Source organism: Cyprinodon tularosa, unplaced genomic scaffold (assembly GCF_016077235.1).
Source record: "Cyprinodon tularosa strain WSP-4 unplaced genomic scaffold, ASM1607723v1 ctg709, whole genome shotgun sequence".
In the NCBI taxonomy this organism is placed as follows: Eukaryota; Metazoa; Chordata; class Actinopteri; order Cyprinodontiformes; family Cyprinodontidae; genus Cyprinodon; species Cyprinodon tularosa.
The window spans coordinates 203,280-347,458 of NW_024039462.1; the positions used below are offsets into that span (position 1 = coordinate 203,280).

The 144,179-nt window shown below is 37.8% G+C and overlaps 2 protein-coding genes across 2 annotated transcripts; both read left to right on the forward strand.

The window, feature by feature from the left end:
• The first annotated feature begins 2,245 nt into the window (after positions 1 to 2,245).
• On the forward strand, positions 2,246 to 39,215 carry dnm3b (dynamin 3b). The gene is made up of 21 exons (XM_038268690.1): positions 2,246 to 2,536; positions 2,829 to 3,176; positions 6,947 to 7,020; positions 7,214 to 7,363; positions 9,716 to 9,919; positions 15,440 to 15,538; positions 16,239 to 16,399; positions 16,800 to 16,942; positions 17,132 to 17,267; positions 19,993 to 20,060; positions 20,177 to 20,315; positions 20,463 to 20,549; positions 22,186 to 22,256; positions 22,442 to 22,496; positions 24,719 to 24,832; positions 28,407 to 28,516; positions 30,363 to 30,477; positions 31,384 to 31,548; positions 33,071 to 33,306; positions 33,421 to 33,594; positions 38,795 to 39,215. The coding sequence occupies exons 2-21, from the start codon at positions 3,016 to 3,018 to the stop codon at positions 38,835 to 38,837; spliced, it is 2,505 nt and encodes an 834-aa protein (XP_038124618.1). The 5' UTR covers positions 2,246 to 2,536; positions 2,829 to 3,015; the 3' UTR covers positions 38,838 to 39,215.
• A 7,383-nt stretch (positions 39,216 to 46,598) lies between these two features.
• On the forward strand, positions 46,599 to 69,806 carry LOC119772336 (SUN domain-containing ossification factor-like). Its single transcript, XM_038268692.1, has 24 exons — positions 46,599 to 46,864; positions 49,604 to 49,715; positions 49,819 to 49,929; positions 53,245 to 53,465; positions 53,553 to 53,645; positions 53,756 to 53,897; positions 53,988 to 54,105; positions 54,189 to 54,313; positions 54,883 to 54,950; positions 55,040 to 55,147; positions 55,566 to 55,671; positions 56,043 to 56,063; positions 56,451 to 56,506; positions 57,257 to 57,336; positions 59,332 to 59,394; positions 59,483 to 59,545; positions 59,654 to 59,744; positions 61,872 to 63,152; positions 63,242 to 63,329; positions 64,607 to 64,711; positions 64,927 to 65,081; positions 68,842 to 68,933; positions 69,015 to 69,064; positions 69,173 to 69,806. The coding sequence occupies exons 1-24, from the start codon at positions 46,800 to 46,802 to the stop codon at positions 69,620 to 69,622; spliced, it is 3,864 nt and encodes a 1,287-aa protein (XP_038124620.1). The 5' UTR covers positions 46,599 to 46,799; the 3' UTR covers positions 69,623 to 69,806.
• The last annotated feature ends 74,373 nt before the right edge of the window (positions 69,807 to 144,179 follow it).

Consider the following 144,179-nt stretch of genomic DNA (forward strand, 5'->3'; position numbering starts at 1 on the left):
CTATTTTGTTAGTGTTTGGCACAAACATGATGCAATCAAGCAGGACTGCTGCAAACTAGGATGTGTTTTCTGCAGAATGCAAAATTCTTGTTATGGTCTGACAAATCTTTGGGAAAAAAAGCCAACTATGTCTTGAAGATTGATCAGGATTATATGTGTTACGCGAAAAAAAAAACAAAAAAAAACAAAACAAAAAAACCCCACCATGTATAGTTAAACATCTTTATAGTTCTCTGATGTTTTTCTAACCTCTTACACCCTAAGGGGGTATAAATAAATTTCTGCCTGACAAAAACACACAAAAGTAAATAACTTATAGCCTCAAAGCTATTAGATTTAAGAAGAAACTTTTGGTACGTCTGTAAAGGTAAGATGTCATAGAATGGTTTTCTGGTGTCAGCACCATTGTAGCTTTGACCCTGCCTGAAATATTAGGGACAAAATACAAAATATTTTGCATTTTTTTTAACCTCGCCAAAATTTTCTTTGAAATAAACATTGCAAAACACTACCAAAATATTATTTATAGCACAAAAAAGTAGTACAGACTTTCAAATCTAAATGTTGTGTAAAAATATACCAAATTTGGACTCAATCAGATGAATCATATTTATTTTAGAATGGTATTAGTGAGAAATTTCTTAGGCGGAGAAGCCATTTTGGCACATTTATCCATAAATGTCACCAAACTGTGCCAAATATGTTTTTTACATCAATACTGGGGGTTTGGTAAAGCTACGAGGTCATGTAGCAGCTGGACCCGCCGGTGGGTCCGTAGGGTTCAAGGGGCTAAACTCCAGAATCCATATGATTTTGTGGAAATCTTTATTAAAATTGAAGAGATAAAAAAGCAGTTTTTGCAATTCTTTAAGCTGAGGTGGTTCTAGACAGGGGCCAACTGGGACCAGAGCCTCTGTAAAACTGGTCCTGCCCCCTGTGATAGCCCCTGTGCTTAAGATATTAAATATATGATAACAAAACACCCTGTTAAAGAAACAGTATCTGGTTGGTCCCAGACGTATTGTATCTTTTAACCTTTACAATTTTATTTGAACAATAGTTTAAACTTGACATGTTGTTCACCTTCAATTATATAGCAACAGGATCACAGCTCCCATCTGCTATAACAGGGGTTATCAGAGCCAAAAGTAGCTCTTTAGCTTCTTCTTTGGCTTATTGGGTAAATCAAACAATATGTCTGCTTTGCATTTTTCTGTTCCACATTAGAAAAAAAAAACAAAAAACAAACAAACAACAACAATAAAAAAGCATCTTGGTCCTTACTGTAAAATTTGGTCTAGAATCACCACTTCTAGTCATCTTGCCATCTTCGTCCTTGCTGGTATTGTTCCTGTTTCTAACACTCTCAGTTTGAGAAAATAATGTTCATTTGCTGTCTAATACTTTATTACATTTTCTCCAGAAGAAATCATGTGAAGAAAATTCAGCGAGTCGGCATTATGGCTGATAAGTGGAGGATCCTTCAATCATGAATAAGAAATACAGTTGTTGTGAGCAGGTAGACAAAGTGTAAATCATTACTGCCATCTAGTGCTCTCCATAGGATGTTGTGACAATTCAAAGGCCTATGATGACATGGAAAACTTCAACACAAATGACATCTTTTGGCCCAGAAATGAATGAACATCTATAAGAAAGCTTGGATTTCTCTGTCTCTGTTGTATTTCAAGTCTGCTTTCAACATTTTAGCCAAGTTAAATATCTCATTCAGATCAGTGACAGATCTCATCTGTAGTCTCCACAAGACACTTCTCCAGCAGCAGGCGCAGATGTTGGCCTGTTAGAGGTTAAGACAGCATCCATTCCGCATGACTGCTTCTACCAGCAGGAGCCTCGGCCAGCAGTGACAATCTGGGCCCAAATGTAACAATCTTTCTAGCTCCACTCAAAGCCTGATAGGCTCAAATACAGCCTGCACTAGTTGCCATCATTCCCAACTCCTGATGCAAGGTGCAGTAGGATGTTACTGAATATGAGCGGGGATTTCTGCTCCCACTGCGGGGATCTAAAGGGGCGCATCCTCCTTCTGCGTGTTGCAGCGATGCGCAGCCGTGCCGCATGACTCACGACGAGGCAGCAGCAGCATCAGCTGCGGGGATGTAAACAGGAGGCGGGTGGAGTGAGGCCTAACCTGTACCCGCTCAGCCAATGGGAATCCGCGCTCCTCCGCATCGGCGCCGATCCCATCGTTCTCATTTGTCTTCCGCCGCGTCGATTGCAGCTTCGCAATTTACACCGCAGAGAAGCGGAGAGAGGGGGGAGAGAGACGGAAGAGGAGGGGGGGAAATATTAATCTGTCACAGGCGAATTTTCTACTATTCTAACTATTTTAAGCTGTGTTTTTTTTTCTGTGAGCCGGGTCGCCGCCTGCAGCGGTAGTAGCAGGTGGTGCTTGTATAACCGCGCGGAGCGTCGACGCTGTTCTGCAGCCGCCTGATCTGCGCGTCGTTTCAGCACCGGACAGCGACACACCGGGAGCCGCGGCCGGTCAGCTCCCACCGCCACAGCAGCATAGGTGAGCCTTCATTCCTCTGTCACATCTAACAATATACCTAAAATGTCGCGATGTTTCCAGGCACTGGTGGCTTGGATGTGCTTTTTAATACGCGTGTTTAGGCGTTGATTTGTGCGCTGTGAAGAGACGGATCTCCTCTCAGCAAATGTCCTTGACGGTAAATGTGTGTTTGTATCAGAGGGAGAGAAACAGAGACGGGTGGCGCTCCTGCGCAGTTGTTTCTCCTTGTCTCCTTATGTCCCTTTTTTTTCTGTTTCTTTCTGATTTTGCCTCTCTGGTTTTGTCTCCACAGCCCGTCCGACCCTCGATTAGCTCGGGGGGGGGCAATGCGCGGCTAGATGACTTCACCACATCAACAAGCGACCACGGTAGTCCTGGACTAATAATACAGCAGCGCTACGTCCCCTCCTCCTCCCTCCTCCCCACATCTCCCTTCTGTCTCCATTCGCTGAATCCAAGTCCTCCTGACTAAAGGCACCATGGGAAATCGTGGCATGGAGGATTTGATCCCGCTGGTCAACAGGCTGCAGGATGCCTTCAGCTCCATCGGCCAAGCCTGCAACCTGGACCTGCCGCAGATCGCGGTGGTCGGCGGTCAGAGCGCAGGGAAGAGCTCTGTGTTGGAGAACTTCGTCGGCAGGTAAAAAAGAAAAATGACCACCGGATAGGGATAATCTCTGCTACCGTTTAACCTTGGGGATGACGTAAGAAGCCCGTGTGTCAGGCTGCAGGATCCAAACCATCATTCCTCCACTTTAATACAGCCTCATTCAAGCCCTGTCCCTCGTTTTCCTTTTTATTTTAAACCAGCAGCACTGGGTCACAGTACCAGCTTTATTTAGGCTACAGAAGCACCTTTGGGGATTTTGACCCAATAAGGATCCAGTATAAAGGAGCCCCAAGTAGAATTTTGTGTCAGTTCCAAATCATGTTATCTAATAAAAACAAAATAATTCAATATCTAATGAATATATCCATAAATAAGTGTTGCCATTTTATTAATCAACAGATGGCCATCATAGAAATACCTTTTGATAAATCACTAAGTTAGATCTTTGATTTATTAGCACAACTGTCCGTGTGCATAGTGCCTTGGCATCAGGAAAGACACAAAAAGATGAATCCTCTTTATTTTTTTTTATATTAGACCGACTTTATTATGAACTGTATTAAGGAATGATTACCTCAAAGGCAAAGAAATGAACTGCCCCACTGATTTACCCAAAGAATTAATTTCCATCTACAGCATAAGTTCTATATTTTCTTGATTTAAGTATAAAATTAAATTTGCTAATTGGATAAAATGATTAATAATTAAAATTGAAAAAAAAAAGTTATATTTTTTGTTCATCATATCTAATTCTCTAATTATTATCATACATTTTTCCAGATAATTTTACTTTCCTGCTGGAATTAAGGGAAAATGTATCTTTTTTTAAATAGATATTTATTTATTTAGATAATTTATTTAGATCTTCTGAGGACATGCCTTGACTGAAGAGGCCTTAAATGTTTCGTCCCTTGGACTGATTTAATATTTTGCCTTTACTATTCACCTGAACCACTAATTAGCTATTACTATCTGCTTTAAGTTCCAGGAGTTTTGATAAAAGGGTCACAGTTTTAATATTTTAGTTCAGGGTCCAGCAACGGTGGCTCTATGTCTCATTTAATATACTAAACTTTACTTTTTTTACTTTCTTTTTTTCAGTTTCTGATTCTTTTCCTTTGCCCCATAAAACAAAACACCGGCTCAATAGATTTCCCTGGTATATTACGTCTAGAACTGCAACAGATCTACATGTGCAAATATTTTTGTAATAGAAACCCACAATACATGAATATAAAGATAGAAAATAAAATGGAACCTTAAAAAAAGATGAAAACATTTTTTGAAGTCCCTACAGATAGGCAATCTTCTAACCTTTCCAGTCTTAGCCTTGACTGTGAGTCAGTGGTCTGTTTTGGCCTTTTGCTCTTCAGTTGACCTGCTGATAATTAGGTTAGACAGTTACTCCAAAGAGAAGGTGGATTCAGACCAGTAGCTCTTCAAAAACTGTGAGGATGATGCATACTTTTTTATCTGAGTTTTCAAAATGTACATGCAATATCAGAAAACATTTTCATTCATTACTTTAAAGTCAATAAGGGGACACTTCTATTCTCTTTTACACATTTGTGTTTAGTGGGCAGCATTTTGTCATTTATCTGTTAATTAGGGACATCAAATTACAACTTTTAACTAGAAAATCAGTAAGTGTCCATACAAACGGTAACAGTTAAAGCCTTGTCAGGTCGGTAGGCAAGTGTACAAACAAAAATAATGCAGAACTATTTATACCACACATGCTTTAAACAGCTCCTAGCTAAAGCTAAGCTGTCAAATTTGGCAACATTACCATTTCTAATGCAGCTACAGTGCAAAAAGAAAGGTGGATTACGGCAAAACCTTATCTCAGGGTAAACATATTTTACAGAGATCATCTACTTAATCCACTCTGCAACTGTAAATGAATTACTCACCTAGCATAAAATCATGATTAATATAAAAATCAGGAGTAGCTTCTGGAACAAAGTCGGCTCAAGTCGAAATCCAGCCTTCTTTAGCATTCAACCAGTCCAAAATGTTTCAGAACAAACTGTTAGTAAAGAGTCTTCCTCACAACAGAGAGAATTTATTGACTCATGGTGCATTCAAGTATATCATGTACACTGTATGGTCCAAATATCAAAACAAGTCCATATTAATTTCAACAATTTTTTTTTGTTCTTCAATGTCTGCATCATCATATTACAAGATTCATTCAAATGGTTTTATTTTGGCATCCATCCATCCATCCATCCATCCATCCATCCATCCATCCATCCATCCATCCATCCATCCATCCATCCATCCATCCATCCATCCATCCATCCATCCATCCATCCATCCATCCATCCATCCATCCATCCATCCATACATGAAATAACTTTTAATCCAAACAGCATTTCAATTTGAAGGAATACAAAATGAATATTTTTTTTCTCTCTCAAATGTTACTTCTTTTGTAATTCATATTGTGTATGAGAATTGAGGCACTTCTATGGCCTCCCTGTTGACCTAAAAAGCTGCTAAGTTTGCTAACACTTCACACTGGCTCTAGTGACACCGATCCCTTCTCTGCATACATCCAATGTTTCCAGTGCTGGTTGCAGAATTGCTCTGCTGTGTATAACCTTTATCAAACATCACCCACATGCAGCAGCTCCCACTCCTGCATGCAAAAATGAATAATGAATATTCTCTGTGTTGCTCTGGAATTTAAATTTGAGCAAATAGGTTAATGCTGTTATCTCAAAGCACGACATGCACATGTTCACATTAAAATACTGACACTTGACTCTTGTTCCTTACTTCAAAATTAGGGTTTCCAATGTCATTCATTTGAGCCTCTGGATAGTTTAATGTGACCAGAGAGGAGCACCTTATAATCTTTGAGACAGAGTGCCGAAATTAACTTTGGAAATTTTAGTATGCCGTTATCCTTTTTATTAAGGTTCAGGAGGTGGAAGAAGTAGCGAGTGGTTGGACATTAAAAAAATTGCACACTAAAAAGTGATGAAAGACTTCAAAAAATAAATTATTAAATAAATATTACAAGTTCAGGTTGACCTTTTAGTCCCTTAATCCAACTGTTACATCCATTCAAACCCACAGCAATAAGATATAACTTGATGTTTGTAATTTAGCTGAATATTTTAGTGCTGTGATTCAGATTGCTGCATTGATTTAGTCCTCCTCCATCCCTCAATAGGAGCCACAATGCTGAGTAATGGTCCATCTGTCCAGCTCTGGCTTGGCACAGTGCTGAATGGATGCTGGAGGCTTCATAATTTCTTTAAGGCTCATCCCATACGATTTCCCTCTGAGGGAATACTTGTCAATACGTTTTACTGGAGCAAGCTCTCTGCCTAAGAGATCCAGACTTTAAAGTTAAGAGCATGTGGGCAGAGCCACTGTTCTGCTTTCACACAAGTATACACGCACAGACGTATCTGATCTGTGTGTGTAACCCTGCAGAAAATGTCGAAGTCACCGTTTTTTTAAATGAGCAGGCACCCTGTCAGCTCTTTATTTGGACCCGTTGTTTATCAGGTCAGAATGTTCTGTCCTCGGCTGCAGAAACACCAGCTGAAATTTACAGGCTTGGTATAAAATGGCCTGTGGTTCAGTCATTTTGAGCTTGCTAACAGGATTATAAAGAAACCCAAAGGATTTCTCAGATGCATCTGGCATGTTATTGAGAACATCATAGTCCACAAACACTTAGGATGAGAATAAATAGCTGAAGAAATAAGTCATCATTATGATATCTGTGTTCATATTCACCCTGTTTGTGAATCGACTTTTGGTTTGTGTTTCCTCCTCAGGGACTTTCTGCCCCGTGGTTCTGGTATCGTCACCCGCAGGCCTCTGGTTCTGCAGCTCATCAGTGCAAATGCTGGTGGGTTCCGCACACATTTGCACACCCACACAAGCAGCCACACATTTGTCCACTTAGATATGCACACAAACACATACTCCTCTTCTCTTTTGAAATGATGCTGCTTTTATCCCTCCTCCACCGGCATTTTGTTCCACTCAGAACAGCCATCGCTAATCTTTGCTGCATGTTTTTTCATTTATCATCTCCGCAGAATGGGCTGAATTCCTCCACTGCAAGGGGAAAAAGTTCACCGACTTTGACGAGGTGCGCCAGGAGATTGAGGGTGAGACCGATCGGGTCACAGGGGCCAACAAGGGCATATCTCCCATCCCCATCAACCTACGAGTTTACTCCCCTCATGGTATGATTGCAATCAGTCTGTTTTTCTTTTCTTTTTATATCAAGTTAGTACAAGTTTGTTGAAACTCGTGTCGATCTAAACGGGATGTGACAGGTTGTGAGTCATCATGCATAGCCGCCAGAGGAGCTTTGTCCCTAGTAACAAAGATAACAGTGTTCTTAGGAAGCCATCACATAAATATTCTGTAGTATTAATACCTTATCATAAAATAATTCAGATTCCAGATGTCAGGGAGGTTTTTTTTTTACTTTAGGATGTCATGATGGGTTCCCTAATAGCGACCCAAGTATGCAGAACACCACTGACGGACACAGGAATTAAAGTTCAACAAGTTTATTATGATACAGGCATACTGAAAGTACTGGTTCTGGTTCGGGCCTGGACACTGGTTCACCGGAGTCTGCGTGAGAGACAGTTCAGTTAGCGTTGCAAGCTGGAGCTTGATTTCTTGATGATAACTGATTGTACCTTGAGGGTTCTTGAGGTTAGCTTTGGGAGGGTCACTGTTGGATCTGGAGAGGAGTTGATCAGCAGAGTCAGCTTGCTGCTTCAGCGTCTCACGTCTAATCATGAACAGACCTTGGCTTTGGGTTTTCCAGCTCTTAGTCCTGAGCTGCATGGAAGTTCTCTATGAATCTTCAGATTTGGCTCAGAGGGTCGGCTCGGCAGGTTAGCTCTTCCTGAGCTTCACAGAGGAGACACTGGTTTCCTGGAAGACAGAGACAACGGTTAGAATCCAGGCTGGGTTCAAAGTCACAAAGTTACACTGAGAGTCTAGGCTTAGGCGCTGACCAACTGGATCAACACTGCGGCGTTGAGGCAAGGTCTGAAGACAGCTTAAGTAGTGGATCCTCTGATGATCTTGATGGGCTGCAGCTGTGCAGGAAGCTCCCTCAGAAGGATCCACGGCGGACTCTGCTGGAGAAAGTTGGAACTTCTCTAGCTCCCAACAAGGGATGGATCAGACTAAAATGCTTTTTGACTTTTTAAGAAGTTGCATATTTTAGCAACAAGTGGCATTGCTGCCATTTGTTGTTTTTTTTTTTGTTTCATTTCTTTGCACATACTTTCATGTTGCAAAAGTAAACTTACATTTTATTTGGGGGGGTGGATTGTATATGATGGATCAACATAAAGTTGTGAATGATTTAGAGTGGAAAAATGTATTTCATAATGTTTTTGGAAATAAGAGAATATGTGCTTCCCAAGTACTCTGAGATCCGATCCACTCCAGCTAACTGAAGTTAAACCCTGTAGTAATGTGCTACTTATTGTTTTCCCATCCAATAAAATCATTAAAGATGGTGCTAATATACCAGAGCAAAAATAGGAAGAAATCAAGAGGTTTGGTTTTGCATTCAGATCAATCTTTTAAAGGAGCTTCAGTGTAACTCGCACTGTGGTTTTATTTACAAAAGAAATATTAGTTTTTATTGTGATTCTTCGAATTCTTATTTTAATAATAATTAAATCTGATTTAATTGTATAATTGGTGTTATTTAATTGTATATTTAATATTTAACTGCCAGACACAAGCTGAATTGCGTATTGATCAGAATCAGATTTATTGCCAAGTACACCTATATATACATATATATACAGAATACAGAATCTATAGCTATATGCAATAAAGCATACAATAATCTACATACAATATATAGTACATAGCCATGTACTATATACACAGTAGGCTGTGCGTTAATGTAACGCAGGAGGTCTGGAGATGCTACATTGGTGTAGCTTGTAGGTCCTGCATAGTATACATTTATATTTATATAAAACAAGTATAGATCTATTTTTTAAGCTGTCAGATATAAAGTTGGGTAATCAGTTATTTTCAGGTATTACTTTGCTGAATTTTCCACCAAATCAACTTGGTGGCACACCATAGAGAAAAGCATTTTTGATTACAAAGAAGTCTGTTTTTGGCATTGATACTCTAATCAATAAATTGACTGATTTGCTTTTTAACATTTGCATGTTATAACAAAGGATTACAATTTATGAGTCCTTAGCAGCTCAGACTGCAGGCACAACTTCATGAAGAATCAAAATCAATTTCACCTGCCTTTTCTGTATTCTAGTTTATTTATTTGTGTTTGGATTTTAAATTAAAAACATTAAGTGTTGTTATAGTGAATATAGTGTTTATGTATAGTGAATACATAACGCTTTTTTTAGTAAAAACAAAGGGTAAACACTGAAATGAAATACAATGAGCCAAAAATAGTGCAATAATTTAATCCAGAGTGCACTACCGGTGTAGAAAATCAAATGTGAAATATTCAGTGGAGATCCCACTTTGATTATTTTAGGGAATATCATTTATAAAATTACTTCCTGTGACTGCAGTGCTGAATCTGACCCTCATCGACCTGCCGGGAATCACCAAGGTGCCAGTTGGAGACCAGCCTGCGGACATCGAGCAACAGATCAGGGATATGATCATGCAGTTTATCAGCAGAGAGAGCTGCTTGATCCTGGCTGTCACCCCAGCAAACACTGACCTGGCCAACTCTGACGCCCTCAAACTGGCAAAGGATGTCGACCCCCAGGGTAAGGCAAAAATCCCAAGTCTGTATTAGGGACGTAGAATTAGAAAAGTGAAGGAGATAAACCTAATGAAAAAAAAAAAAACCATATATCAGTGATGATAATAATTCAGATATTCTTTCAAGTGAAGCAACATCAGGAATATAAAACCATTTATAAACATTTTCCCCTTAACTCCATAAAATGCAACCTGATCTCATAGTAAAAAGGCAGGGGGCCGTTTATGAGCTTTACAATGTGATTCTGCCAGGTTTTTATTGGCTGCTCAGATCAGCAGACATGAATTAGGTGGCCAGACTTTTCCATTTTAAGCTCGCTGTTACAGGAAAATGGAAAATCAACTTTGAAGAGCCAAAAATTAAGAGTTCAGGGTTTTATCAGAAAACTTTTTCAAAATGAAGGATTTCCATGTCGCTACATTAAAACACACATTTTAGATTGTCAGTGATAAAAAGGCAATAGAAGTTCATTTATATATGTTTAATTAGCACGTTTCAGTTGCAAAACAATTGAATTGGGCAGGAAAAAGAAAAGGAAACATTATAGGAAAAGTACATTGTAGTAAAATAAAAGTAATTAAATCATGGTAAATGGCATGTATTTATATAGCGCCTTTATTCAAGTTAGGAGACTTGACCAAAGCGCTTTACATTACATTCATTCACCCATTCACACACAGTGGCAAGCTACATTGTAGCCACAGCTGCCCTGGGGCTCACTGAGAGAAGCGGGGCTGCCGTACACTGGCGCCACCGGGCCCTCTGACCACCATCAGTAGACAATGCAGGTGAAGTGTCTTGCCCAAGGACACAACGACACTGAAAGTCGGAGTCGTGGCTTGAACCATCAACCCTTCGATTTCAGGGCAAAGTCCTACATCCAACACCACTGTTGCCCATATCATTTATGAAGAACATTTCAAGAGAAAAATGAGTAAAGCAAGGAAAGTTTATGTATATTGCACATTTCAGTAGCAAGTGCGGTACATGAAACAACAGAAAAGTGTATATATATATAAATATTAGTGCTGTCAATCGATTAATTTTTTTTAATCGCGATTAATTGCATCAATGCCTAAGTTAACTTGCGATTAATCGCATTTTAATCACACATTTTTTTTCTGATTGAAAATCATTTAAATACTCTCGATGACATACAAAAAATACATACAGGCTAGGTTTGTGCCAATGTTCTTTTTTTAAAATGAAAACAGGTCACAGACACTGATTTATGCCATAGAAACATATGGCAAGAAGATGGGGAGGCATGTAGCAAAAAATAACAAATATGTAGCCAAAAAAAAAGGCCCTGAAAACAGGCTGATGTAAAAGACAGTCTTTACAGTTAATACAGTCTTTTGAACAAAGACAAGCATTTTACCCTACTGCTATAAAATGTAGTACAGTTAACATTAGATGTTAATTAACCAAGATAATAATGAACAATTTTCAATCAATACATCAAAATCAATAGACCGACATCACTAGATGGAGGTAGTCTATGCTCTAGAAAGTTACTTTTCAGCCTCTTAACAAAAATGAGAACACACACACACACACACACACACACACACACAATACCGACCTGTGGCGTACACAGACAGCAAGAGTGCCGTAGCAGATTCCATTTCACCTCAGTAATCTGTTTTCTCAGCGTATTTCAGGTTGCTACTAGCCACCAGACACTCAACTTGTTTGTTGGTGGTGGGGCTTAAAGAAAAGGCACTAGCGCCACCCAGTGTATGAGCGTCTTTTTTCCTTGAGGAGCTCCGCTCTCGAAGCCTATGGAAAATGCATAGACTGGGGGAAAATAGCCCCGCCTTCCCGCAGGCTGCAGCGGGATGTACTTGGAAAATTGTACCATAAAACCACATAGCGTTAATCTCACATTAAAAAAAATATCGCCATTAAAATGGCCTCGCGTTAACGCGATAATAACGCGATAATTTTGACAGCATTAATATATTATATATATATATATTTTTTTTTTTAGCAAATTCACATGTAGTTTTGTCTTCTTACTAAAGATTTTGACAGTTATAAATACTGTTTTGCTCATTTGTTGCTGTGTTTTTGCTGCATAGAAATACTGTCCCACTTCCAATTATAGATGTCCCACTTTAACAATATAGTGTCTCCAAAAATCTGACAAACTTTTCCTTAATCAACTTCTCATCTTTCACAGCTTTCTCTGCGGCCTGCTGGTCATTAATTCTCCTCGTGATAGTTTGCCTCGCAGGTAGTTTGTAAAATGGGTTACCTGCGGCTGCCTGCCTGGAGAACAAGCTTGAGCGCATCAGCCACTTTGATGGGCTTGAGCTGGTGACAATCCACTGAGCGAGGAGATTGGTTAGCTTGGCTGATACAGCTGTGCTTATAGCTGCATCCATATGGATATAGAGATATGTAGATTATATAGATTAGATTTGAGCCAGAGGACCTAGGAGGTGTGGATGTTTGATTCACTGACAACAAGTCTGTTATTTATTTATGTGCTAAGCAATTAATTGATTTGTAGACCAACAGAAGTATTTTTAAGTATATTCTCTGAAAAAGAAGCATCCAATGTAACAGTTTTAGGATATACTCTACTTTCTGTGTTTCGGTGAGGACGTGGGTAGCAGCTTTCTTGATCAACTGCATCTGTCTGATCAACTTTTTAGCCAGACCTGTGTGTAGACCTTGCAGTAATCATTTTTACTAAAGATGAACACATGCTTTTATTTCGAAGCTCCTGCTGAAACATTAGTCCTTTAATCCCTGAGATGTTCTTTAGGTTATAGAAGGACGACTTTGTTAGTGTCCTTATGTCTGAGTCCATCACTACACACCAATTTAGAGCCTGATTGGGGGAAAGCTCTTTCTTTTGGTCTGAAGGCTGTTACTTTGAATTTGTTTTGATGTAGACTATTTTAACACATCCATGCAATGATTTCTTCTGTCCATTCTATGTATGTCCATGGTGATAATAATACTAATAATAAAGGTATAAGATAGAAAAAGGGTACTGTGAAAAGGATGTGTAAACCTTGGTTGTTTGTTATACTTCAAATAATATAACAACAGAACAACCTGTGCACAGATACGTAACATCAAAATGCCAAGTGCTTAGATCCAGCTTATAGAAGATCCTCATCATAAAACAAAGAGTATAATTTAGTACAAGATGAAACGTGTGAGGATTTTTTCATGTTGCAGTCCGAGAGACTTGTGTATTGTGTATTTTTAGGGGTTTTATGTGACAGACCTAAACAAAATAAGAACACCAAAATTGAAAATCTTTAGTAGTCTGTGGTGAAATCAGAAGTTTAGGAAGGTTTCTTCACAGACTCGCTGCAGGAGGGACTGTATTCATGTCTGTCTGGTGAGCAGTTCTTTTAGATAATCAAGAGCATTGCCATAGCTGCAACTATATTAAATAGATAAGTAAGGAAAGTTTGTATTAATGTGGAGTGCAATGCGAAGGTAGTTTAGAGATTCGAGGATTTGTGCGATCTGTTGGTTTTTCCTTTTCTTTATCAGGCTGCACTGCTCTGTATGAACTGAAATCTTTGGCCGTCTTGATGGAGCTCCATAAATAAGTGTGTTGCAGTGGTCAAATCTTGAACAGAGAAACCAAACAGGACACCTTTTTCAACCACAGGAGAACATTTGATCAGATTTGGAGGTGTTCTTGAGATAATAGAATGAAATCTTGCGAATGTGTTTGATGTGAGACTGAAATGTAAGAGTAGCATCAAAGCTTTAACCATTAATCACTGAGGAGGAAAGGGGAATACTGAGGATGATGACAGAAATAGATGAACGAATCGGCAGTGTGGTGCCTACTTTAAGAGCTTCTGTTTTTGACAGGATGGTTGGAGTGATTCATCCAGGCTTTTACTTCATTAAAGCAGGTGGTATGAGTTGAAAATGATGGTGATGAATTTTTAGAGAGATGAGCATCTGTTTAGATATAGAGCTGCCTGTGGTCTGAAACAATAAAAAGAGATTCTGTTGGGAGTAATGATGTGAACGATGGGGAGAAGATAGAGGGTTAACATAGTGGGCTCACAGACTGATCCCTGAGGGACACCGCAGGGGATTTTGGGTTCAGGGTCTTGCCTCACTGATGGAGAAATACTACAATTGGTCAGAAAGGTAAGAGTGGAACCAGTATAAATCTGTCTGAATAATTCGTGCTGAGTGTTAAAGTCCGTGGAGGAGGATACAATGAAAAGCTGTGCTCAGGTCTAGGAGGAGTAGTAGAGAGGGATAGCCTCCATCAGAGGGTTTTTGGACCGTGAGCAGAGCATATTGTTTTCTGTATCTCCGTCATAGCTTATAGGAAAATGCACATTTTTTGCCACACTTTCTTAAAGGTCAGGATTGTAAAGTGGATTAATAACTGTTGTCATGTCCACATGTATTTCCACCCGAGTTGCTGATCTCTGTTTCTCTCCCAAAGCAACATCTGGCCTCTTGGCTACTCCCATGATTAATGTTCGGTAGAAGTCTTCAAATAATAACTTTATTTATGCTAAAATTGAATTACACACGGATGGACTCTGGTGTGTCATTTGCAGAATTCTGGAGGAGGTTGAGCTCTCTGCATTTTAAGCAGGAGAATCAAAACCTACAGGGAGTGAATACAAATACAAACAAAACTTTTCAAATTTTATGATTGTTAAAAATTTATAAATCCATATATCCTTTATTCGTATGCATATTTGTACTCATTGTCCTAATCCGGAACTTGTTTGTAGGGGCAGCAGTCTCTGCAGAGACCCCCGGACTTCCCTCTCCCCAGAAATGTCCTTGAGCTCTGATGAGGGAAAGCCTGAGGCGCTCCTAGCTCAGCCAACAGGTTTAGATTTAGAATATTTATTAATCCCTCCAGCAGCAATTCGTTTGAGCAGCACAGGCGACAAACAAAACAAATAAAGAATAAATAAATGAATGAAATGATTAAAAAGAAAATTTGATAGGGAGTTTAGTGATCAAATTTTATAAAAGCACTAAAATAGTAAATACAAAAAAAAACAACAACACATAAATACACAAAAAATGGTAAAGAAAGTACAGTAAAAAAAAAACACATTACAAAGAATTTAGAATTTAAATGTCTGTTGGTATAAAAGATAACGGTTTGTTTTGAAGTGAAAAAAAACATGTTCTGATGAAGAGAGAAACACTTAAGCCATTTTTGCAATTTGTTCATTACAAAAATATGTCAAGTTCCTCCTCCTATGATTTTAGATCAGATGTAGTCCATCCATCGTGTGCCTGGTCTTTACTGGGGGACGTGCCAGGAACACTTCCAAGGGAGGCATCCAGGGGGCATCCGATAAAGATGCCCGAGCCCCTCAGACATATCCTCTAAAAATGATGGTTCACTTTGTGTCAGTTTGTAGCATAAAAATACTAATAAAACAAAAGGAAGTTGGCAGTTATAATATGACATCATGCGGATAACTTCAAGGTTTGTTCTGTATTGTGGTGTAACTAACTAATTATTCCTTATTTCATGCTTTTTGTGTCTAAGGTCTAAGGACCATTGGAGTGATAACCAAACTGGATCTGATGGATGAAGGAACAGATGCCCGAGATGTTTTAGAGAACAAACTTCTTCCACTTCGAAGAGGTGTGTATTTATATATAGAATTAAAAAATAACCCTATTTTGGCAGTGGATCTTCCTATGGACCCTTTGATTTTTTTATTAGATGTGTTTCTCGACCACCTGTTTACCGCAGAACAATGCTACATACTACATATTCTATTGATGATAGCAAGAAAAAATATTACTATTAACTGGATGAAGTCTGACCCTCCCACGATCCCTCAGTGGGTCCAGAAGGTAAAACAGGTCTACACAATGGAACATATGACTGTACAACTACAGATGAAAGTGCCTCTTTTCCTGAGAAGATGGACCCCTGTTATTGATTATCTTATTTAGGACTCTTATACACTTTTACTCTATCCATGCATCACTATTATTGTTGTTGTTATTATCAAGGCTTGATAAGATATGTGCTATACGCTCAACAGTATGACAGACTGGACTCAATTTCTGTTTTATTATTATTATTATTATTATTATTTACTGTTTTTTGTGTTTACTTATTTTTTTTTTATGTTTGCCTGCCTCTTTCTGTTTCCCTGTATGATGCGTAATGCTTGATAACCTGCATTTAAGGCAATAAAGTTCCAAAAAAAAATAAAAAATAACCCTGCCGTTTTTTTTTCTGCAGTCATGGTTGCAATTTTTAAAAAAACTTTTACTTATTATATCAGATTATTTCCCTCAGTTTCCATCCTCCTCTGTTATTTGTCGCCCAGGGTACATCGGTGTGGTGAACCGCAGTCAGAAGGACATCGAAGGCAAGAAAGACATCAAGGCTGCTCTAGAAGCTGAGAGGAAGTTCTTCCTGTCCCACCCGTCATACAGGCACATGGCCGAAAAAATGGGCACCCCTCATCTGCAGCAAGTGCTCAACCAGGTACGCTGGATTTACACTCTGTCTGCACTTTACATAATTAATAAGAGAGTGACCTATTTTTTTTTTCTGGTTCTTTTGTGCTTTTATCACTTGGTGCTGATGGAGGTTTTACAAGGCTGAGAATGTCTGTCTGGTTCAGCTGCAAATAAATCAGAATTTCACAGCATCCCAGATTACAATGAATTAAACACAAAAAGCCATTTAAATATATATATATATATATATATATATATATATATATATATATATATATATATATATATATATATATATATATATATATATATATATATATATATATATATATATATATATAAAAACACACAATTATGATATAACGTTCATTTTACTTTTGAGTTTGTGTTAAACTTGTGCCCTCTCGGTTTTTGTTTCTCCTTAGCAACTGACTAACCACATTCGGGACACGCTGCCAGCTTTCCGCAGCAAGCTTCAGGCCCAGCTGTTGGCTCTAGACAAGGAGGCAGAAGAATACCGGGGATACCGTCCTGATGACCCATCTCGCAAAACCAAACAGCTGCTGCAGTTAGTAAAGCATTTTTCCCACAGCAGAAGCAACACGAGACGCTGTTGACACAAACACTATGTGAAAGGAATTTCCCTCCTTCTCTTTTCCTTGCCATTCTTTATCTGCTTATTTCGTGTTTCCAGAAACCAGAGTTTGCTTTATTCAGCTGATATCTGTGTTTTTAATGCATATTTATTGAATTTCAGAATGGTGCAACAATTCTCTGTGGACTTTGAGAAGAGGATTGAAGGTTCGGGGGATCAGGTGGACACAGTTGAGCTGTCTGGTGGAGCAAAAATCAATCGCGTCTTTCATGAGCGCTTCCCTTTTGAACTGGTCAAGGTGAACAACTCAGAGTTAAAAATGAATGTCTTAAAATACTCTAAATGTATCCCTAATTGCTGCATTATTTTTGAACGTGTAAATATAAAACCCTACTAGGAGGACATTTAGGCAATGGGTTAGAAATACCACTTAAAAATAATTGTATTGTTGACCAAATGGCAGTCTTTACATTCACTATAAGACGTAAAGAAAACTTGGTTTATGCTTCTCCGGAGGAACAGATAAACAGCTTCAAACAACAGGAACTGTTGTGAACAAATAAAGTCTGATCACACATATCTAATTTCCCCCCACGCACATAGAGCAGAGTGACAAAGGAAGGGAAAGAATTTTCTAAGCTGTTAGAGGAATGCAGGAGAAGTGCAGCTCTGAGCTCCTGCATGACTAGAAGGAGTTTTCAACAAGTATTCTAGCAGGAAAATGAAACAAATTAGCACAGAAAGGTTCAGCAGACACTAAACCCTCTCCTTAATTCATCTCAGTTCCAAGACCTAAATCATTCACAAACCTGGGGTTGCAGGAGAGCAAGAGTGTTAGCTCAAGTCCTCTAGTGCCGGTTTTCTGGTCCAACGTACTTGAATCAAATGGATGAAACACCTCCTCAGCATGCAGTCTTACCCTCAACCTGAATTTATTGAGTTTTAGCTCTTAGTTGTCATTTCTTAACCCTTCAGTCCACAGTAAGATCGCTATCGTAAGTGGAAAAGGAGCTCCAGGCTGCTGTGCTTAATGCGGAAGGCCTTTATTCTTCTGGACGTCATTATCTGATGAAATGAACATGGATGATGTTAGTCAAAATGGGACTACAACCTTCCCAAAAAGAACCACAAAAAGCAGAAGTTATATAGAAAACAGATGAAGCTCTCCATTATAAAAAACCAAAATGTAAAGATGTGTACATTCACTTGAAAAAATAGAAATAAGTAATTTTTTGTTAAAATAAGTGCATTTGTTCTTGAATTGAGGAGGTAAAAAAGGGAATTTTGCCAGTGGAACAAGACAATTTACACTTAAAATAAAAAAATATATATAATTGCATTGTCTTATTTTAAGTGCATATTATCTAATTATCTAATTGTAAGAGTAAAAATACTCATTCAATTGGCAAACTATCTCATTTACCTACTCAAATCAAGGGTAAAGACACTTTTTTCTCTAAAAAAAATATTGTATATTGTTTAACTCAATGAGGCTGACTGTGCTTACATGTACTGTCACGCAATGCACTGGAAAAAGGATCTAAAAATAAGTAGAAATGTCTTAAATTAAGTGTATTTATGCTTAATTTGAGTAGGTAGATGAGATAGTTTGCCAATGGAATGAGTATTTTTGCTTTTAAAATAAGAAAATTAGATAAAATGCACCTGAAATAAGACAATGCAATTGTTTTTTCTTATTTTAAGTGTAAATTGTCTTGTTCCATTGGCAAAATCTCTCTTTTACCTACTAAATCCAAGAAAAAATACACTTATTTTAAGAAAAAACAACTTATCTAGATTTCGATTTTTTTCCAGTGTGGATTGTGGAAATCAGTCACTCTTAAGTATCAGAAAGGAACTTTATGAAGCTATGTTAAGGGAATTATTGTTAGGAAATATCCTTCTCCTTTTGCTGCCTCCTTTTTCACTATCAGCCATGGGTGGTTCTAGATGGGGGCAACAAGGGCCAGTCCTTCTGTAGAATTGGTCCTGGCCCCTCTTATGGTCCCTGTTCTGTAGATATAATATTATATAATTTTTCTTATTATATGTGCTGGCACAGAAAACTGTGGTTGACAGTTTGCTTGAACCAATTTAATTTCTTACCTTACCAATAATTTGGAAATGAAGGTGTCACACTTCTTTAACCATATTAGATCGAATCATAGTTTCCATCCTCTAGATCTGCAAGCTGCAGCTCCTAAGTCTGAAGAGGCAGTTTGGCTTTGTTAAATATTGCCCCTTTTTTTCCCCCCTTTGCCCTCATGAAAAATAAACAACAACCCATGGTTCACCTTTTAAAGTTGATCTGATGCTTCCAGGACTTTCTGAACAGCACTTATCATGCTGACCGCTAACAAACTTTACCTCAATAGTTCCTATTGGTTTGATGAAGTCTAGTTGTAACATAAACGCATCCAAAAGATACAAAACCTTGGTTCTTTAGGACTGCACTTTGACACCTGTGACTTAGAGTGGAATGGTGCCTTTGTCTGCTGGAACCTTAAATCCAGCAGACAAAGGCACTAAAAGTGCTCGCCTTTTAGTGCTTTTACATGTTGCAAATGTCACTGAACACGGGATTTAAAATAACAATAGGATTTGAACAATCTGCCATAAAAGTTTTAAGAATTTTGAGATCTTTTACTCATCTTACTTGGATACTAAACAGGATTCTACAATAAATGTATTTTGAGCCACTTAATATTTATTTCATTTATATTTTTGCAGTTTCCTAAAACAATGGAGAGGCTAGGGCCATTAGCTGCAGCAGACCAGCTTCCTGGGGCTAGGTGTTTTCTTTTGTAAAAAATATAATTTATATTTAATGACTTCCTGATTTATACAAAACTGCAATGTGGAAAAAAAATGCTTTTATTTTTTTAAATAATTCTCTACAAAAAAAAAGCTACAAAAACATACAGGCCAGGAGACTTTCATAGCAAAAGTACTTTTTGTGAAGCTAGAAGTCATTTCTTTTTGCTGCATCGTCTGGATCTCCTGCTTTCTGTTCTCTACTTCAGATGGAGTGTGATGAGAAGGAGATGCGGCGTGAGATCAGTTATGCCATCAAGAACATCCATGGTATCCGGTAAGGATTTCTCATGAGCCTCCATCAGCTTGCTGGCCACATTTCTTAGTAAAATATATTAAATTCTGCTAATATGCAACAAAGAAACCATGAAATCATGTCTTTTTTTCATTCAGAACTGGGCTTTTTACCCCTGATATGGCATTTGAGGCTATAGTGAAGAAGCAGGTTGTGAAGCTGAAGGAGCCATGCATCAAATGTGTGGACATGGTCATCCAGGAGCTGATCAATACTGTCCGTCAGTGCTCCAACAAGGTAGCCCCTGCTACATAGAGTTTATTGTTGGTAATTTAGTGGGTTAAAATCATTATACAGCGGAATGAAAAAGTTTGGGGGAACTAAAAAGTTTTTTTTTTCTGTTTGTCTTCTTTGGATGCTCTATATGCTGTGTTTTATTTCCAGTTGGAATGCTTCCCAAGGCTGCGAGAGGAAACTGAGAGGATCGTCACCTCTCACATTCGAGACAGAGAGAGTCGTGCCAAGGAGCAGGTAAAAACGCCTGTTTTCATGCAATATTTAACACATTAATAGTGCAGATTATAAATAAAAAGCAGCTAGAGTCACTGATTCCTGTAACATGACAGTGATGAAATAAAAACACATCTACTTTGATCCTGTTAACTCTTAGATACTGTAAATGGCTCACTTAAAGCTGCAGGTTAATAGTTGATCAGATATGCTGTAGGTTACCTTAGCTAAGCACAGGAAACAGTTTTAGCCTGTTGTGTTTTGCATCTGCAGAATGAACGTCTCACAGTAAAGTACCACAGATTCATAATATGATGCCCAGTAAATATTATGGTATTTAGGAAAACATTCAACAAACTGTCCTACACTGCAAAAACACTCCAAACATCGGAAAAAGTTTCTTAAATTAAGTGTATTTACTGTTAATTTGAGCAGGTTAATACAATGATTTGCCAATGGAATTAAAATTTTTATTCTTAAAATAAGATAATTAGAAAAAATGCACTTGAAATAAGATGATGCAATTGTTTTTTCTTATTTTAAATGTAAACTGTCTTGTTCCATTGGCAAAGTGTCTCACTTTCCTTCTCAATTCAAGATAGAATTCACTTATTATAAGAAAAGGTGATTGGTTTATATTTCAATTTTTGAAGTGTACTGCTGCAAAACATATTAAATGTATGGATTAATTTCAGAAAAATAATATAATCTATAGCACATTATAGTTAATATAGGCCTTCCACAAGTGTGTATATTTGTTTATATGAAATCATGCATTTTATAACCGTATAAAATGCTAATTTTTGTATAAACACACTGTTGTAATCTTCTTTATTCAGAACTAGCATCTGAATAAAGAAGATTATTTTTAAGCAAATGTCTTTACTATATTTTATAGTTAGATACTAAGGTTGATTGCTCAGGTGCCCAGGAGGCAGTCACAGCGGGGGGCTAATAGTAAAATTACAAATTTATTTTAAAAGGACCTTAACTATTCTTACAGATGGCAAACAACCAAATCTAAGCCTTATCCTTAAAAATGTCCGAATGAATAAAAGCACTTGCAAACTGGATAGTGCATCTAGTGCGTGCTTTCCCAGCTTTCATGATTGATATATAATCTTTTATTTTATCTTTGATTTACTTCATCTCTTTATTATTTTACTTTTCTTCATACCACTTTGAGATACATACTAACTTTTTAAATATTAAATATAGATATGTATATGTTTTTTTTTATAATAATAATGATTATAATCCTCTCATCCATGGCTTAGAACCTTATCTTTCTTTAATAAAATAAACGGTTTTGCACCTGTTATCCATTGTTCATGCAATCTTTCAAGATGAAACCTCAACATACCCTTTAATTTCATCCTTTTGCACTTGCTTTAAAAAATATATATATTTAGCAAACTATATTTACAATCTTTTGAGATAAGGTCCCTTGTTTCTGTTGCAACAGTGTGGAAATAAACACTAGTTAGCAGCAACAGGTTGAGGTGAGAGGAGCTCAGTCCTAGTCTTTGCTTTAGACTGTCAGTTCAAGTTGCTCGGACACCAAGACTGGCAGCTAGTGCTTAGCGTAAACCAGCAAATAAACGTTAAATCTGTGTCCATTAAGGTCTCATTATAGATGTTTTTTTGTGTCTTTCAGGTTCTGCTGCTGATTGATCTGCAGCTTTCTTACATAAACACAAATCATGAGGATTTCATTGGCTTCGCTAGGTAAATCTTCAACATATTTACTTTTATTTCACATGTTAACTATCTGGTTTACAGAATAACTAAAATGTCATTTGTTAAAAGATTTTCTATCTACCTTTTCCCCCTCCTTTCTCTTTATTGTTCTGATTTTCCTATCACCCTTTTCACCTCCTTGTTCTGTATCTGTCGCTGTTTCCACGCTGCAGCGCTCAGCAGAGGAGCAGTCAAACTAATAAGAGCCAGAGTTCAGCAGGAAATCAGGTGAGCATGTTCTACGTCTGTCGTGTCACAATACAAACGGTGGTGCACCAGGTCAAAGCTGCTGTGCACATCCACACATCTCGGATATGCCTGCTGCACAGAATATACTAAGCTGAAATACAGCAAGAAAAACTCTGCTTCATTTGCAAAGCTTTAAATTTATGATTGTATTCATTTCACAAATATAGTTTCAACAGTGAAATATGATTTATATTTATCATTTTTTCTGCATGCATTAATGTTTTAATTAGTCACCAGTTTTGAAAAGTAGAGATGCATCGAGAAATGAGTTTCTGATTTTTAAGCTTTGTTCCAACTGGGAAAGACACTTAGTTAATAGAAAGCTAAGTTGATTAGTTAGTTTTTCCTTTTTGCAAATTTGATCTTTGCAAATTTGATAATTTGATCTTTCAATTAGTCAACCTGGATTAGGAAATTTTGCAATACTGTTCAGTCTGACAAGTACAGATGGGGCCTGTGTACTTTACAAGTAATGTAACCTTGCTGATTGCTCATACAAGATATTAAGATTGTAACTTATTAATAATATTTTCTGTGCTTTACAGCATCGAGTGATACTGCCTCTGATCCTGATGTAAATAATAAGTGATCCGTCAAAGAAAAAAGTTTGTACAGTTATGATAAACAAAAGGATCTAACATGAAAGTGCAAAGAAAGCTCCAATATAACGTTAATAACTGTTGCTATTCAATTTTGAAAAGATCTTTCTAAACGAAAAGCTGTCATAGTGGTTATTTTTAGACATGTGCAGAAATGGTTAGTTAGTTATTAAAGGATTATTTGTTTTTTTAAAGGAGCAACCAAGAGCTCACTTTTTTAAGTCAGTTTATCATCATACACTGGAAAAATGATCTAGAAATAAGTAAAAACTTATTAAATTAAGTGTATTTACCCTTAATTAGAGTAGGTAAATGAGATAGTTTGCCAATGGAATGAGTAGTTTTACTCTTAAAATAAGATAATTAGATAACATGCACTTAAAATAAGACAATGCAATTGTGTATTCTTATTTTTAGTGTAAATTGTCTTGGTCTATTGGCAAAATGTCTCTTTTACCTCCTCAATCTAAGAAAAAATTCACTTATTTTAAGAAAAAATAACTTTTCTAGATTTAGATTTTTTCCAGTGTAGATAAATTTGAAGCAAAACCTGGAAGATTTAACTCTATTTACATTACTTATGATGCAGAGAAAGAAATCTTACTTTGAAGAAATGTTTTTTTATTTAAATTTTACATTTCATTGTTAAGTAATTTCAAATAATCCACCATTAAAAAAGGTATTTTCTTAAAATTAATTTATGTAGATCTTAATGATAATTGTTGACAATCAGATTTGAGAAATCAGAGCTTAACAACAAATCTAAATATTTTCTGTAATCGGTGCATCTCTAGTGAACATTGTTTGCTTTTTAAATTTATTTTTGTTAAGCATCACTTTTTTTTGCCACCATCATACCTGGTGTTGTTGTTGAGACATTTCCCTTTGTTTGAACCCTCCCTGTGTCATAAAGGTGCCACCTTGCATTTCATCCCCATCCCTTAGTGAGAATCTCAGCTACCCTCTCAAGGGTTTCTGTTGGTGAGTATCACTCATTGTGGGTCATGGTTTGCAATGTCATCTTTGCCTGCAGTCCTGCTCCTTCCCAGTGTGTGGTGCTGTTCAGCACTGCTTTTGTTTCCCTACCTGCCATGTTAGGGATGCTCACTAACTGCAGTGGGGCAGAAACTCTTTCTTTAACTTGTACAAAAAAAAAAAAAAGGTGCTGCATGGTGTCTTTAACCCACCCATTCATGCATGGAAATATTTTAATTTAATTATTTTGTCTTTTAATTTTTCCTTTCATCTCTATTGTTCAACTTTATTATTAGCAGCCATGAGAAAGAGATTTAATAAAGATGTGGGTAACCTGCTTAGTCAGTCTTAGGCAGTGCAGGTCTGCCAGTAATCTAACCCAGTAATCCCTTGGCACTGGACTCATCGGACAGTTTGTTTTGAAAGGCACACACACGCTTTATCGTAGGTTTGAAGCACTAAACATGTTGCAGAGATGCATCTTTCATTGAGCGCAGCGTGAGGCAGCACAGACACATGTAATTACAATCAATTTAACCTTCACACACATTAAAAGTCCTCCATTTGATCAGATGACAATATCCCATGTTTCCTAATGAAGTATTTTGGCTTTACGTTCCATCTTAGGTTATCCGTAAAGGGTGGCTGACCATCAACAACATCAGCATCATTAAAGGAGGAGCCAAGGAGTACTGGTTTGTGCTGACTGCTGAGAGTCTCTCCTGGTTCAAGGATGATGAGGTAAGTTTGAAGCAGCCTCTGTTAGTTCACTAAGGCTATAATAATCATCAGGTTAATTCACCCCTAGTAAATTAACTTGTCTTTATGAAAGTTTAAGCCTAGTATTGGTATTAAACCAACTACAACGTGCTTATGAGATAGTTGACAATTTATGAAGTGAAGCTCTGTTAAAATGTTAAAACATTTCTGGTATTTGCTGGAGATAACTGGATTTTCATCAGCATGAACCTTGAGGAGTAGGTTAAGTACTGTAGGTGGAAGCTAATGGAGCAAAGACCATAGAAGATGTCTAGGGTCTTTAAAAAATGGCTCTGATCTCAAAAACTGCTGTTTTATGACAGTCGTTGTGTTTGTGTTGGACAGGGAAGAGGAAGATTATTTACACAGGACATAGCCATAAGTAGGAGGAGGTGGGCCACCAAAGAACTTCCTATGTGAAGCACATATATAGAATGGAACATGTAATGTATTTGCATCTAATGTGACTACCTGATGTTAAAGTAAAGCCTTGCAAAAGAAAAAGCACCGGATTTGGACACATGAAGTACCTAAAGAAAATCCATCTACTGCATAATTTCCCTTTCAAAGTTAAGGATACAACAAATAATAATAAACAAAAACAACATATTTAAAGTCTCCATATGGGATGATTGAAATATTTCATAGTTTAAAGCAGGCTAATTTTGAAAATGTTTTACACTGCTCAAAGATGACAGGTTTGGCAATTAAAGGACTCCATCATTGACAGCGTGCATCAACAGGATGCAGCATTTGGTCAGACGTGCTGGGCTCTTTGTGGCAGGCTGACGTCTCTCTGCCTGTCTGTGCCTGCTGTACAGGTTGGAGGACATTCTGTACAGCAAGTGTAGATAGGCAGACACACGGCAGCTTTTTCGGTCAGATGGTTTTGATGCTGCATTGTTGCTCAGGAGATGCTAAAAGGCTACCATGAATTCCCAAGAAAGTTACGCTGTAAGGAGTTTCTGAATAAAACCGATTTCGGTTTGTTGTGACTGCTTCATAATGTTAATGTTATCGCGTTGTGCTCTTTATGCACTTTCTCTCATTTTCTGGAGTTTCCCTCTTCGTTTTTGTTTCTTTGCTCCACACCTCCTTCCACTGGGAGTTTAGCCATTCAATTCGTCTTCACTAAAATTGGAGCAGTCCCAATCCCGACCAAATGCTCACTCTCGCAGTCACCCAAAATACATGACAGCCCACTCAGCCCTCAGACGGCACGGCACATGGGGGCCGCACGGATTGCCATCCGAGACGTTAGTGCGGTAATGTTGGTAATTACAGACTCTGTGCTCTTCGCCTTGTGTATTTCTGTTTTACACCCTCTTGAACTTTCTATGGTTGCCTACACATGCACGTATGCCGATGTTACCTCCCTCCTCCCTATATTAATGAAGTTGGCAGTTCCTTTGGAACTTCTTGGTTGGAGCGTTTTCAACCTAAACATCATTGGCTAGCATTTTAGTGAGGAGAAGACTTTCTGTAAAGAAATCAATACCTCTTACTTCACCTCCCTCCAAAACTTCATGGAGAAGAGGCACTGCTTTGAAACTGTTTAATCTTTTGCAGGAACAGTGCTGGTCTTTAGCTAAAACTACTCCTTTATGTGTGTTTTAATTTAGTCTGTGCAGTTTTTGCTTTTATTAGATCTGTTACAACTCAGCATACGCAAGTGTCCTCTAAGGCTTAGGCCACCCATAGAAATACGTTTTGTGAGGGTGTCTCACCATACCTTAAAACCCAACTTGATTGATTGGTCCTTTGCTATATTGGCCCAGGCTCACTGCTTTGCTGCCGGTTTCACTACTCTCCCCCTCCCTTCCAGACAACCACATCTTTAGAGTGACTGTATGCTCACTCATTTGATTTCAATGATTTATGTGAATTTGCTTTCTTTTTTATGCTCCGAGCATTGATTTGAAACCAAGGTATGCACATAGCAATATTTCAAGTTAGTGGTGAGAAAACTGGTGGTACAAGTTTATTCTGCAAAGTGCTAGCAAGCAGGAAGCAAGTGAATGTTAGAGTGCTCTTTGGACAAAGATTAGAAGGAATCAGGTTGAAACCTCAGACACAGATGAAAAAAAAAGCATATATTGAAAAACAGTGTGACACACAGTAAGACAGACTGACAGAAGATGGTCCGTGCCCAGTCTAACCAATGTGCAGACTACTGTACACCAGTATGATAATGAACAGGTAGTCTGAACACTGGGTGGACGGAGCCGGGGTGGAGAGCCAGGCCTTGTGTGCTGCCATTCCAGATGCTCGAAGGACAACTCTGCCGTCGGCACCCTCCCTGCCACCCCCTTCTCTCCGCTCCTGCAGCAAAGGATCCCCAAAACCCTTATCGAAACGTAGCGGTAGGCCTCATCCATGTCTGCTGCTTCTGGTTTTCTGGAAGCCTTTCCCGGCCTGTTTAATTGTTTAGGTCGGGGCGTCCTGGACTGGTCCGTTTCAGGTCATGAAGAGTATCCAGCCTTGACGTGGCACATTCGCTCAGACGACTGGGACACACTGGCTGTGCGTTCAGGGAGGGGATATTACAAAAAAAAAGAGGGAAGAGAGACGCTCAGGAGGGAGGGGTTGCAAGAAAGGGAGAGGAAGAGGGAGGGGTCCCGGCTGACCATATAAGGACCGTGGTGACCCCTTGGGGAATCCAACCCTGAAGTTTATGTACAGTTCTTCTTCCATAACCTCTGAATCTTACCTGTGACTGTAAACCTCAGCTTTCCAGACCGCCAGGCTTTCTTTTGTGGATCTTTATCTGAATCGGCCTCACAGTCTCTTTTTCTTGTTCTTCTCCTCAGCCTCTAACCTCCTCTATCGCTCCGCCGTCTCTTTAACTTCTCCCTCCTTTCCCCGCTTCTCTGTGTGCTGCTAAGCACTACCAGATGTTGAGTTTTAACGGCAGGCTGTCATTTAATCTCTCTCGCTCTCTCTCCCTCCCTGAACAAAAAAAGAAAAAAATTGGGCAGGAAGTGGGCCCCTTTGGAATGGAGAGAAAAAAATATAGAGAAAATATTGAGATAAAAGAAAACAGACAGGCAGAGTTAAGAAGTGTAGGCTGGGATAAAGTGTAAACTGAAGGGTAAGGATCTCTAATCTTTATCTACTTGAGCCTGGGCCTCGGTAGGGTCTAGCTGAGTTTGAGCTTAGGTTTTTCTCAACAGCCGTAGCTTTTACCTATCAGCAGTCCCCCCCACCCCACATCTTAACCCCCAACCAGACTTTCCTTGGGTTTTAGCTACTAGCGCTACTCTGCATTAAAGCGCACCATGAAGAACGACTGCATCCTGACCCAAACTGTAATGACTTCCACATGTGTTCTCATTCTCCCTTTTCTCTGCTCCTGCCTTACCTCCCACTCTCATATCTCCCCCATTCCTCCTCCCTTTACATCACCCCTCACTCTTTCCTGCGTGCTCCAATCTCTCTCCCTTGCATTCACCTAGCATCACACATTGCAGTTGCTTGCCTGGCCTGATGCTGAACATACCAAAATAACTTCTTAAGATTTTCTTAACTCATCGTTGTCCTCCTTCCTCTCCCCCAGGAGAAGGAGAAGAAGTACATGCTACCCCTGGACAACCTGAAGGTCCGCGATGTGGAGAAAAGTTTCATGTCAAGCAAGCATATATTCTCCATCTTCAACACAGAGTCCAGGTCTGCTGCAAGTGGTTCTAGCTTGTAAATTAATCTTTGCATGATAATCAGTTAAACTAGTTTATGAGGGGAAATATGTTTCAGGTAGGGATTTATTGACTCTGCATGGTATCATCCTGGGCACTCCGACTGTTAGGTGACTGACAGACAGCACAATAAACCGCCTCTGAGTTGGTTGGCTTTTTATGACAATAGCGCACTGTATCATCAAACTGAATCTAAAAAGTCTAAAAAGATCATGTCCAGGTTGTGTGGGGTCTGCTGAAATTTTCGCTGCACTACAAATCATGGAGGGGTCTGATATTGTCCTCTTAGGTGCATGTCCACTAGCCTCGCGAGACCATCCTGATCTCGTGAGCTTTCAAGGTTTCACTCGCAGATCAGTCTGGAGACTCTCCGTTAAAGAAAATTTGGAGCCGTTCACCAAACGAACGTCCAATCAGCGTTGGCTTTGAGGCGGGTTGAGGTGTGACGCAACGAGAAGCGCGACAGTTCAGTCTAAAGAACATGGCGGCTTCAGCCGATGAAACTAGCGTTAGCGTGGCTATCGAGTATTTCTTCACTGAAAGAAGAGCAAAACACTGCTCTGGAGGCTTTTCTCAGAGGAAAATATGTTTTTGCTCTTCTCCCGACTGGTTTCGGCAAGAGTAGCCTGGCTTGTGTTTTCGTCGTCGCTCTGGTAGTACATCATATGCGTCATTGATCTGATTGGTTTATTTTGCCCGTCTATCACCAACATAGGCCAATCAGCTAACCAGTATTTTCGCCCCTTCCCAAAATTACTTCAACGGAAGGTTTCCAGATGGATATGCGGAGCAAATCCATCTGGCGGAGTCAGGTTACATGTAACTGCAAGAGACAAAAAGTTACAATATCTGATTTTGTTTTAAACTATTAAATTTGTATGATACAGCTGCAAATAAGTATTGGAAGATCATTGTTAATATTTGGTACAGTAGTCTTTGTTTGCAATTACAGAGGTCAAAAGTTTCCAGTAGTTTTTCACAAGGTTTGCACACCCTGGAGAAGGGATTTTGGCCCATTCCTCCACATAGATCTTCTCTAGATCAGTCGGGTTTCTGGGCTGTCCCTGAGAAACAAGGAGTTTAAGCTCTCTTCAAAGCACCTTGATATGCTTCTTATCAAGGTTCTGGTGTGGAAGTCTTAAAGAGTTCTGATTTGAAATCTTAAAATTTGTGGAGTGATGTTTTAGCTGTTTTCTAAGAAGCTCCGGTGGAACAGCTTGGGATGTCTGAGCTCCAGAATATGATCAGAACCAATCATATAATAGATCGACAATACCACTTGTAGAGGTTACAATACAGATGTGCAAATTGTAAACATAAATGCAGGCAGGGATTTTACTTTAGAGTGTGGCTGCTATAAGCCTAGTCTGCAGATCAACAACAGCTAGTTGGAGCTCAGTTTTATTTGTAACTTAAGTTCAATCATTTATTTAAAAAAACAAGAAAAAAAAACAAGGATTAAACACTGGGCAAATTCATCACTAGTTTTAGTTTATTTAATACCCTTATTTATTGGATTATTATAGATTACTAAAGAGATTTTGGACTGAAAATGATTATATGAACAAAACACGCAAATAGATTTTAAACAACTATGAATTCTTAATAAGAAGCAGAATCTGTGTAGAAAGGTTTCATTTGATGCTTTACTTTCACTAATTGCTACAGCATGTTGTGTGAAAGACTTTACTCACTTTCCTTATGAACATATTAGCTTGGAATGTCTTAAACATTTCATATATTAGGTTCTATTACATCATCTGAAGGCTTTACACTAAGACAGAATAAGATCCCCGCTAAAAGCATGTTATTTTGTTTAGGAATGTCTACAAGGACAATCGCACTCTGGAGTTGGCCTGTGACTCCCAGGATGATGTGGACAGCTGGAAGTCGTCTCTCCTACGTGCCGGGGTCTACCCTGAGAAGACCATCACAGTTAGTGAATCCACTTAAGCGCAGCTCAGTGAGAAAATCTCAATGTCAGAGCAGCTGCTGTATTTGGTTTCAACATCGTCACTGAGCTCAGGCTTAGATTTTTCACACAACCAATGACAAACATAGATATTTAAAATTAGCTTTGGAGAAAATAAATTCTCAGATCAACAGGAATCAGATAAAGGACAAAAATCCCAATAACAAGCATCAAAGTTGGCGGTTGTGATGTGCTTTGGCACAAGCAAGAATGAAATTCACTTTTATTTCTCATTACTTTAGACAGACATACTGAATGTTGATGAACTTTGATGTTTGATTTAATTGACAAAAAAAGTTCTTCTCTGCAGAAGAAAAAACAGTCCTAACAGATGCTGACTCCTCCTATTGTACTGAAAAAGCTTCATTTTTGGCTATAAAGGAGATTAAAATCTATGAATATGGAAAATAAGGGGACTGTTGTTTGAATGATAGCAAAAAATATACAGTATTTAGTCTCTACAGGTTAATACAGAGTGATTGAAACATCACTACAATTAAAGCACATAAAGGGAATGTGGGTGTTTTATATCCAAACATTAACAGCATAAACGTTGCTGATTTATTTCCATAACTAATAACTTTCTGCTTTATTTCTTTGGCATTTTAGATTAACTATATTCCAGTATTGCAGCAATTGATTCTGTGATCAATGTTGTTTTACTGCACTGCATTGAATATTAGATTATCATTGTTTTTGTTCATCATCATTGTTTTATCACAAAGTGGAAAAAGGCTTGTTCTAAATGTGCTCATATAAAGGAGTGGTAAAAATGTCAATACTTGAAATTGCTTTTTCTTTTAATAAAATCTTAACTCCTTAGTGATGTCATTCTAACATAAGGACATGAACTTTTCCTCCCTCTGCAGGTTGAGAGTGAGACCACCACAGCCACAGATAACTTCTCCATGGACCCTCAGCTGGAGCGTAAAGTTGAAACCATCCGCAATCTGGTGGATTCTTACATGGCTATTGTGAACAAGTGCATCAGGGACCTCATCCCAAAGACCATCATGCATCTGATGATCAACAATGTAAGAGATAAACACAATTTTCCAGAAATGCAGAGATGGAAAAAGTAGATGTTTTGTGGAAAGTCATTGTTTTATTCCTCTGGATCTACACCTCTGATGTTTTCAAAAAGGGAGTTAAAGCCCCCCAGTTGATAATAACACACCAGTGTGATGTGATCACTGAGGTATATAGGGCCAAAATATATTCTGAAATACATAAATGGTAATTTCCAATGAAAAAAAATAAATGTACCAGGAAATATATAATGTTACCCTTATTTATTCAGTTATTTAATATATGATTCCAATATTCCAGATACCATTAAATTGGAGAATGCACCCTTAAATAATAAAAAAAATACCTTTAATGATAAATGATATTATTATATGTCATTAAAAAATTAAAATAATTTCAAGATAAATTTAATTATTTGGCTTTATATTCATTAAAAAATATATATATTTTTATTTTATTTTATGGGCTTTCTCATCTAGTGTGTTCTTATTTTTTGAGTCATAGGCTGTTGGGAAGCCTGTGCTCTAAATAGACACCTAAATGTCCAATATTAGATGATTAATACAGCTTCATAACAGTACAGAAATATCAGGAAATTACGTTTTCTAGAAATTCCTCTTTCTAAGAAGGCCCATCTTTGTATTAGTTCAAAGAAGACTATACATGAATGCTAAAAATAGTTTAAAAACCATTAACATACGAGAGCAGCCACAATCAGCTAAAATAGATATATAACATCCAGTGATCAGCAGTCTGGATCCTGTATGAGTCATGCTATTATGTATTTAAAGAAAAACACTAATAAACGTGAGCAGAGCCATAATATGAGACTTTAGAGCGTTCAGGATACATTTTAAATCAATATCGTCCATACATCATTTTCAACTCTGTGACAAAAATATACATTTGTAATTTTCAAAGAATGTTTCTAATACAACATTAAAATTTGCTCGCTAACACCATTCTTCTCCATACGTCTAAACTAACTGTCGCAGAAAAAGCGTTTTAGAGCCTAGATAGAGGATGAAATAGTTGCATATCAAATACAATTTCTGTATAACCCGCAGCCCTACATATAACTATGGAACAACTCTTCCTAAGTGATGCATCGATATAATTTTCTTCTCTGAATCAGTTGGAATGACCAGGGAGATTAAACCAGCACAGAAAATGATTCACCACAGTCATCACTACACAGAAAAGAGAACAACAGCAACATATTAAACCACATCTGCAAAGTGGAGCTCAAAGAGATAGAATTAAACGATATTAAGAGAGCTTTATTGACTCCACGCAGGACGGTCCCTATCCATCCATTTTCTTCAATAAAGGTCAAGAAAACAACTTTGGCCTTAATATGGCTGTCTTTTTCAATCTCTCTGAACATCTTGTCAGCTGTCAACCTGCTTGCTTTCACCAGTGCATTCATCATCACCTGGTGAAGTTAAACACATCCTACCGGCAGTTACTTACTCTTGCTGTCACCGCTCTAATTCTTTTTTTCTTCTGTGTTTTGTCTTGTCACAGGTGAAGGACTTCATCAATGCGGAGCTGCTGGCGTGCCTGTACTCTGCAGGTGACCAGAACGCCCTGATGGATGAGTCCCAGGAGCAGGCCCAGCGAAGGGATGAGGTGCTGAGGACCCACCAGGCCTTAAAAGAGGCCTTGGCCATTATAGGAGACATCTCTACATCAACTATCACAACCCCTATGCCTCCGCCTGTTGACAGCTCCTGGGTGGGAGGAGCTGCCGGTGGTCGCAGGTGAGATGGATGTGATATAGACATGAAAACAATACTGGCCTGATATGATCCAGAGGCTTTCATATATACAAAATTATGAGTTTTTCTTTTAATCACAACCCTTTTGCTGTCAAGGTCTCCTCCACCCAGCCCCACAGCACCTAGGAGGATGTCTTCAGGCCAGCGGCCGGCTCCCAGAGGGGCCCCACCACCGCCAAACAGGCCGGGACCTTTGGGACCCTTCAATAATAGTGCTGATAGCCCTCAGGCACCCAGCCGGCCTAATAGGGCCCCCCCCAGCATTCCCAGGTAAATGCAGTCCTCATCTTGATTCAAAATACTATTTCTAAAGAATTAATAAATTGGAGCAGGTAAAACTTAATAATGAATTTCTTGCTGACAAAATCATTGTTGTGCAAAAAGTTTGTTTTAAAGATTCATTATAATTAAGAAAGATGTCACTAATCCTATTTAAATTACGGGGGGGTGTTGGCCTAGCGTTTAGAGCTGTGCGCTTGTCCTTTGAGAAGGTTGCAAGTACCCGGTTTGGTCCCCACAGCCTGCTGAACCCAGCAAACCTGGGTTCCTGAGCAAGACCTTTAACCCCCGCTTGCTCCCCGGGCGCCGCACAATGGCAGCCCACTGATCCCCAAGGGGATGGGATAAATGCAGAGATAAATTTCTCCAATGTGAGATCAATATTGTTATTATTTTCACCTTAAAGACTTACAGGCTACAGCAAACTAGCTAACAACCTGCTTTAGACATTGGTTAAATATGTTACAGTTTTTTCATCCCATTACTTTAAAAACAAAGTTTTAAAGAGTTTTTATGAAGTAAAGTCTTGTCTAAAATGGACCAATAAGCAACAATTTATCTACAGGAGACTAGATTAAACTCTTGGTTTTTAACCAGACATCTAAAGTGGTTTAGATTAGTAAACTTTGCCACGAAATAAAATGTTAGAGCCAATATTGTCAGGGTTTGGTGTTTGATTGAGGACCCAAATGCAGAGGCAAGTAGGCAGAGGTGAATTTAGGTGGGTTTAATGAGGTTCACAGGAACTGATCCAGGAATCAAAAAATCCAACAAAAATAACAAGCAAATCAGAACCAAGGAGACATCAGGGAAAAACCAAACTCTAGGAGCCAGGGAGAGACAAGGTAAGCAGACAGATGTTAGACGAGGATCCAGCAAACAGGAACTGAAGAAGGAGAGCTTTTAAAGGGGACAGAGACAAAGAGAGGGCTAACGAGAGGATTGAAAACAGGTGAGGACAGAGCAGAAAACAATGCTAGGGAAAGAGGACACAAGAGGGCAGCAGAGGACAACAAATGGAAAACCTTCAAGACAGGAACTAACAAGAAAACGACAAAATAATAATTAAACACTAAAACAAGAAGCAAAGTAAAGCTGAATACTCTAAATAAACATAACAAAACCAAGACTGTGACAACTATATTCTACATTAAATCACATTCAAATACACCAACCAACTAGGGCTTAGCAATACTTCACGATTTTTAAAATATTGGCATATTTTTAAAAGCGATATGAAACTATATGGTTTATTTTGGGATGGGGGTACGTTACATTGCCATTCTAGTTTTATCTATGCCAGCGGCATATTTTTTTTGTTGCCATTTCATATATTTATCTACAGTTGTTTGCCTGTGTGACATTTAGGGACAAAGCTTTGATTCAGATGTGCCTTTTATTAATTGCTTTATAAAAAGAGAAACATAGTGAGAAAAATATACTCTATATCACCATTCAGCTTAAAAATATGGAGATTTTTCCTCATTATCTTCAAGCTGGATGAACTAAGTGATTTATTAATCTACTGCAGGTTAGATAGGAAATACTTAATTATAATAGAACCTATCTGACTTCAACGCTTGTTTGGTATGAAATCATTTAGGCCTTTTAAAATGTTTCTGCATTTGTTCCCATTCAAAGCTGTCTTTAACATGTCCTAAGAGTCACAATGGCATTAAGCTTTAATCCCTTGTAGCTTTTAATATGTTTGGTTAAATCAGTCTCTGTCAGTATTTGTATATTTAATACTAGACCTATTAGCATGAAATTTGTCTCTTTATTTAAGAAAAATACCAATCTTATTCCTTCAGGATATTTATGTACCTCACTAATCATAATGTTGACCCACCAAAGCACTGACAGGTTCATTAATGTTATTTGTTCCATTAATCCATGTAGTAGGCACAAATGTAATGTATTGAATGCAATTTCACATCTACAAGATGTGTCTATCTACAGTGCTGTTTACAGAGACAGTAGTAATGCATTAGTGAGAGTGACTTATGGAGGGGAAACACACCTATTACTCCGGTACTTCTCCAAATACAAGCGCTTAGCTTTTTGTTTAGTTTAATAAGGCGATGGAAGCAACTTTGCAGAATTATAATTGATTCTTCTACAGGCTGCTCATTGAAATCTCGGCAGTTTCTCTCATTTTCCACCTACGCTCTTTGCTGCGGAGGCCAGCTGGAGTACCGAGTGGTTTCTATAGTAACAAGGCAACTTTGCATTCACACGTTTTCTAGGATTTTGATGTCATTCTTTCAGACTTACAGTATTTAAATGACTAGGGTCGGTTTAAGAGATTCTGAGAGTAACACAGAGGTCTATATTGTGACCTTCCTTGGCAAACACACTAGCTTTATGATGTATATTATTCTAATTTTCTTAAGTTACAGGTTTTTAATATTTTTTGCCATTGTCTGATTTTTGTATATGTACTAAAGTGCTTTATGAATAAAATTGGAATTGGATTATGATGAGTATTAAAGAGGTGAAGCCAGGTTTAGAAATATTTCTTTCCTAAATTTGCTCTGGTAGTTTTAAGGTCACCAACATGTACAATTCATGGATCTTTAGATGCAAACCAAAGTGCGTTGTAGAGCACATTGAGTCCTGGATCAAATATGGACTGGTCCAGATTTACGTTGATTTTTTATTAAACATTTTACTCAGATTTTTCCATTTCTCCTTAAAGATCATGAAGAGATATTTAAAGATTGAATCAGTTTTTCTGTTATAACCTCTCTGTTAGCAGTCATTTCTTATTTATATTTTAAAAAATAAATAAATAAAACAATGACATGGTGTATGTGTAAAAATCTAATGTTAAATAGTGGGGTTTAATTTGATAATAAAATAAACTCTTTGGGATGTTACCTTTTAAAATCTTTACTAAAATATATAATTTGATTAGAGCAGTGTTTGGAGCTTGTTAGGATAAGTACAACCTTATTTAAACTGTGAGCTCACCAAAGAGCTGCTATCATTTCCAAATTTAATATCTTTTATAAGCGACAGTTTAAACATTCAGAGAGAAAAAAAAACATGCCCTCAAAATATGCCACTTTGCTTTCGGATGCTTCCCTTTTATCAGTTGTAAATCTCGATCTCTGAGCCACATCTGGACACGTCATAGATACTTGTTCCTGTTTTAATTCATCTCTCTGCTCGCCCAAACTTTTTTCTTCAGACAACTTGACCCTAAAGATGACAAACATCACAAGAATTATCTGTACCTTACGCTGCTACATAATTATGGTGCGTTCACTGATCTGAAAAAGAACCGGATTTTCAAAATATCAACTATTGAGCAGTGAGGGGTGATCAAGCTCCAGACATCAGGCCTAGTTAGAAGAGAATAGTGCCTATTGTAGAGCTGGTTGAAAAGAAGAACCTTTAACCTTAATCACCAGGAAAATATTCTGGAAAAAATAAATGTTTAACTTTGTTTAAATCACCAAATCACCGTGGGCCCTTAAAGGCCTTCCAATCACAAATATTATTTTGGAGATGTATTTTTAGCAACAACAACAAAAAAAAAAAAAAACAACTGATGGCAGTTATGAAACCTTTGCAAAAACAAGCAGTAACCTTTAAAAAGAAAACGTGTCGGTGGCTGTTAAAGAGTTTGTTTTTTATTTTGTAAAAAAAAACACTTAATAGGAAAGCAATTAACCTTATCACACTTTGGACTGGGGACTTGATTGTGTTGGTTTCGTCCTTAACTCTTCAGAGGAACCAGTAAGGGAGACAATGTCCCAGCAGGCAGTAAGTCGGCTGGGAAGAGAGCAGGCTTTAATCGCTGCAGAGGTGTCTGACAGATTAGCAGAGAAAAGTCCATAATCCAAGTCAGACAGAGGTCAAACATGTAGAGGCAGAAGTCAGGTAAAAAACTAAGAAATGGTCAAGGCTCTGAGATCGAGGCAAACAGGTTAAAGGGTAGCTGTCCAGGGATGAGGCAAGTTTAAGCGTGACAGGGAAATCCAGGGCACAGAAAAATGGCTGTAACTTGGAGACCAGAAAAAGAAATAGAAGAAAAATATATAAATATAGCAGCTGGAGCTTTACACAACCTGGTGGAAAAACTTTGTCAGGACGGCTTCTAAATAGAGGTGGACACAGGTGTGAGCATTGAAGCTGATTTGAAAGTTTTGTTGTTAAGCGTCCAAAATAATTGACATGCATGACATTTACATTTGTGTTTTAGTTAACAGAAATGTACTCACCTTGTATTCATCTTTGGAAATGATATAGATTTTTCAAAATCTAATGCATAAAATGTGTACGGAGGTAAAGTTTAGGGTGATGGCAAAGGGGTCTTTCAACCTCAAAGACTGTTAGCTTAACACCAAAAAAAGAAATAACAATCATAATACCAGTGGAAATATTTACAAAGCTACAAAAGCAATGAGAGCAATTGTTGGAGATCCAGTTAAGATATCTTCATTAACTCCCTTTGCATTGTTTTAAAGCAGCTGGAGAACACGGGAACTGTTTTTCTTTCCAAGCTATATAATTTAATAATTGAACTTTACTGATCTCACATTGGAGAAAATTACCTCTGCATTTAACCCATCTCCTTGGGGAGCAGTGGGCTGCCATCATTGGACGCCCGGGAAACAGTGTGAGGTTCAGGGTCTTGCTCAGAGAGTCAGGGTGGCATTCTGTGGGAGAGGGGTTCGAACTCAGAACCTCAGTATTCCAAGCTTTATGCCCTAACCACTAGGCCGTCACTTCTCAGCTAGTAATGTCTAAAACAGATTTCATGGAGGACCAATGAAATTCTGATTAATTCAGGCTAATGTATAAAATGTTGGATATTTCTGGCTGTAGTGTGAGCTAACTAGGCAACAGGCTAAACTTATGTTAGTGTAAACTGATGGACATAGCTCATCAAAACGCATGAAAAATGAGGCTCCTTCTTGTTTCTTTTTTAAACAGAGAAACAAAACTGGATAAAAGTTTTTTTCTTCAAACTTTCTATCCTAGCATATGTTTCAATCTAATTTCTTGAAGATGCCTAAAATCACTCTATTTGTGTTTTAGATGCAGTATCATCAACTTTGTATTATCAGAGAGATATTTTCTATTTGTTTTCACACTGACGAATAATCTGTTTTCTTTTGTTTTCCCTTCTTTTCAACCCTCACCTCTTCCTGCTGCTCGGCACATCATCACCCCCCACCAGCCGCCGACCACCTCCGTCTCCTACAAGACAAGCTCCCCCATAATCACCTCAATGGGAGGCCTCCAGCCCCACTGTCCTCCCCTCATACCCCCTCCCCTCTTAGCCATGGCTCTGCTGTCCTCGTCTCTCCTTAGCGAAGGCGCCGAAGTCTTTGACCCCTTTGAACCTCAGTTTCCTGCCAGGTGAAGACGTCCATATATTTATGTACAGTATGGTACTTGTCTTGTGGTGTGTATATATGTGCGCTTGTTGCTCGCCTGTGATCCAGGTTTGCTTAGCAGGTCCACTACCCTGCGACCCTTTACCCCTGACTCGACCCTATGATTCAGCCAGCACCCCCAGTTTCTGCTTCTACATAAAAAAAAAATAAGAATACTCTCAGCAGTCATACTGCCCTACTCATTCCAAAATGCAGCATGCCCCAAAAGCTGCTTTTATTGCATGGGAGTGTGTGTGTGTGAGTGTTGAGTGTGTGTGCTTGTGTTTTGTGTGTGTGTTTATGGGGAAGGGATTAATTTGCCTATATGTAGGCTGAGTTTGATTTAGTATTGTATTAATTTATTGTAGAATTAACCCCCTCCCTCATTCCCACTGAGTGTTAATTATCAGCTTGATGTTCTCTTAGGAACAGAAGTTGTATCTTAGTATAATTGTGTATAAGCGTATTTCTGTGCGAATAATACATTGTACATGTGCAACTGCGTGCTGTGTGCGTGTGTGGGGGTTGCGTGAGGACACGTGTGCATGTGCTGTCTTTGCACGTTTGTTGGCATTTCAGTTCTGTTTGTTTTCACTGTCAAAGCTGTTAATGATGAATCATAAACCCCGCAGCAGGGGAAATTCAGTGTTTGACTTTTTTGTGAGTTGTTCATGTGTCGTAGTAGCAGCCATACACACATAGCAAGGCTGAGGAGCACCTTCAGTATTCTCTATATGGAAAACAGGCTCGATAACACATTTAACCTCGTCATAGGTGTCCACCTGTGCTGTATCCATGGTCCGTTTGTGACCCAAACGGCCTCAAGCTCCCATTCAGATGCTGACTTTGAAGTTTTGACTTGTTTCAAACCTACGAATGAAAATAATACAAAGGCAAAACAGGTTTTTAACACAAGACCATCCATGTATTCATGCATCCACGCTCTAAAAACTGCTGGGTTATGTTATTTAGTTTTTTTTGTTACCCCTTACCCAGGCTAGAAACAGACCAATCAAGCCCAGAGTTGATTTTAACACAGCAGGGTTAGTTTTTAGGTCTGTCCCAGCATCAATTCAACTCTAAAATGAGTCAGAAATAACTAATTTGTAAAGTTAAGTCTGCATAAGAGTGAATTATACAGGAAAACCACAACTTTTGTGTTAAAGAATCAACCCAGGTGTTTTTAGAGTGCATTAAGGATTTTAGGAGAGGATTTTAGGAGGGCTAGAATCTATGCCAGATATTATTGGGTTCCCTTACAGGACCAAAACGAAGACACAGATACGCACAACCATATGACATGTTTCCATTTAGCCTTTTTCTCAGGTCTGACCCATGTGTTTATACCCATCACCAACTTATTTTCCTCTTTTAGCCAACTTGTTGGTCCATGAGATCCCTGAAGCCAGTCCGTCAGTATTTGCATCAGAGCTTACGGTTGTATTGTCAGTGTTCAAGTGCTTCTCTGTCACTTTGTTATTGTGTATGTAAGCCTAAACTGTATTCTGATGTATATAGGTAATGATAAGGATATAGTGTACCAGTGGACTCTAAAGACCTCATCAAGAATCCTATCGCTTTAATCGTTCTCTATGTCTGTATTCACTATATTCTCTCCTCTCTCTTATTTAGACTGCCTTACTGGCATGGATTACAATTCTTTATTGCCAAAGTTAAATAGAAGGAGAATTGTGAAGTAAAAAAAAAAAAAAAAAAAGGAAGAGGAAAAGATATAAGCTAAAGATTCTGGCTGATGTGGAATTGGCTAAAACTGTTTAGCAGAAGACATGATGTTAAATTTGGAAATGCTCCAGTTGTTATATTCTGTGTCTGTATTGCTCCTCAATAAACTTCTTCCTCATAATGTCATTTATTGTCAACAGAGTGATTATTGGTATATTAGAATTTGGGTTTGGGGAAGAATTACGACATCCGTCATACTTAATTGAGATCTTTCATGTGACAAAAACACAAATTAATCTTAAGTGTAAATTCAATCTGGAAGACTCCCATCAGCTTCACCTGAACCACCTGCGATGTCCCTCGTTCAGCTAAGCCAATCAACTGGAGGCCACACTTTCTCCGAAGCCAATCATCTTGCAAGAACCCCTTAATTTAGCTCCTGGCCTAGCTTCTCTCTCCTGCACGCAAGCCAGCTTTCACCCACCTCCATCCCATCTCCTTCCTCATTCTCATTCCCACTCATCCTCTGGCTTATTCCACCACCAGTGACCGGGACCTCGGCGGAAGACCTCTCCAATCCTTTTCTAGGTTATTTATCCAAACTAAAGAACCTATTTTAATTATGGTTTCATCTGCTTCCTTCTCCTTGAACCCCAGTCGGCCTCAGCAGATGGCCGCTCACACTGAGCCTGGTTCTGCTGAAGGTTTCTTCCTGTTAAAAGGGAGTTTTCCTCTCCACTGTCACTCCACTTACATGCATGCTCAGTCCAGGGATTGCAGAGAATCAACAAGTCCTCACAATCGGCTGGTTTTCCTTAAATGGAAATATTTTAAAGAATGAATGTTACAAAAATAAATTTAACATATCCTGATTGCAACTTTTCTCTGTGTGAGTCTCTCCAGGTTGAAATGCGTATAATAAATGGGAAGCAATCTGTGTTTTTTCACATTTTATTAAAAATAGAAATCTAAAACCCTTAATTTATATCTGAGGCAGTTAAGTTCTCCTGTTAGTTGATTCAACATTGCAGTATAGTTAATGGAAATATGTATTTTATGTTACACATGGTTATTTATCTCTTCTTATAAGCAGAAGGATGTGTTTCCAACTCCTCTGACTGTGCTTGATGTGTTTGGTTTTCTTTGATTTTAGTCCCAATAATTAACATCATTAAGATCCTAAAAATAAAACCTAATTTGTTATGGAAAGATTTTTTTTTTCTCCATTGCTGCTGCAAGCTAAGAACACATTTTGAAGGAACAAAAATGAAATCCGGAAATGAAACTTTGAAACATAATAAACCAAAGTTTTTAAATATAACTTTTCTTTTTTTTCCCTCAGATTTAGTTATGTGAGAATTCTTTTTAAAATTTTCATTTTTCTTTACATTTTTATTTTTACAATTTATTTTACTACAAGTAAAAGTTACCTGATTAAAAATCTACACTAGTTAAAGTATTGAAGTACTCATTTTTGAAAATTATTTATTTATTTTAGATTTCAAGAGAAACCAGAACATATCAAACATTATTTCCGCTGTGAGAGAAGATCTGAAATTGATGTAGGCATGTATATACATTGTTGTTTACTTAGAAAACAGCTTTTGATCTGGGCACTTATAGAGTGTATTTTGTTCCGTTACTGTTGCACACAAAGAAAAACATGTTTTGTGAAACGAAAGTTTTAAAAGAAATGCAATCTAGAAGTAAAACTTTAAAAAACTTCTCTCTGAAAAATGGTTTTGAGAAAAAGATTTGCTGTTTTTCTTAGCCTTTTGAGTTTTAACAAGTTGTAGTCTTTTTAAACTTTTACAGATCACATTATCTTTACTTCTGCGCTTGTGCTTTCCTCTGGTGAGGACAGCAAAGATACCTTTTTATTGGTCTGCATGAACCAGCAGTTTTATTGGTCAAGAACAAGCATCTGTATTTGGCTTAAATGTAAAGATTATGATCTGTAAAACAAAATTTAAAAAGATTGAACTTTGTAAGACCCAATCTGGAAAAGATGAATAACAAAAATTCACTTAAAAAATATAAAATCCTTGAAAATATATTCAAAAAATAAAGTAAAAACATCAAAGTCATAGTATATGAAAATAATAATAATAAAAAAGTAAAATCTTAAAATCTCAGTAAAATCTGAGAAAACAGCAGAGATACGGTCAAAGACTTTTTTTTATTAAGAAGTTTTTCAAAGTTTATTTCTGGATTGCATTTTTTTAAATATTGCTCTTAGTTGGGCTCTTAGGAACTGCTTTGGAACATCTAGAGTTAATTTTTCACAGTAGAATACTTTATAAAATTAAAAACATCATAAACAACCCTAAGCAAACTCTTTATCAGGCTGTGAAACAACAGCGGTGTCTTTTTTCTGATGCTTCCTCAGATCCACTGTAAACAAAACCATTACAGGAGACCCTGACTGTCTTCAGATGTCAGCATCTGGAGCAAGTTGTTGAAAAGGCTATAATACTTAAAGCAACAATTTACTTCCCTCTCAGATCTTTAAAGCATTTTAAATGAAATCTAATAATAAAAAAGAAAATGTAATTGTTATTTTTTGCCTTTGTATGCAAAGATTAGACATTTAAATATATAAACAATGTTCTGACATTACAGTGTGTATTTTGACAATAAAAACAGCTGGATAATAAGATATTATTAAGTAGAGCTTTTGTGTTAGCTTTTATAAGAGCACTATAATGGGTAATTCTGAATTTTATGTAAACGAGAATAACACCACAGGAGACAAATTAATGGATTTAATTTTTACCTTATATCCGAGGCATTTGAGCTGTATTTGGATTGCAAACTTCTCAACCTTAGATTTATACTATTTTTTGGTGAGTAAGTCATTAGATTCAACAGCTCAGCAAAGAAAAAAAACTTGCTCAGTTTTTGTGAATCACCATAAAGCAGCATACCAACCAGGCTGTATGGTCACCAGCTGACTTGAATAAATCCGATTTTTAAAAATTACCTCTGATCATTTCAGTGTGCCAATGTTCTCTGCACAAACTGCTTCCATGTGTTTTACTGTAACCAAATCTCCTTGAAATCAATGCAATGTTCTCATGTTCAACTCAAATATTTTACTGCAGTCGTAGAAGTAGACAGATCTGAAGAAAATAGAAGGTTAAAACTGGAGATAATATTGAGAGGGAAAAGCGACATAAAAATATAAAATAGATGTACTTAAAAGGACTGTAGAAGGTTGACTTGAGCATTTGGAGATGTTTGTAGAGTTGGATTTTAGAAAATATTTCACCTTATCATATGAGGAATTATAACATAGCAGCAAAACATATAACATGATGTGTTGTTCTAAGATATAAGTGATAAATTAAGTCAGTATGGTTGATTTTTTTCCCTCAAGGACGAATACTGCTTTAAGCAGCTCAGCAGCCCTCCTTATACAAATGCTCCACAGGTTATTATGCAGCACCCTCTAATGGCCTTAAATGGGAATGTGAAAGTATTGGGAACAGACAAGGTAATGTGCTGCAGCTGAAACAGTTTCCCCCAACTTGACAACCAAATGTTGCCTGGCACAGAACCAATTTAGGTTCTTGATATGCAAAGGAATGTTGGTCTCTCAATGTTCCGTCATTTGTCATTACAACCTGCATTTTAAATGTTTCCATTTCCCCCATTTAACAGTACTTTCTATCATAGCTTGTTTTATACTTCATGGTGCATTCACGGTCTGTTCGTTTCCTTGGCAAAAACAACAACAAAAAAACTTTGCATCGCACAATGGTTCTTTTTGCAGCAAGAAGGCCTTTTTGCATTGAATTTACATATTCTCACCATGCATGATGCGGGGTACTCTCCAGAAACATAATTGGCTACTCTAAATTGACCAGATGTGAGTGTGTATTATGGTTTATGTTTTTTTTCTTCTTCTATTTCTTCTTGTTTTTTAAATTTTTTTAATTTTTTTTATTTGTGTTTTTTCTAATGTGTCGTCTTTCACTTAGTATTGTACAACTTCTTGGATAATGAATGAGGTAAAACAAGGAAATGCTGGACTTATTCCTTTAAGGTGTGTGCTGCTGTCCATGGTCCTGGCCACTTGGACTTTGTTAATCGTCTTATAAATACTCAAGGTTGTTGCACTAGTGTGTACTAAAAACACCTACTACACTATCCATCAATGAGAAATGAGCTGTCATTTTCTCGTAATACAGAAAAACTACCTGAATCTTAAAGCATTTTTTATTTTTATTATAGAAACAAACTTGGATTTCCAAATACATTTTAGAAAGAAGACAGTAAAAAATTCTAAAACTAAACAAGAGTGTTAAGACTTGTTTAGGTCTGAGTTGACCTTTGATTATTAGATATGACCACGGTAGTTAATATCTCTTAAGTTTACAGGGTGTACTTGAACGCACACCTGAACAAAACACAAAACATTTGGGGAAACATATTGTGAAACTTAGGCTCGACTCAAAAACGTAGAACAAATACCACGACGATTATTCTTATTTACCAAAACTTACTTACTACTAATAAAAGCGGTTTTATTGAAAATGTGACTTTAAATAAATAAGTTAAAGTATCCCCGCATATTTCGGGCAGTGGGCGTATATAAAACGAACGCACCCACAGTTTTAATTGCGCAATAGCCTCGCTGCGTTTTTATTGGTCCGTTGGATGTAGCGTCAGAGCTGACTGGGTAAATATTAAAGGATCTAAAGAAAATCATCCTCCGTATGTTACATTGCAACCATGTCAAGAAAAAGAAAAGAAAAAAATTAATAGTTTTGGATGGACAATTATGAATAAAGTAAAAAATGTAGGAATAGATAACTTTGTAATCAGTCCTGTGGTTGTTATTCCTGCTATTCCATCATGGATCTTTGGACAGGCTGATGTTGATTTAAATTTATTGAGAAAAGGGAGACAGTTAGATAAAAAAGAGGTGGAAAATTATATTAAAAAAGAATATTCAGAGTATATACAAATTTATACAGATGCTTCTAAAACATTAAATGAAAGAGTAGGTATAGCATTTGTAATCCCAGATTTAAATATTATGAGGAATAAAAGAATAACAGATAAATTGGCAGTGTATACAGGTGAATTAATGGCTATCTTAATGGCTTTAGAATGGATTGAGGAAACAAAAGACAGGGAGGTTTTAATTTGTTCAGATTCAAGTAGTGCATTAATAAGTATTCTAGAATTTAATTCAGAGTCGAGACAAGATATTATATTGGATATTCTTCACTCAATTTTTAGGATTAAAAATGGTGGTTCTGTTGTTAAATTTGTCTGGATTCCTGCTCATATTGGTGTTATCGGTAATGAGTTAGCTGACAGTTTTGCTAAGAGTGCTGTTAAAAAGGATATTGATTTAAACATTAACATTAGTAAAAATGAGTTAAAGAATATTATAAAAATGTATTTCAAGAAGAAATGGCAAGAACAGTGGGATAAAGGAGGGAATGCTAGATTTTATTATAGTATTCAAAAAAAGGTTGGAGAATTAAGAAAATGTAATAGAATTAAAAAAGAAGAAGATGTTATATCTAGAATAAGGTTTGGACATACAAGATTAAATAGTACTCTTAAAATAATGAATAAGCATAATACAGGGTGTTGTATATGTGGGAAATTAGAAACTGTCCAACACATATTTTTAGAATGTAATAAATATACTCAGGAAAGAGAAATGTTGTGTAGAGAGTTAGACAGGAATAAAAGTAAACTAGATATAAGGGAATTGTTTCAAAGGTCATCTGGGGATGTAGTTTTTGGGAGTATTTTTAATTTTCTAAGAAGAACAGGTATTTTAGGGAGAATATAATAGTTTGTCTGATCCATACTCCATTCTGGAAGGTGGCGGTAATGCACCTATAAGTTGTTTGCCAACCGCCATTAAAAAAAAAAAAAAGAAGAAGAAGAAGCGTCAGAGCTGCACTAACAGTCAGGAGGAAACTGCTCGGGACAACAAGCGGCTAGCATCACAGTTCTCAATGAAGCAGTTCAATGTTGAGGACGGGACGTTAACGAAACTCGTAGAGTGATTCCTACTCCAGTGAGGACGCTAGAAACTAAAAGGTCAAACGTTTCTTTGAGTGCGGCGAGGATGTCTGTCCCAGCAGGAGAGGGATGAAAATGACACAACTGTTGTGGCGAAGTGTGTCAGTGTGGCTATGTATAGCTGTACTCTTTTGGTGAGTCGGTCCTTCTCCTTTTTGAACACCTGTTATATATGAAACTTTTTTCTGTTGGTATTTCTTGGGGAAAACGACTAACAAACCATATTCCACGTTTAAACCATCGGACACTAGTGTAGCACCAGCTAGCTAGTTAGCCCTGACGTTATGTTGTGATGTGGCACCTGGCTGACTTCTGACCTGTTGAGATGAGGTAGCTTTAGCCGCTGACTGAGGTTCAAATGCCGAGGTTAGCAATGTGTCATTTACACGTAAGCCTGAAGATGAGTCTTACAGCCACTAATCTTATCGTTTCTATGATGAATAGTTTAGTACATCTTGTAAAATACAAACTATAGTTCAGGAGTTTAGTACTGGAAGTTATTTTGTTGCCATCCATTTTCCAAAAGTTTAACCCCTGACATTGCTTTAAATATAAGCACCTCATTTGATTATAGAGATGTTAACTTGGGATGATGAGGTGTATTTTAAGAGAGTATTGATAACATCAAAGACTGAAATAACAGTTCTCTTTAATGTAATAAAGTTACTTCAAACACTTAGTGACATGTTTGCTTTCAGGATGGATTTTGTTCTGTTAAGATGATTTATCTACTTGTATTACTGCCTTTTCTAACCTTATTCGTACCTCAATAATTTTTTTTGGGATATATATGTATTAGGGTAATGATTATTTTGCTAATTGACTAATACTTCGATTATTTTTTCCATTAATCAGATTGCAAGACGTTCCTTAAAGAAGTGAAACTAAAAGTTTTCCACTTGAGGAGTTCTGGGTAGAGCATATTGACAGACGAAAAAGTACTTTTTTTCTTAAATGCAAAATATAAATATATATATATATATATATATATATATATATATATATATATATATATATATATATATATATATATATTTTTTTTTTTTATTATTACAATTTTACTATAATTACTGCTCCATGTTTAAGAAGATATGTTTTAGAGTCTATACTGCGGTTAACAGTAAGTCGTTTAGTAAATTAGTTGAAGATTATTTTAATAACTGATTAATATCCATTAATTCAATTGTTTCAGCTCTAATATGTATGCAATTATATATATATATATATATATATATATATATATATATATATATATATATATATATATATATATATATATACTTGTTTTGTAGATAGGTGTTTTTAGAAAGGAGATGGGGGACTCCTAAAAAGATCAATAATAATGATGATAACATTTAAGAAAAATACACTCTATTCTGTCCAATTTTATAATAAATTTGTTTCATGTTACTGCATAGTTCCAGCACAGTGCTATATTCTCCAATATAGTAATCAATGGTAAACTAATCTTTGTCTAAGTCTATGCTCATGTCGCCTGTCACAAGTGGAGAAACTGTGTCATTAGACTGTTAAAACATAAAGGCTCCTTTTTACAGGGCTGCACAGCGATGACTTGCTCTGTTGAATGACTCCTGCATAATAGAAAACATGCCTCCCCCCCAAGACAAAAATACCACTCACTAATATAAGACCTGTCATATCATACCTCTGTGATTTTCATTTTGTAGAGGTTGTTTCTAAGCATTTTTCAATTCTTCTATTAGCTATATTCATCGGCACTGCATCTTAAAGATCCGCAGGATGTTAAAGTTATGGTTTAGTGAAGGTTGAAGAAGATTGACACCAGCCATACTTCCCTGCAACGGCAGTAACTAGCTACTTAACCTTGTAGCAACACTGAAGTGCAGATTGTCTCTGTTCAAACTGTCACTTTGAAGCAGATATAAAAAAGGATCCTCTTGGCGCCACTCATTGTAGCGTTCACATATAGCTGGATACTGACACCCTCTGAATATAAACTGTAAGGAAAGTCAAAACTAATCCTGGACTAAAAATAAACAACAGAAGCATGCTTTGGCAAAGTATTCGGTTTGTTATTAGCTCAGCCATCCAGTTAATGTTTTGGTATAACTGGATTGAAACACTGAAATGCTGCTGGGGTTGCTTTGGATATTGGCTGCCGTCCATTTTCCAATCCTTTTAAGGTTGGGAGGGAGTGGATGGTGCCTCTCTTCCAGCGGTCAATAGAAAGCAGCAGGTTACACCCTGGACAGATCCTCAGTTCATCAAAAATACATGTATTTCTTTCCATGTTTCGAATAATATTTAAGAGTTACTTAAGAATACATTTGCTGTTTTTTTTTATTTGTTGGTTTTCCAAGTCTTAATTTTTTGTCAAACTTTATTTTTTCTATTTGTTTTACAGATTTCTTAACTTTCTCTTTGTCGAGTATAATATCCAAGCAGCTAAAACACATGCTCACATCTACAGGCATTTTAGTAAAGGCAAATACCATGACAAGCAAGCTTTTAGACTTTGAGAGAATCCATGTAAAGTACAAGCCTGTAGCAGCAAACTAAGACTTAAATTTTGCCTATATAAGGACTAATATAATGATGAAAAAATATTTTATTTGATAAATGAGATAAACACCTTTCAAAGCTCTTTTAAGCCATTTGTTAGTGAAGTATTACTACTTAATGAGGTGTTCCTCTTTACTTGTTTTCCAGTTTACTGATAATCTAATTTTATGGCCGGACTACCTGAGCTTTTACAATAAGGACTTTTTACATCATAGAAGACTCTCTGTTTTTAAGCAGAACATTTCCTCTGGCAGGTTTATTGGCGTAATCCTTCCTCAGACAATATGACTTAGTATTGTTATGGCACTGATTCCCCTTTTCACCAGCAGGGATCTTAGTTACTATGTTGGATCTACTGAGCTGCAGCCAGATGCTCAGAAGCAATGGTCCCTTGAGGAAATCAAAAACCAGCAGTCGGGAGATGAGAACCCAGATGAGAAGGTAATAGGTCTATATTTCTTGTCCACCGTATTGACTTTTCTTAATGTTTTTATCAGGATGTATTTAAGAGTTTGTGACGTTTTCATTTTTTTGTGACGTTTAGAAGGACGATAAGCTTATTCTACCTCCACCGGACCTATCAGAGGACGGGAAACCGGCTGGAGATTATCGCCATAACAAAGAACAGTTGACACAAGGCGTGGAATATAAGCAGGTAGGAGAAACGGACCAAAGAAAAACACCCTACACCCTTTTAAGATGCCCCAAGTATTTTCTGAGACCATAGTCAGAAAGTAAAGTGCTTTTGGTGTAGCTGGTTACTGCACCTTAGGGTTGTGTCACATTGTTAATTTAATAGTACTTTGCAAAATGTCAAATTGCAGCCATAAAAAATGTGCCAGCAGTGGCTCTGCTCAGATTAGACAAAAAAAAAAAGAACTTTTTTGCAAAAGATAACAAGTTCTGCTTTAAGAATATTAACTGTTTCTATATATCCATAAACACAACATCTCTTTGGGTGAACCTGGTACTGGTGACGTTTTGTTGTGAGGGTGTTTTTTTTCCTTATCAAGGACTAGAAAGCTCGTTAAGGTTGATTGGAAGATGTATGGAGCTAAAATAGGGTCATTCTAGAAAACCTTGAGTGCTGCAAAGGACTTGAGGCAGAGGGACAAGAATATATATGGGTAATGATAAGGTTAGTAATAATTAACAATCCATGTTAGGAAAAGTCAAAGGTTGTAACAGAGTGTTAATAACCCACTGTGAAGGGCTAGCATCTTCATCTGGAATTATCTCCAGACATTAGAAATCCCAGACAACCGTTTCTTTGAGTCATTTATTCCTCTAACTGCCTTGGACTTTCGTTTGTCGGCAGAAAAAACATTGTCATTGATATCTATGGCAGTGCTGCTACTGGCTGACTGTCATTTCATTTCTGATCTACATTTATCCCCATTGATGATGTCAGATTCAAAGCTCTTGACAAAAGATCAAAAATCTAAAAAGCTAAGCTTACTTGCTTCCTTTGTAACTCCAAATATTTTACTGTAACATTCCATTTGGGATGGGTCCTTTTTATCTTCATGCTGTCCAAATTATTGCCAGTTCAAAAAAAAACACGGCCCGACACCCAGGCTGTGTCCAAACATCCACCCCTAACCCCTTAATCCATCAATCACTATATATAGGGACTATATAGTGGACTTTATAGTGAACTCAATTAACTGACCGTTCGGACATATGATCACTACTTTACGCTCCCGTTGGTCATGTGACTCCACCTCCCCACACTGTGCCATCTTTATTATTTGTCGCCGCTGGCAGGTAGTGACAGCCTTAGGTGACAGCGGGCCACTGTGACAACAAATCCTATAATGCGGAGGTCTTAAAAAGGCGCTCCGCAAACCCAACTGCATGAGGATCATGAAAGTTATGGTTGAATGCAATTTTTTTTATTATATTCCCCGTGCATTTTTTTCTACTAATTGAAATGTCTTTAAATCCACATTAACATAAATTCAACATGCTATAGTAAACATATAAATGGAGGCAGATGTCCTTCAGTCATCAATGCACACATTCAACGACACACAGGAGCTCATTCAAGCTGGGCACCGTTTTATTCACAACACCTGTTCCATCAACCAGGAATCAGAATCAGAAATACTTTAATAATCCCAGAGCGAAATTACTTTCGTTACATTACTCCATCTATAATAGAGTGACTATAGGACCAGTTTGATATAACACAATTTCATACAATATAAATAATTAGGAGGTCCCCGCTCCATCTCGCCATCAGTTCGGAGGTCCTTGGCCTGGAAAAAGTTGAAGACCCCTGCTATAATGCTTTGTGAGAAGAGCTCTCCAGGATATATTTGCTCATCTAGTGACCATGGGCGATCACTACTTTGCAAGGTGCATTGTGGGAAATTTCGAGTCCACTACTTTTGCATCCACTAGAAGTTTGGACACTCCCCTAAAACGGCGTTATCACTATATAGTGATTAAACAGGCATTCGGACACAGCCCCAGTGTGTGGACAAAATAATAATTAGTTTTGACATTAACTTTTGACATTATTGAGAGACTTTAACACTTTTTGTAGGTAACAGTAACACAGAAGAATTTTATATTCATTATAAAACTATCAGTACAGTCTTATTTCTGAGGAGACCCAGATGCTGGAGATCCACTTCACATTACTTTTTTTATTTTTTTTAAACATTGTGTTAATTAGATTTATGAATTAAGTTCAGAACTGGGTATCAGCAGTTGGTGTTACACAACACTTGAAGAAGAACTGAATTATACAGGGAAAATAAAACCCATTAAAAAAATCGCCATTTTCATTTTCAATCTTCAAATTTGCAAGCCATTATACAGACTGGCATATAATAGTTAAAACTATGCATCCATAGGTTTACAATAGTTAGGTAGAGTTAATCATCTTCAGGATCAGTTATTCTTTGTGAAAGACACATTTATCATAACTTGCTCTCTGAACCTCATTGCAGAAAGCTCCCACTAACATTCCGTACAAGTAAAAAAAAAAAAAAAAAAAATCCACTGGACTTGGTTTCCAAGATTTGAAGACGTTTCGCTACCTCTCAAGGAAGTTTTCTCCATTCAAATGTGTGAGAAAGCGAAATGTCTTCAAATCTTGGAAACCAAGTCCAGTGGATTTTTTTGAACTTTTACGGAATGACTATGACCTGGATGACTGAGAATCTTCATCAGCATACTTCCCACTAACATATTGCCATTTACATGTACAGTGGAATAATGTTTTTAACACTAGAGCACAAGTTGGGTACATTTCAGTTATATATATATGCAATTTTTCTGGTGTCGCATCATTTCTCATGAGGGTTTTATATTAGGAAACTTCCATCTAGTTTTGACCAGCTGTAGCTGCTCCCTAACCCTTGCTGATGAGTCCTCCTCCTAATTCGTTTTAACTTGGAATAAGATTAATCAGATGACTTGAACGATAACAGGAATATCAATTCTGATGCTCTAATATATATAAACTGATGGTATTTGAAAAAAAAAAGTTGCTTACTATATTGTAGGGTCAATTAATTTTCTTTAGAGACATGAGAATATCTGAATTTGGCCTCTAGTTGTCTTCTATTGCCTCTAGTCCTTTTAAAGCCCACATGACATTTTTTGATATTTGGCTCAAAGATCTAGGTAGGAACCGGGATACACTTATAGCGCTTGGTTTTAGAGTAACAACATATTCAAATATTTTCTCATAAAAGATACATTTTTATTAGTAGGAGATACTACGACAGTCCAAATTGTGTTATCTGTCTTACACACTGAATACTGTAGGTGAGGTTTAAAATGAGGATTAAATACTAAAATAAATTTCATTAAGTTCTCATTTCTCAGCTAAATATTTTTCATATGCAGCCTTTTTTTGACATACATACCCATACTCGAGCAATTGGAGCTTTTGATCGTTTCATAGATAAGCTCTGGTTAATGGATCAAGGCTAACACTGAAGTCTCTCTGTAGGTCCTTGAATCAGATCTGCCTGCTGCAGCGGCAGAGCTGAAGGAAGAAGAAAGAAATCCGCAACCCGAGAAAAGCTCCGAACATCAACATGCAGAAGCATCTGTATCTCAAGAGCTGGACTCTGAAGCGCCTCAACCTTCCACAGACTCGCTCTCCGCTATTTCTGCTCCATATAAAGACGACCCCAGTGTGAACAATGTTGTAGAGGATGTCACAAACAGGCAGGCTGCTAAACCTCAGAACTCACAGTTTAAGCCTTAAAAAATGGATCTGTTCCTGTTAAAACGTTGAATGTTTTTTCATTTAAGAGATGGATCTGAAGCAGCTGCTCCTGAAGCTATTGAATTCGACGAGCCTCCAGGTGACTGTGAAGAAGATGATAACCCATATGATGAGGACAGGTTGGTTTAATTACAGCTGAAAAAATTAAAACGGTGATTACATGTCCTGTTAAACCACATGAGAGAGTTTTTTTTAAGGGGAGCATCCATGCTTGTTTTATTTCCCACAGCAACCCTCCAATAGTGCTTGAGAACACTTCCAATGCTCACACCACAGGCACCATAACCGAAGTCTCCCCCCCTATGAGCCCCCCGGCTGTTCACAGCAGCAAGCATCCGGAAGCCAACGCATCACACACACAGAAAGAGCAGGTGAGGCCACCAGATGCAATGTGAGCTATTTTTTTCCTCTCTCTGTCAGAGGAGGTGTCCCAGCTCCACTTTTCTCATTATCTGTGACAGGACTTGAGCTCTCCCGTTAGCGGAGACACCGATTCCACAGTGAGCAGCAAAGACCCCGAGGACATCCCCACTTTTGATGAGTGGAAACGGAAGATGATGGAAGTGGAGAAAGAGAAGAGTAGGATACACGCTTTTGAGTGGTTCTTTATTTCACTTCCAATTGTGCACTTGAATGAAATCCTTTTTTTCCCCTCTCAAAAGCTCTGTCCACACACACCTCTAACAATGGAGGGTCTCATACAGTGAAGAAAGTCCAGAAAAACTTTAATAACTACGCCTCAGTGGAGTGTGGAGCCAAGATACTTGGTGCTAACCCAGAAGCTAAGGTAATTTTATTATTTTTTTTATTTATTTATATTTTTTAACAGTGTCCTGTCTGGCAATGTGGCAATAAGAATAATTGTCTTGATGCCAAAAAGAGCCCAACAGATTTTACTTTCACAAGTGTAGCAGTATGGCAATTGCCATATTGCTCCAGTTGTTTCATGCATATAAATTGCTTTATTATTATTATTATTATGCAGGGAGTTTTACAGTTTATATGGACACTGCAATGTAAATAGAGTAGAAAAACAGAAGAAGAAAAAGAAAAAAAGAGAAAAGATTAAAGAAAGAGGAGATAGAAAGGAGACAATGACAAAACATTTTCTGTCTGCTTCATCACCTGCAACAAGATGTAAAAAGAACAGCACAACCGAAAGACATGGTACGAGACATACAATAAAGCAACACCTTGAAACTATCACTGAAGTAGTATTATTTAGTCTGACATGTACTCTGTGTTCAGGTAATTTTAATATCATATAATGGTTTGTAGGCAAACTAACACATGCTATATTCTGCAAGATCATAAGGTAAAATAAATTAAACTGATACGTTTTTATTTGTTCCACAGAGCACCTCGGCTATATTGAAGGAGAATATGGATTTGTATATGTTAAATCCTTGCAGCAATAAAATCTGGCGAGTGAAGCTAAAGAGATCATTAAATGTCTTTTTTTTCATCTGAATAAATGTAATTTTTTTATTATTTATGTTCCTTTGTCACTCAGGTTCATTATCGAGCTCTGTGAGCCCATCCAGTTGAAGCAGTTGGACATTGCTAATTTTGAGCTGTTCTCCTCCACTCCTAAAGACTTTCTTGTCTCCATCAGTGATAGGTATGCTTCATATCATTAACATTGCCTTGTACAATGAAGTTTTTTTATTTTTCATATTTTGTTTTTTGACAACTGCAAAATATTTAATTATAATTTCTGTGATATATCGATCTACACTAGAGACTAAAGTAAAGGGAATTTATGCATGGTTTTGTTTTTGTTTTATTTCTTTATTTTTATATGTATAAATGGCAACACATTTGGGCTTCATCAGATTAAATTATGATAATGAAAAAAAAAGTAAAAAATAAAATAAATAAATAAATAAATGAAGAAAAATCTGAGAAAACCGAAAACTCTCAAAAGCTTTTTTTATTTAAAATGTTTTTAAAAAGTCACAAACTTTTAGGCTATAACTATTATCCTTCAATTATCCATATCTTTTGCATAACTGCGTTGTATGAATGCACTTTTGCAGATACCCAACAAACAAGTGGTTAAAGCTGGGAACCTTTCATGCCAGGGATGAACGCACAGTTCAGAGCTTCCCATTGGATGAGCATCTTTATGCTAAATATGTGAAGGTGGGCAAAGTCTGGTCAGGCTATGTCTGCATCTACTGTATTCTTTGTTGATGTAAAGAAAAGTTAGAAATAAAAAGATCCTTTCTGCAACTTTTATTATTTATTTTTTTAAATGGCACCTTATAGTTTTTTTTTTTTTTTTTATATATATTTTTGTTTCTGATTAGCTCTTTTTAAAGACATTGTTTGCAGACTAGCAGTTATGTAACCACCTTATGTGGCCTTGTTTGAAAAGCATATAACATGGCTTGGTTGTTTAAGATGTGATGCTGACAATCCTCGTGATGTTATTCAAGCTAGAGAGAGTTCTCTTTTTTATGCATGCCTATATCTCTTTAATCTTTCTTTTTTTCCCTTTTCTCTTGCTTCAGATGTTCACCAAGTACATAAAGGTTAGCCTGCTCTTCTCTTAGTGCACCGCGGTTGCATCAAATGGCCTCATTTTGACTTCTTTTCTATTAAACTGATCATCTACTAAAATAAAATCAAACTAAAATGACCTAGAACAATTCTAATGAAACACCCCAGATCACATTATCAAGCTTTCTTATCTTCTGATATAAAATCCACCGGTTTTCTTTATTGGACCAAACTTTTTATTTTTGTCTGTATATTAACTATTGATTTTATTTATTTGTTTATTTTTTTTCTGAATGACTCACTATACCAATCTGTCCATCTTTCCCTGCACTTCTAAGATTAAAGCAGAATCAACTAACATTTGATGTTTTAGGCATCATTATCAGATAATCTAAACAACATTCTGATTGGTTTTACAGGTCGAGCTGGTCTCTCACTTTGGCTCTGAACACTTCTGTCCTCTCAGTCTCATAAGGTATGTTAGCTTTCAGAGTTCTGATGAACAAGCTTTTAAAACACATGATCAAAACACAGTTTGTATAGATGTAGTTATTTGTTGTAAACAATGGTGTATACTTATATTTCCTCTGTCTAGGATAAACTTCTTTGTACAGTGAGCCTGTAAAAAAAAAAACAACAACATATGTTTATGTTGTAATAAATCAAATGTACATTAGTTGTTCATCCTTATAGTGTTTCCTTAGTACATTTTTGCCTAAAATGAAATTTTGCACCTAGCTTGATCAGCATATTGCACTCAAAGCACTACTTAACATCCAGTATCTTTTTTACACCCCTGCTGGAGAAATTGCTTCCTTGTTTACTCACTGGACACATGTCCAGACTTCATACCTCTGGTATCTTGATTTTGTTAGGATAAATACTGAAATGTTTGTTAACTGAAAAATGGAGCAGAAAGAAAGTGTAAAACACAGAAATAAAATGTAATAGGCAAGCAGGGCAACATGAGTTAACCAGAGAACATTTATTTACAACTCAGAAAATCTTGTTAATAGAAGTTAACTGAATGTCTTAAACACTAAAGGGCTTTATAGGGCTTTATTTATTCTATAGTTATAATTTCTTTGCACTTGCATTAAGACAGGTAGCATCAAAATAATGTGGCAGATTGTTTCTGATTATTAAGAAAAAAACTCTTGATAATGTGGCTGTTAAAGGCTGTTTTCTTGCTCTTGAATTGTAAAGATCTCTCATTTTATTTCAGGGTGTTTGGAACGAGTATGGTGGAAGAGTATGAGGAGGCTGATCCTTCAGAGAGAACCGACGATCAGGATGACGATCCAGGTAGGATCACAGCACATACACCAATCCACTGGGAAATCTTCGTTTGTTAAAAAGTGAAAAGCACTTCTAAACATAAAAACATTTTTGGGAGCATGTTTTCTAAGCCAAAACAAGGCTTTGTTTTTGGTCCACTCTATAAAGCCTTGAACTCAGCGCCATCATTGACATTTTGAATTGAAAAAGCTTCCTGGATGGGAAGCAAAAGTCTTCAAACTTGGAAACAAAGTGTAGTCGATTGTTTCCTAACCATTTTTGCAATGTTTTGGAGCATTTAAATGGGTATAAACCAGCTCAGGAAGATTTCTTAGAGGGTACTCCAGCAGGTACATCATTAATTGTCCATAAGCAGTGCTGCCTCTTAGTTCACAGGATGAAGGAATTCACTGACTCATTTCTACACCATTTTTTTTTTATTAGTTAATTTCAATTAAGGCAGCAGCTATCTAGTATTTTACAAACCAATTGTTATTTTTTTTACTTGGAAAGGAATGCTTTATGTAAATTATTATTTATCAATAAAAAGCAGTTATAAACATAAAAAAATAAATTTTTTGCACATTGTAAGTGAATTATAAATGACGTTTGAATGCTTACAACATCTAATTTAAGAAATGGGAACTATAATTTGTTGACTACCTTTTCCATTAGCGGATCATTAATAGGTAGAAAGATGTGTAACAGGTTTTTACAGAATTTGAACAAGGTGAAGATAAATTAATACAACAAAAAGTTTTAACTTGGAGCATATTTCCTGATAGGTTTTTCAAACTCAATAATTTTTGCGCAGGTTTACTTAAATTACTGCTCTGAATGGAACGTTCTTTTAGCATGTTGTATGATTGAAAGTCTAAATATTCCAGTTAATGATTAGATTAACAAATTAGTTAACTTTATTAGTTGTTTAAATTGATAATCAAATAATGTACTGTTGGCACCATTTTTTATATATTTTACAGCTGCATGTGAATTATTGACCATGACTAGGGGTGGGTATTACCAAAGAAGTCACGATTCGATCCGAATCACAATTCACATGCCACGATGCGATTCTATCACGATGCATCGCGATACTTGAAATACTGCGATGCATTGCGATATTTTCACTGAACACTGTAATAAAAAAATACAGCCCTTACCAGTGGCTGACTGGCTGTGTATTATCTGGATATTGTCTTCAATTGATACATAACTGAACGCAACTGAATTCATACATAGCTGTATTTATTGAAACAACTTTTGAAGGTGTTGCCATGAAAACAAATACTGGACACAAATATTACTATTACTGGAGTGGACACACTGACAAAAAGTGCTTAGGATTCATAAAACTTATAATAACAGTGCTGTTTACAAGGCCTCAGTGGTCCTTTAAACCAATGAAATGGAAACATTCAAATGTATGACATTTCCCCTTTTGCAAATGACGTGCATCATATCAATTTCGTTTTTACCTTCTTTGATTTTAAAGCCAAAATGCATCCAAACATCTGACTTGGAATGTGATGGAGCCGGGCAAATTTTCTCAGTCTCCTCCATGTTTTGTCTATGAATGACTCGTCGCAGTATCCGCAGCGACATCTACTGGACTGAAAGTTGTATTCCACTTGTTTTTGGCTGATGTGTGCCAACCATTCATGTATTTTATTTATTCCTTTTTGTTAATTAAGAATCGATACTTGGCATCAAGAATCGATGCAGTAGATCACAAAAATTTGAATCGTGATGCATCGTCATGACGATTATTTTGCACACCCCTAACCATGACTAGATACTGATCCAGTTAAAGAGAGAACTGACTTTTGTTTTTATTTGTGTTTTTTTTTAAATGAACATTGATGTGATGTGCCTATTTGTTGTTGTTAAAGGATCAAATAAAAATGCTTAAACAGTCTCACTCTTTTGACTGATAAGTATTTTTGGTTTGGTATAATGTTGTGTATTTTGATTCTTATCTTCATCCTATCCAGCTTGAGTAAAGTTCGGTTCTTATTTCAGATTATCCTGCTGGAAGCGCACCTGGAGAAGACAAGTCTAAGAATCTAATTGGATCAGCCAAAGGTCTGATTTAAAATATTATTGGTATAAGTAAGCTGATTATTGCTGCAGCACATTCTCACATCAGTGTTTTATTTATTCATTTCCTCAGATGCTATTTTCAACATGGTGAAAGATATTGCTGTCGTTCTTGGGGCTAATCAAGAGATTCCAGGTGTGGTTATACATCGACTGAGTTAAAAATAAAAAAACATTTTACCCCAAAGTTAGTTCTTGTATATCTTTAAGTGACGTAATTATTGATATGTTTTTCTTTCTGAAGGAAACCTTTCCTCTCAAGATGTGAACATAACTGAATCACTGCAACCTGCTGAAACCACTGCCAAAGATATGACCACTAACCTTTCCTCAGTGTAAGTACACAGTCCTTCAATAAAGGTTTAAATGATTGAAGCCTCCTCATGTTATAACCCAACCAGGGCTTACATTGAATCCTCGCTATAATGTGGTTCACCTTTCACTGCCTTGCTGCTTCACTTATTTGCATCGTGTTCTGCAATCTGATTGGCTAATTTGTTGAGTTGCACCGATACTAGGATAGGGCGGGGCCCCGATCCAGCACTAAAACTGTGGTATCGGTATTGGCGAGTACCAACAAATAGGGCACCGATACCTTTTTGAGAGCCAAAACTTTTGTCAACTATTGTCACCCATTTTAGGTAGGCAATAAAAAGTTCTACATGATTCACTTTGTATTAGTCTTTTTCCTGCTTTACAAAGGTAGGCAGCAGCTTGAAAAACCCATGATGGTAATTTTTTTTACACCCAAGCATTATGCAGTTCTTCCTATATACACACTAGGGTTGTCACGATACTAAACTTTTCAACTCGATACCGATACTAAGTAAAATATTCGATACTGGATGTCATTTTCGATACCACAAGGATAAAAACAAAGACTCCAAAATTCAACAGAATTTTTTTCATTAATAAACAAAATACAATAAATTGATAAATTAATACAATAAACAATATTTTGAGGTTGTATGCTGTGCACAATATTAAGCAAGCTTGATAAAAAACTTACAAAATTAAAATTAAGTGTTCCTTCCTTGGCTATGCTTTGCACACATAACAATGACAGTAGCCAAACCGGTTAAGAAACAAAAATAATTCTCAGCAGCTGCACCTGTTACAGAAAAAAGTCTGAAACCGAAAAGTGGACAGAATTATTCAATCACACAGTGTTCAGAAAGTGAATTTCCCTCTAATCTGCGCATAAGATGAATGGCTGTTTAGGTCCCACTGGTGGTGGCACTGTATCGATACTTTTGAAAATGAGTATTGTATCCAGATACAGATCAGTATCGATTCTTTTTTGAGTATAGATACTTTTGACAACCCTAATACACACACACACAAACACACAACAATTTCAAACAGATGGTACCAGTATGGCATCAGTATCAGCCAATGCTGCACAGCTAGGTATCTGTATCGGGGCCAAAAAATGGCATCGGCGCAACATTACTAAACAGTCTCCGCACTTCTTCTCTACCTGTGTATCAATAACATTATGGTTTAATATACATTAACATGTACGAACAACAGCTTGTCAAATTTTGGTTTGCACCGACAAAGGTACGTGAAGATGGGTGCAAAAAGCAGAGGAAGATGCTAACTACTGTAGAAAAAGTTAAACTTCTGGACATGCTAAAGGAGGGTAGAAGCTATGCAGCTGTAGGTCGCCATTTCCAAATTAATGAATCTTCCGTTTGTTCCATAAAAGAGGAAAATAACACAAGGATGACAGCAGCAATAAGTTTTAATAAGGATGCAAAAAGGGTTGCAACTGTCCACAACAAGACTATGGTTAGGATGAAGTCTGCATTGGCTTTGTGGATTAATGGCTGCAGAAAAACGAACATTACGATGGAAACGAGTGTTATCTGCGTAAAAACTTGAACACTATCAAACTGACAGCTATAGCATTCATGATGGGGAAGAGGAGGAGGGTGCAGATACCGGATCATCAACAAGTGCTGTTCACACAGTACCAAGTGTATTTAATGCAAGTAGGGGCTGGTTTGAAAAAATTTAAACACTTTGGATATACATCTTTTTCTCTACGCGGAGAGACCGCCTCTCCGAATATCTCATAAAACAATAAATTTAAAACGATCATTGAGGAAGGGTGATATAGGCCTGAACAAGTTTTTAATAATAACTATAAAAAATTAATAACGGGTTCTTTTTGGAATAAAACTCCTGTAAAAAACGAGGGTTCACTATATTCCTCCAAGCATTGCTGTGCGTTTCGCTAGTTTAGGTTTCACATTTCCTACATGCAGTTTCCTGTAGATTTTGTGGTCCAGGATTACATCATAAATCTGTTTACTCTTTCGGTTTGTGTAGTTTTAATTTTTCAGTTCCACATTAGATTCGGTTTTATGTCATGATTTGCTGCTTAATGGAATATCTTATGTTTCAGTATCTAATATACCGGTAAACCTCATTTTCCTCTTCTGTTGTTCCGACAGTCCAGATGCTGAAGACCAGCAGGGTTTACAGGCCTCTGCAGTTCCTCCCACTGAGACGCCTGCTCCGGACACATCAACTACTGATAACTGTGAAGAAAAGCCGCCCCCAGAGGAGGAGAAAATTGTTATTCGATTGGAGAAGGATGAAGAAGAGCCGATCAGCCCTACAATTATCCTCCTGGAAAAGGAGGAGGAGCTGGAAGATGAGAAAGACAGAAAGGATGACCAGAGGTGGCATAAAGGCCACCTAGAGCTCTGTTCTCCGTGTTGTTCCTCTTGTTCTTGTGTGGCTTCATTTCAGGAGTTTGTCCAGCTGCAGTGTTCCGCCTCTCTGTCCAAAAAGAGGAATTGCCAAATGGTGGACATAGCTCAGAAAACTCCCCCAATACAAACACCCTCCTGGCCCCTGCCTCCCCCCACTTCCCTAGAGCCTCACCCCCATGAGGATAAGGCAGATGGATCCATTGAAAAAGAGCCAGCCTCAGAGCAGCAGCCAGATAGAGACACAATGGATGCAGAAGCAGCACCACCTTCAGGGAACACAGAGGGATCTGTGTCTGAGCCCGACATTCTGGAGCCCAGTCAGACCCCACACCTCCCCAAACCCAGCGCCACGGAGTCATCTCCTGCCAAACCCACCCCAGTCATAGAAACACCAGAGTTATCCTCTGTGGAAGCAATGCGAGATTCGGGGCCAGAGGAGAGCCAGGATGTGTCAACTGAGGGGAATATTTTGGAGCCCTCTTCCTCTCTCAGCACCTCTGAGGAGGTGAAGCCCAGCATCAGCATCTCAGAGGAAAAGCCCAACATCGATCCCTCACAGGCTGAAGTCAATGCTTCTATCCCAATCGTGGATGAGGCCGATCAGGCTCCAGTTTTCCCATCCACCTCCTCCACGAATCAGCTGGAGTCACCTTCTGGGACTGAAGGTGTCCCGACCTCGTCTGAGGTTCCCCCCACAGCTACAGATGCCCCCACAGAAGCCGATCCTGCCAGTACCGTCGCAGAGACTAAAACGGAGGATCTCACAGAGGAATTCCCACTGCCATCAGGAGGCAGCGATCCGATGTTCCGTCCTTCTCTTCCAACTAATGCTTCCCCTACCTCAACATCTCTCTTAGACATTTATGCAGAACCCTTTAATGGTACAGAGCAGAATGGAAACCAGGTGCATGGTTCCAGCCAGAAGGAGTCGGTGTTCATGAGACTGAACAATCGAATCAAGGCCCTGGAGGTGAACATGTCCCTCAGCGGGCGATACTTGGAGCAGCTTAGCCAAAGGTGAAACTCCAGAAGGTTGCGCTGCTTATTTGAACTCTAAATATAGAGGAGTTTTAAAATGTCAGTTTTTTTGTGTGTGTCTGTTTAAGGTACCGAAAGCAAATGGAGGAAATGCAGAGAGCTTTTAACAAAACAATCATCAAACTCCAGAACACTTCTAGAATAGCAGAGGAGCAGGTAAGCAAAGACAAGCCGCCTTTAAGAGACAGTCTGAGCTTTTTGTCCCACTGTAGCTTCTGTTTCCATGTTTAGCACATTAAAACCTCAAAGTTGAGACATATATCTTCTCCTCTAAAGCTCTTTGTTACTCAGGACTCCATTTCAGAGCCTCTAATTTTTAATATGTTTTTCTTTTGCTCCATTTTTAAAACCTTAAATCCTTCCTTTTCTTTGGAACTTTGTTGACACTCTTTGGCTGCTTCAGGGCTGGACGATAGTTTAATATCTATATATAATTTTATTTAACAGGGATATAACATTTCAACACATTTCCAGTATTTCAATAAACAGTGTATTTCAATAAGCAGTTTGTGGCACATTAGACCAGCATCTAATAGACAAATAGAACACCATGACAACACAATACGGCTGAGAGAAAGGGGGAGAAATCTTAACAGGATGACTTAAAAAACAAACTTATTTTAAAGCATTACTTATCAAAATTAGTTGTTTGTGAATTGACTGGGGACCTTCAGCTAGTTATGCTTTTTTTGCTACTTAACTGTAGTGATTTGGGAAGATACCCTTTCAGGTTAAGATGTGTTTATCTTTTCGAACATCAGTCACAAAAAAGAATCAATGATAAAGAAACTAAAGGAGGCAAGAAGCCGTGAAATGAGTAATATAAGGAGAAGGAGATAATCACCTGATTAAAAGTGCATTTCATCTGTTAAGCTTGTAGATACAAACTGAATAGTTAAGAATAAATAGATTTATATCTTTAATGTAGATTTAGTGGCACTTTTGTATTCTTTATATCGTTATCGATAGTGAAATTATATCATGTTAATCGAACTTAACAGCTAATTTCTGATCAGTTTTGGTCTCATCATCCGGCCCTATGCGGCTTTTTCATATCCTCAGAAATCTGGGTTTATATTTCATTGTTGCTTTATATTAGAAAGGTCTTTTATTAGCTAAGTTATCTGTTCTTTGATTTGGTTCATCTATATTGTTGTAAGGATCTTTCTGATCTTTCTGTTAACACACTTCACTTCTTTTGATTGCTTTTTAAAAGCATGATTGAATCCTGTCCTCTTTAACTTTTTGCTGGATGTATATACAAAAATAGAGCTAGTTTCCTTCCTACAATCTAAACTGATTTTATTTTAAATAATTTCTTCGGTCATTTATGTGTGCTATGTTTTGCTGGCCTTTTTTACTTGTTGTTGTAAAGCTAATTGGTCAAAATGTGTTCCATTTTCTTTTATTTTATGTACGTTCTGGTTTTTAAGGACCTTCGTCAGACTGAATCCATTCAGATGCTGCAGGGTCAGCTGGAGAACGTGACTCAGCTGGTTCTCAACCTTTCTGTCCAAGTCAGCCAGCTGCAGAGTGAGGTAGATCCAAACGCCACAGGCACAAAGCCCCCTCCATTATCAGAGTCAATTTTAAGACAAATTTTTAATTATTTGCTAGTTTATCTGGTAGAAAAGAAATACTTTTTAGCTATTTTCTAGCAGAAAAGTGCTTTAACACAAAGCAACACCCTTTTTGCTGAAGTTGAGCCATGCCACAGATATTCTAAGCCTGAAATCAATCATTTTTTTTCCAGGTCTCAGACCGGCAGTATTACCTGCTGCTCTCTCTCGTGTTGTGCTTGTGTCTCGGCGCTTTGCTGTGCGTCAACCACTTCTGCATCGCTCTGCCTACGAACACGGATCCAGAACCACCTGATGCCAAGAGCCCTTCCTACTGCTTACCTGAAAGGTATGATAACAGAGTCCAATGTTGACACTCAGCATCGTTAATGATTCTCATTAGAAGACAAAGAAACTGCAAAGGGTGTGAATACGTGCTGGAATTTGGCTGATGGAGCTTGGACTCATTAATCCAACCGAACAGCTCACAACTTCAGAGCCTAAGGTATTCGAAACCTAAAAAGCAGAGGTCACGGATTAGCGGACCAGGGTCCGGATCCAGACCCACCTGCTGGCTAACCCGGACTCAACCTGATTCAAAACATTTATAATTTACCACATGTTGTCCGAAAACAGTGTGAGAGACCCAGACTGACCAGAGGTGGAAAAAGTACTAAAATACCATACTCAAGTAAAAGTACCAATACTTGGATGAAATATTACTCAAGTACAAGTAAAATTACTCAAGTAAAAATAATAAGTAGCTGATTTAAAATGTATTTTAAGTAGAAGTTACTTAGTTACTTAAAAAAAAAAAAAAACTGTTTAACGGGGCAGGGAATCTCTCCCATGTAGTGAAAATAGGACAAGGAGTCATAAATCCAAAACTATTTAGTTGCTGCCAGTTCAGTCATCTTTGGCAGGCACATCTGGCATTGCATGATGATACTGTTGGCCCTCTTGAATTTAAATGAAAAGCAGTCTTTCAAATGTGGCCAAGGATTTTCGTCATTTTGGGCAGCTGAATTCGATGTTTCAGCTAGCATTTCTAGTGAAACATTCTCTGAACCGTCGTCGCTCTCCTGATCCACCTCCATCTCGTTCCCAATCTCCTACAGAAAGACTTGGCGCGCCTGGTAGCCTAGATCTACATGCTGATCACGTCACTCACTGTAGTGCTTCCGGGCCCGATTTTTTGTCTTCCTTTCGGTTTTCCAAAGTTTTTTTTTTACTTAGTAACATATGGGATTTGTAATGTAACGAAATACAACACTTCACTCAAAACGTAATCAAGTAAAATTTAAATTACCGATTTTAAAAACTACTTGAAAAATACAAAATACACAAAAAACCTACTCAATACAGTAACTTGAGTAAATGTATTTCGTTACTTTCCACCTCTGAGACTGACACAGCCAATGAGCCTTGTCACTTTTAGACACAGCAGGCAAACCTGTAGCATGGGAAAGAAGGGCGATGGGAAAGAAGGAGAAGACGATGAGAAAAAGAAAGCAGAGGACATGTGGACTGCTGGAAGAACTGCGGTGAACTAGTGAAAGAAAATTGAAATGGTGTGCTCAAACATAACCCTGCACATTTTGAGTATGTTTGGCTCAACCTGCTGCTGTGAAGCAGGATTCTCCACCATGAACATAATCAGAAATAAATACTGATCCAGGCTCACGAATGAGCACCTTGATATGTGCGTGAGAATGGCTTTCTTGTCATTCAAACCCAGGTTTAAAGCCTTGCAGGTCATTCCTAAGCCCACTGCTCTAATTTAGCCATAAAAAAAAAACAAAAAAAAACAAATGTCAGTTCAGATGTTTAACAAAATACGTGAATCAGGAAATTGTCTATCAATCTAAAAAATTGTTGTTCTCTACTTCAAAAAACCCTTTAGATTTTAAAATGGAAACATTTTCTTTTTTTTTTATTCATAAATTAAATGTGTAACATGGACACATAAACATCTCAAATTATTTCAGTGTTAAATTCTGTTTAAAGTAACAGATCCTAATTAAAAATGTCTCCGGGCCTTTACTGGTGGATGATTTTCTTCATATCGACCCCACTGATTTATAATTGGTTACCCTGCTATAAGGATACAAGAGTATCCTATAATGTACGTCGGAGAAGATTCTCTGTCATCCATGTCATAGTCGTTCCAAAAAGATAAAAAACAATCTACTGGACTTTGTTTCCAAGTTTGAAGGCATTTCGCTTCCCATTCAGGAAGCTTTCTCAATTCAAAATGTCAGGAATAGCGTTGAGTTTGAGGTTTTATACAGTAGCTTAACAAAGCCTTGTTTTTGTTTTGAAAACATGCAAATTGAAACGTACGAAGAGCTCCACCCCCTTGGGATGGGGGTCGTTTGTATTGTTTTGTTAGCCTGCAACGCCCCATACCCATCTAAGCGTCTGAAAGGTCGGTTATTAAAGGGAATTATTGGCCTGGCTGGATGGGCGAGATCCTACGCTCTGCTGTACAGAAGCTGGGGCTGCGATGAAGGCATGAACGGATTAACTCAATTGCTGCATTGTAGGTTTTTGAAAGGTGAAACCTGACTCCACCCCCTCTATATATATATATATATATATATATATATATATATATATATATATATATATATATATATATATATATTAGGGCTGGAAGATATAGAAAAAAAGCTTATCGATAAAAAAAAAATGCATATTGATCGATATCGATAAATATTGAAAAGATTTGAAACAATATTTTATGTGCAGCTCTGCCTGGACATTTTTTATGATATTGCTAAATGATTTAATTTTAATAAAGAACACAAACACAGACTTCCAATTAAATTAAATTTAACCAACTTTTTTAACCATAACAGAATTGTTTTAAAGAAAAATAACTTAATAGACCTGAGTTATGTTATTAAATACTGACAAAGAATAAACTAAAGTGACCAGAAAAGTGACCAAAATAAATATAACAAATACATAAATAGAATACCCTATTTGGGTGGGAATAGTACACCACCAGCTTTGGGTAATTAAAAGATTGTAGGACTAGGCTACCATGTAAACTAACTCCACTCAACAAGAACAAAAACCCAAACAAAAATCAACTCACCCTTTACCCTAACATTTCTATGGGGTATTTTTTTAACCCCCATTCTTCTAGAGGTGCTGCTGGTACCTTGTTATGGTTCAGCTTTTTTTTCTCCTTTGGATTTATATAAATATTTTCAAGAGACCTAAATTGGGATTAGGTTTGGGCCTTGTCTGATCCATTCTAACTAGAGGTAGACCGATACATCAGCCGGACGATATTTGTAAACCTTTTTTATTTGCGTCTAATATAACTGCATTCATTTGCAGATTCAGCTGCCATGCTTGAGGTCATAAGCACATTCAGTTGTGCCCTTCATCTATGATTTATTGTTAATGTTTAGTTCGATTTGTTTAAAATGAGACTTGTGTAACATTTGTTACCACTGTGTAGTTTTTAAAACATGGGCTTAAAATCTTCACCCAAAAATTATTGCCAGCACATATTTAGAAGGCCGATGTTAAAAAAAACATCCCTAGGTCCCTCTCTAATTCAAACTCAGGTTTGATCTATACCATTTAATTTCAGCCCTTTTCCCTGTTTAGCTCTTTTCGTCTTCTCATTACCCCCCAAACAGCTTCCCTGTCCCTCGTGAAGAAAAGAACTCCAGCAGCCTGAACACAACGTCTTCCTTTTGGAGATTGTGTCTTAAAGGTTAAATGAGATGTTGGCTTTCCGTATGCCGAGCAAAAAGCTTCATTTTGCTTTTATCTCTCATTTTCTGTTTCTTTAGGCTACTGGCTTATGTACTTTAAAAGATAATTGAAATATAACTGAAAATCTCTTAAAATACATGGATTTGCCCTTAATTTGAACAGGTTAATAAGATGCCTGTGCATGTAGATTGATGTAATATTTTTGGACTTAAAATATAATCATTAGAAATTGTGCTGTTGTTACAAAAAATAAAAACTTCCATTACCTGATTTTTAAAAGGGTGCAGCTGATTTATAATGCACTGTACAGTAATCACCCTGTAATGCCTGATAATGGTTAATAAACCATGACTATACTGTCTGCTCAACAGGCAGTTTTCTTCCTGCAATGTGACGGGCTTGAAAAAGAGCGCATCCTATCCGATCATAAACCCTGAGGCCTTTCAGCTGCCCACAACTGAAGGTGAGGTTATATTGCATCAAGATGCCAGGAGAATATGTGAAATGAATAAAACAGCTCTCTTGTTATCGTTTAAAGGTCCAGAAATGCTCCATGCTGATAAGAACCACAGCCTTTGTCAAGCAAACAGAAAGGTGTGTGAAACTGTTTCATTGTCAAAGGATGTTAACCAGATTATTGAGCACAGAGAGGATTCTTCTGCTTCATCTTTGCTTTTCTTTCCAAAACCTTCCTCCAAACAGAGGAGACGTCGCAGGTTAAAACCTCCGGACCAAGTGGAGACGCTTAAACCCTGCTTTCATTCTGCTCCTGAACTGTGTAACGGAGCTCTTAGAACCAACAACGGGCCCGTCCCCTCAAACACCGCACCTCTAGTAAAGCAGTTACTCCAACCTACGTTTAGAGACTCGCCGTCAGAGGGAAGCTCTGAAGGATCCTCTCATTCTGACGACCCATTTTTCTGTGGCATCACAGCGGCCTGCTCCAGAATGTGCGACGTGCTTCCTCCAGTTAAAACCCGCGCGGAGAAACGGGCCGTAAGACGCAGGCGTCTGAAGCCCAGCTGCGCTGTGGTGGACTTGCTTCACGTTCCTCGCAGGGACAAGAGTGATCCGGTTACTTTACAGGACATCATGAGCAGGAAAACGGAGCACAACTCTGGTCCGTTGGTTCCAATCCCGGGTCCTGTCTGACTCCAAAAGAGATTAAAGCTCCTTTTGAATCTGAACTCTAAGGTGGTTTAGTTTCAGTCGCCCACGGCAGCTCCAACCTTCATCAGAGATGATGTTCTGTTCATATCCTGTGCTCTGCCTCTGTCAGTTTCTATTTAAATCCTCCTCCCAGCTCTGCATTAAAGCATTTTTTCTTTTATGAAAATGGTATTACTACTTACCTGAATTTTAAAGGAGAAGAGGTTCTACATCTTTGTAAAAACTTTGGACTTTTCATAGAGAAAAAAAAATCTTAAGCACTTTAAAATCAACCTTGGGATCATCCTGAGTTTTAAACAATTTTAATTTATTTTCTCTGCAGAACAATCTGTGCTCAGCAGGAAATATAGTTTAACAATGGCCTCTGGGCTTTTATTAAAGCACTTAAGGATAAGGATTTTCTTGTGATGCAACATGCAGTTAAAATTGTTTTCAAAAACAAATTTGTTGCACAAGTTAAAAGTTGTAGAACCAAAGTTGTTGGTTTTCCTAGTTGGATATTTGACCTCATAGCTTATCAGAAATTAAAATTTTTAAGATGATCTGAAAAGATCACCTGACCTTAGATCAATTTCAAAAGCCTGATGTCACTTTTATATTCAAAACCAGTTCTCATGCATAACTGTCATCAAAGCAGACTCACCATGATACAACCACCACCATGCTTAAAACTTAATGCATTGCTCCTCACATGATTGACTCCTCCAATCAATGGGCCTCATACAAGAACAATTCATACAAACAAACTGGTTCTTAATGGAAAATTCCGGTCAGCAAAGAATAATCAATGGATTGTTATCTATACCTAAAACTAATATGTTTGTGGGTATCTAATGAATTTAGATTTAATCAGTAAAAAAAATCAAAACCATCACTGAGTCAGGGAGCGGCCATTTTTGCCCAAATACAGTAACACCTCCCTCCTGACATATTCCGGCAGGTGATGTCACGGTGCGATTAACTTAGCGCCATTCTTCCCGCTTTACAAGCAAAATCAATGGGAGCTACTAAACACATCTGCAATCAACAATTATTTGAAATTCACGTGCATGGCAGTTGGATGTTGTAATACATTGGATAAAAGTGAAGACAAAATTAGTTATTTCACCTTTTCGATTCCTGATCCTCCACGGACGGGTTTGTCGATGGATTGCCAACTTGAAGAGGGAGGATTTGCATTTCAAATGGAATGTTTTCAAGATGACTTGGATAATAGCTCGTTGTGACAAACACCAGATACAGCACTGGGACTTGATCGATAGCCGATACCGCACCGTGACGTCACAAACCGGTAGGTGACAGTAGTGTTCTCTGACAAATATAGATGTCTCCAGTAAAACACATTCAAATAAAAATTACTTTTAATTAAAAACACTTATTATTTATTGAACTGTATGTAATAGTTGTATATTTAAAGTAGTTTCAGAAGTTTGGATTCTGAATATGACCGGACTTTTCCTTTAAATCGTTCATACGAGTGATTAAGGATAAAATGTCACATTCATAATTTTTCTCCTATTTCTAATCTCGCAGGTATGAACACATTTACGAGCTCTCCAGTCCTGACATTGGAGTTTTGTGCAGTCAGTTGACTGTTATCCAAACCTGGTTTTTAGCTAAATGACCACATTAGTTGTTACTTAGAAGCAGTTGTCAATTTTATTAGGCCACATTATTCTATTAAATGCAACTCTGCAATTATAAATGACATTTTTATCCACTGATGACATAACTACTGGCCTCCATGGCAGCTCCTTGGTTTTGTTATTACACTAAATGTAAAATGTTTGGGTCTGTCTAAGTTCATCAGATTAGAGTTTCACTATTAACACGTTCATATTTATGTATGAGAGAGATGAAGCGCGAGATGAAGGGTGTTGGTCCGTATTAAAGGGAGATTTAGCAAAATGTTTTGTTGTAAGCATTTACATCATATAATCCTCCTCTTGCCTCCACCAGTGGTTTTCATTGACTGTTTTTGGATCAAATTATTTTTCTTTCTATATTTTTACTTCTGTAACAGTGCAACCACGACATTTACAGCTCATCCTTTATTCCCCACTGCTTTGCTTTTACTGGTGCTTTAATTCTGCTGCTCAGTTCTCTGTCAGCAAAACCCGGATCTCCAAACCAGTAGTTTTTCTTGTCTTCGATGCGTTTTCTATGAATGAACACATTCGGACAGCATGGGAGCTCCCCTTATATGGCATTATTGGGGCAGTAATAATGCAGGTTTACATTTGTCGAGAACATATGCTCAGTTATGCACAGGTGGACGCATCGGGAGTCATTTACTGAAGTTGGGAACGTCTCTTGAATACAATGTTGCCTTTTGTAAATGCCCACGGTAGGAGAAAAAGTAGAAATTTACAACAAGATTACGAAAACATTGTTGCAGGAGGCCCAGTGTTCTTGCTTTTGTGGTCAGACAGCTCCATCTTTTTCTATGCTGATCATAACATCTGTCGAGAAAGCCGTTTGTTCCGTTTATTGTCAGCCTGTAATTAACACTCACCCATTACAGCCAGTTCTACATCAGCATAAACGGATGTCTGTGGTCCACTTTTCTCCAGAACTCCCCTTTCTTTAGAACTACATGGATCTGGTGGAACTATGCTGCTGGTCACGCCTACTTAAAGCTTTACATCATTACATGCATACTCATATCACACTCTGTGACTGTCTTAATCATTAAAAGAGAACCACTTTATGAGTTTAATGGGTTTTATTTTTTTGTTAAAGAAGGAAGAGGACAGACTTTGATTAAAAGTGTGCTTTTAGATTAATATTTTTGACTTTCTGCAAGAAAACAACTGATATGCTAGTACAGATTATGGGTATGAATACTTTTTTCTTATTCAGTTATCATAGTGATTCATAAAAAAGAGAGACCTATGTAAAGCCTTATTATGTTAATGCTTTATTTTTTTATTATGATCTCTTTAAAATGTCCCTCTCTTCCTAATCATCGCTTTCGAGCTCAGATATTTTTGCTCCTCTCATGCAGTGGTTCAAAACACCTCTGGAAAAAAGGGATTATGGTTGGAGGAGAAAAAGAGTTCATTGTCTACCACCATTAGAAACCTGCTTGCAGAAGTCAATTTTTTTAATCTATTTTTTTTTTTTAACCGAAAGAAACCTATAAACTGCCAAGCATGGTGGTGGTAGCATGACTTAGACTCGACTTTATTTATCGATCAGGACTACTCCTTCAGGGAAATTCTGGTTCCAGTAGCTTATAAAGAGTACAAAGAGTTAAAGCAAGATGACATTAAAGATAAAAATACAACAGACATTATAAAAAGAGTGTGTATAGTACCAAAAAAGCATAAAAGAAATAGGTTATGATGCTGGAAGTATGTTTTCATGGCCAGGGGTAGTGTCATGTAGTCGGCGGCAAAGTCCTAATTCATAAGCTTTTACCTTTAAAGGTAATAGACACAATTCTGTTTGAATATGTAAAAAAAAAAAAAAAAAACTTTGTGCAGGAAAATAACCAGGTTAACTGATATTAACCATAAGTAGAGCTACGATGGCTAGTTCTAAACAGGGACCCCCAGGGGCCTATGCTTCTGTAAAGCTGGTTATGGTCCCCTTCCTATAACAGAAAAAAAGCAAAAATTGAAAAAGCTTTATTTTCCCTTGATTTGAGCAGGTAGGTACAAACATTGGCTACAAAAATGCAGTGACATAAATACACAGCCTTGTTCATAAATTTGGACGGTTTGTTGCCTCCCTGCAAGTTTCTAAGGAATAGTAAACATCAAGATGGAGATAGTTTGCCAATGGAATGAGTATTTTTACTCTTATAAGATAATTAGAAAATATGCACTTAAAATAAAACAATGCAGTTTTGTTTTCTTATTTCAAGTGTAAATTGTCTTGTTCCATTGGCAAGATCTCTCTTTTACCTCCTCAATCCAAGAACAAATGCACTTTTTTTTAAGAAAAAATGACTTATCTAGATTTTGATTTTTCCCAGTGTGGTCCATTTCTTTCAAGCTCTGTCCACTGCACTCAACTAGGACCCATAGTTCTCCTCACAGTGAGTCAGACTCCATTACAACAAGGAGACCCTACCTGCCTACTAAACTGTTTGGTAGTGGGGGGGGGGGGGGGGGGGGGCAAAAAACACCTACTAAGTTATAAACATGGAGTTGTTAATCTGCTAAACCTTTAGAGTTGTTTGCTCTATTTCATTTTTAGCAACCTTACCTGAAACAGATTAAAAACTACCTAATACTGTCAAGCAGTGGTTGTTGAACTTTTTTGGTGGCTGCCCCATTGATTTAATAGAAAGTTTTCAAACCCCCTCTCCACCTTCAACAGCAGTGAAGTATATTCCAAAATAATAAACTATGATCTCCTTTAAACAAAAAAGTACAACTTTAGACTCGAATAGAAAAGAATGGAATTGAAAATAGAATAGAAAAGAAAATCCCTTTATTGTCCCACACTGTGGAAATTCTGGTGTTTACAGCAGCAAAAAGATTATAGAAAGAATGTCCACACAAATTTAAACCTTAGAAAAATGTATAAGAATAACATAATAGTTAAGAGTTAAAAGATAAACAATAAAATGCTGCACTGTAAATTCTTTTAACAATATACAGGTGCTGGTCATAAAATTAGAATATCATGAAAAAGTAGATTGATTTCAGTAATTCCATTTAAAAAGTGAAACTTGTATATTATATTCATACATTACATACAAACTCATATATTTCAGATGTTTATTTTGTTTAATTTTGATGATTACAAATGACAACAAATGAAAATCTCAAATTCATCATATCAGAAAATTAGAATATTGTGAAAAGGTTCAAAATTGATGGCCCCTGGTGCCACACTCTAATCAGCTAATTAACTCAAACCACCTGCAAAAGCCTTTAAATGGTCTTTCAGTCTAGTTCTATAGGCTACACAATCATGGGGAAGACTGCTGACTTGACAGTTGTCCAAAAGACGACCATCGACACCTTGCACAAGGAGGGCAAGACACAAAAGGTCATCGCTAAAGAGGCTGGCTGTTCACAGAGCTCAGTGTCCAAGCACATTAATAGAGAGGCGAAGGGAAGGAAAAGATGTGGTCGAAAAAAGTGTACAAGCAAGAGAGATAACCGCACCCTGGAGAGGATTGTGAAACAAAACCCATTCAAAAATGTGGGGGAGATTCACAAAGAGTGGACTGCAGCTGGAGTGAGTGCTTCAAGAACCACCACACACAGACGTATGAAAGACATGGGTTTCTGCTGTCGCATTCCTTGTGTCAAGCCACTCTTGAACCACAGACAGCGTCAGAAGCGTCTTGCCTGGGCTAAAGAGAAACAGGACTGGACTGCTGGTGAGTGGTCCAAAGTCATGTTCTCTGATGAAAGTAAATTTTGCATTTCCTTTGGAAATCAAGGTCCCAGAGTCTGGAGGAAAAGAAGAGAGGCACTTCATCCACGTTGCTTGAAGTCCAGTGTAAAGTTTCCACAGTCAGTGATGGTTTGGGGTGCCATGTCATCTGCTGGTGTTGGTCCATTGTGTTTTCTGAGGTCCAGGGTCAACGCAGCCACATACCAGGAAGTTTTAGAGCACTTCATGCTTCCTGCAGCTGACCAACTTTTTGGAGATGCAGATTTCATTTTCCAACAGGACTTGGCACCTGCACACAGTGCCAAAGCTACCAGTACCTGGTTGAAGGACCATGGTATCCCTGTTCTTAATTGGCCAGCAAACTCTCCTGACCTTAACCCCATAGAAAATCTATGGGGTATTGTGAAGAAGAAGATGCAATACACCAGACCCAACAATTCAGAAGAGCTAAAAGCCACTATTAGAGCAACCTGGGCTATCATAACACCTGAGCAGTGCCACAGACTGATCGACTCCATGCCACGCCGCATTGCTGCAGTAATACAGGCCAAAGGAGGCCCAACTAAATACTGAGTGCTGTACATGCTCATACTTTTCATGTTCATACTTTTCAGTTGGCCAACATTTCTATAAATCCTTTGTTTTTATTGGTCTTCAGTAATATTCTAATTTTCTGATATGATGAATTTGAGATTTTCATTTGTTGTCATTTGTAATCATCAAAATTAAACAAAATAAACATCTGAAATATATGAGTTTGTATGTAATGTATGAATATAATATACAAGTTTCACTTTTTAAATGGAATTACTGAAATCAATCTACTTTTTCATGATATTCTAATTTTATGACCAGCACCTGTACAAACTGTGCACCCGGAGAATAAATAACCAATATACAGCCATGGACATTTTTGCAGCAACGGATATTTGAAAATAGCAGCAACATCAGAGATGTGCAAAATGATAGAAGCATGTTATTTAACTGACTAAGGTAGAAACTGGGCAAAATCAGCATGAATGTAACAACCTTTTAAGGTTGTTGGGAACAGTGCTGGTTATAGAGTCTTAAAGCTGCTGGGAGGAAGGATCTGTGATAACGCTCCCTGGTGCATTTAGGGTGCAGAAATCTGTCACTAAAGGAGCGTTACACTTGTGCAACAGCTCCATGCGTGGGGTGGAAAACATCCAACAGAAAGCTCCATAGCAGATGGCTGATGCCACAACAGAGTTATGGAAGGTCTTTAGGAGCGCCTCCTGCACCCCGAAAGACCTCAGTCTCCTCAGCAGGAAGAGTCTGCTCTGATCTTTCTTATACAGAGCCTCAGTGTTGTCCAGTCCAGTTTGTTATTCAGATGAACACCTATAAAAGTCCTCTATGTCAATTTCCTTTCCCTGGATGTTCCTTTGAAGTGTAATTATCTTTTTTTCTTTGTGTAACAGAATTCAGCATCGTCATATTTTCTTTAACTACCTCTCAAAATTGGTAATTTCTTCAGCTCATGTGGACCAGAACCCCTCTGCAATTACTCTGTAATCTACTTTCAGAACCTGTGATTCTGTGGGTCTTTTTATTTTCAAAAGACATCGATAACCTAGTTTAGAGTCCATGGCATCATGAAATTATCGAAATACTTTCAGGGGTTTCATCTCAAACATTTTTTTTTTTTTTTTAAACTTTTTCTTTAGGTTTTATGTACATTTTCAACGTGTCTCTCAATGTGTAATTGCTAACTCAGTCCAGCAGGGGTCAGTGCAAACTCTTTCGAAACCAGTAAGGGTTCCTTTTTTTTTCTTTTTTTTCTGTACCACCACCATCATTTTCCCTGTGATGAGTCATTACAGGATGAAAGGGAATTGGAACAAGGCCCTGTTGTGCTCAAACACTGCACATTCTCATTTGTTTCCACTGATGTAAGGTCAGTAAATGCAATTGTATCATGAAAACAACATGAGTCATAAATGAAAATGGATTTAAAGGCATGATCTTGATACTGCAGCAGCATTTTTATTTATGCCCCCCCTCCCCAAGGTTGGAAAATGGGATTATCATTTTTGCCACACAGTACCTCTTGTTGGCAGCGGCCATAAACGTTAAAGTGTGCATGTGGATGTGAGAAATGAGGTTAAAACCTCTTTATTCATCTGACCTGGATGGGAAGCATGAGCCTTTCAGAGTTAAGCCTCCCCAATGCTCTTTTTTCCCACACCCCCTCACTGCCACCTCCTTTTTTTTTTTCCTCCTTCATTTTGTTAACAGAACTCCTACTTTTCTCTTTGCCCTGCCTCATTCTGAAGATTATCTGCAAATGCGGAGCTGCAATCCTCTTTTCGTGGCACTCTGGTTTTAGCCCACGTCTGGGTGGGATATTATCATGTGATGCTGTAAGAAGAATGTGTGGCCTTTTTGTTTACAGGTGTCTGTTCTGCTCAAACAGGTGTTCCTGGGAGTCAAATCAAAGATGAAAACTACTAAAAGTGAATATGTGGCAAAATAGTCACTTTTAGCCTGGTAATTGAATCCTACTCTGTTGCTGCCCTTCTCCCTGACTCAAATTCATGTTGTTCTCCTGTTTTCCCAATCACATAAATTATGTAACGGCAAACTATAAAGCCTCAGGATAAAGATAGTTATTTATTTCTTTTGTGTCAAGTTGAAATAATAAACAAATCCTTACTTGAACTTGCATCATCCTGTGATTGAGCTTTCTCACTTCCACCATGTGCCAAAATTGCACATGTGAAAAACAGTCACCTTTTAGATGAGAGTTATTTATAAACCGCTCTATATTCTGGGGTCCTACCTGTCAATAATTGAGCGGAACCCATGAAAGGCGATGAATTTTCTTTAAAAACAACCACTATCCCCATCATAACGTTATGAGCCTTTACATTTACACTTTCATATTCCTCTCTTATTACTTGTCTACATAAAAAAAAAAAAAATATATATATATATATATATATATATATATATGCAAATACAAATCTGTATTACAGTTATATCTATCATAACAATAAAAATTATGCAGAAAAAGATAGACAGATAAATATGGGCAACAGAATCAGACAGGAAAATTTGACATTTATTTGGCAGGAAACAAACAATTGATGTTCTTTAACCGTTCCTCAGGTATCTCTCTATCTAAAGACTCTAGTAACAAAATCACCATGGTCTCTTTTACAGAAACAGGCCCACAGCATTACAGGTCTTACATTTTACCATTGACAATTTCTCTTTGTGGAGGCTAAACATCCCTGTAAATATCTTAATATTATTGGTAAACTATGTCAAACTTCATTAATGTAGAAATTAAACTGCAACAAATATGTGCTAAAAAGTGCATGATATCATGAGTTTGTTGCGCATTAAACAGCTGTTTATTCCGCTCTTGGGCGCGACCTCCCCTTCGTTCTAGAGCAGCAGGACGCTGCCTGTCAGCCTCTATAAAAAAACCCTGTTGAGGTTTAAGCCTCACTCTGTTAAGGTTAGCAGCAAGAAAGAAGGGCACTGATTGGATAACGCTCTGAAATATGTCACTTCCAGAGAGGCTAAACCTCTTAGGTTGTCTATGGAGCAGGGGTGGGTTGTAAAGCTGATTTCTTGATGCAGTTTGACAAAATTACTTAAGGCTTGTTAACTGACAGTGGCAAAAAGTGATCTTTCAGTTAGGCCAGTCCTCTTGTGCTGAACTCCTGCCATAGTTTCTGGAGTTTATTTCAGAGCACTTCACAAGAGCTATTTCCACCTCATGTAGTCAAGTGTTTTATGTGTTTCAGCATTTGCTAATGCAATACATGACTTTAATGAACATCCATTAAAGCCTCCTCTGTTTCAGAGAGCAGGAGCTGCCACTGCATTTTAGTAAACAGTGACCAAAAGCCGCATCTCCACATACTCTTTGTTTGACACTGAACGCATTTTGAGTGTTTGTAGCTGAATGGCTCATTCTTACAGCCTCTTCTATAAAATAAAACCAAAACACTAACTGCTGGAGATCCAATGTAGTGATGCTGTTGTTCAGATTGAAATCAAATCTCACCTTCTTAATGTTCTGTTTAATAGTCTCATTATTCATCTGACTGGTCCTGCTTTTTTCAGCAGCTGAACGTCTTCCTAACAATGACCAGTCACTTTAAGCTTCCATCCTAAACCACAGTACACAGTCCGCTCTTTTCCTATGTTTAATAACATCTGTACACATACAGACTGTGGCAGAACCACAGTGTGTCATGGTTTTAGATTTGTTTAAGTTTTCCTTTTGAGCTTTCCTTCACATAATTTCCATTTTGTGTTATTGTAGTTGTTTTTTATTATATTTTTTGAGTTCTTATGTATTTTTTGTTTACCCTCTGTTGCCCCTTTGTGTCAGTCTTTGTTCTGTCCACTTATACGCTCCCTGTGCAGTTCCTCACTGCTGGTTCCTTTTCGTTTCTTGATCCTCAGATGCGTTTTCCCTGATGTCTAATTCTTGGTTTTCTGTATTCTTTATTTTTGAATTTTCGCCTCAGCTGCCACTTTTTTTGAATCATTCAAACTGCAAGAAACCGTTTCAGCTTCTGTCTTTGCCTTCGGGTCCTCCAAAACCTCTACTCAACCTTATAGAGTGTTGGTATCGTTGAACCTTGGTTGAAGCATTTGACACTATTGATCAGTTTATTTTATTAAAGCATGTGGGAAATTGGGTCAGTCTTTCTGGTTCAGCAGTGGATTGGTTTAAATCCTGCTTGAAGGACAGAAACGTTTGAGTCACTGAATAGATACCTTTACATCATAGACCACATGGTTAACATGTATTTAACTTAGGTCCCCTCCATATTTAATATCTACATGCTCCCTCTAACGCAGATCACATTACCAGACAACTCAGGGAACCATAACGGTTATACTAATATATCTGTTAGTCTATTAATCACAGAATGGCTTAACTCCAAAATTCATAACAGGCTTGCTGTCATTGGATCAACCACTCAGACCTCTCAGGTATTTTGCATCTAATCACCTCTGCATACCTAGAACCAGAACCAAACAGCGTTTAGTTGTTATTCTCCACTAATCTGGAATAAACTCCCAGAAAATTGTAAAACCCTCAGTTACTGTTTTATCTAAACATTTTTAGTTAAAATTTGCAGTTTAACTGTGTTTCTTAGTATTTATTTAAAATTGTCCTGCAACATACTTCCCTCTGCGTGTTTTTTTTTTTTTTTTTATCATGCACAACATTTTACATTATCTACTAAAATCTGCTGTATAAATAATCTTGCTTTGCTGCATGTTTTTATATCCTATTGTTGGCTGAATAAACTTCTCTTCATCAATGTATCACTCCCTTTCTCCATTAGCTGATGAAAGGCAGTGACTAAAAAGATGCAGCCAGTTTTCATCCACCTGTTCTAGTAAGATCTTTCACAAAACATGGAGAAGGTAAAAAGGCCCTAATTCTATCTTGAAGTGTTTTAGCCTTGAGTGAGCTAAACACATTTTTTTTTCAGTTTAATTCTCAATAAAATTTAACAAACACTTTATATATTTTTGTTTGTGACAGTAGGGCAGAACTTTTTTTTCTTCTGGTATCTCTACCAATAACTCAGCAAGAAGATGAGATAGCATCTAAATGTTGCTATGGAGATCTAAGGCTCCTAGATAACACTTCTGACAAAGCTCTCTTAAGGTTAGCTGCTTGCCACCATGCTAACCGTGTGTGGTGGCTAAATAAATATGCCTTCGTTTAGCCTACTTGCAAGAGACTAAAAGAAATGAGTCTGGTTGTATCATTATGTTTGCCAACCAGGGAAACTGGAGGGTATGCATTAATAATTAGAAACACCTAGAAACTTAAATGTAGAAATAAAAAAGGCTTTTCTTATATCTCAAATTATGCAAGTAATAGCTTCATCAGTAATTTCTCTTGCTGTTTCTTATTCACATTGATTGTTTAAAGTAGGGTTTGAACACAGTACAGTACAACTTGTCGGCTAGAGATTGGAGCCACGTTTTCATTTTGAACTTCACTCTGTGTGACGTTGAGTCAATATAATGTTTGACATATTTCTCAGAGTTTCTTTCCACACTGATATGACCTGAGTCGTATATAGGTGCTGTAGATTTTTGAGCTGCATATCTATGAGGCAAATCTCCAATAATGACACATCTAAAAGGTTCTCCATGCCATATTTTTAATCCCACTTCAAAAACTGATTTGAGATTAATCAAGCTTTGTGACATGGTGCATTATACTGCTGTACATAAACATCCAAGACAGACAGGGTTAGCAACGATGCTAAGGATGGCTTTGGTGTTAAAGTGATAATCAGTTGGAGCAAAGATCCCATAAGTGTGTGAAAAATACCCCATACAGTAGCCTGAAGTCTTGACACATGGATCTTATTCCTTATACACCAATTTGTGACCTAACCTAAAATTGCTCAAGTTGAGACTCATCAAGTTTTCCAATCTGTTGCCTTCCAGATTCAGTGAGGTTAATTTTTGTATTCCAATATGATAGGAGAGGATTCAGATATAGTATTCTTTATACATTGGTTATTTAATCTTTATATCATCTCAAACCAGTCTGCTTCCCTGATCTACAACATCATCAAGACATTTTATTTTCAGAACTGAAAATATTAAATTTAAGTAAGTCAATTTCTCTTCAAATAAATGCATTTATTCTTTATTTGTGCGGGTAAGTGAGATACTTTGACATTGGAATTAGATAATTTACATTTAAAATGAGAAAAACAACAACCAAAGTCTCTCATTTCAAGTGCAAAATATCTAATTGTCTTATTTTAAGAGTGAAACTACTCATTCCATTGGCAGATCGTCTTTTTGAACTTCTCAAATTAAGGTTAGACACACTTATTCTATGTCTACTCCTGTTCAGATCTTTTTTGCAATGTGTGCATTCCTTTCTTTTTCTTTTTTTTTTGACCGTTCTCTTTTCCAGAGATACAGTAAAGCTTCAGATCACCAATTTCTAAAATACTCACACAGTCTGCCACATTCAGTTATTTTAATCCCCCTGCATGTTGTGATGCTCAGTTCAAAGGCAACAGTTGCTCCCTATGGATGGTTAAAGCACTACTCTTGCTAACAAGCAGTTAAACAGGTGTAATAAACAGTAAGGCCAATAAGTTTATAAATTCCTTTCCCTACTGATAGTTTTCTTCTTAAATTTTCTGTAATCACTGACTTTAATTCAGCCAAAAAGCTAAAAGAATAGAAGGAAAATCCCATCTACTTCTGAACTTTTCTCAAAGAAGTAATCTGGTGTTTTAAAGCTGTACAGACATGCAGACAATTAAAACACAATTTGTCCCTCTCTACATTTCCTTTTAGGATTCAGTGACACAATTTAGGTTTTAATGTCTTTATATTCAAGGTTTTATTACTTAAAAGAGGAGGTGCTTGCTTTTGACCAGGAGGCTGGTGATTTTATTTGGAAACAGCCCATTGAGCAACTTTTCCGCCTCAGATTAACATGCAATCTCTGTATCCACATTGGGTTCGGATAAGGCTACAGGCACGTTAATGTGAGGTGGAAATGGAGCAGAAAGCAGCGGGACTGGAGACTGATGGATCTGCCAAGGCTACTTGCAGTGCTGCTCCCGCCGTAATCAAATCTCAGCCAAGTGCAAATGCAAGGGGGGGAAAAAAGTAAGAGAACCCAGCCAACACATTCAAAATATCAAACTCTGCTGCTCACGATGTGACATTTACAGGATGTTTCATGTAGTCTGAACCCCGGCATTAAAGCTACCATAAAGATTATGTCTGATTTTAATATTGACGGTGACTAAGCAGGTCACAGTCAGGACGAATGTGCTGTTGACTTCTTCTTTGAAGCTCTAATTTATTTTTCTTTTTAAAGAGCGAAACTATCAAACATTCAGTCTGATGGCCCATCTTTCAACACAGCTACTACTTCTTCCAGCTCTAGTTTCTATACTTTCTTCTGCTTCAATTAGCAGAGTTTTCGGTCCATTCTTGCCAATTTCTTACAGTTAATCTATGAAGTTTTTAAATGATTTTACTCCAAATATACATAAGACTGCAATGCTTAAACAGCTATTTTTTGTTTGTCTAATGCCAGAATAATGAGAAACAAATTCTCTTTTATCATTTCATTAATTAAAGGGTTGATATTCATCGAGACTGTGGGTCTTTCATTGATTAGGTGAAACCCACATTAGTCTCTGATGTGTTAATTCATTTGTTTTGAGTAGAATGTTAACCATGGATGTATTTTTAGTCACAACACAAACCCCCGGCTGCCTTATATGACATATTTGGACAAAGAAATTTTGAGGTGAAGAGTTTAGCAGCAAAAAAAAAAAAAAAAAAAAAAAAAAAAAAAAAAAAATATATATATATATATATATATATATATATATATATATATATATATATATGGGCTAGAGTGGAAGGAAACAACCCAGAATGACTCTGAATTGGCTTAGGTGTTGCTACATTCTTTACCTCACCACATCTTTCTTCATAACATTGGAGTTGGTTAGGTTTTGCCACACACCTTTGGGTCTCTGCAAAATTAAAATAAATATTAACCTCTGGTTCATTCTTGGATACAATTTCTACATTCCTTGGGAGCTACAGTCCTCTCTTTAAAGGGGCAGTGTGTAAGATTTACCCGCATCTAGTGGTGGGTTAAATTAATTACAAATAATGTACTGGTGCCTCTGTTGAGCCTGAGATACCTTCTACGGAAGCCATGGAGTGACATTTTACTTCTTCTGAATGGAGGAGACACATCAACCTCAGTCACCCTTGTCATATCAGCTAAAATAACCTATAAAAAGCATGAAAAGTCTCTCTGAAAACAGGCCTAAAAAAAAACTATGCTAGTTTTAAGGTGTGACTTCTGTGAAAATAAGATCAGCTGATAACTGTTACGTTGGAGCTAATCCAGTGTAGGATAACTGGATAATAACAAACTAGCCATCTCTACTGGGAGGACAGATTCCTTTCATCATCATCTCTCTCTCTTCTATATAATTGTTGATTTGGGTATATAAAATATGTTACGCCCACCAAGGACACAACATATTTGAGGACACGAGACAAAAATGAGGGTTCAAAAAAAAATATTTTATTAATCAATTCTCTCCGTTTTAGTTGTTCTTGGTTCGGCTTCTTCAGATGTTCTGCGAAGAGAAAAATAGTTAACGGCCCTCAAATCCCGTGCCCCAAAAAAAATAAAAAAAGAAACCCAAAGTAACAACAGAAAGTTGGACCTGGCAGGCCGATCAAACAGAATAAAACGGTACAGCAGGGGGCCAACCCTATACAGGGCCGTCGAAGCCCCTACTGGTACCGGACTAAAGGCAAAAAATAACCTAAGCGAAAGAAAAATCGAAAACAGGACTACCGGTCCCGCCAGGCCAAAAACCTCAAGAAAAAAGTAAGAAAAAGGTAACAAAAATACCACATGGCAGGCTGGAACGTCCGCTGCAGGCCGCAGCGACAAGACCAGTGCGCACCGCGCACGATGGAGCAAATGAAGCAGGTGGGAAGTGGCGTCCAAACGAGGTTGGAAAGGAACGCGCTAACGTGCTGAAGGCCAGCCTATTTATAGGCGGACGACAGTACCACAAATTAACATAATTAACTTGCTAAAAGAATCCCAAAATATATTAACAAAAGATCCTTCAACTAAAGTTTATAAGAAACAAAGAAAAGAAATGGACAAAAATCATAATGTGCCCGAAGCACATAACAATAATTATAATTTTGGTAATTATCTCTGCCAGGGCCGTTATGTTTTTAGAAGAGTTTGTATGTGTGTGTCTGTGTCTGTGTATGTATACTTGCGTAGTCCTCAGAGTGAGGTCCATTTTTCCAATTTCCCCATCAAATTGAGGACCAGTTATTGCAAAGGAAGCACATTTTGCTGGTCCTCACATGCTATTTTGCTAATGGTTAGGTTTAGGGCTGAGGTAGCCTGACGTAGTCCTACTCAATTCTAGTCAGAATATGAGTCCGATACTGCTCCATAGAGCTGTGATTGTGGGGCGTGTTTCGAATGAACCAGGAAAAAAAAATGCCTCTGCACTCAATTGGATAGACCTACAACCAATAAGAGCAACGGAGTGCGTGACGTATGTTAAGCGATGCATAGTTGTTGTCAACAAAAATCAAAGCGTGCAGTTGCACGCCTATAATAAGAAGATGAGCCTTGATCGCGTTTCTCTGTTCCTCTTTTAAAATTAATTTGCTGTCGATATCTTCTAGAACAGACAGAATCTACTCACCTCAATTCTCTGGCGGCAGCCATTGTTGTTGTAACCCAAGCGCGCTTTGGTCACGTGGTTGATTACGTTACTGTTGATCATCTGTCCATCATCATATAAAGCCCGCCCTGACAATTTGATTGGATCGCCAGAGGGTGGGCGATCATACTCGCGCTACTATGGAGCAGAGCCAGACCGAACTTCCCGATCTCAAACCTTGTGGGCGGGACTAAGTTCGGAATGGCACCCAGGCTAGGGCTAAGGTGTCAATGGGTTAGTTTTAAGGTTAGGGCATAGAAAGGGTTGAAAATGACTGAAAATCAATGGAAGTCAATGGGAGTCAACACATGGTCCTCACTACGATGGCAGAACAAGTATGTGTCTGTCTGTCTGTCCATGTACAGGATAACTTGACGAATTTTAATTACATTTTAAATAGAGGTGCAACTCATGCCAAAGAACAATGTATTAAATTTAGTTGATGATCCAGATCATATCCCAGATCCAGCATGTTTTAAGGATTCCTTAACATTGTGATATAGTGACTTATAGAGGAAACAAGCAGTTCCCCCCTAAATCAGTGGGTGGCAGCAGTGACTATTGACGGCTTCAGTATTGGACTCCAAAAGTCATGATCTAGACCTGTAAGTTTTAGTTATAGGTGTGGGTCACAGTATGAGGCGAAATGTGCTGCTTGGTGCTTTTTTAGTGCTTTTCTAGTTTTGTTATGTTTTTACTTGCCAGACAGTTTCTGTCACAGATATGTCAAACAGTTCTCAGAGAGTATCTAATGGCCATTCTCTGGACACAGAAAAATAATCTATTTTGTAGAAAAACTTGTTTCCCTTGAATTCTTGGTTTCCTACATCTTAGCACTAACCACAACTCTTTCTTCCACATTGTTTCTTCATTTGCTCTGCCACCTCTCCCTGCATCCTTCTTCCCTCCGGGATGGGGGAGTGGGTCTTTTAGTGAGGAACCCGTCACATGTGATTGGAAGAGTATAATCCTCTGAGTCCTTCGCTTTCTCAGATTTTTTTTTCTTCTTTGGAGTGTGGAGTGGGGAGGGGGTTCTTTGATGCTGTGCGGATACCATTTGAGACCGAGGCATTAAATGCGGATTTACAGTTTCTGTCACAGATTCCCTCCCTTCTCTCCCCTGACTGTTTGTTCAATTCTCATTTCCCTTCTTTCTCATCAAAGCGTACCTCTCTTTTATGTCCAGTTTTGAGCAGAACCAACACTCTTTCCCTGTGGTTGGGACTTGGGAAGAAGCTGAATCTTTTTCAATGTGGGGCACAATACTATTTTGACAGGGCTGTTGAGCAGGGTGCTAAGCCAGAGGCCGATAAGACATTGGCAGCCACTTGAAATCAATTCAGGCTTGCCTTACCCTCAGTAAGCACACTGTCACTGGGGTTCCACTCCAGTGTGCTTTCCATTAAGCCTGCTATATATGACAGAAGTGGCCATTGAGGAGGCTACGGTAGACGTGCCACATTTGATAAGTCTTTGGATAGAGATGCATGTATATGAAAAACACTTCTCCAGGGAAGCTTCTGTTTAATGTTTTATAGGCTTATTTCCTCTGTTCCTCTCTGTCATCTGAAATATGCTGCCGCCTGATGCAGCACACAGTACGTGTGTATGTGTTAGGAGAGTAGAGTGAATATACTATGTACATGTCAAGAAACCTTTTTTTTTTTTTTTTGTGCAGCAAGATTTCAAATGTGAAATCTCAGTCAACATTCACCAGGCCGTACCATGTTTCTCACGCCAAACTCATACGGTTTGAAACCCAGCTGAGACGCACTCTGTCACAGATGAGATATGACATGTTGAGCAAATACTGCGTTGGATGCACACTGTTCAGCCTGGAGTGAAGAACGATCATGCGTGACGTGCAGCCTCACGGGAGCATGTAGGCCTAACCTTTCCTCCACTGATGAATGTGTTATAACCCAGATGCCAACAGTGACCTTACGTGTATGTGAGCATCTGACGGTGCTATACTCCGTCCCCCAATAGTCAAAGCTATTTATCTTTTTTTTTTAGGGTGTCATTTTCAAGAAATTCTTTATGTATGGTTTCCATACAAAAGACATTCACATCATATATAGTTTTTGTACACTTAGATAGTAAGCAGCTTTTAGTAGGATAGTACTAATTTTTCTTGAGATGTTAGGAAACCCAATAATCACTGGAAAGACAACAAATAACCTTTGTATTCCCAGCTAGCAGGGAAGTGTAATAAAAAAGGAAAAATGAGCATTGTCAGCATAAGAAAAGGCTTTAATAAATAGCTGCCTTGTGTTTCAGAAACGATGCAGCAATAGGGCAAGCTATTTCAATTGAAGCAGAGAGCAATTGACCACCAAACAGATTTTAACATATAAAAACAGGCATGGTTCTTCCCTCAAAGTTAGTATTACATGACAGTACTTGTCGAGTTCTAGTCAAGACCCTTCATCTTCTGATCATTAAGGGCGTTTGGATGCAAAGTGATTATTAGTGAGTTTTTTTCAGCCAGGGCAACATTTCCCTTTAGCGACCCCCCTTTGATAGACATGGACAGGTATGGGGTATTGCAGGCAAACAAATAAGCCAAATGACCTCCATTCCAAAGGGGTGGACCTGTTGGTCCCTTTCAATTTGCTTGTTTCCTAAGCCAAAACAAGGCTTTGTTCTTGGTCCTCTCTATAAAGCCTTGTACTCAACCCTGTTTCTGACGTATTGAATTAAAAAAGCTTCCTGTATGGGAAGTGAACCATCTTCAAACAGGGAAAACAAGATCCAGTGGATTGTTTTTTTTTTTTTTACTTTTTTGGATCGACTATAACCTGAAAGACTGAGAATCTCCACCAGCATTTAATGAGTATTTTAACCAATCCACACTCCTCTATCTCAAAATGTTTCCTGTAACTCATCTAAATGCGGTCAGCTTGACCTGCTGCTGCAGGATCTCAAAAACATGATCAGCTCCTAATGTTTCTTGAGACGCCTACGTTCCCACTGGGTAATAACAAAACTATTCATCTACTCTGCATACCAAATCCTAGAGCTACACTTTCGTGCTGTTTTAACAGTGTGGAGAACTTCTCTTCAAAAATACAATACAATAAGTTTTCCCTCTGGAACAGAGATTAATTGAAGACAACTAGATCATATTAAGGATATTAAATGGGCTTTTAAATAACATCTTTTATCATGATATGATGCTACATCTATTTGTTTGAATGATTATACAATGTTTACCGATATCAAAAAGTCTATCTTGATTTGATTTTCATTCAATTCCGGAGTCTGCCCATCTAACAACATTATTTTACATTGTTATAAACTAAAAAAAACCCCACCCCTAATGTGATTTGAATATAATTTTATTTCTAAGCTGTTACAACCTGGCTCGACTGGTCGCAACAAAAACTGGAGGGACACGGAAACAGGCAGTGCTTTAAGCCTGTAAAAGGCATTTATTTAGCAGAATCAAAGAATAAACTAGGTGTCGGCATCAGACGGCAGCTCGAATGGGGCGATCACGCCTGGTCCCTCCACACCAGTATAAAAAAAATGTAATTAAAAACAAGATAATGATAACAGATCGCCTTTTAACTATAAGCTAATGCCTCGTGATTTCAAAATAAGAGTCGATTCTAGAGACTGTGATGTGGATTTGTGTTTTTTTCCATCAATATAATTGGATCGTTAATGATTAACAGATGTATCGATGTGGATCAGTGTAGATTGACTATGCAAAGGGACTCCTTTCAATGTTTATATGGGTGCGTTTATATGTAAACCCTCAGACTGAAAAGGTTCCTTAGAGAAGAGATGTTTTACTTTTAAACAAAGAAGGGCTCAATTTTTTTTTGATAAATGCAATAAAAAGTTTCAAAAACACAGACCAAATGGCTTATTCTTCTTTTTGTGGTTGGGGTTTTACTGGAACTTTATATGTCATGTTGCTGCGCAGTGAGCACCTGTATCTGAAAGGTGCAACAGTGGTAAGTCACCGTGTGAAATGTTGCTTTTCCCACTACTTATTATCAAGGATTTATTAGGCATGTGGCTAACTCAAAAACAAAATCACAGCAGTTCTTACTTGGTGGTTTATCTGGTACTTGTGTACGTGACAAGCATTAAATGGCTGTGCTGCAGAGGCTTTCCTTCATCTCTTCACTGTTTTTAACTAAATCCAAGTTAAGTTAGTTGAGGTGGTCTCTCAGAAAAGCATTCAAGAACTTTAGACTGCAAAAGAACTCTTCCCTCTTATAGAGCCATGAGTGGTTCTACACATGTTTTGAAGAACTGGTTGTGGGGTTAAATGTGATCCCTGCGAAACAGTATATACATCATGAAATGCATAAATGTGAATGTCCTAGGAAATAAATAAATGTACTACAGACAGAATACAAAATCAATTTCATATGATATGAGCTGACAGAAGGGATTGTGACTGACTGTTCCCTTGAAATAATTTCATCTTTTACCATTACAGTTTACTTTAACAATGGTTTGCCACTTTAAGTTTTAGCTGTATTAAGTTACAGTAGACTTACACTCGTACCCTCCCAGAGGGGTCTTTAGATACCAAGTGGCAATCACTGGGATGTGATTCTGAGATATATAAGGGGGACAGAATATCATGATATACATAAATGTGAACATGTACAATTGAATAAAGAAATGTAACATTTATTTATTTAGTAGTCTCTAACACACAATTTAAATATTAAAGATACCCTTTTGCACAATAAAAAAATAAATTTCCCAATAAATAATTGAAACTATATAAATGTAATTATGAATATATATATATATATATATATATATATATATATATATATATATATATATATATATATATATATATATATATATATATATATATATATATATATATATATATATATGTGTGTATATATATATATATATATATATATATATATATATATATATATATATATATATATATATATATATATATGTGTGTGTGTGTATATATATATATAAATATATATATATATACACACATATATACACACATATATATACACATATATATTCACATATATATATATACACACACATATATACACATATATATACACACACATATATACACATATATATATATACACACACATATATACACACATATATACACATATATATAAACACATTGAAATTTGTGAATGAAATAATTAAATGTATGTGTCTATATATAAATGACAATAAAATAAAGTACCGGTAGTTATATGAGTTTTAGAGGGTTGCCAGAACATTCGGTGGGTCATTTGTTGAAATGTTTGGAACCCCCCCTGTTCTAGATCAAGGGTCCAAAGCTTTGGTTTTGTGGTCCACTTAATGTCCAAGACGATGCACCACTGCCCTATTTTCATTCTGATTTCTTTTTCTTATGTGTCCCATTAAAAAAACAAACAAATAAAAAAAATTCCCAACCCTGCCCCATCTCTCTCCCACCCACTCTCTTCCAAATTTTAAGAAATATTTGTTGTTGGTTTTTCAAATGAGGCCAGAGTGTTTATGAAACCTGTATTTCACTGAATCACTGACCCAAGATCATATCAAGCAAGAAAACCTGTTTCTCTGCAACTCAATATGTAACATTCACACTTAATGTAACACAGGTTAAAGTTTCATGTCATTATTTGGAATGTATAGTGCGCATTATTTAGCAGTCTTCAGGCCAGAACATGACGATCTGCATTGATTAAGGCTGAAAGAAGCCCTGTAAAGTGAAAAGTGTGAGAAAACATTAGGGGATATTAAATAGCGATGACATTTTATTATATCAGCAGCATTTTTGCAGATGTTTTCCTGCACCAGTAATGTAAGCAATGAGATCATGGTCTCATGTGTTTCTGTAATGTGTTAATCTGCATCAAATGAATGACTCTGTAGATTCTTCTTCCAGTTGTAATTGTGATTAATGGCAAACCAGACCTCATAAAAAAATATAGCTGAGGGAAAATCAGCAGCAAATAGTGCTGCTGTTTAGCGTACAGAGAGAGAAACTGTCTGCTTGCTCGAAGAAAATTTGTTTCAGTCATAAAAGGCTATTTGATTGCAATCTCACATTTATGATTAAAAGTATGCAGCTTGCCGACTGGATTAGAAGTACAGAGAAAAAATATAAATTAAAATTAAAACTATAACTAAAGTGTGGTAAACATGTACACCCTTCATTATTAATAATAACTTACCTTATTTGCCAGTATTATACACAATTTCAGCTGTGAGCCTGAGCCCAGAGCCAAACACCGCCTCAACCATTAGGGCAGATCTCTTTATGGAGGCTGGTCCAGCTGCACATTGCGGAGGTCCAGCAAATGAAGATGGGATGATTATGATGATGGCTGTTATAGCTTTCCCCAGGCTTTCACATCAGGTTCACCATCTCAGGCTCATGACCTCTGTCACCTCCCCTCGGGGGGAAAACTCTTGCCAGGTGAGAATAAACACAGCGGAGAGGAGTTTGGCTGTATGTCTGCTCCCCGCAGCAAGGTTACGTTTGGCTAATTCGTCTGTCCTACTTTCCTATACGTGTACATGCCAGGGTTGAACAATGGCCATGTGGGAATAAAAAGCTTTTTGCTTTATCAGGATGAAATAATTGTATCTGTACTGTAGCTTCAGGAAGGCATGAAGAATAGGTTGTTCAGGAAATATTGAGATAGAATTTTTGATTATAGTGGTTTTTGTGTTATTTATTTTTGTTATTCAGCCATTTAAACTGAAATACAAAAAAAAAAAAAATACCAGTGTCCTGTGACAGCTTGACTGGTTCACTTTGTGTTTCACTTTACGATTAAACATATTTTGAGCAATACATTGGTTTAATATGGATTGTTTAGTATTTGGTTGTCTTAATCTTGTGTGATGTGTACTGTTGCTGCAACCCTTAATTGATAATAATTACTCATCAATCATACGATTGAAATAAACTGCTTCGCAACGGCTGCACTCTAGAGTTTTTGCTATGGCTTCAGCTGGCCACCAGATGTTCCTGTTCAGAACTGGACTAAGGCTTTAAATCTTTAGGTCTTTTAGACACAATTAGAAGAGAAGAAGCAGAGATTCATATCTTGGGATTGTTGGAATATGTCTGTCGTATTGGAGGAGTAGTAATTTAGGAGTTGGAGGTGTGTGCTTGTTTCCTGAGAAGGCTACAAGTTCCCTGTTTTGAATGTTAGAGATGGTCTTGGTCCATCTCTTAGCTGACCTAATGCTCCCTTAGAGATGAACAGAATAAGTTAAATGCAGAGAAGTGTCATTGAAAAATAAAATCTGGAGGGAGAATCCAGAGCAGGTGATGAAGCAGAAGCTGATGTCCAGACCAGTAGATCAGAGAGATGAAGAAGGACCGAAGGGGAGTTCAAGCTGGGGTCAGGAGACAGACCCAAGATCGTTAACAGGCAGAATCCAAACATCCAAAACATCCAGAATCCAAAACATCCACAACATCCAAAACTTCCAAAACAGTAGTCCAAAAACACTGTTTTTTTTTTTGGAATGTGAGAAACTCAAACACCAGGAGGAGCAGCTGAAGAACCCCGTCTCAGAACAAAGACAATTGCAGAAGCAAATGGTTTCCCCAAAATGGAGACCCAGGCCTAGGGAGGGCAATAAACATCTAAAAGTATCAGAAATATAAATTCCCAGCTGGCCGGGAATTGAATAGAATATAACAGTTATTCACAACATAAACATGGCATCCAACACGGATGGGCATTGAACATAAATACACAACAGCTCTTTGCCTCAGTGGCTGCTTTTTGGACATTAAACCTACAAGAACTCATCTCTGCCTCCTTCATCTCTGCATTTAAGTCCTCCAAAACCTCCACTCAGCCTGACACATGTTAGATTATCTTGGTCTGATATCCTAGCATATGTGATGTTCCCACAGGACAACCTAGTAAGCAACTAGGGGTGTAAATCACATCCATCATGGCGATTCGATTCAGTATCGATTTCCTGACCCACGATTCGATTCGATTCGATTCGATTAATCGATATTTTTTATTTTTTATTATTATTATTTTTTTTACACCTTACAGGCTAAACAAAGTTTCGAGTTTGAAATAAATCAACGAAAGCTGTAATATTGTTATGCATTTTTTTTTAGAAACAACAGCAAATAACAGAAGTATAAAAGTTGCATCAAAAAACACTGAAAAAATACTGCACAAAATCAGCGCAATGAGTGCAATTCAATACCTCGACTCCAGAGTGTCGACGTCACCGCCCCCTTGGGAGACGCTCCGCTGCTCCTCTCCCAAATTGTAGATGACCGCAAACAGTGCCGCAGACAGGAGGCCGGCTTGTTTTTTTTTTTATGATCGAAATTGCGGAAAACAACTCGTGACGTTTGACCTGCTAGAAGAGCGAGGTGCGCGAGAACGCTGGGACCCTTTTTCCACCTGGATCTCCGCTCTTTTTGGCCCTCATGTCCCTCCGTCGTCGGACTAAACTCGCCCCCACTTCCTCGCCGCCTCGGCCGTATCTAGACCCACAGCGTGTAACAGAGACCACGCTTCAATATTGAGTATAATTTAAAAATGTCTGTGTCAAGCTTACTGCAACACACTGCTGTAAGAGTATAACCAGGAAGGCAAAATAGGTTTAGCGCCACCGCAGCACGGGAGGAGAATTACACCCAGGAGCAAATGGATAAAAATAGACCGGAGGAAAAAAAAACATGAATCGATTATCTTGCGGACCTGTCGATGCATCGGATCGTCGGCTGTTGGATCAATGCATCGATACAAAACGATTATTATTTACACCCCTACGAGCAACATTAAATCTTTTTATTCATTATGTGACTAAGAGTTCAGTCCTGCTCTGTTTTGACCTCCATACAGACAATAGAGTTACAGTCAGTTAATAAATGCAATATTTGTTTTGGAACCATGTTTTCAGAAAACAGCTCTAACCTCTATAAAAAGGCAGTTCTTAAAACAGCAGATTCATTAACTGTTGACAAGAAGAACATACTGATGAGACAGCAGAGCAGAGGAACCTTTACTGTGCAAAAATGAATGTAAAAAAAATAGACTAAGTGATTTTCTTACATAGGCTGCATAGCTCCTACAATAATAGTGTCAACAATGGGTGGTGAGGTTGCTTGCGGACCCAGATGCAGAGATGAGTTCTGAGAGGTTTAATTGCAGACCATAGGTAGCAGAGGCAGAAATCCAGAAATTCAACTTAAAATATTAAACAAACCAAAACCATGGAGACATCAGGGGAAAAACAAGTCTGAGGAGCCAGGGAGAGACTGAGCTGAGTTGACAATACAGCAACGAGAAGGAACCAGAACTGAGTGACTGCAGAGGTGGAGTATTTAAGGAGAACAAAACAAAGGGTGGACTAACGAGCTGAATGAGGAGCAGGTGTGGGTGGAACTGGCAAGAGGGAATCCAAGGGGAAGAAAACAATCACAAGGGGGCAACAGAGAGTAACTAAAGAATGCTAGAATATCATGGAAAATAAAAACAAAACAACTGATAACAGAAAACTGAAAACTCAGAGTCACAACAAATGAGAACCATAACAAATAGTCCTCTAAAAGCCTTAACATTCACTAAATTTAGATTTAGATATCTTCTACCCCCCAATAAATTTGAAATTACACATCATCCAATAGATGATATAATGTTTAAGGGTTATTTATCTATAAATAAATCATTTTTTTTTATTTACATGTTTACAAACCTAGTATATCAAAAGCATCTTATATTTCCCTAAAAAATGATAGAAAAACATTTGTTTGTGTTGCAATCAAACACTGTTTTTGAATTGCTGAAAAGCTTTTTGCATATTTTCAGTTTTTTTGGTTTGTTTTAAATAATTCATATTTGGTCACAAGGCTGGAAGATAATCATTAAACCCTCTGATCTGATTTACTCTTCTCTTCCAGGTTCTCAGCCAGAAGAAACCAATAATCTTAGATCTGAAGATGACCTCAATGTTCAAATGTATATCTAGCAGAGGTATGAATAATTTGGAGCTGAAATGTACCACTGTATACTCCACATAACACAAAAACTTAAAAAAAGAAAAAGCCAAATATTTCTACCTAAAGGGAGAAGAAGAAAGTGCCACCATCCCTAATTGCTTCCATGCAGTGCTTCATTTAACTTTCCCGGGGAGTCACCTTGGAATATTGATGTTTTCTTCCCTCACTGGCAAGCTCATCTTATCATATTAATCACTCCAAATTTTCCCTAAAATGCTGTAAGAATTTTGGCCGTCCTTCCCGCCATTAAGACCAGAATGCTTATGATCACATGTGACAAGTGAACCTTTTTTCATCGGAGGAAGGACTTCATAAAGGAGGAGGAACCCATCGAGATGCTTTATTTGATTTGTACCTAAAGTTAAACAGAGCTCTAAAAAAGTCAGTGTGAATCAGATCTCTTATCCATCTTTACTTTGGGCTTATACAGGAAGGTAATGTAAGTTGAGTTCTTATTCAGCTGTCTTATGTTGGCTTGTTTTAATGCTATGTGGGCTTATATATGTGTAATAAAGGATGACACTTCATTTAAGGGTACGTCAAGACTTTGTCTAAGCAAAATATGTCCCTCCAGGGTTTTCTAATGAGCAAACATGCTCCTTTTTTGCTCTCTCTTATGCAATTACACAGCATCTCCGACCTAAATGTGTTTGATATGAAAGGCAAAGATGTTCTGTCATCGATGTTCTATCTGCTCACTGAGATTATTTTAATTTCCCATTCTTGTTGCCCTTCATAGAAAACTTGTTCTTTTCTTACTTTTGTTCCAGTTTTATGCATGGCTGATCAGCAGATCTAAAGTACCATGACATTTACTGTAGCAGAGAGAATTTAAGCTGATCTAAAACTGATTTTTTAAAATGTTTTTGGTTGTTTCAGATACAGGGGACATTCCCATCAAAACCAGATGTATTATCTGATGACATTGGTGAAAAACCAGTATTTCTTTCAGCTTAACCAAACTTATAATTACTTTCAAATCATTGATATATTTTTTTTATCAACAGAGCTGTATTATGTGAAATACATTTTCGGTGCCAATTACAGCATGGATTAAATAATATGAGTTTTGCAGTCCTTTATGTGTTTTACTTATTTGGTTTAAATTATAGCATCTCACTGGAAGCTCGGTAGCATTCGGAAAGGAAAGTGTCCCAAGTCACACCTGTTTATGTTGTTATTTGATTGTCGTCACCTATTTTAGCTACTTCCTGCGTTCTTTTTAGTCCTTCAATCCGAATGCCCATGATTTGTAAGGACAATTAAGCCATGGTGGAAGTGTACCTGCATTCACCATAATAAGTGCTATCCAAAAAGGGGAGCCAAATAGGAAGGATCTACCTTCGACAATGGCGTTGGATCTAGGAGTTTGCCCTGAAATTCAAGCCCCAGCTTCGGCTTTCGTGTCGTTGTGTCCTTGGGCAAGACACTTCGACCATATTGTCAGAGTACCCCCGTGGTGCCAGTGTACGTCAGCCTTGCTTCTGTCAGTGAGCCCCAGTGCAACTGTGGCTACAAAGTTTGCCACCATCAGTGTCTGCGTGAATGACAGAATGTAGTGTAAAAGACTTTGGTCAAGTCTCCTGACTTGAAAAAATGCTATATACTGCAAGTACAACCCATTGACCATTTTTCACCATCTAGGACAAAGGAGCAGTATGCTTCCTAACAATCATTCTTTTAGCATAGGGACTTCCTGATATTCCTAGGAATACTAGGACACTATTACTAGAACACTAGGAGCTATATGGTTGTCAACAATTATTTACTGACAGGACATATAGACACAGCTCACCTCACAGAGTTGAACAAAAATACCTGATCTCTACCCTTGCACTCTGTGTGACATGCTAATGTCCTCACCTTCATATGTTTTGGATTTTATAATGGAGAGCTATTTCCTCTAGTTCTTTTCTGAAAGACTGCAGTCCTAATTTGGGCGCCATTATTCCTTATGGATTCAACATAACAGTCTGGAGCTCATTTCCTACCCTGGATAGTGTTTTTACTGTTGACCTGGCGGAAGTTTATGGGTTAGGAGCTAGAAATAGGAGGTAGGAGCTACATAGATCCTTCCTCCCAGCAGCTGTAAGACTTTATAACCATCACTGTTGCCAACAACCTCAATATGTTGTCTTTCTGTCTTAGTCATATAAATAACATGCTGCTGTCATTTTTTTTTTTTTGCACATCTCTGGTGTTGCTGCTATTTTTCACATATCCATTACTGTAAAAATGTCCACACCTGGTATTGATTTTTTGTTATTCTCCAGATACAGAGTGTAAAAACACTGTACACTGCAATACTCTATTTGTTTTATTTTCCTATCTGTTATTGTCATACACTTTTCTAAGGTCTATTTTTGACCCCTTCTGCTTTAACTTTTGCTACTGTAACACCACAATTTCCCCATTGTGGGACAATAAAGGGATTTTCTATTCTATTCTATTCTATTCTATTCTATTCTATTCTATTCTATTCTATTCTATTCTATTCTATTCTATTCTATTCTATTCTATTCTGTTAATTTGTAGTATTCAGAACAAGCCGATGCCTTCTGTTTGGCTTTTGCTTAGTCTTTTGTTCTCATCCTGGAACCATTCTTGTTCTTGTGTTCCCATTTTACATATTTTGTTTTCTATTTATCTCTATAGTGTCAGATTACAACTGAAGTTTCTTAGCACTACCTTTCCCAAAAAGCTGGTTTACACTTTGTATTTTTATCAAAAACATAAGGGACTTGTGTATTAATATGTGCTATATCTTAATGATTAATGATTCCTTACAGTGATGTTACACCTCTAACCTCTAGGCATTGTCTGGGTACCATTCTCAACAAAAGATTAAAAAACCAGATTTTTGAAATTACTAAAATGTTTGTTCTTGTGTTACTTTATGGTTAAAATACCATTATTCTAACAGCAGAGAAAGGTAAGTTGTTTTTATTTTTTTACAACTTTATGGAGCATAGCTCTACAGCTCTACAAGAAGCAGTATTAATATTTAATAAGCAGATAATTATCAAATAAAAATCAACTTCTAAAACAGCAGACTCAATTAAATCTTTTTCACTAACCAGACCATTTAGTAAAAAACCTTAATAAGCGTCTTTTTCGGCAACACATCTACCCCTGTGCAGCACTCGCTTTTTTCTGTGAACAAAAGCTATTTTCAGAGCTAAGATTCCTAACAATAATGGCTTCATCAATCAGTCCAAGCGTCAACGTTCAGTCATTAAGACATTGGTCACTTCTGCACTAATGTTCCTAATGCCTCATTCAGACACGTCTGTGAAAGTGACAGACTGACTGCAATATTTGCCCTTCACGCGACAATGGACAATAAATTGAGTGTGGTCTATTATTTGGAAGTAGAGCTTATCCCAGCCGATATTCGGTGAAATGTAGGAAACATCCTGGACAGACCACCAGCCCATCACATGTGACGGACATTATTGTTTTTTTTTTATAGAGTCCACTGTTTTCTCACAAATACTATTACAGAAAATCTAAAGCTGACTTATTTGATCTATGTGAACAGATGCTGTTATAAGTGTCCACGGTTAAATTCAAAATATCCAGGAGACTGTTGCTGATCACCTCCACAAGGAAGGCAAGTAGCAGCATTACCAAAGAGGCTGGTTGTTCACAGAGTGGTGTATCGCACCATATTTATTGAATGTTGAGTGAAAAGGAAAAACAAAGTTAGGAAAAGGTGGCAGCAGGGATCATCACAGGCTAGAGAAAATTGTCAAGCAAAATCCATGTAAGAATTACACTCACCGGCCACTTTATTAGGTACCCCATGCTAGTAACGGGTTGGACCCCCTTTTGCCTTCAGAACTGCCTCAATTCTTCGTGGCATAGATTCAACAAGGTGCTGGAAGAATTCCTAAGGGAGTTTGGTCCATATTGACATGATGGCATCACACGGTTGCCGCAGATTTGTCGGCTGCACATCCATGATGCGAATCTCCCGTTCCACCACATCCCAAAGATGCTCTATTGGATTGAGATCTGGTGACTGTGGAGGCCATTTGAGTACAGTGAACTCATTGTCATGTTCAAGAAACCAGTCTGAGATGATTCCAGCTTTATGACATGGCGCATTATCCTGCTGAAAGTAGCCATCAGAAGTTGGGTACATTGCGGTCATAAAGGGATGGACATGGTCAGCAACAATACTCAGGTAGGCTGTGGTGTTGCAATGATGCTCAATTGGTACCAAGGGGCCCAAAGAGTGCCAAGAAAATATTCCCCACACCATGACACCACCACTACCAGCCTGAACCGTTAATACAAGGCAGGATGGATCCATGCTTTCATGTTGTAGACGCCAAATTCTGACCCTACCATCCGAATGTCGCAGCAGAAATCGAGACTCATCAGACCAGGCAACGTTTTTCCAATCTTCTATTGTACAATTTCGATGAGCTTGTGCAAATTGTAGCCTCAGTTTCCTGTTCTTAGCTGAAAGGAGTGGCACCCGGTGTGGTCTTCTGCTGCTGTAGCTCATCTGCCTCAAAGTTCGACGTACTGTGCGTTCAGAGATGCTCTTCTGCCCACCTTGGTTGTAACGGGTGGTTATTTGAGTCACTGTTGCCCTTCTATCAGCTCGAACCAGTCTGGCCATTCTCCTCTGACCTCTGGCATCAACAAGGCATTTCCGCCCACAGAACTGCTGCTAACTGGATGTTTTTTCTTTTTCGGACCATTCTCTGTAAACCCTAGAGATGGTTGTGCGTGAAAATCCCAGTAGATCAGCAGTTTCTGAAATACTCAGACCAGCCCTTCTGGCACCAACAATCATGCTACGTTCAAAGTCACTCAAATCACCTTTCTTCCCCATACTGATGCTCTGTTTGAACTCCAGGAGATTATCCCATGTCTACATGCCTTAATGCACTGAGTTGCCGCCATGTGATTGGCTGCTTAGAAATTAAGTGTTAACGAGCAGTTGGACAGGTGTACCTAATAAAGTGGCCGGTGAGTGTAGAAAGGATTGTATGAGGAGTTAACTAAGGCTGAAGTCAGATCATAAAGAGCTATTATGATCCTACAGATGGATTATAAATGATGAATTATTTGTGTCAAGCCACTCCTGAACCTTCAGATTACTGAAGAAAGAATTACTGTATATAATAATAATCAAATAATGTACTCTTGAAATAAGATAATGAAGTTTTATTCCCCTATTCTTACTTTTTGTGCTCAAATCAGGAGAAAAATGTACTCATTTAGATTAGTAATTTTTTTAAATTAGGTCCAGTGTGAAGTTTCAATATTCCAATTTGATTTAGTGTGTCGTGTCATCTGTTAGCACTGTTCAACTATATTTTCTGCCTTATGCCAGGTTATTTTATAACACTTTATGCCTCTTTCTGCTGAAAAGCTATAAGAGATGCTGATTTCCTTTTCCAGCTGGACTTGGGACCCTCCAAACCTGCCTAAGGTACTAAATCAGGTTCAGTGACCCCGGTGTTACTGTGTTTGATTAGTCAACAACGCAACCTGACCTGAATCCCATGTCTATGGAGTATCGTAAAGGGGAAGATGAGAGACACGAGGTCCAACAGAGCAGATGATCTGAAGTCTGCATCAAAGCAAAGCTATCAGGCGAATTTAAACTGTCCTCAGGTTCCCTTGTACACTGCACAAATTCAAATCTAAGTAAGATTTTCTTTAAATAAGTAACTTTTTCCCTTTTTCAAACAGGTAAGTAAGAAAGTTTACCAATTGAATAAGATGATGTATTTTAAAATTAAGGAATTAAAATCTCATTGTCTATTTTTTAAGTGCAAAGTATTTAAGCATCTTAATTTAAACATATTCACTCCATTGGCAGATCTTTTTTTTAACCTTTATTCATTATTTACCTTTGATGCATTTGTAGGTACAGTATCAAAGCAAATTAAATGGACCATAAAATGGTATACCAGCATTAATTTCTACTCTCTATTAATGTTTTGCATGTATCTCTACAATGATCAGTCTCTATTTCACAATGAGGCATACATGCTCCACCAGGTAGTTTGACCCATGTTATTACAGGAACTTGTTAAAGCTTAATCAGGGAGGAAAGGTGGAATCTATGCTCTACAGCTCGTAGATATTTGGACTGAGATCTGGACTCTTGGTTGGATATCTTAGCATTCTTCTTTACTTTTAGATCAACGTTTTGGTTAGAATTTGTCAGAATGATCTGAAATCTGACATTAGGCTTTATGTTTAACTCCAGAATATCTTGGTGGTGAGACTTTACTGTCATGCACAGGTTCAAGTCCTGTTTGCACAATAAAAACGGAGCACCTGCCACAGTTCACAAAAGTTATTATTTTCTTTTTAAGGTTAATTTCTTTCCTTCTACATTAATAGATGAAGAAAATTTGATTTGGAAAATTTCAATTTTGGAATTATTTGGATTAATTAATTGTAATTAATCTTATGTTTATATTACCTTTTGTATCTGTGCTTCTTATTGTATGTCTACTTCTGTCTCCTTAAACCCGCCTCTGCCTCGGCAGACGGACGCTCACATTGAGCCTGTTTTTGATTGGCAGAAAAATAGATCCTGTGACTTTTAGTAGTAGCCTCACATTTATATATATATATATATATATATATATATATATATATATATATATATATATATATATATATATATATATATATATATATTTTTTTTTTTTTTTTTTTTTTTTAGTTTCAACCAAAGTCCAAAAAACAAAACATGCTTGATAGGTAAGTTGGCACCTCCATGCCTGGCCTGGTCTCTGTGTTGGCCCTGGGATGACCAGAGTTTACATATAAAGCTTAGATTTGCTCCAGCTCCTCTGCAATCTCAAACAGAATTAGGTGATTTCAGAAAATGGTTGAATGGATAACCATTAAAGGCAAGGATAATGTGTTCAGTGGCACACATTGCATACAAAATCAGCTCCTGCCAAAGTAATTATTTTATTCGTTAGCCTCTGGGTCTAAGTTCATTCCCACAGTCCTAATTTTCTGGTGTCGGAGCTGATCAGAGATAGACTCTTGATGTTTTCTGGGTTCTAACTCCAACTTTTTAATTAATGGGTGCTCTCTAGCTTTGCAAGCACCCTTACCTGATTGCCCTCTGGGGGCTTTTTAAAGTACAATAGGAAATGTCACACACTGTTTCACTCATAAAGGAAAGTTTCCTCTAAGAAGAATCCAGCACCTATATTACCTAGATGCTGTGTATAACTTTGTGGGGGCATAGTACTTACCTGAATCATATTCATGCAACCAGGCATATATGATACATTGTGCAAAACAGTTAGTAGATGGTATTTTCAAAGAAATCTAAATGCTTGAGTTTGAAAAATGTGTATTGATAAAATGTCTTTTAGAAGAAAGTTTGGGAAAGAACTCCTTCAAGACTTTTCTTCTGCTCCTGGGTAGGGATAGAAAAATTTCTACTTGAGAGGGACTTCTGTTTAGGAAGAGAACTTCATAGGTTGTGATGAAATAAACATTAAGATTTTTTTTTTAACCCAGTTTACTTTAACTCAACAGGATCATCTCTCAATATTAAATGTTAATATTACAAAGCATTTAAGGGTTTAGGAAAACTTCTTTGAAAGTTTTTGAGGTTTATTGATATTACATTGTTACAAGTTTAAAAGATATTCTCATTTAGAACCTTTACCACCTTTCATCCTTATTTCTCTCATCAAGTGCCAATAAGTGTCTATTCAGGACTGTTTCTGTTTTTTTGTGTTTGTGCTTGTTTTTGCATCTTGCTTTATGTGTTTTTTTTCTTGTGTCTACCTTACCTAGAGTTTTTTCTGACTGTTCTGACTGACTGTGAAGCTTAAGGTACTTTAGTTTTATTTTTGCCTTAGTTGTCATAGTATTGGCACTCATGGCTAGCTAAATAGTTCATTCCATTCACCTTTCTACTTACCCCAATTGTTCATTACCGTTCATCTGATCCACCTGGTTTCTGCTGCTATTCAAGCTGCCTGTTTTCCTACCATCGGTGCCAGATTATCTGAGCTGGGTGTGAGAGTAACTCTAGAGATTCCATTATATTCTGGTCTTCTTATCCCGACTTCTTTCTGCTTTTGAACTTCCGAGTTTTGCTTTGCCTGTGTTTTTGCTCTGCTAGTCTGATCTGTTCTGGACTGATTCCTGGATTCTGCTTGCTTACCGAACTTGGACCTGTCTTCTGACCTTGGCTTGGATTCTCCTCTAGTACCTCCTCGGCTCTTTGATCTTCTGGTCTGGTAACCTACTTCTGCGGTGACTCCGACTTTGGATTTCCTGCGCATTAATCCATTAAGCTCATCACTCAGAACTCTGGTGGCGGCTCTCGCCGCAAGCTGTGAAAAAAAACTCCAGTTTGGATTCTTCTCTTTCCTCGAGGCACGGACTGAACTCAGAACCAGGTTAGGGACTTATGCTCATAGTCGTCGCCCATCTAAGATTCAAAGTCACTAACCTGACTTTCTATCTCTACAGAGTATTCAGGGAATCTGCCCCAGCTGACAAGCAGACTCACGTTCACATTTTAATAAACGCTTCTTTTGAAATCACCCTGATCTGTCTGCTTGAATATTGGGTCCTAAGTTCCGAGCTTTTGACATTAGTTCCCACTCTCAGTTTCCCCCACCATGATGTTCATTCAGTTCTCCTGAAGCCAATAATTTTGACAGCTAATCAAACTCATACCAAACACCTGTCCCCCCGACCTGCAATTTATACTTCTCATTTCCTATTGTTCCTCAATGGACTATATCCTGGGGTTTGCTTAACAAATCAGATATAACAAACTCAGACTCAAATCCTGTTGCTGAATTTATTGGCCTAAGGTAGTAAACTCTGAGTTTTCAGTTTCATTAAAGCTCCTGTTAGTTAGTTCAATCAACTCTGAGTAGGTTCCCTCAGAGTTTAGCACGTGTGTAAACTCTATGAAAAGCCAATCAACAGTGAAGCCCAGATTTGATGAGTCACCATGATGACAGGCAATTGGAAGTGCTAATTTCACCCTACTGGAACTAGAGATTTTAATGTAGAAATGAAATAAATATATGGAGAATGTGTTTAAAAGATAGAGAGACAGTGCTATAGCTGCAAAAGAGAGGAAAGTAGTGAAGGAGAAGAATGCTGGTTGAGTTAATGGTAGGCCAGTTTACATTTTTTAAAAGCACTCATCTCTCTGTTATTCCATTTGTAAAATAGGATTCTTCCTACTCAAAATCACATTCTTAGTTGGAACTGTAATAACAGATTTTCTAAATGACATTTTTGCAGCAGAAACTGAATTTCAGTAAAAAAAAAAACGAAACAAAATTGTACAATTTAACATATACCTTGAAAAGTTAAAGTGGCCGTTTTAACATTTATCAACTTGACTGACTTCTTTATAGACACAATATCACAAATACTGACCCGTAACAATAGGATTATGGAGATATAAAATTCATTTCTAGACATCCAGAATGTTTATTCTAGATCTAAAGAATGTCATTTCGTTAGAAATGGTCATTTTAACAAGGGAAAAAAGTTTTTTGTTTTTTTTTCAGATATCAGAAATACATATTCAGACAAACTAATACATATCAAAACGGCTTGCCATAGATTGTTGTGACAACAATAACTTTACGGGGATAACTAGTTTATTGCTTGAATAGTAGTGGATCAATGTATTCTATTTAAGCGAACTCACCTGTCATCAGGTGAAGATGAAGTATAAAAATGTTGTATTAGATAGGACCTGTGTATCATGTCATGGGGTTTCTCCTCAGTTTTATTCTGTCTTACTACACAGAAATTACTAACTGGCTGTCTGCAGTCACTTCAAATGTTATCAACCCTTTAAATGCCCATTATTAGTGGTTTTCAGTCCAATAGAATGTCTATAGATTGTGCCTCCTACCTACCAGTAGGCTCAATAGGTTGTTATCACTGAATTAATCCTAACCCTGTAATAATAAGTAATTAATTTTCCCTTTGGAAACAAATTAATCTATTTATCTGTAATCTGAAAATAATTTCCGTGGTTTTTCATTGACTTTAAAAATGCATAAATAAATGATCTGCATCAGAATCAGAATCAGAATTCTTTATTGTCATTGCTCCACAGGGGTGCAACGAAATTACTTGAAAAAGAAAAAACACAGTACAAGCAATCAGTGCAAATTTAAAAATATAAAATAAAAAATAAAATAAAATAAATAAATAAATAAATACGAAAAAAGTTTAAAAAGGGATACTGCGGGCTCTGCTGAGGTAGCGGGTACAGGTTATTGCACGTGAGGTAGCATTATTGATAGTTACCGTTGTTAAATTGTACGTGAGGCGTTCAGGGCAACAACAGCTCTAGGAAAGAAACTGTTTCTCAGTCTGGTTGTTTTAGTTCTTATTGCCCTGAAACGTCTCCCAGATGGGAGCACTTCAAAGAGATGGTGACCGGGGTGTGAGGGGTCCCTGATGATGCTGCGGGCTCTCCTGAGGCAGCGGGTGGAGTAAATCTCCTCCAAGGAGGGGAGAGGGCAGCCAGTCAGTCTTTGGGCGGTGTTGATGACCCGTTGGAGCTGCTTCTTCTCTGCTGCAGTGCAGCTGGAGAACCACAGCGAGATGCCGCAGCTCAGCACCGACTCCACCGTGCAGCGATAGAAGGTCCGCAGCAGCTCTGGTCGTAGTTTGTTCTTCCTGAGAGTCCTCAGGAAGTGCAGTCTCTGCTGCGCCTTCTTCAGGATCGTCGTGGAGTTGGAAGTCCACGTCAGGTCCTCGTTGATGTGGGTGCCCAAGAACCTGAAGACTGGTACCATCTCCACCCTTTCCCCGTTGATGATGATGGGCTGTGTGTCCTGTTTACACCTCCGAAAGTCAACAATGAGCTCTTTTGACTTGGAGGTGTTCAGAGTCAGATTATTGTCCATGCACCATGCTGACAGATGCTCCACCTCCGTCCTGTAAGCTGTCTCATCCCCTCCTGAGATGAGCCCCACCACCGTGGTGTCATCTGCAAACTTGATGATGGTGTTGCTCGGGTAGGTGGGGGTGCAGTTGTGGGTGTAGAGGGTGTAGAGGAGGGGGCTCAGCACACAGCCCTGTGGAGAACCCGTGCTGGTCCTCACTGGAGAGGACAGGTGGTGTCCTACTCTCACCCTCTGGGAGCGGTCTGTCAGAAAATCCATAATCCAACTACAGGTTGGATTATGGATTATGGATTATGGATTCTGCATGTCACTCATATTAAACAAACCCAGACAAATAACTCTCATATCCTTAACAGAGATGAAGATTCCCCTCCCTATAAATATTTAATTATCAGTGAATGAAAGCTGATGAATCTGTTTGTTTTTCAAACCTAATGTCTCTAAAGGACCTAGTGAATTATTGTAATTTTTTACATGGTCAAAACTAAAAAACAAAATCTCCTGACTAAATCAGGTAATAAAACAACATGATGGCTTCAAGGAGGGTGGAGACAGGGGACACTCTGTGTTTACTCTCTTTGTGAAATGGGAAACTCAGAGTTTGCTTGATTTCAGTTTTGGAAAACTGGAAACTTTGAAAAAAAAGTTTTCAGTAAACCTGCCTTTTGAGACAGACCCCATTTCTGTTAATGCCAATCTTTGCCTCTTTGTTGCCAAACTGTTTTGGTGCTGCTCTCTAAACAGTGCGTTTTTGTCAGTAATTTTTAAAACAGTTTAGAACTCATTGTTCTGCTACAGTTCTGCCAATCAGTTTTTTTCAGTCCTACTGCATGGTTACCTTCCAAGTAAAATGAAATGATGCGAAATTTATGAATTCCCAAACTCCCGAAAATACATCAGTGGAAAAAATTCGGCTACGTACAGAAATGGTTTGGACCAATGAAATACAACGAAGTGTATATATGTCAACTAGAGGCGGAAGGCTGTAACAAAACAACCATGTCTCTGCTGGTTTTAGCAGGAATATATCACTCCATACATCCTCTATTTCTTTTTGAAAAAAACAAAAGGACATGATTTTTACCTTAGTGGATGGGAAAGATGCTTGTGCATTCCTCCCAAATGGATGGGTTCAGAGTTTGATATAACAGCTAGCTGAATGAAACAAATCAACACTGTGATACATCTCAGCTGCTACTGCTGCTCTGATTGGCTAAAAACTCGATATGGGAGGCAGTTTTTTCCCTTTTAAGTTAAAAGTTAAAAAATTTGAAGCAGCCTCAATTATCTGTAATTGTTTTACTTTATATGTTTTGTTTTATGTACCTGTCATTTAATTTAATGTATCTCTGTTTATTATGTAACTTTGCTACCTCTTGGCCATGACTCCGTTGAAAAAGAGGCTTTTAATCTCGATGGGATTTTTTCCTGGTTAAATAAACTCTAAATAGGTACCCAATCAGCTCGGAAAATTTCACTCAATCTCCTTCCCTTTTGCGAATACTTCAAACTGAGCATTTCCAGATTGATACCGTGTAGAATTTATAGTGAATTATACATGTCAATCTGTCTTATGTCAGGTAAACTCCAAGAACCTTTAGTGACAACTTTCTTGAAATCTAGTAATTAAATATATTTCCTTATGACTTGCTAGAACTACCCCTTAAACTGTCAAACTTGAGTCAAACAGTTGGGCTTCTTTACACAAGCTTCTCATTACATTTGCTGGAATTTTGGCCCATTCCTCCTGACAGAACTGGTGTATGTTTTCCACATTTTAAGTTTCACAGGTCCCCCTGCCACCCCATTACTTTCCTGTCAGGATGTGCTTCTCAGGCTTGCAAGATTCCTTCTTTTTCCTTTAATAATCATGACAGTCAAAGTTTTATTTTCATCGAACTAAAAGGTACACACATTAATGCTCAGAGAGAGCATCCCAACTCCAGAAATATCCAAGGCGAGGATTTGAAGACAGAAATTTTTTGTTGAAAAGCAATACTACTGCAATACTATTGATTTAGTAAAGTAGTAGGTTACCCCACTGCACTAACAAACCCCTTGCTTGCAAGCAGATACCACATATACAATTTCAATTTTTAGAGTTACGCTGCACTATACACTTGAGAGCCTTGACAACACTAATCCTTTAAACTTTAAATTCAAAAAGATTTTTTTTTAAGAAAACCTCCCCCCACCCTTCTCCCAGATCAGCAGTTCAGTGCGTTTCTGTGTCAGCTCACTGAGTTGAAATTAATTTCTCCACTAATTTAGCAATTGCATGCCAAAGCTTTTTATCTGCGTGCAGAATAAACCGCATCAAACCACTGCTGCTACCCTGCAGGCAGGTTAGGTGTTTAGAAAACTAGCTTAGTTATCCAATTCTCCCCACCTCAGTACTGCAGGAGCCTGCTCATAAAATCTCATGCACTCTCTGACAACTGACTGAAAAATTAGCTCCTTTCTGCTCATTCTGTGGATTTTAGATTGCAGAATAGCACACGCCAGAGCCTGTCACCAAGACAAAGCCTTGATCAGAGTGTAGACACTGAAACATGATAATTTGTAAAGCTTTTGACCACTTTCTGTGAATTTCTGCCCTCACCATAAGTACTGTATTGTGGAGGATAGCTGCTCTCGATAAGTGCTTGATTCACTGTTGCAGTCTGGTCATTGTGACTAAGCTCCTTTGACACTGAAGTAGAAGCTACTTTATTCATATAGCATTGTAAGTTTGTGTATGTGAGCACGCGCTCGGCGGCATGGGGGGCATCGGGCGTAATCAGCGAAAGAGGATGATGTGGGTGCGTGTGTGACGATGAAAGACTCTCATTCCCATCGGCGTGAGTCACAGTGTGTCCCCTGGGAACCCCCCCCTCATTCTCCAGAACAGACGTACAGCAATAACAGTTTTCGCTCTGGCATGGGACGTGTGGACACTGTCCCAGCCGATGACCAACTGCAACTTGACATCTCCGCCTCTGAGCGTGACTCAAGTTCACAGGGGTCGAGCCCCTGTTGTCAGAGCGCTTCGCTCGAATACATGGTGGATCCGCAAGCACTCAGCCGCTGAGAAACATGACAGCTTTAGAAATGTTCATCCGCTCTGTTGTGACACTGACTGAAATTACAGTAAATTACCACTTTGTAGTGATGTGTAAGAGCAACGTAGCTCCGCACTGCTCCCATGATGCTGGTTCTGCCCCCATAGGTGGGCGTTTGAGGAGGGGGTGGTATTGTGGCAGAGACATTCTCTAGCTTTCATGGTGTAACATGCATGTGCGGTGCACTCTTTTTGCAGGTTTTTGCCAGAGGTGTGAGAATCTTGATAACGGTGTGTCTTGCGTAGTCAGTTATCTCGTGTCATTCCTGACAGTCAGACGCTTACCTCCTCCTCTCCCACACACAGACATCTGCACACCCACAGTCCCTGGCATATGATTGTTGTCACAAATGTAAGACACGCAGAAAGGGAAGAGCTGATGGCTTGAGATGAGAAAACCATGTTCCGGTGCCAGACACAAACCTCTCAGGCTTTAGGAAGGCCTCCAACATCTGCAAACACCCTTAAATAGAGAAATGATCACTTCATTGTATGTTGATAATGTACTGTATATGCTCTAAGTTGTTGGAGTGGCTTTTCAAGCTGCCCGTTGTGGCTGCACAGTTGGTTGGAACTGTGTTTTCTCTACCATCATCCCTAATCCTGTGACTGCAGCTGTACACACAATGGGTAATCCCATCATGACTCAATTGTGCGTTGAAATAAAGACTCACGTTGGCTGTGAAGAGGAGAGTTATTTGTCAGAGCTCAAAGGGGGCAGGGTCTGTTGTTGTGCGTTCACTGGGGAACAGGGAATCGTATTAAATGTTCACCTGCCAGCACAGATCTGCTTGGAGGAGGTCCAACAAAGCTGCAGCCGCTGCCACTACAGGATTAAATCAAGTTAGTCCTTGATAAAAATGTTACTGTTTTTAGAAGCTTGGTCCATACGAAATTATGCTTTTGGTGGGAAACAATCTTTACAATATCTTGGATAAATATCCATATCCTCATTGATCACATGATTTTTATGTCTTACAACCCCCAAATAATAGTGCAAAGTAATGAAATGTGCTTTTAACCTAGTGGCACATAAATCTGTTCTTTTCAAATCAGCTTAAGCTCAGTCAGATCAGATCAACTAAACATAAAATACTAAAGTCTCACCGCAGATTGTCAGTTACACCACGGTGTTACACATGAATGAGACAAATCATTGTCAGTCTGACTAAACTGCTGGATTAATCTCATGTTAGAAGGTGAAGCTCTGCTGCAGTTTCAAGTATTTTCATATCCTCACAGGTTTTTCTTTATTTTAGTTTTGGTTACACCTCACCAGAGAGCTTTTTTTGCCAACATTCCTTCTTTTACTTCTTGCTTTCTGCTGCCAGCGTCAGCACAAAGGCCTGATTTCAGCTGTTCAACAGTAACAGTTGCGTTATCAGCCGAGAACCCTAATGAGCCACTGATAATGCAGCTCCCCCAGAGCCATCATGGGTTTCTTTACTGCCTCTTTGTTAAATCCTTTGCTTTTTCATTCCGCCTGTTAAGGTGAATGGTACTACACTGTATCTCGGCAGGTTTGGAATTTTCCAACACTTTTTTTCCCTAAAAATTTAAAAACAATCCACTGGATTTGGTTTCCAAGTTTGAAGATGTTTCGCTTTCCATCCAGGAAGCGTTTTCAATTCAAAATGTCAGGAATAGCGTTGAGTTTGATGTTTTTTTTACAGTAGCCCTGTTGGGCTTATACAGTTGGGCTACTGTACAAAAATTCCATTCCAGACATTTTCCATTGAAAATGCTTCCTGGATGGGAAGCGAAACGTCTTCAAACGTGAAAACCAAGTCCAGTGGATTGTTTTTAATATCTTTGGAATGACTATGACCTGGATGACTGAGAACCTTCACCAATCTATGCTTTTCTGTTTAAGGATGATGCACTGATCTAGCTCTGACATTTTTTAAGCCTTGGGTATGTTTCATAATACAAACATGTAATAATCTTCTCACCTCTCTGCTGTGTTCCATTCTGGTCTTCCTGATAATTTCTGTTTACAAATAATGCTGCACTTCTTCTAAGGCTAGTGGAGCAAAGAGAAGATAGATACAAAATTTGAAACTGTGCATATTTGCAATTCATTTCATGGGTTAGAAAGAAGTTAAGATTTTTAAACCTAGATAATTAAAGGCTAAGTTTGTCAAGTGAAGTAATATTTCAGACCTTATTAAACACTGCCACGTTGGATTGTGTATCCATGTTTTTGAATGATAGATTGAAATAAAAATTATAAAGACTGTGGTGTCTTACTTCACTTATTTTTGTTTTACATTTCTCACTCCTGCAATCATCATACGCACAACAATTAAAGTAATTATAAACAATATCCTGGCTTTTATTTACTAACACGCATAATATGTCCCCTTAAAACCAACTTTATATCACAAATACAGTTATGTATGCATTAATCCTCTAAAAGTTTATTCCACTTGGCTTTCACACGAGTCATTTATGGAGTATTGGTTTCAGCAGGTTATAAGCCCAAGCTGGAACTGGTAATTGCAGAGCCATTGCTGGCATTTCCACTGTGGAGGTCTGTCATGACCACAGGCAGTCTGTGGGAATGCCTGTTCATGGAGCCCAGGACCAGCGAGCATGCTTTAATGTGTCGGCCCACTACTGTCGCCGTTTTTGCTCCTGCTTCATTTACTTTGGTGCACTAGGTCAGATAATGAACAGAGCAACCCAAGAGGGACAATTAGCTTCTTAATATGTGCGATCTGATGGATGTCTGCTCTGGTAAGTGGAAACACACTGCAGCCTATGAGGCTGAGGTTGGACAGAGAGAGAGAGATAACTCAAGTGTTCTTTTCAGCACCGCTGAGCCTCTCAGTTAAAAAAGGAAGCCCTCTATGCATGTGGGAATCGCCGTCTGAACAGTTTTGCACAGTTCATTCCCACATGTTCCGGCAATTGCCTCAAGCAGCTAAATCTGCTACCTTTGTCCGGAACCCCCCCGTGAAACCCTTCATAGGCAAAGAGGCAGGGCAAAGGCTGGGAATTTTTAATCAAAAGGAGAATAATAAATTTTTGCAATGTGAAAATGTGCCTCTCAAACAAAATGCCCCTAACCGTCTTTGATATGGAAAACACTACCAAGCACACTCCCTTCTCCTTCATGAATGAAATTATTCTTCCTGTCTGTACACTGAGGATGCTCGGGGGCAATATGACCCTCATTACAAGACGGAAGAAAAGCCTTAACGTTTCTTTTTTTTTCTGTTTACTTCTTCTGATTTTCTACACTACACTGACTGTGTGGAGCAAAGCGCCAGCAGTGAGTTAAATGTGTTGCTCAGGGTCTGGGGTGGTTTATAAAAGTAACGTCTGATTGTAATTAATTACTGAATCATCATGTATGTGCATGTGTGTATTGCTTTAATGCTTTAGTGCCTACAGCAAAACAAACTGAGCAAAGCATGCTGTGCTCAAGATGAACCCTCTGCCCAGAATGCCGGAAATTATATTTTAAAAAGTAGTTCAAGAGGTTAGCAGCTCTTATCTCATTTTTTTGAATTCCCTCAATTTCATCACAATAAAAAATAATGCAAATGTACTATATATGCAGGAGTGCCCCAGAAATATGCCACAAATTACTAAGATGGCACCAAGAAACTGACTGGTGGCCAGAATAATCTGATTTTCAGCTTGTTTGATCCCCTGTTTTCCCCAAAACTTCGGTCTTATCTTGTTTAAAATGTAGTTAATACTCGAAAGCTCTACCAAACTGTGGGAACTACAACACTTTTTCTATTGTACAAGATGGTTCCCACAAAGAAAATGGAAGTAAGTGAGTCAGAAATGCTCCATGTTGGTAGGATACCAGGTGGATGGTGTTACATAGGAGCAAAATTACTAGTATTACTGAAACTTTTTATTCATATTTTTATAAATTTTTTTATTTGACCCAGAAATTCATCATTAAGCCCAGTTTTGGTCAGTTTTTAATAGTGCAACCACCAGCAAGAGATCTGCATCTAGTGATTGACAGAAAACAATATATAAAGCAAATATTTTAAGCGAAACATTTGACCTTGAAACCATAGGCCCCTGGGCGCCAGCCCATGGTTATTGGTATAGATCTGTATAAATTGTATGTAAACAGTTATTTTTTTCTGAAAATAACTTGAATTGGCTTATTTCATACTTTATACATATTTTATTTATTGTCTCAAAATTAAAACTAATGTTAATTGAAATTATTAAAACATTTCTACAACAATGTAATTAAAAGTTTGAAAATCGATTAATCTGTACATTTTTTTTTCTTTTAATCAATTAATAATCGGATTATCAAATGTTCCTTAAAGAATATTTTTTACCAAATTAAACCAAGTGAAACTAAACCTTTCAAAACTGGATGCACAAAAATCTTTTTATAATTCAGTTTATTTATATAGCGCCAATTCTCAACACATGTAATCTCAAAGCACTTTACAGTTTACTAGATCATACAGTCAAATTGATTCAAAGTTTTCTATCTAAGGAAAACCAGTTGATTGGATCGACTCATTGACTCGGATGCAATCCCTCAAACTAAGCATGCTTGTAGCGACAGTGGAGAGGAAAAGCTCCCTTTTAACAGGAAGAAACCTCCAGCAGAACCAGACTCAGTGTGTGCGGCCATCTGCTGAGGCCGACTGGGGTTCAAGGAGACAGAAGCAGAGATACAAATTTGAATTGTAAGGTTGGTTTATTTTGTCAATGTATGGCGATTAATTTCAATTTGCTAATTCAACAGTGGACCAGTTCTACACCTTCTGCAGGGTGCTTGAAGGTTCATTGTAGTTTGCCCACCCGATCCACAAGTGTTTTGTCCACCTGGAGAAGGCACTTGACAATGTGAATGTTGGACTCTGACAGGGCTACCCTCTATCATCATTCCTGTTTATAATCTTTATGGACAGGATTTCTAGGCGCAGCCAAGGAACAGAGGGGGTCTGGTTCAGAGACCAGTAGACCTGCTTTTTGTGGATAACATGGTTCTACTGGCTCCCAAGTCCTACAGCATGCGCTGAGGTTGAGGTGTACCTTGGGGTCCTGTTCAGTGAGGGGCGACAGGAGACGGAGATCAATAGATGCATCGGTGCAGCTGCACTGGTCTGTCCTGGTGATCAGAGACCTGAATGAAAAGGCAAAGCTCTCTCAGAATATCCCAGAAGTAATAATGCCTAATGTTATGCCAATGACTTACGGTTTCTAAGAGAAAATATAACTTTGTAAATCAACCCTAATTACACAATTAAAAATACATTCATATATATATGAATGTATTTTTAATATTATGGATATGAATGTATTTTTCAAAAAAAATTATAATATAAATTGGAGTCATATGCATGGCAAATAAGAGGAGAAACAGTAGGAGGATCCAGCTAGGAACAATGGTAACAGAAGAGCATATGGTGAGGGATGAGTGGGGAATGACATGAATGCAGGGAAGTAGTTAAGAATAAAATGTGGAGAAGCTAGGGCATAAAGAGTGCTGAAAGAATGAGGAAGGAAACAAAGTTGTGGGATAAGGTTGCTCCTTTCTACCACTGGGTGCATAGAAGCAAACAGGACTAAGAGGAAATCTAAAGATTAGATGTCGAGCAAACAATTGCTTCACCGGGTTGGGGGGTGGGAGAATAACATTAGCCACCCTGTTGGTTTAACCAAATAGTCCATGCATCAGTGAACATACCATTTCTGATTAACACTGAATGCAGCCCTAAATATGCTGAGAGTGCCATAGTATAATGTTTTTTTTTTTTTTTTTACTTGCTTGATAAACTACGCTTCAGTCTCTTTAAATTATTTGAGTTGTTTGCCCAGTAACATGGAAAACAGTGAGGAGGATGAGCCCTTGTAAAGCTATGTAAATAAAAGAGATCCCAATCAAGCTTGAAATTAAGAAGTAAATTATGTCGCCTTGTCTGATCAATTAAAGGCTGATGGTTTCTGTCAGTTATGTTGCTGGCTCTGATATGATAGCTTTAAAACAAATGCAAACTGTCTATAGCATATAAATATTTTCACCTAACCTAAGAGACCCACTGTTTATATTATGCAGAATTTGGAACACATTTTTTTAAATTAGTGCAAAATATGCATTTGTAAAAAAAAATAAAAAATGGGACATTTTTTTGAGTTCATTCTATAGAACATAGAAATACCACATGGTCACAACAGTGTAACCGGTTTTGATTTTAGTGTGCTACACTGAGAGCTTTAATAATGCCAGTGGGCCCTAAAAACAGTTTTGGGCTCTATATTCACAACTAAAGGTCAATAACTGCACTAAAACAATATTTGAAACCGTGGATCACGCTTGTGTATTGATCCCAGTTCGGCTCTCATCCTGATTCTGGTTCCATTTCTCTTTGCCCATTAGCCGCCTGTCTCTTTCTGACTCAGCAAGTGGTACTTAGGTGGTTAAAAAGTGGGTCACACTTATTAAAAAGCCAAGGAAAAAGCTATTTGATTATATTTTCAAAGTTTTATTTTGATATTTTCCTAAAAATAAGACTAAAACTGGCTGGAGGGAGAAGTCTCTACAATAACTTAAGGGCATTTTAAAGTATAATAAATGTATTTATTCTAAAAAGCTTATTAGGTTTTATAATAGGTATGGTTGTGATATTTTACCAGTACATTATGAATATATTGTTAAATAGAAATTAAAGTTGTAGTTAATTAATAGGTTATTCAAAAATCAAGGGTAAAAACTAGTAGTTATTATTAGTTGAATGATTATAAGTGTAATTTGCTTACTCCTCAGGATTTTTGGTCTTTTACATTCAAGAGTGTTTAAAATCCATTTGTTTTCACCTGTTTAGTATCAGACTATGGTGTCAGCAGAGTTACTAATCACCAACCAAAGGAAACTGTCTGTTTATTTTAATTCATTATACTAAGAGAAGGGTGAGTCTGACCTAAGTGATGAATCGCTCAAATAACTTTTTCTTTACCTTATGATGATCTCAGTACAATTACCTTAACAAATAATGATTATTTGAGTTTATTTAAACTGGTTATTTGGCTGTTAATAAGGTTAAAGAGTGTCTGAAAAAATTCCTGCAATGATTTTTTTTTCAGACCACTCTGCTCTTTTGTGTCAAGAAATATATTTCAAAATGGATTCAGGAAGAAATGTTAAATGGCCAATCATTCTTGGTTTTTCCCTTTTTTATTACATAACAGAAAGAGATGCTCTGATTTGAATTTTGTGGTCAGTACTTCTCATGCAGAGTGTACTGAGCTTTAAACTCCTGATACAGAGATCAGATCTTTTAGATTTCTCTTTAAGAACTAATTGTCACAACCATGGGTTGCTCAGCCAGTTATTATCTTATGACCAGGGGTGAAAAGTAACGAATTACATTTACTCAACTTACTGTAATTGAATACTTTTTATGAGTAATTTGTAATTTTCTGAGTAGTTTTTGAAATATGTAATTTTTACTTTTACTTGAGTAAATTTTAACCTAAGTAGTTTTACTTCGTTACATTTAAAACCCCCTCACGTTACTGAGTAAAAAAATAAATAAAAAAATACTGATGATGAAAAAATTAAATACGGCCGGAAATTTAAATCCCTGTGTCATGGAACCGACACTTAATTGCCATTAAAAAATAGAAGAAGACTTTTGACTTTTAACAGCACTTTTTTTACACAATTCAAACATATAAACAATTGATGTAAAAATAAGTGACAGTTAAAAATCACTATTAAAGTAAAACAAGTGTCAGTTAAAATCATTAAATGAGGAGCTTGTTAATAACAGTTAACAAGATCCTGTTGCGTTTTAGTTTGATTTCTGGTATCTTTAGGGCATTTAATTTTGTGTGCATTTTGAAAACTTTAAAATGTAGTTTAAATTTCTTTATTCCTATCATGGTGTTGTCTGTTGGACAGTAGGATTGAAACTTGTTTGCACTTTATGGTACAGGTTGTGACTGTCCTTGTAAGGAAGTATGTTCTTTAGCCCAGCTGATCTTTTGCAAGTGTGGATTTCCACTGAAATACGCCTTGAAATTGATTAAAACACCTTGTGGTCAATTCGATTCATGACTCATCCTTTTTTGCATTAAATAACTCAAAGTAACTAAGTAACTTTTACTCAAATTACATTTTATATGAAGTAATTTTGTACTTTTACTTGAGTAAATTTGGAGATGGGTAATTTTACATTTACTCTAAGTAGTATTTGGGGAAAGTCAAGAAACTTTTACTCAATTACAATTTTTTAGTACTCTTTCCACCTCTGCTTACGACTGACTACTTTTACCCTATAGCCTGGTTAGTTTTCTAATGATACTGCCACCTGTAGCCAAAACACAGAACTGCAGCACTCCTCATTCTCGCAGCTTGGGCTTGTACTTGACAAGGTTTTTTCTTTTTTGACTTTTTTCACCTTTACATAGAGCTTCCATTGGTGTTTGAGGTTATCTGGGTGTTGGTTGCTTCTAGGCATCTATAAAATCTATCTTAAATGTAAAACTTCGATTGTTTGCTAAATTTAACCCATTCAACATGGATATGCTTGACGTCACATCCACAGAACAGCGCAGGAACATCTGATTCAAAGTAAATCAGGTAAATAGGCTACAAGACAGTCAGTCGAGTCAGTCTGCTCATCAGACAATGTTTTTGTGGTAAAGGGTCAAATAAAAATACAATTTCAAAGATATTTTTCCACATAAACTTACACGTCTCTTTAAAAGCAGTAAAATCCTGTTTTTTGATGTGCTTTTTCTATTTGTTCAGTTTTTGTTTGTCAGATGTTAAAATTGTTTGATCTGAACCACTTGGGAGGGACAAAGAACAAAGCAGAAACAGAGATAAATCTGTAATGAAGCAAAGAGCTTTCCATGGCGCTGTGTGCCCCCCAGACTGATAAAGTACAGGAAGCTGTTTAAGAAGATTTTGCAAAAATGGAAGCAGCATCTAAAACCAGTTTCTTTTATTTGTAGATGTATTCCCCACAAAGACTAAAAAAGGTGTTTGTTTTCAAAATGCAAATCACAAATTGAATTTATTTCTTCTTCTGAAAAAAATATAATTTCATCTCAAAGTCTTTTTAATGAGCTGTGTCTTTCAAAGTCTAAATTTCAGATGTCGAATTAAATGGCTCCAGATTCTATTTGTGTAAAACAAATGACTAAAGATCGTCCAAGAGCAGTTTTGTCTTATTTTTTGCCAGGAGTTTTAATGTGATGTGGGGGCAGCAGCAGTGAGGGAGATGAAAGCACAAGAATTTCTGTCGTTTTGCGTCTGCTTATATAAGTGCATAATATTTTGTTGGATTTCAGGCTAACCTCCTCCTTTCCCCTATCCCTTTTTACATAAGCTAATTGCTCCTCAGCTCAAGTTTATATTAGTTGTTGCTTTTCCTGTTGCTTCTGTAGTGCTTTCCCACAAAGGATGGACATTGCAGCTTCATTAGTCAGATTCACCATTATTAATGGTGTGTAAAAGTCAAATTATTTGTTTTTAAACAGAGATAACACATGCTTATCCAAAATCGATTAAATGCCTTTTACCCATGCTGGCATGCTAAGGAATAAACAGATATGTAGTTTATTTTAATTGCACCATTTTACAGCACATGGCATTTCAGGGCACTTGAAATGACATATGGTTTATATTATTTTCTTTTTGATTAAGAGACACCTTGATCAAATCATACATTAAAATTGGTTAAACATTTTCTATGTCAGGAAACCCAGTTGATTTCATTAATTCATTGACTTTGCAGGATTTTCTCTTTCTGGATGAGCATGTAGTGAAAGTAGACATTCGCTTGCATTGTGTCATTAACTTTGCAGAGATCCATTGCATCGAATATGCATACAGTAACACTGGAGAGAAAAAAACTCATAAGAGGAGAAAACCTCCAGTTGAACCAGGGTCAATGTACGAGGCCTTCTCTTGAGGCCACCTGGGAGAATGAGAAAACAAAAGCAGGCACACAAAAGGAAAAGTAAAGAAGCTCCATAGGGGGCTCTGTTTTGGAAAGAAATAGTTAAGCTGAACTCTGAGCCACGAGATGAAAGAAAGAACATAAAGTTAGTCATAGTAAAAGCTAAGCTTGTAGCTGTCTAAAAGAAACAGGACTAAGCATTGAAAAACAGCCCCAACTTCCATCTATTTGAAGATGCAACAGTCTAGCTGGCTCCCTCTAGTATGGTGTCACAGCAAAAAAGAGCGACAAGCCAGATTTAGTTACTATGACAAGAGGAAAAGGGGAGAATGGAAAGTTAGAAGATGAACTAACAAATATTGCCAAATTGGAGAATAGAAGTAGAATGAAGAAGAGTGAGGAAAAGTTGTCCCCAGGTCCTCCAGCAGTCCAAGCCCATGGCGGCATTATTATAGAGACAGTCAAGTTGTCTGATATCAAAAACTCATATGTGCAGGAACTTTTAATGTTAAAAGTGAATTTTCTTGTGTAGAAACTGCAGTGGGGTAAAATGTGGAAAATCAGCATTTTGGAAGGTTTACATCATGTACTGTACAGATGTTAGGACTGTCTTGTTTTCCAGTCTATCTGCTCCACTGGTTATGGCCTTTTCTTCAAAGAAACAATGTCTCCCTGATATATTGAGTTTTTCACCTTTAGCTTTACTTTGGTAAATACTCTCTTCTTTAATATTAAAGAACTCTTTTGCCGCCACAGTCAAAACACAGAGAGATTTGTTTGAAAGGCTTTGCCCTGATTCTGTAGGTTGCATTAAAAATAGAGTGATCACCAGGATTATAAATGGAGTACGAGAGTTCACAAGATTTTTCAACATTCACCATACCCGCTTAAGAGATGGTGATAGTTTAGATCTACCTGGGGTCCTGGGTGTTGTTTTGAGGAATCTTAAAGTAGTTGATTTACGACCTAGTGCCTATGCAACTTGCATTAATTTGCCAGCAGGTAATTGAAGGGTATGGACATACTGATCCAATAGAATGGCTGCACCGTAATCATACCAAACTTGTTATGGTTCTTCCCTTTTGTTGTGACTCTGAGTTTTCAGTTTTCTGTTATCAGTTGTTTTGTTTTTATTTTCCATGATATTCAAGCATTCTTTAGTTACTCTCTGTTGCCCCCTTGTGCTTGTTTTCTTTCCCCTTGGATTCCCTCTTGCCAGTTCCACCCACACCTGCTCCCCATTCAGCTTGTTAGTCCATCCTTTGTTCTGTTCTCCTTAAATACTCCACCTCTGCAGTCATTCAGTACTGGTTCCTTCTCAATGCTGTATTTGTCTACTCAGCTCGTCCCTACCTGGCTCCTCAGACTCGTTTTCCCCTGATGTCTCCATGGTTTTGGTTTGTTGAATATTTTAAGTTGGATTTCTGGATTTCTGCCTCTGCTACCTATGGTCTGCAATTAAACCTCTCAGAACTCACCTCTGCTTCACTCGTCTCTGCATCTGGGTCCTCAAGCAACCTCACCACCCAGTGCTGACAAAAATAAACTTTTACATTTCAACCTATTTAAAGTTATTTTCCCTTTCTTTTAGCACCTGAATATACCACTACTCTGGTTGTGACAATAAAATCTTATTATTAAGGAACAATTCACAATTACCATGAAAATCAAAACATAAATATTAGTCAATTTTAGATAAAGGTTATTATCCCCTGGGTTTCTTTGAGGTAGGACTATGGACAGTGAGAGCTACGTGTGTAGAGGTCTAATTTTGCATAGTTCTACAGTCAAAGTCTGTCAAAAAAAACTTTTGACATTATATTTCGTGATTATATTTCTAATAGTGAACAGAACACACATTTCTGTGTACAAGGTTTCCTCTGGCAGCATTCTTCAAGGTTTGCTCCAAGAGTCATGTGTTAATCTTTTGCTTTACAAAAAAGAATTTTTTGATTTTTATCAATCTACACAGCAACTATTTTCTACATTTATCCCTTAGTGCTTCTGAAAAGTGTCCAGAATAATGTATTAAATACCGATCCTCTATAACAAGACCAAAACTGATCGTGAAGATACAGAACCAACAGAACCAACAGAATACAGAACCAACTAATGTTAGAGATTTCAAGAAAAAATGCAAGTGCATTACTAAAACGTATTGCAGTGCCATTGAGGTTAAATGAAAAGAGGCATGGAAAAGCTAAAGTGACATTAACTAAGAGTGCTGCTAGACCATAACTGTCTGAACATTAAAACTGGGTTTCCCTGATTTTGAGTCATGGATTTTCCAGGAGACCAAGACTTAATCTTAATTAAATTTAAAGAGCGTCTAGCTTTTCTGTCTTGCCCCCGTTTTCATTTTTTTTCTATCCATTTTTCTTCTCTGTGTTACTGTCAGTTGGGAGTTAATTGTCAATGGGTTGCTTTTGGATTACCCTAGATAATTTCAGACCCCGTCAAGAAGGTTGGTTTGATTAAATGCGACATGCTTCTTTGTCAGTTAAGGGTCCCATCATGACATAAGCCCCATTTAAACTACCCCCTAAAAAAAAACGATCCGTGCCAAGAATAGATCAGTGAACAGTGCCAAGCTGGGTTCCTTAAGACCATTTACACACCACGCCAGCACGGTTCCTCCTAGTGATGATCTACGGTACTACTGCTCTCTAGAGGTAAACCAATCTGGGCACGGTGTTAAAAAGGTAGTGTAAATGGGGCTATAGGAGGCGTGAAATTGATCAAATTTACACTGAGAGTGCCCCATGATACCTTTATATGCATTACCAGCTACACTCTGGTGCGTTTGCATATGCAAGCCAGCGCAGCCTCCACCACCGTGAACATGCATACTCCAAGCAAAGAACAATGTCAGTGGACCTCGGTTCTGTTTTACCATCTAAATTTTTAGAAGCTATTGAATTTCTCATGGATTTTACACTTACTAAGGCCCCGTCCACACGAAGCCAAACCCTGGCCAAACCCTGGCCTAAAAATTTTTCACCAAACCAGCCTCTCATCCATACGAAGCAGGCGTTTCGGGGGTCTGTAAAGGATCTTTTTTTTATTCAGCCTTCAGAGTGGGAAGATTTTGAAACACCGTTTTCCCGTTTCCATCTTTAAGCTCTAACCGCATTTTTTTTTACACGCATGCGTCATAGCGTCGCCTCTAAACACGCATGCGCGACACAGTATCACAACAACAATGGCGCCGTACTGTGTTGAATGGTTGCTGCTCATGCTACTCACCCTGCTGTCGGGCTTACAACAGAATCTTCTTCTTCTGGAATATCTCCAGGAAGAACAGAGCAATATCCATGACATAGTTCAGCACCTGAATTTGACTGAACCACGAAAATGGACCGCAGGGCAACCATGTATAAATATTGGTGCGCATGCCCAACATTTTGTCGCCTATTTTTGCTTTGGCACCACAGCGCCACTTATAGGCCTGGCATACATTTTGCAGCGTTTTCATGCATTCGTGGGGACAATCACATTTATTTTACATCTCCGTCTTTACGACAAACGTTCTGGAAAATATTAGCGTTTCGTGTTCGTTTTGACTTCGTGTGGACGGGGCCTAAGTGATCCATCCTCCACCCACACAAACAGCTGTTTTTCTCACCTGCATTAATTTTTTTTACATCCTACTTCTTGCTGTTTTCTACCTTTACCTGTACAGAGTTACAACTTATTTCCATTTCAGGTGGATTCTTCTTTACACAAAAGCTTTTTATGTGCAGATACTTTATATGACTTTTTGTTATCAACTCTGTCATGATTTTATCTAAGGCTCGGACCCACATGCATTGAAACCAAACAGAGAGACACAGATGAAAAGTTTAACGGGTATTATTGAAGAGATTAAGCTCGGTGCAGAGTTTCTCTGAACTCTGCTCAGCCGGAACTGGAAGGTGAGGGGAAGACAAACTATTAGTTCAGGCTCAGTGGGAAATTTGATTTGTTGATTTCAAGAAGAGGATCTGGTTGTTGACTCACGTTTCCAGAGAAGTGAAGGATCCTTAACTCCAATCTGTGTGTTGATTTTCCAGAGTTTGTCTGACTCGGTGGAGGGCGGAACAGGGTTTACCCAGAACTCGGACGGCGTAGGTGAACGGAGACGCTGATTGCCACTCAGGTTTCCTGCTGTACTTGAATGGGTCGTAGTGAAGATGATTCCCTTGCTCAGACAGTAAATTTAAAGTCCTCTAAAGGAGACTGGATCCCAACCTCCTGTTTGAATCCCTGGCTCAGTTTAGGACTCAGTTGATCCCTCCTGGGAGTGGAGGCCCGAAAAGGTCCAGTTTGCAGGATGACTTCCTGCCGAGAGGCAAAGACAAAAAAACTAAGTTAAAACTCAGGGAGACGAGAACTCAGTCTTACTCGGTGAAAACTCAGCTTGGCTAGAGTACCAAAAACTGGCAAACACTCTGGCTTCGAGGTAGTGGCAATCAGCAGCTTAAGAGCGCTCCGTTAACGAGGTACCCGTCAGCAAGTGTGTGAGGAGGCGGACCGGAACCAGGCGCCTCCTGTTGTTGGAAGGGAGACACACACAAAAACAAACACACAGACAGGAGCCCTGACAAACTCATTATTACCCTGTCTTCCTCCATGTTATATTAAAAGGATTTCCTCATGCCCTTTTCAATGTTTGTGGAAAAAACAGAGAAAAACAAGAAGCAATGCCATCCCAAGTAAAGAAAGAAAGAGAAATACACTATGACTATATACCCCCTGAAGCCTTTTATTGCTAAGCAGTAAAGCGAAACCACATTGCACATGATGCCTTTAACTTCATCTTAGATGTGATAGGTGCTTTTTTTTTAGACTCAACAAACAATGCTTTTAGAGACCAGGTTGTGACTGAGTAAGTGTCTGGATCTTGCTGATTGATTAAGCGCATAGATTACTTCTGTCCAGCTGCCACAAAAGGCAGCACAGAATCTCATTTTGTGCTTGACAGGCGACCAACTGTGTTTAGGAGAAAATGAACCGCTCACACTCACGTGTAAAGACAGCCATAAGGCACTTTTATCTACAGGTCTGTCTGTAGTTCAGCCCACCAATGAGGCTACATTGCAGCACATGTGCAATTAACATGGGACAGATGGTCCAAGTTCAAATCAAATCAATGCTGAGGTTGAAATGATGAGGAGGGAAGTTCAGATTTCCCCAAGGGACCCTCCTGGCCTCCAAGTTACTGATGCATGATTTCAGTCTGACATGTTTGATCAGGTGATTCTATGCACTTGTATCCACTTTGCGATGGAAATGTATGCCAGAGTCTATTAAAAAGCACCTAACTGGATTTTGTCTCACATGTGGATTTGCATTAGAAAATCTATGATTTTAGATTACACTCATATATTATGCATGTGATATACCATCAGTGAAGCACATATTGGGGAAGGGCCAGCAGGTTTTAATGAATTTTTGAGATGTTGATGATAGAGAGAGGATTAGCATTTGTGTTAGGTGACATTATGTTTGTTCTGGAAAATTGGTGCAGGCAAAGGTTGGTGGTCATGGTGTGCCTGAACCAACTAATACTGTTATAAAGAACAGGAAATTATCAAGCGGTGTTGTGTGCATTGCATTACTTGTATTTGGATAAATTAATTAATCACTGTAGGAATCGTGACCTTGTTACAATTATGTGCATGACAGTGATAAATGAAGTCTCAGTTACAACTCCCACAACCCATTAAACACAGGTATAATAAAGGGTGTCACACGAGACAGTTCATGCAGTGTTTGAGCATCACTTTAGAAGCAGAAGTACTTCATGGCAATATTTTGAACTCTTACAGGTTAAAATGGAAGATAAATTCATTAAGCCCTTAAAACAGCATTGGTCAGAGAAAAATAAAATATAATGAGATGGAATTTACAAGCAATGTGTTACTGTACAACGGATCTGAAACAAGATTTGGATGGATGGATGGATGGATGGATGGATGGATGGATGGATGGATGGATGGATGGATGGATGGATGGATGGATGGATGGATGGATGGATGGATGGGTTTGGTCTCTACCTAGAAGTAAATACCACCTTTAACTGCTTGAAAGATAATATTTAATAATTTTGGGTTAGAGTTTTATGGAAGTAAATCTGTGTCGCTGGGATTTGAATTAAAAATGGCACTGAAATTTAAATGTTGTATGTTTGTCCTTACTGTTTCAGTGTTAAAATATATTCAGAACACATTTTTGACCTAAAAAAAAAATTGATTGTCATTATTTCTACACAGTTGAAATTTCATTTATTTTCTCTTCAAGCTAAAAATTCACATTACTATTTCAAAGTGATTACATTTTCAATACTTATTTTTCAGTTTAATTTTTGAGTGTTAAAACATTTTTTCAAAATTCAAACTCAATATTTTCAGCCTCCTGAGATTCAACTGGCTCTATTTCACCGTCTTAAATTCGGCGTCTAAATTCAGTGTAAAAAAAGAAGGGGTTACTTCAGGTCACAGACATTAGCAATGGATTGTGGTGTCCAACACCCAGCCAATCCCGTTACGTTTTCTTAGTCACGTGACGTGACGCTTGTGGCGCTCATACCGAAGGAAAACCAGCATCACGGAGTCGGTCATGCAAGCTAACGCTAACTCAACTACAGAAAAATGAAAGTAATAAACTCACCGTTGAGTTAGCGTTAGCTTGCATGACCGGCTTCGTCATGCTGGTTTTCCTTCAGTGAGGAAAGGAGCGCCGCAAGCGCGAAAAATTAAACTGAAAAATAAGTATTGAAAATGTAATCACTTTGAAATAGTAATGTGAATTTTTTGCTTTTAGAGCAAATAACAAATGAAATTTCAACTGTGTAGAAATAATGACAATCAATTTTTTTTTATGCCAAAAATGTGTTCCGAATATATTTTAACACTGAAACAGTAAGTACAAACATACAACATTTAAATTTCAGTGGCATTTTTAATTCAAATCCTATAGCGACACAGATTTACTTCCATAGGAGTTTGATTCGAAAATCATTTAAGATTAATTAGATACTGCCAACCATTTTTGTAAAAGTTTTCTATTATTGAAGTGTCTATAAACTTCCTTAAATGATGTCAGACCAACGGACAACTTTTATATCAAGGATAATACCTTGATTAGTTTTGACATAGTTCCAGGTCATCTGTTAAAATTTCAGGCAATAGTAAAATCAAAGAATCTTTAACATGTTTACAGGCTTTCTTCTAAATCTCCAGAGTTTGATCTTTGGAGCATTAAGCATTGGCTCCCAACTCGGCCCTCATGGACCCCTGCCTTACATGTTTTAGATATATCTCTGTTCCAGCAAACCTGATTTAAATGAGGGCTCCTCTTCTGCAATCAAGTACTGCAGAAGCATGTTAATCGTCCATTCTTTTCTGGTTGGATTCAACAAGGAGACACTAAAAACATGCAGAAAAGGGTCCATGAGGAACAGGGTTGGGAACCACTGCTCTAGAGGATCATCTACTTATCTTCATCTTTCTTTGATTCTTCTCTTCGAATAACAGAGTAAGGAGTCGTGTGACTCAAAACAGGAAAGAGCAAGATGTTACATGAGGCATTAGAAAAGGCCAAATAATTGACCTGGCAGTGAGCAGCCCAAGAGTTCTTGTTAGTTGTTAGCATCTTAGAATTTTTAAGATATGTTTAAAAGTAATTATTTTAGAAATCCGGCATAAGTGAAGCAGGTTGTTTTTTTTTGTTTTTTTTTAAGCAGGGTAATTTTAGTTTTCCTAAATCTTTGTTCACCTGCAGCTAAATATAAAAAGTATTACAAAATGAATTATCATATACCCTCACTCAGATTATTTTTTTAGCTCTGATGAACATCTAAAAGTTTTCCCCCTAGCATCATTGGATGAAAACATAAAAAGTCTATTTGGAAGAGAAGAAATAGAAGAAACGAGAATTAAAAAAGAATAAAATGATTTTACAAAATATATCCAAAAGGCTATGACCTCTTACTATAGCAAGTCTTTGAAACAAGCTCTGCTCTTTTTCTTTTATTTTTGTCTTCCACTTAAAATCTTACCTGTCTATCATTTATTTACTTTTTTGGTGCCGCCTTCTGAAGAGGAGGGTTATTGTCCCTTCATCTAATCCAAAAAACATAAAAGTATTGATTTATAAATGGGGTTAATTTCTCATGTAACACAAATTTGATTAGTTTGTACACTTACCTATCATTAGAAGCTTAAGCAAAACCTTACTTTTAAAACTGAATAAGCCAATTTCTTGATTATAATGATATTGCAACATGACCCGCAAATCAGATGGGGCTTAGTGCATTGTTTCCTGTGCAGAATGAAAAACGCTATGGCACATTTAAGGATGCATTAAAAAGAAAAAGAGGTCATAGACAGTTTTTTCTTCTTTTTTTTGTGCCACAGTCTGTTATTAATCTACCTGGCAGCAGTTAAAGCTCAAACAGCCTTCACCACAAAGAAGAGAATATTTATATCTCATCCTCTGCCTTTGCAGCGTCAAAGCTGAACAGTTCTGATTACGGCTGAAGTGTTGTGATAATGACCTTGCTTTGGGCACTCAACATCATATTAATTAGATGTTTCTGTGTTTATGAGTCAGCTGTAGTCCTTATGCAACATTAGCAAGCTGAACGGCTTATGATGGGAATGAAATCCCGCCCAAAAATCCCTGTCTGTGTGAAGGTCCTTTTTTGCATGATGAATGTTGTAGGAGCTGTTTGTCGGAATAATAATTCCATGGCACATAATCATCAATAATTTAAAAAGCAATAGTGTCAAAGAGAAGAAGAGGCTGTTTTACTACAATGCTTGTTGTGTAACTCCATCATGGATGATTTCTTTTTTTTTCAGGACCTGCAGTCACCAAGGAGGCTGTTTTTCAGGGTACAAAAAGGAATTAGCATAAGATCACATTATGAGCACCCTTGCTAATTAACAGCTTTTATTTCCCCAACCGGAGCCTGCAGTCTCTGCCTCTTGCTCAGCCCTTCCTGGTGTTGGAGAGTCCGTTCTGATTTGTATTCAGGTGGCTTCCTCCGCTGCCTGTGTGTGACTCTGCAGAGCAGGTGTCCGTGGCTGTGCCTCAGACAATGATAGCCCACTGATATGCTGGCTCGCACCGACTCTGAGATAGCCAGATCCTGCGTTTTCCATCGACAACAGCAGCATGTTTATAGCTGCTTGGCAGTTAGGGAAAGTTATTGAAATGCAGGCAACATAAACTTGGAGCTCCCTTAGATGTGTATTGGGAGCTGGAGTCAATGTTTATAGCAGTGGAATGCAGATATGTTTAGCTATAAAATCTGAGCTAAATGTAGCCTCCAAGCGAAGAGCATTGGACAGTCAACTAAGCTCAGAGTAGAATATAGAGGCGTCTAAAATGAAAAGTGAATTAAAGTAAAAGAAAAGCACAAGTATTCTGAGACTCTATTGCTCATTTATACATGTCCTACTACAAGAGAACCACTTATTTTTTTTATGTAAATGTCATCTGTTGTTGACCTTACATGTATGTAAAGATGTTTCACTTTTTAATAAAAAAATAGACATACTTCAAAACTGGCTTTTTCTTTAACAGTAAATTTTAGACAGCCATTGTAGGATTATGCAAGTATGCAGAAGAAAAAAAAAAGAGATTTACACTATAGACACATATGACACAATCTTTTGAATTTGGATGTTATTTAAACAGAAGTCTATGATTTTTGACATCTGAAATTGATCTCAGTGCCGAGTAAGGAACACAAAAAAAGCCATTCCCACTCAGGTTAGCCATCTAACAGTGAGGTAAGCCTAAAGTGCTGGTCGATTCCTGAATCACCGAGGTTAATGAGTCAAACCTTCCCGCAGAATCAGGGATAATGAGTTTGATGTCACTATTAACGCAGGTAATTTGAGTCCTAATCCTGGCTGCAGTTAAGTACACAAGGAGCTGAACTAATGGAAAGCTCAATGGAAAGTCAAGCAAGTCGAACCTGTACACTATTCCCCAACAGCAGGCTAGAAAGTGATATTGTGGAGCCTGACCCTAATATATAGCATGATATCACAGCGATTATCTTCTATAATCTTTAATATTGTCTGAGGCAACACAATAAGCTGCATGTTGCTGGCCTGGCCTGAGCAACAGAGGAAAAGAGAACCACAGATGAGGTCTTGAGGTACATCCTTCAACCTTTAAGGAATAGTACACCCAAAACATGATTAGCCTTCATTTTCTACTCACCCCCATGCTGAACAACACTCTGGAGTACTTTTTTGATATCTCAAATGCATCTGGAGATCTGGGAGGCTTCTTGCTGTCTGCTGACATTCAAATAATGGAGGTCTATGGTGCCCGAGGCAGAAAGGTCCATAAAAGTCCACAAAAAATGTGTCAATATTCCTCCATACTGCTCATCCAATGTATTCCAAGTGTCCTGAGTGGGTAGCGTCCATAATTTACTCGAAACGAAGTCATTTAGAATGTTTTTAGAGCATAAACAAAGAACTCATGCTCTTCCTCAACACTGAAGTCCTTAGACATTTTTCTTTCGTTGTTTCTTTCTTTGCACAGGTAAACAGCACATTTCTTCTTCTACGCTTGCATTATCGGCAGAGCAGACGCTGAATGCGCACTTTCATCTGGTTTGGTCTGCCGCGGTTTCCGTAGACTCGTGAACGCGCTTTTAGGAAATCCTATACACTACTGTTTATGCTCTAAAACATTCTAAATGACTTCATTTCGAGTAAATTATGGACGCTACCCACTCAGGACACTTGGAATACATTGGATGAGCAGTATGGAGGAATATTGACACGTTTTTTGTGGACTTTTATGGACCTTTCTGCCTCGGGCACCATAGACCTCCATTATTTGAATGTCAGCAGACAGCAAGAAGCCTCCCAGATCTCCAGATGCATTTGAGATATCAAAAAAGTACTCCAGAGTGTTGTTCAGCATGGGGGTGAGTAGAAAATGAAGGCTAATCATGTTTTGGGTGTACTATTCCTTTAATGTGAAGGTTAATGCTGCTAGAACATCCATGGGGAATCTAAAAGAATACAAGAAGATTTTCACGTTTCCTTGCCATGCAGTAGATTCCTACAAGGTTATGGTCATAAATAATTTCCATATTGGATACTTTCCGACTTTGCTGACAGGAGAAATGTTTGTGCCAAAGTTTCTTAAACAAATGAGGCTTCAAGGTTTTTCACTCCCCACTGAGCTGCAAAGTTTATGTCAGAATGTGCATCTGGGTGTATAATTGAAAAATGACTAAATATAAATTAGGGATGCCACAGGAATGGTAATGTGATGTCAAGGTGAAGGAGAACTTGCCGGTGGTAATATAGTCTATAGTTTGGACCAGTCAAAGACAGCTCATAATTCCAGTAAACACAGTGCTGTAAGCCTTGGCTCTAACCTGGAGTTCTTATATTATGTCACCCCATGTTTTAGATCATCAAACAAGCTTCAGATCAGAACAGATAAAGTTAAGATGAGTGAATAAAAAGGCTCTTTTAATGATTCTATTCTTCTAAATGGAAAAAAGCTTTTTAATGCAGCCTGGCTGAATGTGAAGAAGTAATTGCCCACAAACATAACAAGTGGTTGTACCTCCCGTGGCGACAGCTGTCATTAAGTGTACGTTAACAGGCACTGAGTTCTTTATATCTCTGTGGAGGATTTTTCGGCCCACTTCTCTGTGCAGCATTGTTTAAGATCATCCAGATTGGAGGGTTTTTTCGAGGATAAAAGACCTCTCGGAACTCAGAACATAAAATCAGATTTATTTCCAGACTTTCACCAGGACTATCCAAAGTTAGAGGTGGAATTGCTTTGTATCGTTTTTCTGCCATATAGCTGAAAGGTGCTTACACTCAAGTTCAAAAACTGATAAATTGTTGTTTTTTCAATTTCTCTGGTGAAGAGTCAAATTTATTGATCCTTTAAAAAAAAAAATAAAGTAAGGATAAAAATGTATTTTTTAGTATCTAGATTTTTTTTTCTCATTTGTCTTGTCTTTACACTAAATGTCTCCCAAAAAGTGGTGGTGGAATTTTTTATTTTTTTTTTTGCAATTTAAGCTGACCAGGGTTAATCCTTAGGGGAGGGGGACAAACCGATGGTAATGAATTAGGTTTGGGTATTAAATCCACAGAATTTTGGTTTAGGTTTCCTTTCTTTTTCTTGGTCTGCCTATTTTTTGGTAATAAGAAATGTTCGAACCATTGGTGTGAAATTTTGTTTATGTTTTAGAACTTTATCCATAGAAAACCAGATGACAAAGCAAATAAAGAACACATTAAAAACAAAGCATCTCTACAAACAGCAGTCAGGTGGAGTGGTGGCCTGATGGTTAGGGGATAGAGCTTGGAATCCAGAGGTTCTGATCTTAATCCCCACTCCCACAGATTGCCACTCTGGGTTCCTGAGCAAAAGACCCACACTGATCTCTGGTACCGCACAATGTCCTGTCACAACGGTAGCCCACTGCTCCCCAAGTGGATGGGTTAAATGCAGAGACTTATTTTCATTTCTTTGTACTTGTAAAAGTGTAATGACAATAACAAAATATTTTTTTAAAAGCTGCAAAAAAAAGTACTTAAAAAAAAAAGTTTAAGTGGGGTTATATCTCACTAAAGATTTAAAACTCTGCATTACCCTATGATTAAGATATAATTAACAATAATTAAACAAAAAAAGATCTAAAAACTTGAACAAATTTACTTACTTTCAGGTTGTATTTTCAGCATGTGCTGCGCCTTCTATAGGATGCCCCTCCCCTTTTTGGGTCAGCAGTGTTTTTGGCTTTCAAACCCTTCTATGGATGCCACTCTTTTTCCCGTTGTAATATTATGAACATTCTTACTTACTTCTTACTTGGCCAAGACTTGGACGTGCTTCTGTATTCTTTCACAACCTCTTCATTGAGTTGTTCATGTATTCTTGTAATAATTATAGTCGACTAGCTTCTCTTGGGAAGGTGATCCATAGTTCCATGTTTTCTCTATTTATTGATAGTGACTTTTGTTGTGGTTCCCTGGAGTCTCTTATAAATGAGTCCCAAACCTGAGAGATGTGAGGGACCTTAGCATTTTCCTTTAGATCAGGAAATGAAATGTTGCTTTTTTGAATCCTCATGTCTTCTTCATGTTGTCAGACAACTTCTACTTTAATTTATTCACATAGGCCTGGCCTATAGATTACTTGAATGTGCCTTGTGTGATTGGACCAACATTTTTTTTGTTTTAAAGTTATTTCTTGAATTAACAATATACATGATTATGTTCTAAAACAAAAAAACAGATCAATAAGTAAGATATCTATGGGGGGAAATTCATTTACCACAGCTGGATAGAATATTTTTGTTTAACAAGTATAATGCTTTTATAATGCAGACAAAATTCTGAAACTTGAGTAGAAACGAAGCTATGAAGCTTTAGAAACCAGTATTTTTAGATTTACTTTGGCTCATCTCTCAACAGGCATTGTGAAAGTTGTTTCCTTTCTGGGTTAATCCACAGAATTCTCATCTAACTTTCCAGATCCCCTCAGCCCTAATGCAACACATTGACAAGGATTTCCAACTTCTGCTCTTGTAAGGGCGCACCTCTGGAGTATTTCTTTGTGAACAAGAAAAAGGTGGTTTGAAACTGGGATACATGAACAAAGACAAATGTCTAAAAAACCATCTCAAAAAGATGCTTAAGACATTATTTCTGCTTCAGTGGAATGTTTGTGCACTCATAGCTTAGTTGATGTATGTTTTTTTTACTCTGCTGTTCCAAACGTTTGCTTTCTTTACAGCATATCAAATGTAACTTTTCTCTTTAGTTTAGACAGTTTGAAGTGAGGTTTTATGAAGTTATTGGAAACATTAGACAGACGTCATACTGTATCCCAGCGAGTCGAAAAGTGACGAATTTCTAAGAGAGATGGAAAGCTAACAGCTTGTCAGATGGAGCCAACCTCTTAGTTGATTTTGGAGAATTCACTCAGTTCTAACTGAAAATGTTGTTCTTTGTGACATACAAGCTAAGAGGCTAGGGGATAGTTGTTTTCTAGACCTTGGCAAGAGATCATAATATGTGTGTTACTTCTTTGACAGCAACTGCTTCATGTTATGACACTAAGATAATACGTTGCCAACTTTGAAAACCGTTACGTGCTTTCCAGCAATAAAAGCAGTTAAAAATACCACTTTGTGTTTCTCAGGAACCACTGAACACAATAAATATGTTCCCACACTGACATTTGATGAGGTAAAACCCTAAAAGAACCAGTTAATGGCAATATAATGTACAAATATCAGACTTAGAGCCAGCTGTAAAAGTGCAAACTTGTTCATCCCAAGTTTTTTTCTGCCCATATTGCATTTTTACACATTTCCAAAATAAAAGGACAATTCAAAAGTACACATTTTTGTTCCAACTGGAATATTTTTTGTCCTCATAATTATGGACACCACAAAGGTTATTGCTCCTAAAATGCAAGTCATTGGCATATCAATATCTATCTATCTATCTATCTATCTATCTATCTATCTATCTATCTATCTATCTATCTATCTATCTATCTATCTATCTATCTATCTATCTATCTATCTATCTATCTATCTATCTATCTATCTATCTATCTATCTATCTATCTATCTATCTATCTATCTATCTATCTATCTACTGTATCTATCTATCTATCTATCTATCTATCTATCTATCTATCTATCTATCTATCTATCTATCTATCTATCTATCTATCTATCTATCTATCTATCTATCTATCTATCTATCTATCTATCTATCTATCTATCTATCTACTGTATCTATCTATCTATCTATCTATCTATCTATCTATCTATCTATCTATCTATCTATCTATCTATCTATCTATCTATCTGTATTCCTAATTACCCAATTAGATGAAATAATGTGGATTAAGTCAGCTCAAAATATTTTTGAATGATTAAAATGCAATCCAATCGAACCATCAGAGCCAACAGAATGAGTGTCATTTTCTAAAAATCCCAAAGATAGTATAAGATGGAAAAAGACGAAAACATATAACAGTCTCAGTCAAAGCTAGGACACATAATTATGAAAGTTGTAGAGTTATTTAACCTTACATGAAGAATAGTAGTTATTTAAAAAAAGAAGTTATTCTGTGCAGGGACAGAAGCATTGACCCAATAACAGTTTAAAAATCTTCCTGTTGTCACTTTGTTGTTAACAGAAAACCTTGTAAGATTGAGGTCCATATCACCCATCCTTGAAGGACACAACAGAATTAAACTAAAGGTGATTGTCTCCTCCTGATCATGGAGGAAGACTAACGGTGGCCTTGGAAAGTTCATGTCAGCCACGAAACCAGGAAGGGTATTAATGGTGACAGTACTCCTTCTCCTACCAAGCCCGGGAGGAGGATCACACAAGCCGTCACTCAGATTGATCTCCCCCCTGACGGCACACGTTAAAAGGAAAGGAGGAGAAGGTAATGAAGAAGGAAGGTAGGAAGGAGGATCCTCCCAAGGTTGGAGACAGATGAAGATGATCTCTTGCTGCTGCGTCATCTGGATTCTGTTCATCGCATTGACATTCACACATACATAAACAACACGGTACCGTATGCATCAGGAGTACAAAGAACAGATTTGTCTCCTGATCAGAACCAAGGTGAAAAAAAAGACAGAATAGTTATAGAAACCTTTCTTCATACTGCTGCAAAATGTATTATTTGATGGATGCTGATATTTGAGGCTAAATGAAACAGTAAAGCTTTTATGTAGTCACATCACCTTCCAAATGGGCCACTGCACATTCCTGTTGCTGTGTTATTAAACCATGAACCAGAATACATTTCCAGAACATTCATGCTTTCATATCAGAGATTACATGTTTTTCATATTTGTCATATGCAACACACTTTGTTTTGGTGGTTTTCTTTTGCATAGCAAGTGCTGTTACATAATAATTGGTACGTATAATCTAATTTCTTCTTTCGTTTGTGGGACAGATTGTTCATATAGATTAATAACTACCCATCTCTGTGCTTCTCCTCTCCCTCCCCCTCTTCCTCCATTTCTGTCCTGGCCCCATTCGCTCCTTGAAGAAAGCATCCGAAACTGTGGAAATGAGAGCAAGTGAACAACTGAATGTTTCATGAATGTTTTCATGATGAGAAAATGCAAATGAGGATGAGTGAGTGAATGAATTTTTAATGAGTGCTTGTTTAATGAAAAGGACTTATTAACTAGGGCGCTGACTTAGCATCGCGCCTCAGTTGTGCATGAAAAGATCACATTATGCTTTGGCAAAGAGGGTTAGAACGTTACATTTAGATGAAAAAGGTGGCGCTAATCACTTGGACCTGATTGACAATACAAACACACTGAATTAGCATTTAACTGTCACTTTCCATAGACCACCCCCTTGTTTGGAATTGTAGTGCAGAGCCTGATCAAGTAAATCGGAGTCGACAGTGTCAGCCAAGACAGTTTTAGGCTCCCTTGGCTGAGTTGGGGGGTAGAGGCCCACACAAGAGGGAGAAGCAGCAAATAATTCGCCTCATTAGCTGTTCTTATCATATTTGCCCACATCACACGCAGAGAGGTGGTGAACACAATTATTTGATTTCCTTCTCCAAAAGATGCTGGCAAGATTGAGACCGTGTTTGCGTGTAATTCACTTCTTTCTTTATTGTTTACTAAAGTTTGTGTAATAGTTACTGACTTGTGCAAACTTTTAGCATGATCAATTCATGCTAAAACCTTGGTTCCTTTTTCTCTGCTCTTTTCATTCCAGTCTGTCCAGAGAGGCCAGACTATGTACAGTAACCGTGGGATTTGTTAGAGCTTCTATCAACATTCAAGACAGACTTCTAAAAAAAGAGACATAGCCCCCTGCTTGATCCTTTCAAGTGAGGAACCTCTCTCTCTCCAATTTACAAAATCTGTCAAATTAGATTAAATTTCTTTATTGTCAAAATAGAAATTTGCCTTGGGTACAGCCACTGGCTGCCCTTAAAATCATATAACACTCATACATACATCGATTTCTCCACTATTTATAAAACATTACCCAAATTGACAGTCATAAGATCAATAAAGAAAAACATAATATTATAAAAAATACAATAAGATACAGTTAAAATATCGCAGGCCATACCTTTACCTTTAGTGCTGTTTAAGGCTTTGATGGAGAGCAGCTTTTCATATTAATTTGAATGTGCATGTAGAGACTCTCGGGAATCAACCTGCAGGAAGAAGATGGCTTTGAATGAAGAATCTTAAAATATTTCCTTAGGCCTGCCTGAGTATTGTTTCTGTGATGATAGTTAAAAGTTGTGGATGCTGCTTGACTTCTATGAATTTAATCACTCGTTGTATGAGTGGGACAAGTTGAGCCTTCATTCGGACAGTCAGATTACCAAACCAGGCTCAGATGCTGTAACTGGTGTTGGTCTCTCTTACAGTACGGTAAAAGATGAGAATGTAATTCTGACAAAGATCCTTCACCTACAAAGTAAGAGCCCCATTTACAGGTGCTGGTCATAAAATTAGAATATCATGAAAAAGTAGATTGATTTCAGTAATTCCATTTAAAAAGTTAAACTTGTATATTATATTCATACATTACATACAAACTCATATATTTCAGATGTTTATTTTGTTTAATTTTGATGATTACAAATGACAACAAATGAAAATCTCAAATTCATCATATCAGAAAATTAGAATATTACTGAAGACCAATAAAAACAAAGGATTTATAGAAATGTTGGCCAACTGAAAAGTATGAACATGAAAAGTATGAGCATGTACAGCACTCAGTATTTAGTTGGGCCTCCTTTGGCCCGTATTACTGCAGCAATGCGGCGTGGCATGGAGTCGATCAGTCTGTGGCACTGCTCAGGTGTTATGATAGCCCAGGTTGCTCTAATAGTGGCTTTTAGCTCTTCTGAATTGTTGGGTCTGGTGTATTGCATCTTCTTCTTCACAATACCCCATAGATTTTCTATGGGGTTAAGGTCAGGAGAGTTTGCTGGCCAATTAAGAACAGGGATACCATGGTCCTTCAACCAGGCACTGGTAGCTTTGGCACTGTGTGCAGGTGCCAAGTCCTGTTGGAAAATGAAATCTGCATCTCCAAAAAGTTGGTAAGCTGCAGGAAGCATGAAGTGCTCTAAAACTTCCTGGTATGTGGCTGCGTTGACCCTGGACCTCAGAAAACACAATGGACCAACACCAGCAGATGACATGGCACCCCAAACCATCACTGACTGTGGAAACTTTACACTGGACTTCAAGCAACGTGGATGGAGTGCCTCTCTTCTTTTCCTCCAGACTCTGGGATCTTGATTTCCAAAGGAAATGCAAAATTTACTTTCATCAGAGAACATGACTTTGGACCACTCACCAGCAGTCCAGTCCTGTTTCTCTTTAGACGCTTCTGACGCTGTCTGTGGTTCAAGAGTGGCTTGACACAAGGAATGCGACAGCAGAAACCCATGTCTTTCATACGTCTGTGTGTGGTGGTTCTTGAAGCACTCACTCCAGCTGCAGTCCACTCTTTGTGAATCTCCCCCACATTTTTGAAGGGGTTTTGTTTCACAATCCTCTCCAGGGTGCGGTTATCTCTCTTGCTTGTACACTTTTTTCGACCACATCTTTTCCTTCCCTTCGCCTCTCTATTAATGTGCTTGGACACTGAGCTCTGTGAACAGCCAGCCTCTTTAGCGAAGACCTTTTGTGTCTTGCCCTCCTTGTGCAAGGTGTCGATGGTCGTCTTTTGGACAACTGTCAAGTCAGCAGTCTTCCCCATGATTGTGTAGCCTATAGAACTAGACTGAAAGACCATTTAAAGGCTTTTGCAGGTGGTTTGAGTTAATTAGCTGATTAGAGTGTGGCACCAGGGGCCATCAATTTTGAACCTTTTCACAATATTCTAATTTTCTGATATGATGAATTTGAGATTTTCATTTGTTGTCATTTGTAATCATCAAAATTAAACAAAATAAACATCTGAAATATATGAGTTTGTATGTAATGTATGAATATAATATACAAGTTTCACTTTTTAAATGGAATTACTGAAATCAATCTACTTTTTCATGATATTCTAATTTTATGACCAGCACCTGTACACTACCCGCTGAAAACCGATCCATGCCGAGCTTGGATCAGTGAACCGTTCCAAGCAATCTATGGTACTACTGCTCTTAGAGGTACAAAAGCAAACCAACATGGCGGTGCCCAAAACATCCAGGAAGTTTGCGGAGAGTCAGGCGAAGAAGCCAGCCTTTAAGGACAGAGCTTTTGGGAAGTGGACACAACAAACGATAGTCTAATTTGGGCTTACAGACGCAGAAAACAATGACAGACTTTGAGGTTCATCACATTGCGAAGCAGAATCATCACTAGAAATCTAGTGGCACGGTAGGGAAGCTAGTATTTTTATGAATGTCTGAAATTTTATGATTACAGAGGATGGCTGTAAAGAGATGACGCGGTCTGCTCATGTGCTCTTTGTTATCTGAGAACTGTACCAGAACTTAACCGCACTGAGCCCTACTGATGAACTAGTACCATGTTAGCACGGTTCGGTTGGGTCTGGAACGGTCCGGTTCAGTTGTGCCTGCCATTTACACAGTTATCTCGGTTACCGTACTCGGACTGATCTCGGCACAGTTTTAAAAGGGTAGTGTAAATGGGGCTATGGTGTCTCCTGGACCCTTTGGAAGACATAGTCAAACTGAGCAGTCCACCTGAGCTTATTGTCTATTTATATTCTCCAGGTATTTGTATAAATCTGCCTTGGCATTACCATAATTTTAAATGACTATTGGTAAGTGGTCTCAAACTAACATGTAGTCGAATGTCCTTTTCTGTCTTTTGGACATTGAGAGCAAGAGAGTTTTCTGTGATCTGAATATTTTAACATGTAGTTATTAGAAGTATAGGGGATGCAGTCATGGGTATATACTAAAGACAGGTGAACTGACACACCCCTGAGGCTCACCAGTACTGATTGTAAGATGACACACGGTCTTGTTCACCCTGACCTGCTCAGAGGCTGGAAATGCTGGATCAATCCTGGTTTATTTTTTTGAAAAATAAAACAATAAAAAAAACAGCCTTGCAATAATTTTCTGTTTAAGAGGCACAGCAATACCCGGGCGGTGGGCGTCATCAATGATGTGATCAGTCCGACCTTTTGGAGGATTAGCTAAGTAGTTGATAGCAAGTTTATGTTATTCAACAGGTTATATACCGGTAATTTGAACTACTTTCTTTCTCTTCTTTTTTGAAAACCAGACTTGGACTTTTTTGGGTGCTGCATTCTTCAACCACAGACCTTTTTCTGAACTGCTGCTTATTAATACATTATCTTGTTCTTTTTTTCCCCATTGTCACTGTATGAAATAACGTGTGTTTGGCAGTACAGCCCCGGTAAGAGCAAACTGCTGCTGACATACGAGGAACTGATGCGCTATGCGGGACCTGACCAAACCATTTGTTGCAATTTCACAGGGTGAGTTGGTCAATATATTCATGCTTTATTTTGCAGTTTACTGCTGAAAAATCAGGGAGAAAACAAAGATAATGTATTTTACTGCTGGGTTTTCTTATCATATTTGAAATATATAGTGGAACATATCTTTTTGGGTCCCCCTCAGTCATGGCCCATTGGAATCATCTTAACATTTCCCCCCTGTACGGCATCCCTGCCTACATAGTTGCCTTTCCTCATTTTAGAATCCTCAAAAGCTAGTTTAGGTCCACCGGCAAATCCCACCCTCAAGGACAGCAATTTGAAGTACCAGTGGTTCATTGTCTACAGGCAGGGTGGTGCTCATTTATAATCCTTCAATGATTTTAAACCTTTTAGCTCTAAACGGAACCATATTACTCCAATAACTGGCATTATCCCTCAGATTAACTCAGCAGAGAGAACACACCAAATGGCAGGGGCCACTCTGTCTCCTCTATGACCTTCCTAAACCACACTAGCAGTCCTTGCATATGCTGTCTCACTCTCTCTCCCTCCTGTATCTGTGCTCTGTTCTCTCTGTATCTCCTCCATTTCTACAGCAGCATTAGGGGAAATTGGGTCTTAACAAAAATATTGTCAAACTGCCTGGAAAGCCAAGAGGAGGATGCTGGGCGAACATATCCAAATAGCCCTTATTTGAATTGCTAATAGAGTGCTGCAAAATGGAATAAAGGAAGGAAAATATGTATGTTAATGCATATGCACATTTCCATTTATACTATGGAAATATATATATATATATATATATATATATATATATATATATATATATATATATATATATATATATATATATATATATATATATATATATATATATATATATATATATAGAGAGAGAGAGAGAGAGAGAGAGAGAGAGAGAGATACAAAAAGGGGAATATATGTCTCTAATAAAGATACAGCTCTAACTCATGGATGAACGACTTCACAGGGTGATCAAAGCATTTTCAAATAGCGCAGCCCTAAGCTTCTCCAGGGGAACCTTTCTTCACCCATGCACACCTCCGTTCCTCTCTGCTTCCCACCACCTCTGTCCCCTCAGTCGCCAGCCTCCACAATCCTCTTTTTTTGTCACAGCTTGAGCTTTTGGATGAGAACTGCTACTTCCCCAAAGAGCATGCAAATGTGAGAATGCATGTGCAGCAGAGAGTGAGGCGGAAAGGAGAGGGAGGACGAGGCCGAGCTTTGTTAGAGATGTCTAAATTGGGCTGCCTTTGTGTAAGTCCACAGATCTCTTTCAAATGAAAGGGGGAAAACACTCTTTTGTCCCACTAATAGGCTGTCCTCCTCATACCACAAAAAACTCCGGATTGGTTCTGCGTGTTCCTACCTGTGTGTTTACTCTTTTCAGGTCTCCCTTGTGGTAATTTGAACACAATTTACATAGAAAAGTCATTAATGTGGAAAAGGAAGCAGTTACCAAAGATACAGTAATAAACCTGCTGGGAACAAACATAAACTCCTCCACAGTTTGAGGTACGCTAACCTCTCCTTACCTTAATGCACAAGCCATTAAAGCAACCTTTCAAAGTGCTGTTAAGTAAGCACTAACACAGTCTGAAGCTTCTTAACAGAAATAATGGAGGCAGATAATGACACTTTGCCCATTTGATCCTGTCTTTAATGTACCAGACTGCCTTTAGATTTGGTGTACCTCTCATACTCATCTACTGCAGCTAAAACAAGGATTTCTATAGAAACAATACAATGGGCTATATAGATATAAGAAATATGTAAAACTCAACAAATGGCTGATTCATCTCTGCTGTGTACACTAGGGGTCCCTATGTCCAGTCCTGAAGAGGTACCGCCCTGCAACCTCTGAATGTACCCCCTCCCTACCACACCTAATTAAATGAATGGCCGGTTTCCAGGCCTCTACAGAACTGAATGACACACTGAGGAGGGAATTCAGCCATTTGATTTGAGTGGGATGGAGAAAGGATGTATCTAACAGCCACAGGATAGTAGCTCTCAAGGACTGGAGTCGGACACCCCTGCTGTACACGGAAAGGTGAACATCCGTGATCTGACTTCTGCTGGGGATGCTTCTTAGCAAAGCATTGGCTGCCTCTGAATTCTCTGTTTTTCTGCTTATTGTGAGCATTAAGTGAGGTGCACACTTTCACCTCAAGCTCCAATACCAACCATAGAGAGTAACTTGTTGCTGGTCATTTTTTGAGAGGGAAAAAAAAAGAGCGACTAGAAGCATCTGAAATGCTGCTGAAAATGTCAATAAAATATGAAAGTTGATAACTCTGAAACGCAGGTCACAGTTTCTTGACCTGATGTTTGCTTTAAAGGTACATAATCATCTTTTATGCTTATACCAAAAACACCAGTTGATTATGATAAAATAAGGTTATATACTCCAAGCCCTAATTCTGATAGTCTTTTGATTTCTGAGCTTAAATGGAACACCAGCACTGAGCGCGATGACCTGACATAGGCAGGCATGGCGCATCTATTGGCACTGCCCCTAAACTACCAGAAAGTCAGATTATTGTCACTGATGCAGCTACTAAGTAAATCCAGACCAAGCCTAACCGTACTTTAATAATTTGTGGAAAACCGACAGCTTGGCGTGGTTCAAGATCAAACCAACTTACTCCTATTTCCAGTTCTAGTGAATGAATAGGAGAAGATTACAATCACAGGAACTTGGAGTGCAGCACAGTATTGTCAATCACTTGCAGGAATTTTTATTTTAAAGTTCACTAACATGGCTGATACAGACAGGATAAACAATGCAGATATTCAAGATGATTATTAAAAGTGAGATTTGGTCCCTAAGGGATACTAATTCCATTAGGATAGGGCCTAAAGTAGCACTATAAGCAAAGACATGAACTCACAAGTCTGTCAACTTCACAGCAACATCAGAGTGCTTCCTGAGTTTTACTCCACAGTCCTACCATTTTGCCAGTGCTACTTGAATTTAATCTCCCCCTTAAAGGGGAGTTCCACACTAGCTCGACTGCCTTGCTTTGGCTGACCTATTGACCTATTGTATGCATGCGCAGTGACACGATGAGGTTATGGTAAATACACAGAGAAAAGCTATATTTGTTTACCAATTGAGTAAACAGAAAGGTTAAAAGACATAAATAACCAATACTACACCTGAAGGGAACCATCATTATATGCAACAAGAATATATATTTTTAAAAACCAGATAACGTGACTATTTAACAATCAACTTCTGTTCCAACTGCTTAAACTCATCAGTAGGGAAGCAGTTTTTTAGTTAATCCACTCTAACCTTAAGGCCAGTCCTCTCTGTTCAGTGTATAGTCTTGGTGCCTCAAGTTATGTCATTGACACCCTAAGTGGACCACAGGATGGATGAGCTTTCTGTCCACTTTAGATTTCTGTGAACTCCTACAGTGGGAATCTATGCTTCATTACCTGAGATGGGTTTTAATTCTTGTTAGGTTATCATAGAAACAAAATTCACTGCCTAGTCTCTTTAATATGAACGTTATCTCATTACACATTGGCAGCTTCATTATTATTAATTGTATATTTTTTCACATAGATATCCCCACATCAAACCAGTGTTTTAGAACAGAATAATAACAATTGTAATGTAAGAAATTGAATGATAAAAACCATTTACATCTCTTCCTTTAAACTGAAATGGCCTGTCATTTCATCATGCCTAGTATCCCCATGCCCCTCTTTTGTAGCCTGCATATTACAACCAAAATAAACATGTCTGCTGTGGGATCAAAAGGAATATTGTGCTCAAGTACTGCATGATTTGAGACATTGATCTTTGCTCTATGAATAAATCAGGCTGCTTGGATGTAATTCTGCCGCAGTGCCAAATTCTTCTGGATAGCTGAAGTTGCAACAATGTTATGTTTTAAGGAGGGTAAAGCAGAAAGACAAATAAAAGTCAGCAAAGCTGACCCTGATAACAGACAAAAAAAAAAAAGATCAGCCCAATTTTCTGACACCCCTTGAGTTATTATTAATTTTTGATCAGAGAGAATACAAGGTTACTTCTTGCAGCATTCTTTTGGTGTATTAACACATTTTTTTAGTTTCGAGACTGATCAGATGAAGGAATTTTAGGTCATTTTGACCTAAATGTTCATAAAAGTTTTTATTCCAGGCATCTTTCCATGAGAAGTCATTAATAATTATTTGGATTATTATTAGATTATGGAGCTAGCTCCATATAGATGACACATTATGTAATATGTAAAAGGCCTTGAAACTCTAAAAATAATTTCTTATTTTACTTAAAGACTTAGTATTACATATTACGGGGTCTGTTCTTTATCCTTTTTATTATTTTTATTTCAGTGAGCAAACACAGCTAGCATCACTAAGACATTTTTGTCCACTCCTTTGTGTGTATGGGTCCTTAGAGTGGCTCAGGTTATCCTGAGCTATCTCTATAGTTATGCTGCTATAGGCTTA

What these genes read in the sequence shown, in the direction of transcription:
- dnm3b (XM_038268690.1), top strand. Translation starts at nt 3,016, where the DNA reads ATGGGAAATCGTGGCATGGAGGATTTGATCCCGCTGGTCAACAGGCTG. An exon ending in AAAACCAAACAGCTGCTGCA is followed by an intron (nt 16,943 to 17,131) that starts GTTAGTAAAGCA and finishes ATTGAATTTCAG; the next exon opens with AATGGTGCAACAATTCTCTG. An exon ending in AGAGTCGTGCCAAGGAGCAG is followed by an intron (nt 20,550 to 22,185) that starts GTAAAAACGCCT and finishes TGTGTCTTTCAG; the next exon opens with GTTCTGCTGCTGATTGATCT.
- LOC119772336 (XM_038268692.1), top strand. Translation starts at nt 46,800, where the DNA reads ATGAAAATGACACAACTGTTGTGGCGAAGTGTGTCAGTGTGGCTATGT. An exon ending in CACACACACAGAAAGAGCAG is followed by an intron (nt 53,898 to 53,987) that starts GTGAGGCCACCA and finishes TATCTGTGACAG; the next exon opens with GACTTGAGCTCTCCCGTTAG. An exon ending in TGTTCACCAAGTACATAAAG is followed by an intron (nt 56,064 to 56,450) that starts GTTAGCCTGCTC and finishes TTGGTTTTACAG; the next exon opens with GTCGAGCTGGTCTCTCACTT.